Consider the following 144,179-nt stretch of genomic DNA (forward strand, 5'->3'; position numbering starts at 1 on the left):
CTGATTGTAGAAGCTCAATCACGGGTTGAGCTCAAGCCCAATGATTGGATCGAGTTGAGTTCAGTTTGAGGGTTCTACAACTTGAGTTAAGTCTTGGTTTATGGTTGCAACCCTATTTTCAATCATAGTTGTAAAATTGAGAAAACTTGACTTAACTTACTCATCTTGTGAGTTGACTTGGATGAATCAAATACAAAATATATTACATTTATAAATATCTAAGAAATAGTTTTTCTTATTTAACTTAGATTTAAAAAAATTGGTTCAAAAAAATATTATATATAGGCAAATAACTCACTCGAGTTTTACTTGGCTGAGTTGATGAAGATTTCATTGAATTTGGGGTTGAGTCACCTCGAAGAGTTTATATACATACGGGTAAGTGAAGAGCCCATTAGACTCTTTAACTTAATAACTAAAATTTATCAAGTCACCAATAACTTGTATGATGGAAGGACTTTATAATTTACATTTATTACTTAGAAGAGAAGCTGTTGCACCATAAACACTTGTAAAATACATTTTTAATTTACTATACTATAAGGAAGAATACCTAAAGTCAAATCCTTTTATTTGACCTCCTATGCCAACACGTGGAGGGGTCAAGATGCATGAATCTCTGTTCCAATCTTTAAAAAAAAAAAAAAAACTATTAAATCTAAAAATTCAACATGAACCCGACATTATCTTAGATTATGGCCGTTATAACGGCAATAGAGGTATTCACATCATGGATTTAAATCTAGTCCGAGATCGAGATGACTTGTCCTAGTTATCTCGGTATTGTCCACCAACAAGACGAGTTGACAAATCGTCTCAAAGACATGATTTATTTTAATTCTAAGATTATTATTTTTTTTTTTAAAGTCTTGTCTGAGACGATTCAAATAAATCGGATATCTCATCCTAGATGACTTGGCCTCGTCTTGTCTCGTCTTGTCCCTATGATTGCATGAGCCCGGACCCCACCAATAATGTATATACCTTGTTGCAGAATTTTCTATCTCAATTTTATTTTGATGATTGAAAATGTTTTAGCATACTAATTGGGGCCTAAAGTTTAATGAGTTTCCTTTTTAAAATGAAGTTCAAATTGGATTAAAACGACTCTTTTGGTGGGCAAATTCACATTTATTGTGGTGGTGATAGTGTTGTATTAAGATGCAACTTTGATACTCGAGGAAATATTTCAAAAAAGGAAAAGTACAGAAACTAAGACCGAGTCAGAGAACTAATAAGGATTGTGTCAGACTCGGACTCGATAAAGATAATGTCCATTACTCTTAGAGCCTAGAGTGTTGAAAATAGAGAAGAAATGCCTCATCAAAACCAAATCATGCATCTTGAGGAGTATTGTAGGTTTCAGGTCTAGAGTCAAATCATTTGTATTATTAAGATTGAGTCCTTATCGAATCTCAATACCTTACTCCAAACCCAAATTACAATTAGGGTTGTCAATGGGTCGATTTCAATTCCAATCAAGGTGGATATATAATCGATCTTGTTTGTTATTGAGATCAAGTTCTTATCTTATAAGATCAAATTGACACAATAGAGTTTGACTAGCCTTACTAAGATAATGAGGAAAAAAAAATGCCTTACCAAGCTTCTTCCATTGTCAAAAAGACCTTAAGATTCACAATAAATCTCGATGTCTTATTTACACATCTCGAGGTCTTTTTGACAATGGGTGGTCAAGTTCACTGCTCTGTTAAGAGTATGAAAAGATCAAAATGCCTTCTTCAACCAAAGAAGTAGAAGATGATAGAATTTTAGATAGAAAAATCAACATTTTTTTTTTTGGATAAGTCGAACTTGAACCCATGACGTCAAAGTCGTTTTGTGATTTGTCAAACCAACAGAACTATGGGTCGAAAAGCATAGAGGGGTTAATCTTAGTTTTGGATCCCCTTTTATTATAGCCAATTAGAGTCGCATCTATTTGGAACCAAATGGATTGAGAACCAAAATCGATAAAAACCAAAAGGAACAAAGAGCAAAAACCGTTTAATTAGAAGAAAAAAAAAATCTACGATTATGGTTCAAAATTGGAATCGATAAAATTTGATAGGTTGTAAAATCGTACAAAAATCCGTTGGTGTATCTTTATTGGATCTAAATATATCTAATTTTCATGTTATCTATGTCCATCAACTCTATTTAGATATTTACACATTCAAGCATCTTGATTCATATTTTTGGGATGTATATCTTTTTCTATAGATATCCGATCATATATCTTAAGTCCAAGTACATGATGTATATAAAAATATCTTAAATATCATGTTTTGTCTCAAAGAAAAATTAAAAATGATTATAAAAAGAAAGATTAGACAAGTTGTAGAATCTTTAGATGTTACATTTGATATCTTTATTGCATTTAGATATAATCAATTTTTGTGATTAACATTGATCCCATAAATCTCAAAACGTGAAAAAATAATCATAAAAGTCAACTAACTAAAGCGTCAAATTTTTCATTGTGAATTTTTTCTTTTGACGAGTCAATACTGTCAAATTAATGGAGGTTGGTAGAAATTCAAAGGCTCTAAGCTATCGAATTTGGGGAAGATAAAAAAATTTAATTATCTTGAGCCGTCGAAATTCAATTTCTAAAATTCATAGGACCTTGACACGTAAAATTTTTCAGTTTTCGCATGGTGTCCCTGAATTCCATGTTAGATTATCTTGATTCATGTCTTAAGATACATCCAATTATAATTTTTATTGCATGATATGTAGAAAAAATCCAAAATTGAAACCAAATATGGAAACTCATTAATTATGCAAGATTGGTTGTATACAATTGGATGGTATTAGATAGGTAAGTGGTTGATTTGTTGGATACCTTATTGGTAAATCCCTAAGCAAGTCGAGGACTCCAAAGTACACACTAAGAACATCTAATTTAATGTAAAAATACCTTTAAATTCTCTTAACTTCCCGATTTTCTCTATATATGGTTTTGAAAATTTCAATGGGTGTCCATATTTGTGTCATTTTTTTTTTTATAGTGTGGATTATATTCTACTTGCTTTCATTTTGGCATCAAAATCTCAATGAATTCTCGAATATTAATGTGTGAAATGTGCAGATTAGTTTCATGCTTGTCATCTGTTTTGGGAAATTTTGCTTTCGTGTCGTAGTTTCCAGTGTCGTAGTTTCCAATGCGTAAAGAACACATGAATGCGTGATGAAACGTGTTGTAGGCATAGACATCCAACAAGTATAAAATAAGATAAAATCATTGTCCCCTCTCTTTGTTTTAGTCTTCACCCTAATAAAGAATAGTTGAGATTAATCTTATCACGAATATCGAAGATAATTTTTATTTTTATTATTTTTTCTGTTCTCTCATTTTCGAAGAATATCCCTTTAATTTTATTGTCTTTCTCTCTTCGACTCACTATTTACAAGATTACCCTTAAACTTTATATATTGTCTTTCATTTTTTTACTTTTTTCTAATAACACCCTCTAACTTTATTGTCTTTATTCTTCTTTTTCTTTCTTTTGTAATGATATATCTTTTCAATTTTATTATTTTTTCTTTTCTACTCCTTAATCTCAAAGAGGATGTTTGTGCTTATCGACACAACGACACAAACAAATCCTAGTACATATACTAATAGATGTCGTGCCTTTGACATTGGTCATCCACATATGCTTGTGTTCCTTACGTGTTGAAATTTAATTATTACAATGTACTCAAAACATATTAACATATTTATACAAGCACACACATACCATCTGTGAAGGATAATAACAGTACGTTATCCAAATCATACAGTTGTCCAAGTCGATTAACTGGTATTTTGTGTAAGTCAATGCATCTGACCCTGCCCAGTAACATAACAGATCAAGATAAAGGCATCTAACTTGACTGGTAGGGTAGGGCAACGTTAGTAGAGAGACCTAACCTGCCTGACATGGCAGGCATGGTCTGAGTATCTGCGTAATCTTTGTTTACACATATTAAGTCATGAATTCTCAGAGGAGATCTCTCTAAAATCAGGGTCTTAATCTTAGAGATCCCAATTCCATTTATGATTTTTACAGTTTAGGGATTCATCGTGATCACATCCCAATTAAATTAGAAATTCTGATTTAAGGAAAGATTGGTAAGTAGAGAGGTCAACAGAGGCAAAATGATCTTTTAGCCAATTGGGGAGAGATAAAACTTATCTTATTATTCTTCTTCAACAACTTTAATTTGAGCGTGGATCATTGACAAATACCACACTAGTACTAACATGAAAGATGAGAGTGCAATTTTGGTTCAATAGGACAGAGTCTATCGAGATATAATCAGATTTCTCCTCTACGCCATCCATATCCAAATTACTTTGATACATGAAATAAATTTTGTTTTTTGGGTGACAATGAAGTCGAGGTAAGATGGCAGCTTCTCTTGAGAACAAACTTTATTTAAGAGCACCCTATGAGGTGCATGGTTTTTAAACTCGGTATTGCGTCTCGTCTTGTTCAGCTCCGATGCTGAGTCGTCTCAAACAAGTTTTTCGATACGTTTGAGACTTCTCGTGAGATAACTTGAAAAATTGTACGTGAGATGTAAAACTCGGTCAAAAAAATGACTTTGTGAGTTGGTCTCATTCAGCTAAAATACCGAGTTAACTCGGGCGATACGTCTCAGTCTCGGACGAATCTAGAAACCATGGTGTGATATGTGTGGTAATTCTTGGGTTGCTTGTAAGTAAAATTTTGTGTGGTTGTAAGAAAGCTGACCTTCTGGCAGGTTAAGTCTCATCAACGGTTGAGATGAAAGAGCTCTAGAGATTGTCGGCTGAGATTCTAAGACCGAACCAAGACTGGTAGTTAAGCACTGGAGTGGTTTATCTTAAAGTCGTCTCTCACTCTCTCTCTCTCTTTTCGTCTGCAATCGGAGTAGCTTCTAACGATCTGTGAGTAATTCTTGATCGAAATGTTTCTCAAATTATTCATTTAGATTTCAGAGTTTTAGTTCTTCGATTCAATCAATATCTCTTGTTACGATCTTCGATTTTTCATTTTAATTGCACTTTTTTTTTTTTTTTTGTTTAGTAGTAGATTTCCTTTTGGTTTCTAGATTTTTGCAAAATTCGATTATTTACTGGTTCTGTTAGTTAGGGCTTTAGTGTTTGGTCCTAATCTGATTCTCCGGAAGGAATCAGATTTTTCATTTTATTTGCAATTTTTTTGGTTAATTTAATTCGATTGTGTGTCTGTTATTGTGCAAGAAGATGTTTTTTAATCATTTTTTTTTCATATTTTTGAGTGATCAAGTTGAATATCTACACAAAAAGAGGTGATTTTTCTGTCTTAATTATCAACTAGGGTTTCTTTTATGTGTGAGCAAAGTCTCCTCAGTAGTACCCATCGCTCACGTGTCACCTCACACATGACCAGCCTTATCTGTACATGATCCTAGAAGAATCTCTGCCAGAAATTGAATGATTTTGCAGTTTTGATTTTAACATCTCATGGCTATGAAGTGTACAAAGATACGTTTTTAAGAAGTTTTTTTTTTCAAGACTTATTTTTTATATCTTGGTTTTAGTTATTTTTTAGTAATGTTTCAATTGGATAAGATTTCTGAATTATTTCAAATGTTTTCATGCTCTTTAAATGAGAGTTTTTTATTGTGGACTCGCAGGTCAACATGGGAACCAAATGCAAAGCCATTGTGGTAGTCCTTTTCGTTTCATTTTTCATGTTTTCGACTGTTTTATCCTTGGCTAATGATGGGTTCGTTAGAATTGGACTGAAGAAAAGGACATTAGATCGAAACAACCGACTTGCTGCTCATCTTGAGTCCAAGGAAGGCGAGTCTTCAAGAACCTCGATTCGAAAGTATCATTTCCGTGGTAATCTTGGAGACTCTGAGGACACTGATATTATAGCTTTGAAAAACTACTTGGATGCACAGTATTATGGTGAGATTGGTATCGGGACTCCCCCTCAGAAGTTCACTGTTGTATTCGATACTGGTAGCTCCAATTTATGGGTGCCATCTTCAAAATGCTATTTTTCAGTGAGTTTCTGAGTTTGTTTTTTATGGTTTATATACTCACATGGAATATTGAATGGATTTTGCTATTCCTCGAAAGTTTTGTTGGAAAAAAGAGAGTAATAATACCATTATCTTGCATTTTGGATTCAGATTGCTTGCTATCTCCATCCCAAGTACAAGTCAAGCCGATCGAGTACCTACAAGAAGAATGGTTTGATCCGTGTCCTGGTTCTGTTATGCATTTATAAATTCCAATCATCTTGGTTAGGAGTTAGGACAACCCTTCATCCCCTTTATGCTGATTTTTATGTGAGTTAGACGTATGGAAAATTTTTGGGTGGTATTTTTAGATTGGTTTTTGTAAGTATTATAACCTTATATTTGTATGGGATGGTAGTTTTACAATATATAGGTGATGTTTTCCTAAATGGAAAATTCCATTAAACAATATTGTTTTGAAAGGTATTTCAACCGTCTTTAATAGGCCAAAAATATGGCAACTAAGGATGGTCCCATTGGCTCTCAGATTCTTCTTTTAAATCTCATTGGCCCTTCTTTTATTGAAATTATTTGGGAGAATAAAATATGTTTGTGTAAAATAAAAAAAATGTTTCAATAATTTTTAAATCATATTTTCTAATCATGGACCCTCTTTTGCCCTTTGGGTATTCCTCACAAGAAGTGGACCTAGGTTCAATTATTAGGTAAAGGTTACCTTAGTTGTTATATTTTAAGCCTACCAGCCTTAGTATTATTTTGGACAAGTGTGGCTTGATAATGGTGTGTTTCCATTATTTTTCTAGGGAAATCTGCCTCAATTAAATATGGAACTGGAGCTATTTCTGGTTTCTTTAGCGAAGATAATGTCAAACTTGGTGAACTTGTTGTCAAGGAACAGGTGAATTTCAAATAATTTTTATTTTTTCATATTTGGTCAATCCCATATTTTTCTGAGTTTTCCTGGACTCATAGAGGTTGTCCTTCTCAGGAGTTCATTGAGGCAAGTAGAGAGCCCAGTCTCACATTTGTGGTGGCTAAATTTGATGGCATACTCGGACTTGGATTTCAGGAGATCTCTGTTGGGAATGCTGTCCCTGTGTGGTATGTTATGAAGATGTTTCCTTATATGATAGAATGGTGCTTAATATACTACTTTACATGAAATGAGAATGCAGTTCTGCATAGAGTGGACTATTTTCTTTCAAGCATTAGCTTTCAGTTAGACTAGTAGCTTTTGGTGAAGAATTTAAGCATTCATGGATGGTGATGTGAGCTGACAAACTTCTAACTGTGACAGGTACAACATGTTTAACCAAGGCCTTGTTAAAGAACCTGTTTTCTCATTTTGGTTTAATCGAAATGCGGAGGAAGAAGAAGGGGGTGAACTTGTGTTTGGAGGTGTTGATCCCAAACACTTCAAGGGTGAGCACACGTATGTGCCTGTGACCCAGAAAGGCTATTGGCAGGTCAGTGCTTCAATATTTTATATCGGTGTTGTGCTACATGTGAGACTATGATACCCATTAATTCTTTCCATGTTCTAAAATGGTACTTATTTCTGATGGCAGTTTGATATGGGCGATGTCCTCATTGATGGCAAAACATCTGGTAATTGAGGCAATACTCCATTTGTATATGGAAAGCTGTCCTGTAGTTAAATCTCCAATATCTTTTTGTAGTCTAAGATGAGCAAATTGACTTTTCAGGATTTTGCTCTGGTGGCTGTATGGCAATTGCGGATTCAGGAACGTCTTTGTTGGCGGGTCCAACGGTATGTATCAGTATTTTGGATCCTAGTTAACCATGGTCCACCATTTTTAGTATTTCTTTTCCTGGACTCTCACCTGATATTTTGGATGCTTGCAACTGAATACCCATAATTTGGCTTAGAGATGAATATTAATATCTCATTTTTATTGTGTTTAGCATTCTTCCTGTCAAAATTTTAAATAAATATTAGATTTTCTGTTGAATGAGTCCAGACCATAATTTTATGTGCTGGAAAGAATCTGGTTACCTTAATTTTTGTACTGATAGAAAGTTAGTTGCATTAGATTTATGACAAGACTAAGATTGTGCAATTCGGTCCAGATTTTGTCAGTTTTAAGTGGTCCAATGGTTGGCCTCTCTACAGGTTTTTCAAGTCAATAAAAAAAAAGTGTCTGCTATTTAGTTTGAGATTTTATGCTTCTCAGTTCTCAAAAGAGGATTATGCAGCAAACAAATGGTCATCGACCTTGGTAGTTATGTAACACCATACACAGCGTCTGCAATCTACCCTACACGATTGCATTGGATATTTGGATTGATTGTTATTCTAATCTGCTTTATTAGTCTTGCACTTACCCTCCTAGACATTGGTTTGCGGTTTGATTTTTGATTGTGCTCCAATTTTCTTCTTGCAGACGATTATTACTGAAGTCAATCATGCCATTGGAGCTACTGGTGTTATCAGCCAGGAGTGCAAAGAAATAGTTTCAGAATATGGGCAAACCATATTGGACTTGCTGTTATCAGAGGTATACTCTAATGTTTCTTTTCACGATATATTACACGACGTGATATAGATCTTCAAGTTTGATTCCAGATTTTTCGGCTGTAATTTACAGGCACAACCACTGAAGATCTGCTCCCAAATTGGTCTGTGTACTTTTAATGGGGCTCGAGGTGTTAGGTTAGAATAACTTGTGCTTTATTAATTTTATGTCTGTTACATCTATATAATAAAAAACAGCGGTTCTAGCTACAATTGTGGGGTATAAACGTCCCACTCCAGCTAAAATGGAGTGGGGTCCACACTATCCTACTTTATTGCCTTTCCTCACCCCCTTCAACTTTATTGTCTTTCGTCTCCTTCCCCTACCTTTTTAATAATATTCCTTTAATTTTATTCTCTCTTGTGCAGTTCCAGCATCGAGAGTGTAGTGGATAAGAATGTTGGGAAGTCAGCTGGTGGCCTGAGTGATGCCATGTGCTCTGCTTGTGAGATGGCAGTTGTATGGATGCAAAATCAGCTTAGCCAGAATGAGACACAGGAGCGTATATTGAGCTACGTCAATGAGGTGGAGTAGCGGTTACACTATATTATACCTTGTATTTCATATAAGGTTTTATATTATAATGGCTTATGTCTTGAACTGTGATTGCAGCTTTGTGACCGAATTCCTAGTCCAATGGGAGAATCTGCGGTTGACTGTAATAGTCTTTCTTCCATGCCCAATATTTCATTTACTATCGGTGGTAGGGTATTTGACCTAAGTCCGGATCAGGTATGACGTGTTCCTTGACTTTTTCTTAGAACATTTTCTTGTTTTTGCTGTTAATCTGCAATCTTCATCTATGCCTTATTTGTTACTTTAGAGAGCTGCTATTGGCACCCCTACTTCTACTTATTACACCCCAATTCTTAAACTATTTATCACACCCCAATTAAAGATCAAAACACACCATTCAACTTTGATGAATGCTCCTCTTCTCATGGTACTCTATTCCTTCTTTTCTGTTGTGATCAGTACATTCTCAAGGTTGGGGAAGGAGATATAGCTCAGTGCATTAGTGGCTTTGCAGCTTTGGATGTACCTCCTCCTCGTGGACCTCTCTGGTATTGTTGATCCCTCCTATTGTTAGTTTTGATCTCTTAGTATAGTTTATTTTCATCATGTAGTAGTTGGTGACAATGCTATTGGTCAAGGGTGGATATGGTGTTCTACCTCCTCTGAACTCTGTTCGACAACTAGTATTTTAACAGGTAATGGTGTTTGCACATTGCAGGATCTTGGGAGATGTTTTCATGGGGACGTACCACACTGTTTTCGACTATGGCAATTTGAGGGTTGGATTTGCAGAGGCAGCATAAATGAACCCCTGCCCGCCTTTCCTCGGCACCTTTTACAAACTTTTGGGGTTTAAGTAATGGTTTCCAAGGTTCGATCTTGGCAATATCTGGCATGTAAATTTCTTCTGATCTGATGCTCAAACTTATTTCTGAAAACCAACCGTACGTGACGTGTGCTTATGTTTCATGCTATCTTTACAATACTGTAGATGTTGATAATTTTCAGCTTTGTTAATTTAGTATGCTTTAGTAAGATGGGATGATTTGAGCCTCCAAAAGGATGCATACCATGGCTAACACTCATTGGTAGCAAACTCCAAGATGACTCGCTAAAATTGCTAATTTTTGGTGTCGAAGCCTCCGTTGGGTCCAAAATGTGTGCTACATGGTATTTTTAAGATGGTGCTGTGGGATATCAAAAGGGTTCTTTTAAAAAAAAAACAATAATATATATATATATATATGGGGGCGGTTCGCGGGACGTCTTCGAAACCAGCTGAAAAACTGATGAAAGTCAACCGTTCGATTTTTAGCTTTCAACGGTTAGATCTCGTTTTGAAAGCAGAACATGCGGCCAGCTGGAAACACAGTTTGTTTTAAATTTTTTTAATTATTTTCAAAGACCTTCCTCTATCATTTAGTTTATTAAAATTAAAATCATCTCTCCTCTTTCTCAAAACTAACATACGGACTTTATCTTCTCTCTCAAGTCTCTTCTCTACAAAAATCACAGATTCAAACCCCACATACATGAAATCCCTCCTACGACTACGACCACGAAACCAAAACAAACGCTCCCTTGATTTGAACTCTTCCATGGCCCTCCCTCTCAGAACCTCCCCTATCTTCCTTACCCCAACCACACATCTCGCCAGGTCCAAATCGTTGTTGAAGTAGTTGAATCGGACCACTGGGTGAACTCGGACGTCTGTGGACCTCAGTTGAAGCGAATCATAAGATAACGGCCTCATTATTTTCTCCACGAGTGTTGCTACTGTTAGATATAACAGAGTACGATTGTTGAGGAAGATTGAGCGAGGTGGAGAGGAGAAAGGAACGATATTTGATGCGCGGCTTCGATGTACGTGCCCGAGTCTGTGATACCAACTACCTGTATTAAGGAATGATCCAGTGGAAACTAGAGATTCCGTTACGAGGGTTGTCGTATAAGTATTGACCAACCTAAGGTTGATGGTGGGCCACTGGGATGCCCCAAGATGAGAGGTATGGGCGTGGGCCAATGCCACTTAGTAGAAGAAGTTGGGGACTACCAAGAGCCCTGGCACACAGGATAACTTCTCTATTGTTCGAACCATGGCGTGGTGATGCCGCCCTGTACGTTCACGATAGACGACCCCGATTGCTACTTTTTTACTAGAACTAGAAGAAGATGATGACCTTGACCCAAAAGACCGATCAAAAAATAGAAAACAAAGAAAAATTAATTTCCAACAATTTTTTTTTCCACCTTGAGCAACTATGGGTTCATACACAGGAGGTTGAGCAGTCCAATTTCCAATAGAGTCCTTCATGTGTCTTCTATCGGAGGCAAAAAAGCGAAGGAAAATTGGAGCATGAACAACACTGAAAAGCCTAAACTTTTGGAGCAAGATCAATTATTAAACTTTTGAGAGACCCTGGTGAGAGAGAAGGGTTTGAATCTGTGATTTTTGTAGAGAAGAGACTTGAGAGAGAAGATAGAGTACGTATGTTAGTTTTGAGAAAGAGGAGAGATGATTTTAATTTTAATTAACTAAATGATAGAGGGAGGTCTTTGAAAATAATTTAAAAAGTTTAAAACAAACTGTGTTTCCAACTGGCCGCATGTTCTGCTTTCAAAACGAGATCTAACCGTTGAAAGCTAAAAATCCAACGGTTGACTTTCATCAGATTTTCAGCTGGTTTCGAAGACGTCCCGCGAACCGCCCCCTATATATATATATATATATATATATATATGGGTCCCTATCCGTGGCCAACAGTTTGGCAAACATTTTGGCAAACACATTTTTCAAAACATGGGTTAGAGGTCTTGGAATGGGCTGATTTTTGGTGAGGATGATCTCTACGGTGAGGAGATCATTCTCACCAAAAATCAGCTCATTCCAAAACTTCTAGCCCCATTTTACAAGTTGAAAAATCGTGAACCGTCCATTTTTTGTAAACCATTTTTGATGAGGTTAGAAGTTTTGGAATGGGCTGATTTTTGGTGATGATGATCTCCTCACCATAGAGATCATCCTCACCAAAAATCAGCCCATTCCAAGACCTCTAACCCATGTTTTGAAAAATGTGTTTGCCAAAATGTTTGCCAAACTGTTGGCCATTGAACGCTACTCTATATATATATATATGGTCCCGTTCAGCAATAAACATTTAGGCAAAACATTTTTCAAAACATGGGTTAGAGGTTTTAGAATGGACTGATTTTTGGTGAGGATGATCTCTACAGTGAGGAGATCATCGTCACCAAAAATCAGCCCATTCCAAAACTTCTAGCCCAGTTTACAAGTTGAAAAATTGTGGACCGTCCATTTTTTGTAAACCATTTTTGATGGGGTTAGAAGTTTTGGAATGGGCTGATTTTTGGTGATGATGATCTCCTCACCGTAGAGATCATCCTCACCAAAAATCAGCCCATTCCAAAACCTCTAACCCATGTTTTGAAAAATGTTTTGTCAAAATGTTTGCCAAAATGTTTGTTCTTGAACATTTCCTATACATATATATATATATATGGGGGCGGTTCAAGGGCCATCTGAGAAACCGTCTAAGAAAACTTTCGTTTTTCAAAATAAGGGTTAGAGGTTTTGGATTGAGCTGATTTTTTGCAAGGATGGTCACTATGATGAGAAGATCATCCTCACAAAAAATCAGCTCAATCAGAAACTTGTAATCCATCAAAAGTGATTTACAATTAGTGATAAAAAGTGGTAAAAAATCGACGGTCCACATTCTAAATCACTTTTAACGGGGTTAGAAGTTTCAGATTGAGCTGATTTTTATTTTGGATGATCTTCCCATCATAGAGATCATCCTCACAAAAAATCAGCTCAATCCAAAATTTCTAACCCATATTTTAAAATTTTATTTACCGTCGAAAGTTTTCTTAGACGGTTTCTCAGACGGCCCTTGAACCTGACCCTATATATATATATATATATATATGGGGGGGCCTTCAATGACCAACTTTTTGGTAAAACATTTTTCAAAACATGAGTTAGAGGTTTTGGAATGGGCTGATTTTTGGTGAGGATGATCTCTACGGTGAGGAGATCATCCTCACCAAAAATCATCTCATTCCAAAACTTCTAATCCCATCAAAAACAGTTTACAAAAAATGGACGGTCCACGATTTTTCAGCTTGTAAACATGGGTTAGAAGTTTTGGAATGAGCTGATTTTTGGTGAGGATGATCTCCTCACCGTAGAGATCATCCTCACAAAAAATCAGCCCATTCCAAAACCTCTAACCTATGTTTTGCTAAAAAGTTTGCCCTTGAACGCTACCCAACATTTCCTTATATATATATGGATGGCGTTATTACGACCTCCATTACGACCCCTTTGCGACACACCATTTTGTCTTATACGGGTAAAAATGTTTGGAATGGGCTGATTTTTTGTGAGGATGATCTCTGTGATGAGAGGATCATCCTGGCAAAAAATCATCCCATTCCAAAACTTCTAACCCCATCAAAATTGATTTACAAAAATTGGATGGTCTAAAATTTTTTAACTTTTAAACATGGGGCTAGAAGTTTCATAATGAGCTGATTTTTGGCAAGGATGAAAATGATTTCTTCGTTCTTAAATCCTTTCTTATGAAATGGAGTTTTCGAAACTTGATTGAGATGTCAAAGATTTAATGTTTTTCTGGATGAAAACAAAGAGTTCAATTGTGAGAAAAGTTTAGGACGTTCAATTGTGAGAAATGTGGGGGATGAGGTCTAAGACTCATAAGAAAAGAAAAGTTTACTAAATGACTATTAAGAGACCGTACAAAATTTATGGATTATTTAGAAAAAAGCCTATCCGTCAAGGTCTTTTTAAATAATTTTTTCAAAATTTTATAAAATAATCAAAAAATAAAAAATCGACGAGAGCTTTTTATTGTTTTAAATCGCATTTCGTTTCGATGCAATATATTGGTCTTCATTGAAAGTGATGTTATGAGAGAATCGAAACATTCAATGTTTTGTTATGTTCTGATGCAATCAAAATTGCAATATTCTTACCGAACGCTTTGAATAGAGTAATGATTTTCTAATGCCCCCCCTCTAACTCATGTCTCCATCATTGAACCTTAGATCATTTGCCTCGGGACACACATAATCATAAAATTTTTTGTGTATCCCGAGGCAAATGATCAATAAGTCTGTGATGGGGAGTGTGTCATTTTATTGAATATGTTCCAAATCAATTACTAGCTGAAAAATTATGTTCAATTGAAAAAAAAAAAATGAAAAAATAAAAAAGGTACCTTTCTTGAGAGATGACAGTTAAATTGCTAAAAAAAAAAAAAAAAATGGAAAAAAGACAATACTGTAATGTTTACAAGACGTTTCTTTCATGAATATGTGGTCAGAACTAGTGTGATTAATTTGTTCGACTAAAAAGGATACTTAAGCCACCCAAAGTGCTTCCCATGTTTCCCGGAATTATCGCAAGCATTCATCGAATGTGGACTTACAACAACTTAAGTCACACTTGATAACTATTTCCCCTACTAACTCTACTACAACCCAACTTACAACTAGTTAAGATAGATACCATTAGTGGGGGCTTGTATCCATCAAAGATATGTAGATGCTTTTGATAATCTGCGTGATTAGTGGGTCATTTGTTGTGTTTGATTTGGATTATAAAATTAATTCTTCCATAAACAGACTCAGAAACTTAAAAAAATGGGTTTCATGCTATTCTAAAATATATTTTTTCGCACTTTTTTAAGTGTAAAAATAAACTTAGTACCTGAGGGATTGGGGCGAGATATTGTGTTCTAAGAGGCCAGTTACTTTGCTTTCTGTTAGTCGGACCTACGGTCCAAACACCCACCCTTATCATCAAAAGAAATAGACAAAAATAAACTTTTTTTTTTTTTTAATAATATTATTCTAATGGCATGTCTGATTGTATAACAAACTCTAAAGAAAATAGTTTATAGTGGAAAACCTAAATTTAACGGTTTTTTTAATGCAAAGCATATATAAAAAGCAAAAAAAAAAAAATGATTTTCCACGTACATGAGATTTGCCATTTGAAAAAGCAAATCTTTTCTCACCTCTCCCCCCTAAGAAAATGATTTGCTACACGACACCAAATTTAAATCTCATAAGCACTCATTTTTACATTTATGCTTGATATATGTAAGTTGAGCTCAATGACACTAGTAAAAATCTATCCCATCGAATTTAAATGAAAGAGTACAAAAAGATTTTCTACGTAATTTTCAATCATGAGTTCAAATAATGAAGAAAGATTTACCAGTACATCATTTGCCTAACAAAGGCAAATATTCCCTGGCCTTAGGTACATAATATTTTATATCACAGTTACATAAATAAATTTTTTTATAAATTCGTTTTGACTTCTCGTCTCATTTATGAATCAGACCGTCATGAACCAGATCGGCTCGTCTAGGATGAGATATAAAAAAAAAATTACCTTAGAATTAAAACAAACCATGTCTTTAAGACGACTTGTCAACTTGTCTCATTGGTGAACGATACTAAGACAACTTGATCGAGATTTAAAACCATGATTCAACCACAATCACAGTTGGGTTGAGCTAGTGAATTGGGTTCATGAACCAAAAGGTAAGTATGACTTTGTCGTTATGACTCTATTGGAGCCATCACAAGACTTGAGAAGTAGAATAACGTCTTCTCAATTGAGACTTGTAATACGTAAGCCACACATGTGGAGACCAAATGTGAAGATCATATAATATGTCCAGGTCCAACCAATCCATCTATGTGGGTGGATCACATAGGCAACTTGACCCAAGGGTCAATGGTTGAAATTGACCACAATTGCGTCTCCTTTGTTCTTTCACACTAGCCCACATTTTCAGTCAAAGCATGTGGTGCATTTAATGTATTTTAATTCAACTTGTCAGTTTTAGGCGTATTTTAATATTGGAGAAACACCTAAGAAATTGCCTAAATTCAATCGTTTTCAACCACTATTAGAAACCTTTATTTTTCTCTCTATAAACTCTATACTCTTCAAACACTTGAATCTTTTAGTATAAATTTATTTTTAACCCATTCAAGATAATCTTCAATCTCTTGTAAAATATCTTCCACTTTTTATCCAAAAATCTAGTATCTTCTATTTTCGATGAAATTGTATCATGTTCTTGACGTTTGAACTTGTTAAAGGAGAGAGAATCTTGAGGTCAAAGATGAGAAACAAATTATGTTTTGACGAGAAAAATAAAGGATTTCTGACTAACATCTAAGGATTGGTGAGATGGCCAAGGTCACACCTTAAGAAGTGGAGGTCTTGAGTTCAAATACCCCCATAGAGCAACTCTAAATCTCTAATTTAGAGATAGAGACGTCCTAACTTAACTCTAATCGATCTTTAAAACTCTGATAGTCCCTCTAAATCACTATTCATGATTCTAAATTTAGAGATGCTGAAAAATTTTCGAGTATGTCTCTAACTTGCTACTCATTATTTTTTATACCCATTTTATTTTCACTTTTTTACATAAATATCGTTTTGACTTTCATCTTTTTATAAAATATATTTTAAATATAGTTTTTGTTCTCTACTTATTTTCAAATATTCTCATTTAATTTTAAATTTAGAGAATGAATAGTGATTTGGAGGAGTGATCGATTGTAGTTCAAATTGGTTTGGAGTGGAGCATCTTCTCTAAAATTCAAAGAAGATGCCAATGTGGAGCTAATTTTTAAACACGTGGGGTTGGAGTTGCTCTTATGGACCACTCTCAGGAATTTATCCCAGAAATTACCTGTTGCATGTGGGTGAGGGGGATTGAACATTCCCTCAAGATTAGTTGGGTGCTCTAACAGAAACCTGGATACTTTGATTTCCAAAAAAATAAGGTTAAGGAGTCTATCACCAATTTGAAAATACATAAGGGTATCTCAAATATTCAACAAATTCTAGAGGGGTACTAAACAAATAAAAGAATAAAAAGTTATTTTGATTAAAAAATACTAGATTTTATTCATAAGTAAAATTGAAATCCCTTATATAAGTAGATGAGTTCCTTGGGATAGGGTTAAAAAGAAGGTTACGAGAAGATAACAAATGTGTCTGGTTATTGAACTATCCCTGATAAATTAATAGTTGAAGTCATCCCACGAACTAAGGTAGGATCTTATATTTGTATATTTGTAACATGCACGTGAATGTGTCAAGAATAAGTTATTGTGGGAACCATTTTGAATTGCCACGATGATAGTTTCTTTAATCACCAAAGCTTCTGTAAAAGGAGTCGAATCACTTGAAAGCTTTTTTCCAAATCTACCGATCACCTTGTTGTTTGGAAAATGAGCCCTTATACCAATTCCCACATGATTGTTATTTGAAACTTTAAATTGACTTATTTTTGGAGAGAGAAAAAAAAGGGGGGGGGGAAGGGTTTCTAAATCATTTGTCATAAGTCCACAAGAGAAGACCAAGGTCAAGATACATCTTCAACATTCATCCAAACATGGAGGGGTCTATTAGTAACTTTGTCTTTTATCTTCATTTTGCTTTATTTCTTCATTCCATCTCTGATTAGCCTGACAACACTGTCCTCACACATGACCTCACCTCACATCCATGACGTCACATATCACGAGGGCAAAACTGTAATCTTCCCATTAACTTCTTCTTAACGGAACGCTAAGCTACCACGAGATTGAGCCAAGCTTTTTTTATACTAAAAAAAAAAAAAAAAAAGACGTTATAGAAGTTCACCAAACACACTCCCAACCACACACGTATTAAACGTGTCATCCTCCTTTTCCTTACAACGTGGTCGAGCACTAAATGTTAACACACACCCACTTAATACACGTGGCAGATGATGATTGGAAAAAATAATAATGGACCCACTCTTTTACCGAAAGAAGCAAAGGTGGTAACAGAGTATGAGAAGTATTCGTGTAGTGTGTTACGTGTAAGAGAAGCCAAATCGAACGAACGAGAGAACGAATCTAACTGTTTTCATGATTGACTTGCTTGCAAGCGACGCATCTGATACTCTCTCTCTCTCTCTCAATAGCGGTCCAACTAACTTAAACTAATTTGAGAGGACAAAAGAGTGGGGGGTGGGTTTAGAGAGAGAAATTAAGATATTTGTTGTTGGGGTTGGAGTTGGGTTTGCTTTAACACCAAATTCCACCTGTCGAGTTGTGGAGAATCCTAACTTTTGGAGGATTTGGTTAGTTGTAACGTCTCTCCTTTATTTTTCTTCTCCTCTCATTACTTGCCTTTCTTTGCTTTCATGTTTGATTCCAAACTCTAACTTCTTCCCTAAACTAACTCTACTTTTAATAATCACATTTCACACATAAACAATCCCTTTTTCTTTATCTTGATTTGAGAGCCTTATCTCATCATTCATTTTTCATTTTTTATTTTTTTATATATAATATTGGTGCCTTATAGCTCTAGACTTTTATTTATTTACTTGATAAATATAAAAGGGTTGGGGGCAGGGGGAGGTTGGTTGGTTGGTTGGAATTGTTAGATTTTGATATAAAATTGTGATTTTAGATTTTTAAATTTAAATTTTAGATATCAGAGTTTTAGAATTCAAAATCTCGTTTTGATTTATTATTTATGAAGACTAGTTCTAAAATTTAGATTCATAATTTCTTTGTTGTTGAAATTGTTTCTATATTTACTCAATAGCACAAACAAACGACAAAGATTTATGTGATTCACATTCACTAAACAGAACAAGAACAATTACTAAAGATCTTTATTTATAAAATGGAGAGTTACAAAATATGTAAAACTCTCTAAAATCGAAAATCTAAAAATAAAAAATCCTCAAGAAAATATTATACGATTATACTTTTTGTACCCCTTAAAAAATTTGGATCAAGAATTCTATTCTCTTCACCCCTACGACTCTGCGTAGCGCAATAGAATACAAGACATTTACACAATAATATATCCTGCTTGATTTATGGTTGATCTCTTGCTAATTGATTTTGAATAGTTTTATCAAGATCAGAAGCAAATTGTGCAAAAGCAAAAAATTTATTTCCAACTTTACAAGAGTAAGAGAATTTGGACCCTTCGATCAATGTCATATACCAAACATGTGTAATTTATTAAATTCTTTCACGATGCAGAGCCCATCTTAAGATTTTGGATTATGTAAATGTTGATGTTAATACTAAAGATTTTTTTTTTTTTAAATCAACTTGATCTAAATGATCTTGACCGTCGAAATTCCAAATTAAATTTAATAATCTAAGAAAAAAGAAATAATTAAATCAACCAAGTTTATACTTAAACAAGTTACCTCCCAAAGATTAATTACTTCTACTAATCTTTATCCAAAGACTATAAAGTTGTCAAGATAAGACATTAATACCCAAATTCAACCATATATGGTTGTACAACTCCTAACCCTCACACCGATAATATTTAAATAAATAAAAAAATCTACTAATGTGAGATAAAAATAGAATAAAGTCTAGAATATCCAAATCCATGGAATCTAAATCCTTACTCACCAAACTATCTAAAACCCTTTATAACAATTTTAAAATTACATCCATACTCACTCACCGTATTTTTCGCACGTGCTCACGTGCCTTCATGTGGGTAAGGGTAAAGTATTATTCCAAGCCAAGCAACCGCCGCCCAGGCGGCCAAGCTGTCAACCCTTCTTCCTTTTGACACGTGGAACATTCACATTAGATGTAAATTGGCCGACTCTTGAGCACAAGAAAAGAGGACTTTATATTTAACCCTTTAAACCTTATAAACATATATTTTCTCAACTATATATATATTCACAAAGTCCCAACTAAACAAACCAAATCAAACCCAATTCATCTCTCCAAAGTCTCAACCTCTCCACACCTATCTCAAGCTCCAATGGACTGGACAAGAGGCCACACCATAGGCCAAGGCTCGTCGGCTGCGGTCTCTGTCGCCAAGTCTCATCAATCGGGAGAGGTCTTCGCGGTGAAATCAATCGAGCTCGAAAAATCAGATTTCTTACGAAGAGAAAACGAAATTCTTTCCTTATTAAAGTGTCAACAAATAGTTGGGTACATTGGTTGCGATATTAGTTCGGAGAAAGGTAAGTTTATGTATAATCTTTTCATGGAATATGTCTCGGGGGGAACACTTAGCGACACAATTCAAATGCACGGTGGCCGACTTGATGAGTGTGTGATCCAATCTTATACTCGGGAAATCCTGCTTGGCCTCGATTACCTTCACTCGAAACAATTGGTGCATTGCGATATAAAGGGTCGGAACATTTTAATTGGATTGGATGGCGCGAAAATTTGTGACTTGGGTTGTGCTAAGTGGGTTGACGAAAAGGCTTCGTCGAATTTTTTGATTGCGGGAACACCGATGTTCATGGCTCCCGAAGTCGCTCGTGGGGAAGAACAAGGCTTCCCGGCTGATGTTTGGGCTCTTGGGTGTACAATGATCGAGATGGCCACTGGGTGTTCGGCATGGGTTGATGTTGTGGACCCTGTTTCGGCTTTGTACAGAATTGGGTTCTCGGGCGATGTTCCGGAATTTCCGAGCTTCTTGTCTGAGAAAGCTAAGGATTTCTTGAGCAAATGTTTGAGTAGAGATCCAAAAGAGAGATGGACAGCTAAACAACTTCTTCAACATTCATTTCTTGATGAACCCAATTCTAATTCAAAGCAAATTCAAGACTCAAAGACATCAATTTCTCCAACAAGTATACTTGATCAAGATTTTTGGGATTCAATGGAGGAGTCAGAAACACCCCGGAATCTGACCCACATCGATTCTTCGAGTTCTATTGAGGAAAGGGTACGATTGCTTTCATCTCCAAAGACATCGAATTGGACTTACGACGAAAGTTGGATCACAATTAGAAGCAATAACAATCAAGACCTCAAGAATTCTTCGGAGCAAGATCATGAAATGGTCGAAATCGATGAACCCACGACGAGTAGTGCGTCAGATACAGATTGGATTAGTCATGAAGAAGAGATGGAGTTTTGTGGAAACTTTGTGTTTGAAAAAGATTCTTTAAATTATTCTGTTAATAGTTTAATTAATGATAGAAGTAGAAGCCATTTATGTAGTAGGAGAGATTGTTTAAAGGTCTGTGGATGTATATCTAGTGATCAAAATTTTGAAACACAGAGACTCTCTGTTTTCTTCTAATTCTATTTGTCTTTAACCCTTAGACCCATTTTTTCTTTGCCTCTAATTTTTATTTTTTTATTTTTTGATTTACTTGGAGTGATTTTCACAACCGTTTGATCTTATTGAGATTGGTGTCGGTGGCACAAACTTGAAGAGAGGGAAATTTTCACTTTTCTCAAAGTAAACTTTTGAAGTAGGTTCAAAGTTAACTAGGCATCCATGGAAAGTTATGACCATTATTGGAGAAATGTTAGATATTCTTTCTTCACTTAGAAGTTAGTTGATTCATAAGTAACATAGGGAATCCAATGTGTGGGTAAAAAACTTAAGAGATATTTATGAAAAAGTGATAAATTTTTGAAGAATTTACTATTTTGACTCATTGTTCATTTTAATTATCAAAATGTGAACGATAACGAATTCGAAATTGTCACTTTAAACCTACAAAATAGTCACTTTGTTCTGATTTTTTTTTTTTTTTAACGAAAACGCTCACATTTTGATAATTAAAATGAATAGTGAGCCGGAATCGTAAATAACTCATTTTCAACTCACGAAATAGTCATTCATCCAGTATTTTTAATTATATGATTAATGTTAATTATTATGTTTTGGCTCAATGGAAATTTTGGATCCAAGAAGCGTTGAGAGTCCTTAGATTGTGAGTCTGATACCCAGTATGAGCAGTATTTCTTCGGGGCCACCCATGATGACGCACCCTCAGTTACTCAGTGTGTTTGATGTGCGGACTGGCACGTGCTTGGGGGAGAGACCCTATACGCTTTGGCTCTGGGCCTAGCTCTTCCGACCCCCCTAGTTGGACGTAAGTCCAGACACCCTCGTCAAAAAAAAAAAAAAAAAATTGCATATATAAAAATAATATAATATATAATATATATATTTTCTCATGTATTATTAGATTGGGTTAAAAGTAAAACTGGATTAGGACTTGGTTGACCCAAAAACAGATCTGACAAAACTTTCGGATCCAAAAAAGCTTTGATCAAGATCCTGATATATTTGATTAGATCAAATTAGAAATTCGGTTTGATCCTATTAGCTGACAACCTGGTGTGAATGGATATGACTTAAGGTCAACCCGATTTTCTATTTGGTTGGTAAATTAAAGTTAGATCCAATTAAGGTGTGCTTTTGGTCTATGTTGTGGGACCCATTAGAGTGGTCTCTAACTTGCACCACTTGTGGTGGTGTTTGGAAACATAAAAAAAGAAAAATTCAACTTTGGATTGGTGTGAATCTAGTGGAAAGTATGGCACGCGCATCAACTAGACCTCGATATTATCCTAAAAGAATCTGATAATCTCAACCATCTAATTAATGTTGTTGTGTTTGAGTGGTTCTAGTATCAAGTTCGTTGACTTTTTAATATGAGATATTTATTCAAGAATTATCCTTGATTGACCTTTGGGATTGCCCTTTCCCACTGGAGGACTTTTTGGGGGGGGTATATTCTATTGACTTTTTGAAAAAAAATTAAACAAGAGTTAGTTGACTTTTCCTATCAAGAGAAGGCGTAGAAAGTTTCCATATAAACAAAGACCTCTTCAACATTTGCCAAAGACCTTTAATTCTTTGTTGGAGACTCATTCTTCAACCTTTTGATTTGAAATGTGCCAACTTGCTAAGTTAAGTTGGTTAGAGACAAAAGACTTTGGGAGTGTTTATATCACAATTTGGATCATAATAGGGTTCCATCTTGCGTGGGTCCGAGGGTTAGCCCGGGCTCAATTCAATCTAAGTATCAAGCCTAAGTTCAATCTGAGTTTGAGTTTCTAATCTTGATTTAGGTTCAGATTGGCCCAAACCATATATATAGGTTTGGGTGGGTTGAGCTGTTAAACTAAGGTAAAAGTTGGATCTTCATCTTTAAGAAATCTATTCAATGTAGTGTAGGCAACAAATAGAAACGAAAGTTATGTTAAATAATACATGTAGCAAGAATTAATTATATTGTAAAAATACATAAAAATATTTATATATTGTTATATGGCCTCGGGTTAGGGGGCAGAGGCAGAATCAGGATTTTCTTGTAGTGGGGGGCAAACTACAGTTGCCTGATAAGGTTGAAGAGTATGAATATAGGTGATTTTAAGGTGAAAATTCATGAGTCTTTTAGAGGTTGTAGAAAAGGGTGTTTAGGCCACATCTTATTAACCTATGAGAGAATATCTAAGTCAAAGGGTAATGTCATAATGGGTGGGTACAACCGCTAAAAGTTTGGGTCTATTCACCCCAAATTTAGGTTGATTTAATCTAGGCTCAACTTGTCCCATGCTCACCCATCAATCAGGTTGAGTTCATGTAGAGCTCGAGCCAATTTGCTTGAATTGTAGTCCTAAATCAAAACCTGTCTTCATCACTAATCTCGTTTTCCTAGCGAAATAATTTTTTTATTTTCCAATTTGATGACTAAGATTGTTTCTTGTTCTACACAGTTTGATTAGTTATTCCATTTTCTCTATTGTTCCATCTTAGAAATTGATAAGAAGAAAATAAACAACATTTCTACCTTAAATTGTCCAAATAAATCAAGGTTAGAAGATATTTTATTTATTTGTGCTTGAGATGTGGATCAAGGGTTGAAGACATTTTATTTATTTATGTTGGGATGGGGAGGGGAAAAATCAAGTCACCTAAATAAAATTAAAGTTCGTACCATATACTTCGGAACTAATTATATGAAGTAGAAACTCATTCATCTGCATTGTTTCACTCTCCTCCCCCCAACATATTCTACTTGGTAGTGCAAACCATTATGGATCACAAACATATACACCAAAACTACTAGAAAAAGAAAAAAAAAAAAAAAAAAAAAACAGGCGAATTGTTTGGTGCCAACCAATGGGTCTCTTATGTGTTCTTCTTGCTATCAGAATGTGAAACCTTGTGATCCATCGACTGCAGTTGGTTTCGAAGGTTTTGGTTTTCCTCCAACAACCGATCATACTCGAGAAGAAACCCTTCTGATTGCTTCTTCAGAGCCAATGCATTGGCTTCTCCTGCCTTTACCTCCTTAACCTTTGTCTCGTGATCGGATTCCAGCTTCTTAACCTTTGCCTTCAATCCAATAATCTCTTCCTCTAATGTTTTGACCCCCCCACCATCTGAGCTTCCACTCTGTCCATCCTCAAGAACTCGGTTCTGTTTCTTTACGGCTTCCATGCTTTTCCTTAGCAAGCGGAGCTCCCTTATATAATGGTGCAATCGGTCTATCATCAGTGCAAGGAATAAAGAGAATCCTGCACCAGAATTAAACAAAATTTGAAATCAAACTCACAATCTTACAAATTAGTCAGAGGCAAATGGCTGTTAAATGCTGAAAATTCATAGTAAAGCCTACAATTGTGTGGAAGAGTAGAGTTAAAACAAACATTGAACATCAGAAAAACCCGACATAGGGGTTATGAGTCATGCACGGGTCAAGTTCCATCATCACTATATATCCATCCAGGTTTATGAACTAATCCTGTTCAGTCATTCCACTCTATCTTGAATGATATCGACATCCAAGAATAACATATGCTCTCAGTATGTAATAATATCAGCTGGATTAATCAACCATTACTTTTTAAAGATTAACAGGTGTTCTCTGAATGTAAAATGGTTATAATGGGTCTTATAATAGCCTAATAGGTTTTTCATGGATCATATCGTGTTATGAAAGATGAATGTAATATTTTAGTGATCACAAAGACAATTACCTAATATAATGTCAAGTGCAAGAAGGAAATAGTAAACAAAAGACATCGAGACTCTTGAATGCAGATCCACGGAGTGTCAAACTGACACAAGTCAACAAAATTTCTTTAAACAAATAAAAGAACCAATGCAATCCGAATTCTAAACCATTTACAGATTTGGCAAAAAAGACAAACTCCAGAAAGTAAGAAATCACAAAAGTACATCATCCGAAAGAATGTACCAAACAGTTCGGAAGGGTATGGTGTAAATTTTAACAAATGGAAAGAGTACTTTTTTAAAGAATTGTCAGTAAGTAGAGAGATCTTAAGTCAAAAGATCTCCCGATTTTGCTATTGAGTCTCTATTCATCAGTAATGTTTCTTTGTGTTCAACTAACTTTTCTGAACTTTCATCTAAGAAACAAGAAAAGTGATTTCACTTACATGGGACCTAGCAATAACAATCAAATTATGCTGCCTAGCAAGTAGGGGAACCAGATACCATATAGTCAGTCCCCTACTTTTTGGTAACTTTAAGGAGAGGCTTTGATTTCAAATATCTCTTACCAGTTACCACCATTGTCATCCCATCTTTCCTTGAAAGCTTCAACTTCCATTCTCTGCTTTGCAACTCTTTAGAGATTTCCTCCACACCTCACTTTTCTATTTTTCCTGGTGATTGTGACCAGGTCCAGAGCTGAACCTCCATTTTTTTACCCTCTCTAACTCACTTTTTTGCAGGGGTATTTCTTGTACAAGCCTTCATTGAAGGCTTTTCCTCTAGGTCGCACAAATATACGTCATGTGGCATATTTTCTGTGCACACTAAATTATTGATGAAATGCCTATTGTTTGATGGATCAGCATACCAAACATAGTTTGATTGTCAATTTCTAACTATTGGATAAAAAAGTTTTCCATCAGTCTTAGAAAGAATGGATAGGAGTGTTTTTAATCATATTCAAATTCAATAACTAGAAATCACTACCTTAGGTACATACATTCATCAAAGGGTGAGATCAAATTGTCCTTTTGCCTCCAAATTGTGGTCCCACTTTTTATGCTTGTTCAATCGGGAGTGGGTTTTTCCTCATTCTTTGATTTTTGTCTTTTGGAGCTTCGGTCTTAACGTATTCACTGGTAGGAAAATGATTCTTTGGGCTTTGATTCCTTTTACCATTTGCTGGAGCATTTGGAAGGAGAGAAATAGGAGAAGTTTCCTAGATCCGGAGAGTAACTTCAACAAAATGATTTTGACGGTGCTGGGTTTTCTTTACTATTGGTGCAAGTTGGATGTAGCTTTTAAAGGGGGTTCTCTGTGAGGAGTTTGTCTTCAAGTGGGACTGTTTGTGTTATTTGTAGTTTTTTCTGGACTGTTTGTGTTATTTGTAGTTTTTTCTTTCTTTTGTTTTTCTCTTTCGTGTTTCTTTGTATCTATGGTTGGTCATCTCAACCTCCTTTTTAGTAGTATAATCTTTTGCCTATCCAAAAAAAAAAAAAGGGTGGGACCAAAACCTTACTTACCAGAAGCACCAAAGCACCTCTACATTAGGACCTAGGGAAGTTAAGATGTCCTTTGAGGATTGCTTGTCCTCCTTGCAATGAAACTTTCGTTTATCAAAAACAAAAAAAAAAGTTAAGATTCCTATATTGGGTTGCTCTTCAAATCATCTAGTTCTTCCTACTTTTTTCTCTCTTTTTTCCCATTGGTATCTAATTTTCAAAAGAGAGGGAACATACAATACCACACGCATTCTTATTCATAAGTGTAATTTACACTTAAATGCATTATTTGGTGCATAATTATGCAAGTAATTTTGTATATTAATGTGTATTAAGAAATATATTGTATCAATTAAGCAGAATCATGAAACGTATTACATTAACTACTGATAAGATTTCTTCGGGATAGATTAAATCAGCCCCATGTTAGGTCCCCTGATCCAATCCAATAAACTCCTATAGCTTATCATACTGAGATATGAACAGCATGCATTGAAACCCTATTGGATCCAACTTAGATCTACTGTGATCCTATCTGCACCAGATCCATTGACAGCTCTAATAGGAAACAAAGTGAATTTTACTGGATGATGAATCAGAGCTAGTTTCGACCATATATTTGATTAAATTAAACAATTATTTTAACAAATTTACACAAATTTTACATTTTCTCATCAAATTAACACAAAGAACATCATATTTCCGCTAAATTCCAAAACAAACAACTTTTAAAACGATCACATCTAACACATTTCAACCACAATACAAACAACTCCTCGATTCTCATAAGTCGGTTAAAAATCAAAATTCAAAAACTTCGAAACAAACACAAGAAGATGATAAAGATGAATTTTTTACCCATCAGAGACGCTTCCAGAAGATGCTTCGACATAAGTACCTGATCCGTCGGATTGACCGCACCAGCTTCAATCGAACGATCCTGGATCTTCATCATACTGTGTAAAGTGGAGATCAAGACCAGAAACACAGTTCCTGCAACAGTCTTCGCCATTAATGGACCTCGCCCGCGCTTCACTCGATCCAAACCCAAGATCACAATCTTTCTCAAAGGAGTTTTAAACAGAAGGAGCAGAATCAAAGACATCTCGGAGAAGATTACAGTGAACAAAAGCTGAATCATTGTGACGAAGTAACCCTAAAATCACGAAATTTTGGTATAAAAACGAAGAGGCGGAGATCTCAGAAGTTTCTGAGAAAATATTAGGGATTTAAGGGCGTGGATGAGAGAGAAAGTGTGGGCCCAAGATGGGAGTATTTTTAGCTATCATGGGAGGAGATGTAGAGAGGAACGTGGAACGACAGAAGTGAAGCAGAAGAAAGACTGTAAAGTAGAGATACAGGTGTGAAAGAGGATCGGTTTTCTCCACTCGTCTCTGCTTTAGCTTTGATCAGATACTCCGTATCTTATCATATTATAATGCTACGAGTCTATTATGATCGAGCACATTTTGCTGATCAATATATCTAAAGACCCCACCACATTTTAAATTACTATTTTATGTATGTAATATATATATATATATTTTCTTGATTATTAATATATTTTATATTTTATTTTTAAGTTTAATATTATGTATAAATATATATATTTTACATAATTCATAATCTTTAATGTTGTTATTAGGTCCATTTCGGAGGAACTTAGAACCATAACCACTATATTTATTTCTGTTCCAATGGTTGTTGGTTCTTGGTCAAAAATAAATGAGACTAGAATCGAAACTGTCAAAAAATACAGATTCCCATCAGTTCTAATTCTCAAAAATCAAATGAGAAAAAAAAAAAAAAATATATCTCAAATCATTATAAAACTTTTTTTCCTTTAAAAAAATTAACATACTATCTACACAATTATTAACTTAGTTATAATTTTTTTTTTAATACTAAATATACAAATTACTGATTTTCTTAAAAATAAAAATTAATTTCAATTAAAAGTAATAAATTTTTAGAAGAAATAGCTCATTTTAAACTCTAATTGATAATTTATATGAAAAATTAAAGAATTTTCTATAACATACATTAAATTGGATATAAAAGAATACCTTAAATCATCTATAGTATGAAAGAATGGTAAAATAATTCGATTCTAAGTACCCATGAGTACCTATTAGATAGAACCTAACAGTTCTGGTCATATTGATTTGGTTCCAGTTTAGACCTGATTCTAATCGATTCTAATAAAAAGGAAACCAAAACCAAAAATGGGGTTTTTTGTTTTTTATTATGATTTCGATTAAATGGGTACCCATTGACACCCCTGACCCATATTTTGTTTAAATACTTAAATTATGCATTTAAGTAAATTAAATTCATAAACCAAAGCAAATTTGATTGCAAATCTATTCTTAGTGAATCAATAATTAAATTCTCTTTCTACCCCCTATGAGCTAAAGAAAAAAAAAATTACTAGCAAAAAAATCAATTTGAGATTACACAAAATCTTAGATTGGCCAATCACATTAACCCAAATATACTAAGGGCATCTCCAAATTACAAAACTACCATTGTTGGGTTTCGTGCAATTGATCATCCAAGATTCTCCGAAATCTACCATTTTATTGAGAAAAAAAATATTAACATAGAACAAAATACTAGTAGCAATATTTTAAAAATAGAACCAATGATTAAGTCAAATATTTTCTAAATTGGATGGGCCATGGTCAGTTTCGATTTGACCCAATTAGACAAATTCATCGTCATCTTCTAAGTATATATGACTTACATCGATCCATAGAAGATGCCCGAGATGAGAAACAATGTGATGGATCAACATGTGAATCAAGAAAGATCCCACATTGAAAATCGTAATTTTGCGAAATTTGATGGACTCTTGAGATAACAAATTATTGTTATAAGTCATTGGTCCAAGACTTTCTAGATAATCATAAACGTACATTATGACGTGCACCATGAATCACAGTGGCCCACAAAATAAAAGTGGTTGATTTTAACTTTAGAAAAATCCAGTTTCTAAAGACGATGGAGCTCTAGTTAGTACCTTATGCAAGGAAACACGTCTTTTCCCTCCCATGTCGGCAGTAAGAAGTGTTGTGGATCAGGCCGAATCCCAAATAGATCCGATATGCAATGGATCGGATCAGGTTTTATTGAATTGAACTCAATATTAAGATCCATTTATGACCCAGTAACAAAGGGGTCCGAATCAGATCAAAAGTCGATTTTTTAAACAAACTTCATCCTTGCTATTATATCTTACAATAATGATTTTTTAATGCCTCCTTAACCATTTTTTTTTTCAAGATACACAACTGCACATATTTATGGGGATGTACAATTGTGTATCCCAAAGAAAAAAAAAATCTATGATTCTAACCCATGCCACATCAAGGGGTGTGTGTTAGAGGGGGCGTTAGAAAATCATGATTTTGTGTCTTATTATCTTTGCCATTAGAATAATGTTGAAGTGATCTCACATCGCACTTCTTGACGTGAAAGTGGATGGGAGCCATAGATGATTTTTCACTATTAATGAGAGTAGGTGGAATAGAAGTGGTTGGACACAAAAAAAAAAAAAAAAATTATGGTCATAAATGCCCCCATATATTTAATATAATCAAGGTTATTTTAGTAAAAAAAACTCAATAGAATTGTAAGACAAACCTTGCTTAGTTTTAAAAATTATAAAAATATATTTTTTATTATGTAATCTTCTAGACCTTTTAATCAATGGTTTAATTTATAAATGAACCAGAATCCATGACAGTGTCTACGTGGCAAGTTTTGATGGGTGTTTAAAATGCGTCGGGCTCTTAAACAAGTCATGCATGTAGCCCAATGTATTTTATATCCAATCAAAATGTGCCACGTAAACACGTATGTAGGTATAAAAATGAGACATGGATCGCGACTCTTTTCAAATAAGCTATTTTGAAACATGTGCGTTCGCACTTGCCACCTTCTAGTTATTATATCATACATGATATATAGTGAGAGAAGGTGAGAGTAGAAGTGGTTTGACACCAAATTCTGGATCTCACAAGTGCCCCCCATCTTTAAATTTAGGCTTAATATAGCTAGGATCATTTTCGAATCACATTGTTAATGTTTAAAATTACAAAAAAAAATTATTTTATATTATGTAATATTTAAAAACCTTTTAATAAATAGTTTAAATTGCATATGAGTCCTTTTGATACATGTGAGCCTAGTAAGTTATTTAGGCTTCATAAATCATCGAAAAGCTCTTACTAAGTTAGTCAAGCTTTATAAATCATCAAAAAGCTCTTAAAAATCAAAATTGAACCTATACACCCAAATTGGGTCCATTGACTAGGAACAAGCCTCTTTCGAGTTGGATTTGAAATTTTCACAAATAAAACCCATAAAGCCACTTTTGGGACCGTAATTATGCATGGTTTATTGACACTTAATTGCTATTTGTCCAAATAAACATAAATTGTATTAATTTGTCAAATTATCGAAATTAATGGATTTTCTTACTATCTATAGGTAAAAGGGGCAAAATTCGAGGTAAATATTTTTGTAACAAATTTTGTTACAATGTAAAAATCAAGAGAGATTATCCAGCCAAAAGTTAAAATTTCACCGCGTGACGGTAGGGCCCTAGTGTTCTGCGGTAATCTCGAGAATTATGCCTCGAGATTTGAACAAAACATTCTAGATGCTTTGGCCATTGTAACAGAAGGATCTTCTCGAAATGAATGAAGCAAAATTCCAACCCAACAACCGATTAAGAAAGCTATACATTGAGGGGTTGTACGTAAAATAAGGGGTCCCCTCTTGGACTCTTTCTCTCTGAATTTCTTCCTCTTTTTGTAATTATCTTATTTTAAAGAGAGAAGTCTTGAGTGTAGTGAAAGTATCAAGAGTGATTCTATCAATTTTCTTCTTTAGTTCTAATTGTAATTCTTTTGAGAGATCGTCAAAGAGGAATCAAAGTGCAACATAGTTCTTCATCTTCTTCTCTTCCACATTTTACTTATTTTACAATTGCTACAACTTACTCCTTAAGATGATCGGCTAGACTCTCCTTAGAGAAATCAAGGATGCCAAAGCAAGTTCATCATAATAGTGTTATTTTAATTTTATATATTTGCTTTAAATTGTAATACTGTGAAGCCTCTTATGTTGAGAACATCCAATTTATACCTCTGATTCAAGCCTTGATAACTATTGCTTAGATAAGTTCAAGAATAGTTACACTCTGTGATGAATCGAGATATAAGTTGGGTAATCTCATTTAAGTTCAGGATTTACATTGATATTCTTTGGTTACAATTAATGTTTAATCGATTTATCTTCCAATCTATGAGCAGTGACTTGTTACATAGATCAAGTCAAAATTAGAATTATTCAGTATTACGGATGATTTGCAATGGTTGAATTGAGTTAAATAATTTTTCATTATTTACAATCTCTATTTTTTGTTTCAATTTTATATACAAATTAGATGTCATTTTCTATTATGTTTACATATCTATTTGTTTTTAAAAGAATCTGTTTTCAAACTCTGTTTTTATTTTTAATTCGAAGTTTAAGTAAGTCACGATTGTCCCTGTGGAACGAATCCTACTTACCCAAGTTTTATTCTAATATCATAAGTTGCGACGATCAATTAGAATACCTCCTTATTTACAATGTCCTTACTGAATCCAATTTCATGGAATGGGTAGGGCTTGAAATGGGTCGGACCTAGATAGGCTAGATCTAAGTATATATCCATATTTATATCCGATTTTTTTTTTTATAGATTCAAATCCATATTCGAATACAACTCGGATCCTACTAGATAAAATTTGGCCCATTTTATGCCATTAGGTAGCGAAAGGAAATCCACCTATAAATGGAGGAGAAAGATGACAAGGAAGGCACCATATTCACCAAGTGAGATATTAACCTGAGTGTCAGATGATTTTTGATAGATACAACATCGGTGCACAAACTTTGCAGAAGAAGGAGGATCCACCATTAAAGCTACAACTTGAGGTGCAATAAGGTTGCTCAGAAAGAAGGACCCCTACATCGATCATGCTGGGTTGAATATGATAGATTGAAACTGAAGTTGAATAGATTGAAACTGAAGTTGAATAAATTGAAATAATATACATTAGATGTTGAAGAACTTGAAGAAGACATATTTTGTGAGAAGAAAATGTAGGATTTTTGGTTGTAGGTTGAAGATGAGGATGTTTAGGCCATTTTTATTATAATTGATACTAGAATCACTAGGTGTCATGTCATCAATTTGAATAATGGTGGTGTTTCAAATATTTATCAAAGAGATGCTAAATTGCCCCTGCATGCGAAGATGTGGGGGTTTGCACAGAACCATATATGTTTTTCCTCGAGATATAAGTGTTGTACATTCAAGGAAAATCAATGGTTCTATGTGCAAACAGTGCTATAGAAAGTGCTGTAGGATGTCACTGTAGTACCATTCTTTATCAACATGGAAGGGTATGTCTAAATCATCCTAGGAAAAAAGATATATAAATAGGAAGAATGGAATTGGTGTTATTGAAAGGCAGTGATGCTTCTCCCTTGTGTAGGATTGATGGTAAGTCTATTATTTAATGAGCTTTACTTTGACCATTGGATTTGAGCTTTTTTCAACAGGGTTTTATGAACATGCCCATACATTCCAATTTCCAATCCCAATATCAGTTTAGGCAAATACATGAAAGAAGACCATATTCAACAGCCTAAGATTGTCGTTTTTCATACAATTCGACAGACCAAGGCGTTGAATTTTTCATTATCAGTTTTTTTTTTTTTTTTTTTTTCCTGACGTGCTGAAACCATCAAATTAAGGAGGATGGGAGAAATTCGATGGTTCTAAACTGTCGAATTTAGGGAACATAAAAATTTTCAACGGCCTTGGGATGTCAAAATCTGATTTCTAAAATTTGTGTGACTTAGCCCGTTGAATTTCCTTTTGGAATTTTAAAGTTTTCACTTAGTGAGGCCCTCCATCAACATGACTGCTGAGATGTAAGGATTCTCAAAAATGTCTCTATAGGAAAAAATGTATTATTAAAACTAATAACTAGGAAATGTGCATTTTTCCTCCTATCTTTGTAAAATAACTAATAAAACATAACAAGATAATGCACCTTGTAAATGTCCCATACTTGGTTAATTGACTAGCATAACTTCTTCAAGATAATTAAACAGCCGTGGCCACTTGGTTCAATTTCCTCCAATATCTCTTGTTTGTCTGTTACTTAAAATAATGTAAAAGTGAATACAAACACATTTTCAAAATGAAAGAAAACTTGGGATCATAACACAGTGGAATGGAGGAACAAAATTCAATTAGCCAACCCCAAAATAAAACCTCGGGATGAGGCTTTTGTTGTGTAAATGTCTTGAACTCCGTTGCGCTACGCAGAGTTGTGGGGTGCATGGGGTAGCGCCCCCGCAAGGAGTTTTACATATTTTGGTAACTCTCAGGATTATAAGTAGAGATATCTAGGACTGTAAAACTTATGAGAAAAAGAGTGATTGTCCTTGGTCTGTTTTGTGGACGTAGGCACATTGCTGAACCACATAAATCCTTGTGTTTTGTGTGTTTTTTCATAGCTTTAATGATGTTATCTTTTTTGGCTTTCATCATTCTTATCTTTGTGAGCTTTACTTAACATTAATGCCATGTGATAAATGCGACCTTAGAGGGTGTGTCCATAGCATATATTGATGCAACCACTGAAACAACACAAAGTGCAAAACATGGCCTAAAGAGTTGGATTTTGGAGTTAAATCCATAGTTGTAGGTCCCGATCCCAATTTGATTCGGACCAATCGAACCACCAAAGTCAATCATCCTAAACCAGTTGTAGATCACATCACATTAATCTATATGTAAGTTCTGTTTCCATTTTCTGTTGTTGGGAACTTGGGATGATTCATAGCAAACATGTGGCCTCCTAGTAGCCGATCGATAGTCATTATTGATAAATTTGGGGGTGCAACTCAAAACCAATTGGCACTGAGTGGAGAGGCCAAGGAGCTTATAAGGAGAGAGAGAGGGAGAGAGAGAGAGAGAGAGTGGTCCATTTGAAGTAGGTGACGAATTTCAACCCCTAAAGCATTATACAACAAATGAAACAAAAAAAAGAAAAAAAAGCCTAGTTTTTCACTCAAACAAAACAATTAGATAACACTTTACATTGACACTATGCAAATCTTGTCGGGGAAGAACGATACATGTTTCTTTAGTTTTGAATCGAAACTACAAATAAGTTTGAACTATTTATGAACAAGAATATATGCAGTTCCATTCAATGGATGGCATCTTAGAAAAAAATGGCATTGTGTATATTTTTTGTTATACTCAATCAAGTCGGGACTGTTATAAAAATAGAATTTGAAAATTGCTCTGAGGCACGTAGTAATCTATGTTGTCTTATAGACAACAGACACCCCCACTTCGACTGAACACGAAGATGCAAATGGGTTACTGACGAACTTGTCTTCAGGATACAACAGAGCCCAGTTCTATCACAACTCTATATTTCCTCAAAATTTGTACTATTTTGAGAAAATCTATTTCATAGAATTTCGGATACACGGATGCCTTTTTTTGTAGAAAATTTTGAATTATTTATTTTAACAAAATTGATCTCCATAAATAGATAATAATTAAAAAAAGTCACATCCATTCATAAATGATTTTTTGAATCTCAATAGGTGTAAAACCCATTAGAACTACTAGGCACCTATTCAGATCAAGGATCAAGAACTTTTACAAACTTCAATCCATGTGAAAAGATATCAACCAATAGAAATGTTCTTTTTAAAAATACTTACTTTTCTTTAACAAAAAAGTACACCAACCATAAAGTAACTTTCAAATATCATTTTAAAATAAACTAAATTAATTTTATTTGAATCAATTTTAAATAAATATTAATCAACATTTATTTTAACAGGGACATCTAATATATATAAGGTTTCCATTGATGTACCATTACAAAACCTTTACATTGGGTATGTTTTATAACTCCAAAAGTTGGATCTTAAAACACTCTACAAAATGCATTTGTTGAACTGAATTACGCTGTTGGTCAAGGCTCTAGGAAGCATTAGTATATGTTTTGAAACATTCAGTTCCTTCTTTAGATTTTTTGAATGACTACAACAAGTGACAGTCATCATCTTCAAAACCTTGGCATTCTTCAAGAAGTATTTTAAAGCATAGAACTCGGTTTCCTTCCCACCAAAATGCATAAATTGAACTGTCTTGAGGTGTAACAACAAACATTGAGGCACCTTTTCGTATTCCCAACTTTCTTTCTGAACCTCAAAATGCTGAATGAAAATCAAAATATAAAACTTTAGCTATAATTGCAACGAAAGATCGATCAATGACGCAAAATGGAAATGTTAAGCGGCATGATGACTTACAGTAAGAAGCACAAGAGATTCTAGATTAGGTGAGATATGGAGTAATTCCATCAGAGCTCTTCCATTTGGAAAACGAAGGCCCATATTCACATTTAAATGAGTCAAATTATTAAATGCAGGAAGATGGGTGAAGAGATCTTTCGCATTGTAGAAAATCTTGTCACGAGGCACAATAAAACATTAACATTGAGTCAGATAAAACTTGAGAGAAACAAAACATCAGTATCTGCATATTGAAGTCAAGTTTTCGATAGATGCCTTCAATATTACTAGTAGTGATTAACTAAATAAGATCAATAATTTAATAAGGAAGCAAGCATACCTCGAAGCTTTCGCCCCATATATCTAAAGATTTAATATTAGAGAGGCTTCCAAGAAACTTTCTTGCACAATATCCTGATTCTTCAAAATTCCTTCCCCAACTATCAGTTGCAAAACAAATACAAGCATTAGTTAATGCTGGAAAGTTGCATGGAATAAAATCGTCTGGTAAATTACACAAATAAGTCAGATCTACAAGGTTCGGTGCATCGATCTTGAGTACACAATCTCTTAAACCAAGATCGTCCCCTTCTACGTATTCTTGAATTTTTAATCTCTTTAGTGCACGCCCTGAAATGTTCATATCCTCCCATTTACATTTATCTAGTATCAACTCTTCGAGAACTGGGAAGTTGGAAAAAAGTTGTTCAGATGAGTAGTAACACGCCCATAAAAGATGAAGGACTTTGAGGTGCGGAAAACAAGTGGAGGTTGGAAGCTTGAGAACACAATTTCCCATTTCTAGTTTCAACTTCACTAGTGATTCACACTTTAAAAGATCCAGGGGAAATACAGAGGGTTGTTTTACATTTAAATTGAGTGTAAGCTCCTGAACCTTATGTCTTATAAGTTTCGAGACCCATCCAATAATAATGGATTCATCAACTTCGTCTTCAAAATCGAGGCTGAATTTCTGTATGTTCATGTCATGGTGTTGCAAAACTTTATCCACAAAATTTATGAACTTTGTCGGAGATGTTGGGTTGGGATAATATTTGTAATGGAGATCGGGGTTGTGGTCCCGAATCACCAAGTTACTCCTATATAAAAAATCGAGAACAGGCATTGAAGTCCACAAGTATCTCCATCTTGTTGATAAAATACTTGTAGTAACAGCTTGCTCTATTGGAAGGAGAGAGAGGATGTCATGAAGAAGGGAATCAGGTAACTCACTAATCCTATCTACTCCTCTCCTCCACTTGCTTGCACTTGTTGGAAGCATTTTCCCTTTCACATCCATTGGTTTCCTAGAAAAAGAAAAATTATTCATCAAAAAATAACTTATATTTAAAAAAAAAAAAAAAAAAAAAACACACACACACACACACAACTTTAGAATACAGAATTAAAATATTTGGCAGCCTCTATATTCAATGTTTTGTTATGCCCTTTCTAATACATGTGGTATATGAAATTTTTCACTCACAAAAGAATCTCAAATCAACCGATCACACGAATCCATGTGCAGGGGTGGATTTACATTGGGGGCAAGTCTAGAATTGTCAATATCAAAGAATTTATGAGTTATTGGGACAATAATAGCGGTGGATTGCCTCCACAATTGTTTTTCTACCCTTAGTTGCCCCCACAAAGAAAAAACTTCTCTTGGTCGAACCCACAAATATTTTTTCACGCTTAGTTGTCCCCATATGGGCAAAATCCTGGCTCCGCCCCTGCTCACATGTATTGAGGGCATTGTCAATTTACAAAATTACTTGGTTGTAAGCAAAAAAATCTCTCCTTGTAGACCTTCAAATGAGGCTAGTTTGAAAGATTTCAAACATGTGGATTGTCATATTAGTAATTTACGCCTTGAAGCATGACCTCTAGAAGGAATTCTTATTCAGCCAACATGACAGAATGGCCCCTTAAGTTAGCCACGCTATCTCACTTATAAAATATAACTTCAAAGATATGAATAAAAAGATTACTCTTAAGAAAATCACAGAAAGAAAAAAAAAAAAAAATTAAGAAATAAGAAAAAAACTTACAAATTACGAATTCCTTCTGGGATTTTTCGTCCTTGCTCTTTAATGTAAAATACGAATTCTTTCAGGGAATTATGATTTTATATTGTATAATTGTATCTTATACAGTTAATAAGTGAAAAAGGATTCCCAGTTTGATTCGACTTGAAACATCGATATTTGTATCGATACAGTTAATAAGTAAAAAGGATTCCCAGTTTGATTCGACTTCGAACATCAATATTTGATGTTTGCCTTCACTTTATTTCAGGCGCAGGGCCCCCTCAACTTTTTTAGTAATTTAATATCCCTCTATATTTTAATAGTTTTTTAAAAAAATTACGTTAAGGACCTGATGGAGGAACTTTTTTCTAAATAGCCCCTAAGTTTTGGGCGGTCTCTTAATTGTCTATTTAGTAAATTTTTTTCTTTTTTTAACCATCCTTGGACCTCACTCCCACATTACTCTCGATTGAATGTCTTAACTGTTCGAATACGTTGTTTTCATACAAAAAATTAGGATTTTTGACATCTCAATCGAGTTTCGAAAATCCCATTCTGTCGGAAAGAATTTATGAAGGAAGAAGAAGCTGTTTTTAAGGGTTTCTTTCTTAGTTTTTAGATGAAATTCGATCAAGAATGGTTCTTTTGGTTGAAATCATCTAAACAAATCATTATCTCAAGTTTTAGTCGATCTTTCTAAGTATTTTAATTTTAAAAACTCAAAAATCGAAAATGAGTGGATTTTACCGGTGTGAGTTCACCTCTTTTTAATCAATTCCAATAAAAAGAAAACCAGTACAACAGTTCTGGTCATATCTATTTGGTTCCAGTTTAGACCCGGTTCTAATCAATTCCAATAAATAAATAAAAACCCAGAACAAAAAATGTGGTTTTCATTTCTGATTCTGGTTTCGATTAAATGGGAACCTATTGACACCCCTAACCTGTATTTTATTTAAATACTTGAATTATGCATTTAAGTAAATTAAATTCATGAACCAAAGCAAATTTGATTGCAAATCTATACTTGGTGAATCAAGAATTAAATTCTCTTTCTACCCCTATAAATTGAAGAAAAAAAATTACTAGCAAAAAAATCAATCTGAGATTACACAAAATCTTAGATTGGCCAATCACATTAGCCCAATTATACTGAGGGCATCTCCTAATTACAAAACTACCACTGTTGGATTTCATGCGATTGATCATCCAAGATTCTACAAAATCGACCATTTTATTGAGAAAAAAAAAAAAAGAAAATGTTAATTGAAAACAAAATAATAATAGCAATATTTTAAAAATAAAAAAAATGATTAAGTCAAATATTTTCTAAATTGGATGGGCCATGGTCAATTTTGATTCGATCTAGTTAGACTAATTCATCTTCATCTTCTAAGTATGTATGACTTACATCGATCGATAGAAGATGCCCGAGATGAGAAACAATGTGATCGATCAAGATGAGAGTCAAGAAAGATCCCACATTGAAGATCGTAATTTTGCAAAATTCGATGGACTCTTGAGATAACAAATTAGTGTTATAAGTTATTGGTCCAAGACTTTCTAGCTAATCATAAACGTACATCAATTCAGTTATTTAATTTCCAACTAAACGACGTGCTTCATGAATCACAGTGGCCCACAAAATAAAAGTGGTTGATTTTAACTTTAGAAAAATCCAGTTTCTAAAGACGATGGAGCTCTAGTTAGTACCTTATGCAAGGAAACACGTCTTTTCCCTCCCATGTCGGCAGTAAGAAGTGTTGTGGATCAGGCCGGATCCCAAACAGATCCGATATGCAATGGATCGGATCAGGTTTTATTGAATTGAACTCAATATTAAGATCCATTTATGACCCAGTAACAAAGGGGTCCGAATCAGATCAAAAGTCGATTTTTTAAACAAAATTTAAACAGACTTCATCTTTACTATTATATCTTACAATAATGGTTTTTTAATGCCTCCTTGACCATTCTTTTTTTCTCAAGATACACAATTGCACATATTTATGGGGATGTACAATTGTGTATCCCAAAGAAAAAAAAATCTATGGTTCTAACCCCTTCCACATCAAGGGGTGTGTGTTAAAGGGGGCGTTAGAAAATCAGGACTTTGTGTCTTATTATGTTTGCCATTAGAATAATGTGGAAGTGACCTCAAGATTAGACCTCACATCGCACTTCTTGACGAGAAAGTGGATGGGAGCCATAGATGATTTTTCACTATTAATGAGAGAAGGTGGAATAGAAGTGGTTGGACAAAAAAAAAAAAAAATGAATGGTCATAAATGCCCCCCATATATTTAATATAATCAAGGTTATTTTAATAAAAAAAAACTCAATAGAATTGTAAGACAAACCTTGCTTAGTTTTAAAAATTATAAAAATATATTTTTTATTATGTAATCTTCTAGACCTTTTAATCAATGGTTTAATTTATAAATGAATCAGAATCCATAAGTGTCTACATGGCAAGTTTTGATGGGTGTTTAAAATGCGTCGGGCTGTTAAACAAGTCATGCATGTAGCCCAATGTATTCTATATCCAATCAAAATGTGCCATGTAAACACGTATGTAGGTATAAAAATGAGACATGGATCGCGACTCTTTTCAAATAAGCTATTTTGAAACATGTGCTTTTGCACTTGCCACCTTCTAGTTATTATATCATATATAATATATAGTGAGAGAAGGTGGGGGGTAGAAGTGGTTTGACACCAAATTCTGGATCCCACAAGTGCCCCCATCTTTAAATTTAGGCTTAATATAGTCAGGATCATTTTCGTCAAAATTAAGAAAATGGCAGTCGAATCACATTGTTAATGTTTAAAATTACAAAAAAAAATTATTTTATATTATGTAATATTTAAAAACCTTTTAATAAATAGTTTAAATTGCATATGAATCCTTTTGATACATGTGAGCCTACTAAGTTATTTAGGCTTCATAAATCATCGAAAAGCTCTTACTAAGTTAGTCAAGCTTTATAAATCATCAAAAAGCTATAAATCATCAAAAAGCTCTTAAAAATCAAAATTGAACCTATACACCCAAATTGGGTCCATTGACTAGGAACAAGCCTCTTTCGAGTTGGATTTGAAATTTTTGCAAATAAAACCCATGATCCAAACAAATCTAAGTGATTCATATTAAATATTAGGCTTTACACCTAAATAAATGAGTTTGACCTACCAACATTCCATAGAATCATCAAAATTAGAATGGTATAAATTTATTTTTTAAATCAACTAGCTAACGCCTATTAACTAAGGAGCATAGTTGAAAAATTAACTTACCTCACGTCTATAAATATTGAAGTCTCTTTCATTTGAAGGAATCCCGAATCGCTTTCACTCAAAAGATAGAAGTTCCCCCTCTAGAGAAGAGATAGCTCTGAAGTCCTCCTCCAGATAAGAAACATGGTTTTTCAACTGAGGTTTGGACTCTGATTTCAAAGAACATCAAACGTAAAAATCTCTATCTAGAAGTCAAGAAATCATTTTTGTCGATCAAGTGAGATACAAATATATATATAAAAAATTGAAAATATTGTCTTTTTGAAGTTCAATTCTTAATATTTGCCTCAGATTCTAGGGCACTCATTGCGGCGAATTCGACCTGCTGTGTCTGCGCCAAGAAGTCGTACAATTGCTGGAAAAGAGCTAATAATGTCTGAATTCTATAATGTGCTCTACTGGTTGTGAGAATTTCATATCAGATTATATAATTAGTTATTCACATTGTGTTTCTTATTTTAGAGATTTTAGGGGAAGTTTTTCATATAAAGAAAATGGGACTTGTTAATGCTCTTAAATAATTGCTTTTTACCAAAATACCCTCTGATTCCAATTTTCAAAGTGAATTTATTGCACTTTAACGTGTGCCCTAAGGGCACACATTAACAAAATCCATATAGAAGAGATAATTTTGGTTTTGAGATTTTAGGAGAATTGCTCATAATTCAACATCTTAGTGTTGAGCTTCTTTTGCGGATTATCACGTTTATTTTTATAGAATAATGATTTTCTGATGCCCCCTGACGTGGCATGTGCTAGAACCATAGATCTTTTTCCTCGGGATACAAAACTGCAAATATTTATGGGGATGTGCAGTTGTGTATCCTGAGGGAAAAGATCTATGGTTCTAGCACATGCCACATCAAGGGGTGTATGTCAGAGGGGGCGTCCGAAAATCATGACTCATTTTTATATCATTATCTTTGTAGACTTATTTCCTATTGCTTTGATAGTTTTCTTCTTTTCTAAAATAAGTTGCAGTGCTATGTTTACCTTGGATGGAAAAAATCCATTTAGAGGGAAATTTTTTCACCCTATATGAATACAATATTGAGGTTTCTTATCCAAGTCACTATTATAGGGCCTTTAAAAGAAAAAATGATCACTGGCAACTTAACCTGTTATTAAGCCTAGACACCAAATTCGCTGACTTACTGAAAAAGTTGCGATTAAACCGTGACTTTTTTCCTTCACCGATTTAATTTTGACTTTTCAATAAGGCACGACTTCACGAATTTTGCGATTAAATCACGAACTTCCCGATTAAATCATAATTCTTAACGATTAAAACGAAGAAAAAACAAAAGATGAGCTTGATGCACTAGTAAGAGGATATGACCTTGATGAAGATAATGGTGACCATTTTACTGATAAAGCGTATAGTAATGACGGTGGAAATGAGGATAACATTGATTGTGATATTTTGACTGGTACAATATAGAACTTGAATATGTTGTAGACATATGGTTATTGTTGTGGATGCATGGATGATACCAACATGGAGTTCAGTGTTTATTGTTGGAGTTTAGTATGGGATTTGATGATATAATATGATACAACAAACTGTCATTAATAATTACACAGCCTTAATCCTAGCTCGATTTTTCCCGATTTTATCGAATTTTCCTACGTTTCTCTTTGCCTACTTATTCCCGAAGCCCAACTTGGTGAGTATGTTATTAAGGCCGTGGTGACATGGGCTAAAGTATTATCTTCATACTAAACACTTATTCTGTTGGAGTTTGGTGTTACACATGTTTAACTTGCAAGTTATTTTCTCGAGTTCTCTAGCACTTCCTTGCCATGATGTTGTAGAAGATCTTCATTGTGAAATTGCAGCCTACTTTGCTGTCATTCTTTGGAGAAGCTTCTTACTCCTTTTATTTTCCAAATATCTTTTCAGACTTCACTTGGAAGAGGATCTAAACATGTTCGGAACTTCAGTTGTCATATTTTTCCTGGTAATATTATCGTTCATTAGCTGTTTAGTAGAAACTGATTATGATAAATATGGTTGTTTTTAGCTTCACAGAAGCTGATTGCAATGAATTATATGTTACTACAGGTGGTCCTGTTTGTTCGAGGCCTACGAGGTTAGCAGCATCTCTTATACTGATTAATTTAATTATAGTTTAATCCAGAAATATATTCTTTATAAGTGTCACAATCCCTTTATTTACTTCCTCTAAACTTCCCACTTTGTTGAATCTGCCAAAGCTCATTCTGAAGGTAAAAAAAAAGAAAAACTAGAAACCATTAATACAGAGGAAATGATTATTATTATTCCATGGGATGTTATGCACAGGGGGTTTGTTGCATTACTCCAAAAAGATTCTCCTATGCTAGTATGGGGCAGATTATATTCTTCAGATAATGGTGTGATATTAACATGCTTTCTTTGGTAGCTATTCCTGCTTATATATTCTTGTAATCTGTTCCGTAAAGCATTGTAAATCTGAAACACATTTTCTTTTTTAAATAAATGAAGGTGAGCTGGTTGATGTTCTTGTCCCTTGTATGGCTGAATCTATTACCGATGGCACATTGGCAAAATTCTTGAAGAGTATGTTGTCCTTATAACAATCTTACAATCATTTTACTCGTTAAAAGAGTTGTTTGGTGTCCTTTTATGTGTTTGGGCTTCTGGACATATATAATAATACATAAAATTCTTGTATGGGAACTCATGCCTGTGATACATTGAGTGCAGAACCTGGTGAAAGTGTAGGGATTGATGAGCCAATTGCTCAATTTGAAACGGATAAGGTACTTCTCATGGCATACTAAACTTTTCAGAGGCATGTGACTGGGACTAAATATTTGTATGATCAGGTGACAATTGACGTCACTAGTCCTGCAGCTGGAGTTATTCAGAAGGTAAACTATCTTATGCAGAAATGTTTGCCGTTGCTAGTACTGTGTGTGTGTGCGCGCCCGCACGGGCATGCGTTGGGGTGGGGGTGTGTTTTTGTTTTTTCTTGATTCCTTTTTGGGAAGAGACAAGCTTCTGAATGGGGCTATTCTGGTGCTTGTATCTATTTGTTGGTAGTTTGTAGCCAAGGAAGGTGACACTGTGGCGCCGGGAGCAAAGATCGCTGAAATTTCTAAATCTGGTGAGGGTGTAACGCATGCCGCTCCATCAGAGAAGGAAAAATCAGATAAGAATGCTCCTCAGCCATCCCCTCCTGTAAAAAAGGACACTGTAGATGAGCAGAAGCCTAAAGCAGAGACAATTGTCAAGGAGAAGACTAAAGCACCTTCTCTTCCTGCTCCTAAAGCCTCGGCTACAGAAGCCGTGCTTCCTCCCAAGGAAAGGGAAAGACGAGTAAGTCTCATGTACTGCATAGAAATTTGTTGAAGTGAAGGTTGTTATTGTTGCTCTAATATTTCAATATTATTGTGATTGCAGGTTCCTATGACAAGGCTTAGAAAACGGGTTGCTACACGTCTGAAAGATTCACAGAACACATTCGCAATGCTAACCACATTTAATGAAGTTGATATGTGAGTTTCTAATTCATCGTCTTCTCATTTAAGTAGGAGTCCAGACTAATCATATATGGCTTTCTGCTGTTTTGTTTCTTTTAGCGTATATTATTACTTAGTGTGCATGATTTGATATTATTTTGATGTCTTGTGTAATGCAGGACTAACTTGATGAAGCTCCGTTCCGATTATAAAGATGCATTTGTGGAAAAACATGGGGTGAAGTTGGGACTTATGTCAGGATTTGTGAAGGTATGCATTGTGTTATGTGATGGATTGGCCTAACATGTACACATGTATGTGTTGGTGATTAACATCATTTTCACATGATCCAGGCTGCCATTAGTGGTCTACAGAATCAGCCTGTTATCAATGCAGTCATAGCTGGGGATGATATCATATATAGAGATTATATAGATATCAGTATTGCTGTTGGTACTCCAAAGGTTTGTCCGTGTCCTTTTAATTTGTTGCGGTGTTGTTTTTAAATTGCATAATATCATTCAAGGATTTTTTGTTTTTTTTTCAATCTTTGGATATTAGAATCTCTTGTTTTGAAGTATCTGATTTTACTTATGGCCATATTATCACACTGTATATGTTTGTTTGGATAATTGGATCATGTAATTGAGTAACCTTCATTTCTTTTTCTCGAGGGCCTTGTTGTTCCAGTTATCCGCAATGCAGAGAAAATGAATTTTGCCGAGGTAGAGAAAACAATTAACACCCTCGCAAAGAAGGCAACTGATGGCACCATATCGATTGACGAGATGGCTGGAGGCTCATTTACAATATCCAACGGCGGTGTCTATGGAAGCCTCTTGAGTACCCCAATCATAAACCCCCCACAGGTACTTTTTTACCCTCTATGGCCACACCTTTCTACTCTCGAAAAATTTAGGGTTCCTTTGAATATATGGGACTTCGTCATCCTCTAATTGTAGTTACTCACTAATTGATCATGAAAAACCAAAATCTGACCCAACTCTTTTTCTCAATCTGCTATCCTTGGCATGCACTCAATAGTGTCCCGTCCAATGGTTGTTGGAGGTAACATTATTCCAAGGCCAATGATGCACATTGCATTGACATACGACCATAGGTTGATCGATGGGAGAGAATCAGTTTTCTTCTTGCGTCGCATCAAGGATGTTGTGGAGGACCCTCAGAGACTTCTCCTTGATATATGATGAAATAGCGTGCCAAACTATTTGATTTTGCTGGAATTGCTTAAATCATGGTGTATTTTGAAACTAACCCAGAATAAATTTGCCTTTTGAGACTGGAATTTTGTACGAGTCTTGTTTGGTTTATACTTTCAGCAAATTCTACAGTTGCGGCACACTGAATTTGCAATGAAAGACCTAATATTTCAGTCATGGGTGCTATATCGTAACTGATGTTGATGTGTTGCATTTCTATCATATTTTTTTGTTTTGAATTTTAGCTGTAAGAGCATGTAAAAGATTGCTCATTCAATAGATATTTCTTTTATTAAAAATTTAATATTTTTGTTTCTTTATCCTTCATGTAGCTTTGTGTGTTTGCTCATTTTTTATTTTTTACTGTTGATTACTCTGTGAAGAGGAATGGTAATTTTGGTGGAAATTAGATATTCAGTGTGTTATCAAACTGATAATAGATTGGTTTTCCACGAGCATAGTGACAAAGTTGGGGTCATGGTTTTAAATCTGATCCAAGGCCGAGATGACTCGTCCAATACGTCTTGGTATCGTCCACCAACAAGACGGATAGACAAGTCAAACGTATTGGATGAGATTTAAAATCTTGATTCATTTTTCTCATTGTTGAATGAAATGACTCAAATGTATCAGACAACTCGTCCAAAACGATTGAGTCTCGTTCATGGACGAGATGAGACGTCAAAATGAGTTTGGGAATAAGCAATCGGCCAGGGAAAAAATTGGGTAAAAGAAACAAAATGACGTAGTTCTCCATTTTTTTTTGAAAAATCACGATTATTACATAGTTCTTTCAATGATTAAAAATACATATTAATATTATGTTTAATATGAAATTTTGTTAAAAAAATATATTTTATAATATAAAAATTCATGATTTTGTTGTGGGAGACGATGCAAAATTGTCTTATCACAAGAGACACATGAAGTACACAGTAAAGAAGGTGAGGATAATATGTTAACAAGGAGATGGAGATCAATTGAGTATCAATCACAATTATCGTTCTAAGAGACCATGCAATATTGTTTTGTCACAAGAGACACATGAACTACACAATAACGAGGGTGAGGATAATATATTAACCGGGATAGATGGAGATAACTTCAATCTCAAGTACCAATGCTGTGGTAGACGGTATCGTATTGTCTTGTCCTGAGAGAGATTGTTTGGATGGTGAGAGAAAGTGAGAGAGACAAATAAGAGTTTTTTTGTTTTAATTTAGCATCAAGGGATTTTAGCAAGAGTTGACGAAGAGAGTACTCCAATCTGTAAATAAATAATTCTTGGTACCTTGTGGACATAGTGACATAGTTCTCCATTTTTTTTTTTTGAAAACTCACGATTATTACATAATTCTTTCAATGACTAAAAATACATTTTAATATTATGTTTAATATGAAATTTTATTAAAAAAAATATATTTTATAATATAAAAATTCATGATTTTTTTGTGGGCGACGATGCAAAATTATCTTATCACAAGAAACACATGAAGTACACAATTTTGCATCCTCTCCCACAACAAAATCATGAATTTTTATATTATAAAATATATTTTTTTAACAAAATTTCATATTAAACATAATATTAAAATGTATTTTTAGTTATTGAAAGAATTATGTACTAATCGTGATTTTTCCAAAAAAAAATGGAGAACTATGTCACTATGTCCACAAGGAACCAACAATTATTTATTTACAGATTAAAGTACTCTCTTCGTCAACTCTTGCTAAAATCCCTTAATGCTAAATTAAAATAAAAAAAAACTCTTATCTGTCTCTTTCACTTTCTCTCACCATCCAAACAATCTCTCTTAGGACAAGACAATACGACACTATCTACCACAGCATTAGTACTTGAGATTGATGTTGTCTCCATCTCTCCCTGTTAACATATTATCCTCACCCTCGTTATTGTGTATTTCATGTGTCTCTTGTGACAAGACAATATTGCATCGTCTCCTACAACGACAATTGTGATTGATACTCAATTGATCTCCATCTCCCTGTTAACGTATTATCCTCACCCTCTTTATTAGGTATTTCATATGTCTCTTGTGACAAGACAATTTTGCATCGTCTCCCACAACGACAATTGTGATTGATACTTAAGTGTGATTGTTATTGTGTATTTCATGTGTCTCTTGTGACAAAACAATATTGCATTGTCTCCTACAACGACAATTGTGATTGATACTTAATTGATCTCCATCTCCCTGTTAACATATTATCCTTACCCTCGTTATTGTGTACTTCATGTGTCTCTTGTGACAAGATAATATTGCATCGTCTCCCACAACGATAATTGTGATTAATGCTCAATTGATCTCCATCCTGAACCTAATTCCTGTTATCTGTTGCTTGTTCACGCTCGTTACTCGTCTTTTGTTCTTCATTACATTTTTTTTCACCGTCGAACTCTCCCTCATTCTTCTCCACCTCCTCTGCATCATGGGCATTTTGTAATTTCGCGTAAAAAAAATTACAACAACAGCTTGGACCTGCCCCACTATAAAATTGGCGAAATTACCGACCAAAAGTCAACGTCACCCAAAATCTTTCGAATTAACTTAATTCAAAATTTAAATTTCACTGTTAATTAAATTTAAACGTCCATGACGTTGACTTTGGTCAACGAATTTTTATCTTGCATTCGGAGGAGAATAACCCAAAAAAGTAAACATAAATCTTTAAGGGTACAAATACCTTAGTTTTTGAATCCCCACTCACCTGCTTAGGACTTTTTTTAGTTCGGGTTCCAGTCCGAGTTTCAGTTACCGAGTCTGGACTCGGCAAATTTCGAATTGGAGCCGAGGAGGACTGACGAAGAGTCGGTGATATTTACGGACTACCGAAAACGGCATTGATCCATCCAAGAATCGCTGGCTGTGATGGTGGTGGTGTCTGTATCGATCCGAAATCAATCGACAATATGGGGTTGGGGTTGGGATTGGGATTGGGATCTTTCATTGAAGATGGTTCGGCCAAGAATCGTTTTTTTTTTTTATTGTTCAAAATTGATTCTTGACGAAGATATGCTTTTCTTTTCAGGTTCCCGCACTCAGAACATAGATCTGCGAAGATCAGTTGATCTTGAGAATCGCGTCTAGTGGTGGTGGTGCTTCGGATACTGAGCATGCGGAATTGATTGAGCAGATCTTCCTCTTCTCCTCGAGGAATCCGTTTCGACATCTCTTCCTCCTCTTCTTGAGGAATCCCTTTCGACATTCTTTTTGAAATCTATGATTTTCTCTTCTCTCCTCATATGAAAATGAGGTTTTTAATTTGTTTCAATTATGGTCAATGTTGATGTTTAACAAGATTCTTGTAAAATCTGAATTGGGTTAATATACCTAGGTTTCTCCCATTTTAATCTTATATTAGATTATGAAATGAATTTTGATTCCATCATTTTGTTGTTTCCTAAAATTTGGTTTTGGATTTCTTTTGATTTTCAAACTTTTTATTAGTTTTTCTGAAATGGCTTTAGGATTTTTTTAAAATTTTGTCGTTTCCTCAATAAGTTTCAGGATTTTTCTAAAATGGATGGTGAAATTTTACTACTATATGATTCTGTTCTGTTTTTTATGATGCTGTAAGTGGAAAACTAGACTCTATTACTAATGTTGTAGCATTGCCTGTTATATATGCTTGAAGTTTTTAAAATAAAACTTAAAAGCTTGCTACATTAGAGGTTCAAACATCAAACCACACTACAAACCTATGTAACTAATTTCAAATACTCCTCTCAGCCTCTATAAACTTCCTTAAAATGGTCCCATATACCTTCTTATATTAAAATAACACCACCACCTTTCCATGCTTAACGTTCAATGGGAACAACAACATACTTCCCATAAGAATAAGAAGCCCTATTCACTTATAGATTAATTTTATTTTAATGGGTTCTCTGACTCTGGTTTCTACAAATCCTATAACGTCAATATCATGGGTAAGAATCATATTTTCCATTTCTCACCAAATTTGTGATCTATTAAGACCTCTGACATTCCATAGAGCTAACTGAGTCAATTTGGAGATGTGATAATTCATAGGAGATTTAGATCCAGAATTTTATTTTTTTTCCCAGATTTTGGCCTAGTTGAGAGCTTGAGGCACTCTTAAGTTGAGAAATTTACTCAAAAGTATTAAAAGTTATTGTTTGGGTATGTCTAGTAGTCCATATATAAACATCTAAATTAGATAGAATTTATCTTTTTCATCTTTTTTTTTAACTAGGCACGCAAGGGGTTTAATTTACCAAGTTAGCTAAGTACATGGTGATTGGATGTGAAGCTTTCGATAACTTATTTCCGTGAGATGGAAATTGGTGATTGGGTGCGACACAAAGGTCTAAACTGACAAGTTTAATCTGAAAAATGTTTTAGAGATTTAGGTGAAAATGGACATCGCATTAGAAACAAATTCTCTAGATGAGGAGAACTAGTTCTCAAATCCTGAATTGACAAACCAGGCAACACAACAAGGATTAAAACTGCTTTTCGAAGAGAAGCAAATCACTTATAATCCAAAGGTCTAAATGCAAAAGTTTAATCTTAATAGTTATAACTACTAAAGATTTAGGTGAAAATGGACAAGGAGGCAACCTATAAGGCGTTTCAAAGCCAACTTCTTGATTTGAAATTGCACCGAAGAAGTCCAAATCATTAACTCTAACACTACTCATTAACATAGAACAAATCCATTTATCCAAGATGTAAACTTGTAAATTGAACAATGCTAACGTCCCATGAGGAAATGTATTATCCAATGAAAATTTATAAAATCAAATTATCATCATCAAAACCCATATTTTTACATTTATGAATCACCAAATTCAATTACGTATCAAATCCCACGAAAATATTTAATTTTTTTTCCAACGAAAAAGTCATGTAAAAACGGTATTTTTTTTTGTCACAAATGAAACAGTTGCATATTTTACTTACCAAAAAAAAAAAATTTGCATTTTTTAATCATCAGAGATGTGCAAGACGCATTTTAAATGCGTTTTTTTCTTCAAAAATTGTTGTTTTTTGTAACTATGGGTGTAATGAGGTCTGCCAATCTACAATAGAAAGGCCCCCTGATATAGTATTCATGAACCAAAGCATTGGGCAATCTGAAGTCTTGCAATTCGTTGGAACACGATATGGACAAAAGCTAAATAAAATAACTCGAACTCCCTGACTTTTATAGACAAAGTATATAGATCTTGTGCTGCCAAACCCCGCATCTCCCGTTTAGTCAAAAAAAGCTGATTTCCCATGCCATGATATTAGAGAGGTGACATCAAGAAGGCCAACTTAATCTTGGTAATATACCAAACTTAGGTAGCAAACAAGAATCTCAAGTCCGCTTCTGTCAATTTCACAAGAGCCTCTGCAGAGCCACCAACAGTCCTATAAAAAAGACGGAAGTGTGCATTAAGATCAGGTTGCATGGGTAGTCGAAAAGTGATTCAAACCACAAACGAAGAAATCAGACTTACCCTTCAAACACTAACTCTTTCTTCTCTTGCAGCTTCAGAATCCTCTCTTCGATAGTATTCTCAATTACAAATCTTATAATTCTAAGAAAATGAGAAATAAATAAAATTACAGTGCCAAAAAAATAACAAAGAATTAGTTACTTTCTAGTTCGGTGGGAACAGAATGGTAAGGGGAGAAAAGATTTACCTGATTGGTTTATACTGTCCTATTCGGTGGATTCTATCCTGGGCTTGCCGCTCCACGGCTGGGTTCCACCAGGGGTCCATCATGAAAACCTAAGCTCGTCCCAAGATAAGAAACCAAATAATCAGAAGTAGCACAAGACCATTTGCTAAGCAAGCTAGTACATTTAAAGACACGACTATGTATAAGACCCTTTTATCTTTCAATCACGGCATGGGTGAAAGACAAATGATACCCATGAAAAAGCCCTAAATGGGTGACACAAGTGTAGTGGGATTAAGCCCAACCAGTCAACAACCTCCACTTAAGTCCCCTAAGCCAAAATCAACCTCATCAGGTGATTGTAACTATCCAATCACCATAATTTTCTTGTCATCGATTTAATCCAAAGATGAATGAAATTCAAGGATCAGTTTTGACCCATTACAGGCATGTATGTTACAAGTATGAAAGAGCCAGTGAGACATCAAGTATTGGAAACAAGCAAATACCCCTACAGGACAAGATAACCCAGTGTCTCAGGGATTTCAAGGGTGTTGGGAAAACACCAAAGGAAGCTGGTTACATTAATTGGAAAATTGAGAGTCAAATCCTTTAATTTTTCACAAATTGGAGCATTTCTTGTAACCCAAAAATTAAAATAAAAGAATAAAATAAAACTGATTGCTCACATGTGATGCGACTGTAAGATTCAGGGCAACACCTCCAGCTTTCAAGCTCATAAGAAAGATTCTGCAATTTGAATCATCGGTGAATCTCTTTATTGCAGCATCTCTAGCCGACATTGTCATACTCCCCACTAATTGGGCACAATCTATGCCAGACTGCAAAAAGTTAAACAGGTTACCATGATAGTTTTTTTGGGTGTGTCTATTACATTAAATCCTGCATTTTTTATTTATTTAAACTTTACCTGTTGTAGAGAGTAATGTATCAAATCCAAGAATGACGTGAACTGGCTAAAAACAATCCCTTTTGCAGAACCATCTCTTTCAATCATGAATCTGATTTCTTCCCTCTGTACAACCATTACATTAAGTACAAGTGCTCAACGAATGAAAGAAAAAAATTGATAAAAAAAAAGAAAGCTATCTTGGGAGCATAGTATTAAATTTCGACATATTTCCACAAAATATACTGAAATATTTCCATTTCCACAAGTTCCGACACGAAATTTAACCAACAATTAATTTTTGTATATTTTTTGGTGGAAATCACCATTCATTTTGTGAAATATTTCGATGAAATAGTGAATTTCGTCCGAAATTATCATTTTTTAGGTATAAAAATGCAATATTTCAGTGGAAATATTTCGATGAATAGTAAATTTTGACCGAAATAAATTCTTTTTTGAAAAAAACTTATAATTGCTTTTAGGAAGAACTTGTAAATTACACGTAGTATTTACTAATAAAAATTGCATAGAACATTCATCCATTAGTATAAATGAATCATGATTAGTTAGTTATATATATTATCTTGTTTTAATGTATTCTAAGCATATTAGTACATTTATATAGCACATATACAATCAACCACGTTTCAATTAGTTGGATACATTAGCAATTTATTCATACTTATTCAAAAAATAAAAGAAATATAATTACACATGAATGCAAGACTCAATAGTTTCTTCATTTTAATGTCTTATATATTAAGTTGGATGTAGTTAATGCAACATTATAATTGTTATTTCCACTGTCACCCTTGCAATACATGTGTGTGTGTGTAGCAAAATGTTGTTGATATTCAATTTCTCACTCTACATGGTAGTTTATTGCATTTTGATGACTTAATGAGTGTGTTTTAATGCGTATTTTATCGTTTCCTCCAGGGTTAATGAACATTTCATCAATATTTCTGCCATTTCCAAAAATTGTATTCATTTCCAGATTCATCAAAATATTTCTATTTCCAGACTAACTGAAATAGACACCGAAATCGAAATTTAATACCTTGCTTACATATTAAGTTGTATTAGTTAATGCAACATTATTATTGTTATTTGAACCGTCAGCCTCTCAATACATATGCATACGTGTAGCAAAATGTTGTTGATATTCAATTTCTCACTCCATATGGTAATTTATTGTATTTTGATGACTTAATGAGTGTGTTTTAATGCTTATTTTATCGTTTCCTACAGGGTTAATGAAAATTTCATCAATATTTCTGCCATTTCCAAAAATTGTATTCATTTCCACATTCATCGAAATATTTTCATTTCCAGACTAACTGAAATAGACACCGAAATCGAAATTAAATACCTTGCTTACATATTAAGTTGTATATAGTTAACGCAACATTATTATTGTTATTTCCACTGTCAGCCGCTCATACATGTGCGTATGTGTAGCAAAATGTTGTTGATATTCAATTTTTCACTCTATATGGTAGTTTATTGTATTTTGATGACTTAATGAGTGTGTTTTAATGCTTATTTTATTGTTTCCTACAGGGTTAATGAAAATGTCATCAATATTTCTGTCATTTCCAAAAATTGTATTCATTTTCACATTCAACGAAATATTTTCATTTCCAGACCAACCGAAACGGACACCGAAATCAAAATTTAATACCTTGCTTACATATTAAGTTGTATGTAGTTAATGCAACAATACTATTGTTATTTCCATTGTCAGCCTCTCAATACATGTGCGTATGTGTAGCAAAATGTTGCTGATATTCAATTTCTCATTCCATATGGTAGTTTATTGTATTTTGACGACTTAATGAGTGTGTTTTAATGCGTATTTTATCGTTTCCTACAGGATTAATGAAACATCAACATATCTGTCATTTCCAAATATTGTATTCATTTCCACATTCATCGAAATATTTCCATTTCCAGACTAACCGAAATCGAAATTTAATACCTTACTCGGGAGATTGGAAAATAAAAATCTAAAGCCAATTATTCAAGTACGAACTCAATGTTTGACAGCCAGGATAAAATAAGCTGAATAGAGAAAAAAGTAAATAGATTGGATGATTATGGTCATCTAAATGGGTTAATTTCTGGGTTCGGTGATCTCCTCGACGGACCCAATCATGAACACTAAACCCAAATTTGCATCTTGCGTACCGCCATGTTGTTCGTAAACTGTCTGGACTGTGTATTGGGTAACTATCTTACAAGATGCAATGCTTTTTGGAAAATCCTTCAATCTTTGTATTGTTGGGTTTCATAAAGTAAGAGGGTAACAGGCTCTTTTGAGAGGAAATTCCATTTTATTAATGTGATATATACCGCTGTGAAGAAAATGATGGTCATAGGTGGCCCATTATGAAGGTTGATTTTTAAAATAGGAGAAAGAAAAGAAATTGGAAAGCCGTGTTGGGTAGTGTTAGAATGAAGACAAGCTTCTCCTTCTTAGCATAAACCATAGAATGGTTTTATTAAGAGCCTGACTAGCCTTACTAAGTTAGTAAGGATTTCACCCTTACTAAGGGTCCGTCCTTGAGCTCACCTAGTGACATAAAAAAAACATGACCCGATGCTTCAGCGTTGTAGAGAACAAAATTCTATGAATTTTGAAAATAAATAAATAAAATAAATCAGCAAAAAGTTATTTCACCATTGAATTTTAATTTTGAAGTTAGGTGGAAGTTCGGTAGCCATTCATTTTCAAAACCTTGTGTCAAGCCCAAAAAAATTGCTTTTTGATTTTTCTTTTAGATCTAAGTTTTTCAATGAAATTTAGAGGGCTGTGGTGTTGGATTGCTAATGTGGTAATCCATTTGAGCAAAACAATCCTTAGTAAGGTTTAAAATCTTTACTAACTTAGTAAGGTAAATGTTTCTTTTATATTAAACTAATTTTTTGTAAGAGCTACTTAAGGTGGCCTGATGGTAGTTGCGATGTGCTTCATGAACATAGATATTCCCAAGGTCTACTCCAGACTGATATAGTCCAAGGATTCCAATGGAGTGGAGATTGAACTTAATTACAAGGTTTTCTTCTCTCTACAAAGTTTTCATGCTGTGCATCAAGTATGGTGATTGACCAAATTTTTCCCAGACTATATTCATGATTTGAGTAGGGACACTTCCATGGTCTTTCCCGCAATGTATTGTCTGTGTCTCATTGCTGAATTGGGATAGTCATACACAGTTCTGTACAGATCTATAAGAAACAGATGGAGATGAGTCTAGGCTAAGTTTTGGCCCTATGGTCACCTGAAAAGATATATTGTACTAAGCAAAAAATCAGCTCTGAAACTTCTAACACTATCAAAAGTTAATTACAAGTTCAAGAATTCTGGGTTGTCCATTTACCATGAACTCTACTTCAATTTTGCATAGTTTAAGAAATTTCAAATTGAACCTATTTTTTTTCCTTAAAAGATGATCTTCGTTGTGAGAAGATCCCCACGAAAAATCATCTTGATGTGGGCCCTAAACACCCCTATGTAAAAAGTTCTATGAAATCCTGATCCAAGAAAAATATAATGTAAAAGAATTCTCTTTCCAATATAAATGTACCTTCCTTTGTTTGTATATTAGTGTTTTGTCAATTAAAAGAAAAGAAGAACAAGAAAAAGAAGAATTCTAAAGGTAACTAAAAGGGAAAATAAATAAAAGGAAATGATTTGAGAGCAGACATACCAATGCATCGATTTTCGTGCTTGTTTGAAAATCTTCAAGAACAATTTTGTTTAATATGCTTGAGCATCTAAAACCCTTAACGTTTGTTTTACTGACTTGGTCCCCTGGATTCATCTTTGTTATAAAATCGGCAGTCAGTGGTTTTGTACATGAGGGACATGAAACATTTCCCAAGGCTGCAGAGTAGTCTACCAAGCAATCCTTACAGAAGACGTGCTCACAAATGGTAACCTGCAATGAGGGAAACTTCCAGTAAAAAGCCAAAGAGACCAAGGATTAACTGTATATATAAGATCTAACAATGATACCCCACCACTGGATCTTCTGCCGGGTCATGACAAATTTCACACTCATGTTCATTATTGGTAATGCTTCCACTCTTTAGTGGAGTTTTAGAATAGATCACAAGGTACGGATGATCTACTGCCTGTGCAATTACAGAAAACAGATCAATCAGATTCATAGAAGCGAATTGCTAAAGGACAACAAAATAATTAAAATCGGGCTTCAATCATGTTATAAGGTAGAAAACAACAGAAAATAGGTTTCGGGTAAAAAAAGAACCAAACAAAAAACATTTGGTGGGGATCAGATCAACTCAACTGCATAAATACCTCCATTTTTTTTAATACAAATCTTAAAAACCAAGGGAAATCGATTTATTACACCGAAAACCATTGAAGTTTTACAGATAATTGAGTCCAAGTGATTCAATGGCCTATTCCTTTTCACATTTTTTTAGAGAAAATTTTCCATTGTGTCACTATGACCAATTCCTTTCTAAATTGTCAAAATCCAGTATTATTCAGACTGGCTCACCTACATGTAACAAGATGATTTATTTTCGAAGAAGCATTGAGCTTGCTTTTGCTTACTTTACAATTTTTTAAACAGGTTAAAGTGAATTATTTTAGTTGGGGGGGGGGGGGGGGGGGGGGATGACTACCAAGACTCAACTAAACCATGGTCCTCATCAAATGCCAGTCAAATCTCTACCTCTAAACCTTCCCAATGTACAAAAGCCAATGAGAAATAAATGGTTTAAGAGATGGCACATTTAAACAGAATATCATGATGTCATAATCTATGTTTAAGAAAGACTAGTCATCCACCTGCCGTAATCGAGTGAGGAGATCAAATATGTGAGCGTAATTACTCATCAAGGTTCCAGCTTCAACATATCTGCAAACAACAAAGCATATCACATACAGCCATGTCCTAGAAATGCTTGGACATAATACTTGAATCAATCCCACAAAATGAAATAATTTGTAAAGCAATATGAACCCTAATAAATTAGGAATAGTCCTTGCGAATTTTTAGCAATGAAAACACTAAAGAGATTCCAAATTTTTTTTTACTACATGATAAAACACGTTAAGGGGAGAAAATTCAAATATTTATTCATTAAAATATAAAAAATAAAATACTAATGAAAAAGATATCTGTGTGATCTTTGAGAAAAATTTAAAAAGATGGTATAATCTGCTGACATAATTGAAAATCTTAAAATACTATGAGAGATGGGAGAATGTTGAAATTAACATTGTCAGAGAAACTATTGAAATTTTAGTAGCAGAAGTGGGAGAGGAGGAGAAGCTAGGTGCTCAAGATATCAGGGTAGTGATAACAGCTAGGCAGCATCAACATAATCATATAAAATATTTAAAATGTGTTGGTTTAGTAGAATATAAACTTTGTTATTTGCTAATTGTATGAATAAAAAAATTAAATTTACAAAATACAGAGTTTAAAAGCTAAATAATAAATTTATTGCTTTAAAGTGGACTAATAAAATTTATGATTGCAACAGCTTTGTGTGGAATGTTTTCATGATCTAGGGAGAGTGAGGAGCAGAAGCAAGAGCAGCATCTTCGGTAGAAAGAGCCCCCTTGCACGAACTGACTTTTGGAGCTAGACGAACTTTCAACTGTATGAACCAACTTTTGGGGCCAAAGATGAATTAAAATAATACATGCTTAAGCTTAATGAATTTAGAAAATCAACTGGCATACCAAATGTGTAGACAAAAATTAACACTTATGACAAACTATGCAATATGAAAACAATTTAACATCCACATTAAAAGTCTGGTGGTACTAAAAACAATTCTTATGGAAGCACATAAGCAATTGGAAAGTCATAGCTGAAAGAAGATCAGTACATAAAGAATCATAGAAGTTGTAAACTACAAAAAATAAGATTGGTACATAAAGAATCATAGAAGACAAAGATGTTTTCTATATGGAAATTAAAAATAATAGGAGGAGAGGAGCATGAGTGATGCACGTATTAAATTGCAACTGGCTTTCATTATATAATGATTCATAATAATCTTCTTCTTTGTCATCCAGAGTATCCCGCCTCAAGGTAACCTAGTAAAAAACACCAAAATAAAAAAAGAAGTCAAAGAATAACTGGCTAACAAATATGTTCATCCATCTCAGAAAGAAAAAAAAAAGAGAGAAATTAGAAACAGAACTTACAATTCTAGGTGGAAGGGCAAGGTCCGCAGCCCTTCCTTTCTTAGTGCGCCTTAGCACAATGCTTTTCAGGAGTTTGTTTTTTAGTAAAATCATGGCTCGTCTTCCCTGATTGGTGTTCCCAGAAGATTGTATTGGAGTAGCCACATACTAAAATGGAGAGAATTGTTTAAGGCATAAAAATATAACTTCAGTATGCATCCTCCCCATAAAAAAATTGATCTCAAGGAAAAAAATAAACATGATTCGAACACAAAGCTCAATTTGTGGTGTTTTTCAAGGGCTGATTCCACCTGACCCGCCCGAAAGAAAAAGAAAAATGAAAAAAAATAATAGTACTGTATTGTAGAACTCACTTTGTTCCACCAGCAAAAATGCCTCACAGATTTATGAGGACAGCTTGGACACTCCATTGTGGAACTGCAGTAATGGAGATTGAAAAGTATAATAACAAAAGGAGAAAAGTAATAAAGACGCCAACAAGGTTATTAGTGTAATTCAGAGAACAAGAAAGCACATACAAAAATGTAAGTTAAAACATGAATTGATTAAAGCGACTAAAGCTAATAGCTACAATTCCTCCAAGATCCTTAGCTATTATGTACAAAACATAGTAGAGGTCTACCAAGTGATGGTAATGACGAGGAAACTCTAAACAGAAAGGAGGAGGATGAGAAGCCATCCTAGGAGAGGAAACATGTGACAAGAAGACGCTATTCAGATTGCTAACAACTCGATCTTTAATGACCTCAAACTTGTGCAAGTGGACAGGCACTTCACTAGCAAAAAGTCTGTCCTCAAAGGGCGTTGCAAGAGGCTCACATCGCTACAGGTTGTTCTGTTCCAGGGTCCACAACTAGGGCAGTTAAGAATTTCCTTGCTGGGCCCCAAAAACTGTTGATAGCTTCAAAGAAGAAAAGAGACATTGGGGCCTAAAGTCAAATAGCCAGTTATTGAGTATGTTTAAATTTTTCTTGTGATGGTTTTGCAAGTCTAACACTGTGGCCACCCATAAGGATGCATGACAACAATTGAGCTGATTTGGAGGTGTGAAATGATTTTATTCATTTACATTTGAAGTCCACTACACTCAAGTCGACTGAAAAACTAATGGCAGAAGCTTGAGAATAAGCATACAACAATCATAAAGAACCATAGAATACTTACCTGTAATCAAGTGATTTGCAATCACAGTCCCTACAGAAGTAATATGAGTAAGGGGTTATCCGCAGGAAACGAACCTGTGCAAATAAATGCAGCAACTACATCAGCATTAAAAGTACAATTTATAGAAGAATTGTTAGCCAAATAAATTTTACAATAAACTAACCAATGAATAAAGTTCTCCAACACGATTCTGAAGGGGAGTACCACTTAAAGCCCATTTATATGAAGATTCTAAAGCAAGAACGGCTCTCGCAGTATTACTGCGTCTATCTTTTATAAAATGGGCCTACATCAACCAAAAACAGTGAGCATTAGTTATTTTAAATAGAAATTGATAACAAGAGCATGATACAGTGAAATATTATAAAAATTCACCGACACCGTATTATTGTTTGAGAACGAGTGTCAATAAGCCAGTGGGCAGAAAGAAATATCCAATATATTTCACAAGCAAGGTATTAAATTTCGATTTCGATGTCTATTTCAGTTAGTCTGGAAATGGAAATATTTTGATGAATGTGGAAATGAATACATTTTTTGGAAATGACAGAAATATTGATGAAATTTTCATTAACCCTATAGGAAACAATAAAATAGATATTAAAACACACTCATTAAGTCATCAAAATACAATAAACTATCATATGGAGTGAGAAATTGAATATCAACAACATTTTGCTACACATACGCACATGTATTGAGAGGCTGACAGTGGAAATAACAATAATAATGTTGCATTAACTACATACAACTTACTATGTAAGACAATAAAATGAAGAAACTACTAAGTTTGCATTCATGTGTAATTATATTTTTTTTATTTTTTGAATAAGTACGAATAAATTGCTAATGTATGCAGCAAATTGAACCATGGTTGATCGTATGCATGCTTATATAAACGTACTAATATGCTTAGAATGGATTAAAATAAGATGATATATATAACTAATCAACCATAATTCATTTATACTAATGGATGAATGTTTTATGAAATTTTTATTAGTAAATACTATATGTAATTTACAAGTTCTTCCTAAAAGCAATTATAAGTTTTTTCAAAAAAGGAAACGCTTGAATCAAAATTTACTATTCATCAAAACATTTCCGCTGAAATATTGCATTTTTATACCTAAAAAATGATAATTTCAGCCGAAATTCACTATTCATCGAAATATTTCACAACATGAATAGTGATTACCACCAAAATATATACAAAAAGAAATTGTCGGTCAAATTTCGTGTCAGAACTTTTGGAAATTGAAATATTTCGGTATATTTCGTGGAAATATGTCAATATTTAATATTAGATTCACAAGTTACTCTATAAACCATTTTACTAGAAATTGATAGGATGATAGGAGAAACATAGATTTATTCCTTTTATAAAGCATAAGATTATAATGGAGAAACATTTCTCAGATAAAGATTCTCCTTGGCCTGAAAGAAATCTCTGATCCTGACCAATTTTTATCTTTTTTAAATATATATGTTAATCAAATTTTTATCCATAAAAAATGTTATTGAGAAGGTAATAAATAGATCCAAATATTGGTTCTTATGTATGATAAAACAAAGCATCTGGTTCTCTGTATTTGATCTTTTCACATAATGCAAAATTTAACATCATGTATTTTTGAGTGTGGTACATCCGAACCCAATCTCATGGAAGGTTAGGACTCTATCCATACATGTATATATATATATAATGCAAAGCATCCCAAATCCCTTTTGGGATGGGGCTAGTCCCTGCGGTGGCACAACCAGATGCCATGGAAGTTTCCAACGTGCAACAGTAACTCTGGAGGCCACCCAACTTCAAACAAGGGGGCAAATTCCCATCGCTAGTTTTAACACTGAGCCAACCCCCTGGGGGTTCTCACTACAGTCTAGTCTAAGACAAGCAAAGAGTGGCATTTCATCGTTTATAACTATTAATAGTTTTCCTAGTTATCACTGCCGAAGCTTTTTAATAAAAAGAAACCACAAGAAGGCGGGACAAGGTACAACTGCAGACGCACACACGTGCACAAAACTCCAATATGGGACAATAAAATAATAAGTTGGTTCGTGCAAACAAACCTCATCCAAAATAATGCGTTCCCACTTCACAGAGTGCAAAACTGAATTTCTTGTGAGTGAGCCTTGGTCTTTACTTCCCGGACTCTCCTTGGAAGAACCAATCCCAGGTTCCTTTTCTTCATTCTTAGACTTCTTGTCAGATCCCTTCTCTTTACTACCCTTTAATTCATTGGTCTCCACTTCTAGGGTAGGAGATTTTGTTTTGGAGTTAGAAGACTTAAATCCATGTTTCCCCTTTTTTCTCACTTGCTTAGATTGCTTATCCGTTCTAACAGCATCAGGACCACAGAAATATCGTAGATGGAAAGTCATCTTGTTAGGATGATACAATTTTCCACACCAAACACACTTCTCCTTCGGAGGCATCACGTTCTTCCTGTATTCCGCCTCAATAGTCGAATAAGTAGTCAAGATAAAATCATAACTCGAAAACTCAGTAAGATTCTTCCTTCTATTGGTCCCATGATAGACAAGCACTCTCGTACTCCCTTTAGGGGTGAACCGAGCAATCTCATTCACCCACTGAAGAACAGCAACTACCGGGCAAATAACTAGTGTACACTTAACTTCGGGCAAACCATTGGAGGAATTAAGATATGGTGAATACCCATCATAACCACTAGACCCACAACCTGTTTGACGAATGGCCCGTTTGGCGAGAACAAGCGCAATTGCTTGTATAGTCTTCCCCATCCCCATCTCATCTGCAAGAATTCCACCTTTACTCACCGATTCCTCTTGCTTTAAAGCCCAAGCTAACCATTCCTTCTGGTACCTCAGTAGAGGCAAGAGCAAGTCCAAAGGTGCCTCAGCGGTTTCCACGACTTCTTCATCCAGATGATTAAAATCAATATCTTCCATTTCGTTCGCATCAACCCATTTCTCATTCTCATCTTCCAGAATCTCCCACATTAACAACGGCCTATTCTCCCCTTTTCTTCCTCTCTTCTTCATCTTACTCTTCCTCAATCCGCTACTCACACCGATAATACCAACACCAGATTTTTCGAGATCGTCAAGAGGTATGCCGGAGTCTTCTTTCTCCCTCTCTTCACCCTTTCTTTTCTTTTTACCTTTTGTTCCCCCTTTCTTTCCTCTTTTCCTATTTGATACCGTTTTCTTCAGTTCCACTTTGGGACGAAGAAATTTGGAATAATCAAAATTGTTGGTATCAGAATCAAAACCACTGGAAACAGAAACTGAGTCACTGAACTCAAAATCAGAACTGAATTCATACTCCGAGTCACTAACTTCAATCACAGCCTTCCCTTTACCATCACAGTCCGATTGCCCACCCTCTTTCTTCTTTTCCTCTCTTCGATTCGGTTCATCATTTATACGCAAAGAAGAAAAACCTGCATTTACTGTCGCTCACATCGATCACAAGTTTTCAGCTTTTTTGCAAATCTACAACAAACAATAAACAAAATTAACAAAAAAAAATGAGTTACCTTCATCGTCATTACTTGAATCGAAATCAGACAGCATGGCATCAACTTCATCATCGGATTCATCTTTGGTCTGGTACTTCTTTTCTACTCGAAGATCAATGAAAAATTCAGTAAAAATTGGGGGAAAAACGATAGAATCAGATAAGAAAGAAAATTTTGCTATTAGATTATAAAAAAAACAAAGAAAGCTTCGAAATTTACCTCTAGTGGAGCGTTTTGGAGGTTTACGTTGATAACGAGGCTTCATAGCTGATCGAACAGATGGAATTAGGGTTAGGGTTTTGGTGTGTTTAGAGGTTTTTAAAGGCGTTTTAATGGCAGAGAGAAAGGGTTTCAGGCCTGAAGGGGACGATCCAAGTGTTGATATTTGCTAGAGAGCAGTTTTTGAGTCGTACAAAGAATACGTACAGCGGGAAAGTCACTTTATAATAAGATTAAGAGATGTTAGAGTCCTCATCCCTATGTTAGATTTGTAAATCTCGAGGATATTTCTAATATTATTATTGGACCTTCTAGAAATTTGATTTACAAGTTTTGGATTGGGTTTTCAATTGGGCCAAGTAGCCCATCATTTCTCACCAGTCCAAAAAGCTAGCTAACTCGGCCAGTCCATCACATAAAATTTTTTTTTTTTTAAATTGGGCCTTAGGGCTATTTTTAAGCCTATTAAATCTTGGTCATGTTAGGGCTTACCAAATTGTTGCCTGATTGATAAAATCAAACCATTGACCTAATGTCTTGGTGGTTACGATCATGTGCTTTTATTTTTCATGAATCGTCCGATTGTCGTGACGTAATGAGAAAAAAAAATGAGTATTATTGATTGAAATTCACATTAAATAATTTTATTTTTTTCAATTATACGAGTATTTTTTAATACTACCATTAGTGTATTTAAATAATCTATCTATAATAAGATAATAGCCATGAGAGCAACTCCAACTGAGCTGCAAAACTCTGATTTTTAGAGATGAAGTCCCCGAAGCAAGCTCCGACCGGGCTTCATTTTGAAGCCATTGTTTACAGCTATATATTTAGAGCCCCACAATTTTTTGAAACCCCGAGCTCCATCACCGTTCATCCTTTATTTAAATACCAATTTCATCATTTCTTTTTTTAATAAATTTCATTTTTACCCTTATTTTTTCATGTAATATATTTTGAATACCACTTGTGTCCTTTACTAATTTTAAATTATTTTCCTTTCATTATTTTAAAAATCAAACCAAACCAATTAATCGATCAAGCTTGATGGAAATTTGTACTAAATTATATTATATAGTTTGTGAACCGTCAATTTTTTTATATTTCAAATTGAAATAAATGAAGGTAATTTAGCAAAACAATGTACTTTTTATTTTAATTGGATTGTAAAATGAGTAAAAGTTGGGGTGCTAATAACAACTCTTTATTCTTTTTTATGTATAAGCGAATAGTATTTTAAAGCCTTGAATAGTGATTTGGAGCCCGAGATGATTGGATTGTTGTGGTTTGTGAAGCTAGATATTACTGGTTCGCAAGGGGGTACTGTGAATCAAGCCACACCTTTACGATGGTCGAGTTTTTCTTCGAGTAGTGAAATTGGTGTAATTCGTGGACGTATCTCAATCTAAAGGGAACCACGTAAAATCTCTATGATTTCTTTGTGTTATTGCATCTTTTTTAGTTTTTTCAATCTGTTTTCTTGTTTCAATTGTGCTAATTTTCTTAACATGAAGTTCAAAAGTGGTCTGGAAGCTTAAAAACGAAGAAGATGCCATTTTGAAACCCAAGGTTGGAGTTGCTTGAGAAAATAGATTTCCTTTGAAAACATTTTCTATTGTTCGATTGCACCTTGGAAAATTCAAAAAGATAAGTGAATTATGAGAAAATAAAATTAGGAATTTTGGGCTGAAGTGGAGTTGAAGAATATTTTATGGACAAAACCTTTTCCAAAATGCACAATTATAAATCTTAATTTTTTTTTTAATTTTTTTTATAAGAAAAATATCCTTTACCATTCTCAATAACTTGTATTTTTTTTTTATATTATTGGTAAACTTATTTTTGTTGAGATCAGTATCTCTTGATGGCAGGAATTGAATCCAAGTCTTTGCTAACTAAAGCTAGTTGGCACCTTAGTAGTAATAAGTATTCTCAAATCTTTTCTTGGCAATTTGTGAGTAAATGTCCATATGCCCATAAGTCATTAAAGCATGAGTGTGTGTTACCATAGATCTGGTATTCTGCTCATATATCAGATATGAGTTGAATGTCATTATGGGTCTTCAAAATGGGTAAATTTGGTTGCAACCTAAATGGATATTATATGGATCAAGATTGGCACATTGGATTAGGTCTATCAAGTATAGAGACAGAGATGTTTCTTTATTATAGTTGGGTTCAATTATCATGAAAGAGAAATGTGGGTTTGTTTCATTAGAGCTTTGAAGTCCATCAATTAAAGGTGTCTGAATTTTGAACATTAGAAGTTTGAAGGATTGGGGAATTATTGTCAAAAAGGGAATCCACAACTACATATAATTCACAAACACAAATGCTGGTTACAAAGCTACAAAGAAAGAGATTGTTGTTACTTCAATTTGAAAACATATTAAAATGAGACAAACTTTAGTGTCTACCACCACCACCACCACCTCCCACGCCAGTGCCAATGCCGGTGCCGGTGCCAGTACCGGTGCCAGCTCCTGCGCCTACACCGACACCAACGCCAATACCTATGCCAATGCCTATGCCTCCACCAACTCCACGTCCACCACCTAAACCTCCACCACTACCCGCACCACCACCACCACCTAAGCCTGCGCCGCCACCACCACCGCCTAAGCCTCCACCGCCTGCTACACCACCATTACCACCTGCACCCACACCTGCACCAAAACCACTACCTTGACCTGACCCACCACCAGCACCACCCCCACCACCTCCTCCTCCTCCTCCACCACCACCACCACCTCCAGCACCTAAACCGCCACCCACACCGAATCCACCACCTTGGCCAGACCCTCCACCATTACCACCCCCACCTCCACCCCCACCACCACCTCCAACACCACCACCAGCACCACCGGTTCCTACACCTGCACCAAACCCACTACCATGACCTGACCCTCCACCAACACCTCCTCCACCACCACCACCAAAACCACCCCCACCTCCAACACCTCCTCCTCCTGCACCACCACCAACACCAGCTCCAAATCCTCCACCTTGGCCTGACCCACCACCAGTACCACCTCCACCTCCAGCACCACCACCTCCTCCTGCACCACCACCAGCACTACCACCAACACCACCACCAGCTCCAAATCCTCCACCTTGGCCTGACCCACCACCAGTACCACCTCCACCTCCAGCACCACCACCTCCTCCTGCACCACCACCAGCACTACCACCAACACCACCACCAGCTCCAAATCCTCCACCTTGACCTGACCCACCTCCAGTACCACCTCCACCTCCACCTCCAGCACCACCACCTCCTCCTGCACCACCACCAGCACTACCACCAACACCACCACCAGCTCCAAATCCTCCACCTTGACCTGACCCACCACCAGTACCACCTCCACCTCCAGCACCACCACCTCCTCCTGCACCACCACCAGCACCACCACCTACACCACCACCAGCTCCAAATCCTCCACCTTGACCTGACCCACCACCAGTACCACCTCCACCTCCAGCACCACCACCTCCTCCTGCACCACCACCAGCACCACCACCTACACCACCACCAGCACCAAACCCTCCACCACTCCCAGCTCCACCACCATTACCTCCACCACCTCCCCCACCAAACCCTCCACCACCTCCTACTCCACCGCCTCGGTCTCGACCATAACGACCACGTCTACAGCCCCGCCAAGATCTAAACCGACAATCATCACGACCAAATCCCCCACCATAACGGTTCTCATCAACCTTATCATCCCCTCTACTAATTGCACTCAAATTACAAACAATGCTCAATAGAAGAAACAACACAGTCAACAATTTCACAGAGACACCCATTTCTTAATTTTCTAAAAGCTAAAGTGGATTCTTACTTCACTTGCCTACTGTGCTTCCACTCTCCAACCTCTCCTCCTTATATAACCAATCACTCATCACCCATGTAAGCATTTAAGGGTGTCAGTTCAAGAACCGCGTTTGAACAGTTGAGAGAATGGCGGGAACACTTAAAGAAGATATCTAAGTCAACGAGCTGACTTTTATCTGGTCAACCTCTAGTAATCCATCCAACTCAAAGTGATCATGGAAGATTACACTGATATCAAAGCTAATATTGCCAGGCCTATTAAACGCACTATAAGAAAATAATAAAGTTTCAAATGTCAAAATTGCACCTGCACATATAAAAAATGTGCCTGAGTAAATCAAACTTCTAAAATATAAGCCTTATATGGATATGGTGGAGTGGATCTGGACGACTGAGTGCTGTATATGGAGTAATGGTCCTATCTACCCATCCAGATAATATAGTTTCATTGGGAAATAGATTTATATAGGGCTGCAACTTGGGAGGAGGGCTGGCCGAGCTAACCTGATTGGTGGGCAATTGTTGGCCGATTTGAGCTCGAGTTAAGGGTTCAGGTGACTCAACTCAACCCAACCCCGAGACTACCTATATGTAAATATTTATATTAATTATATATTTATATTTATTTTTTTAAGTATGCTTTAATTATTTAAGCAAAGCAAAATAATAGGTTTGTTCAACGAGCCCAACCTGTCCAAAATTATTTAACACGAGCTCAACTTGATCTTAGAAGCTCAAGTTTGGGCTAATGAACTTAGACTCAATGCTCAATCGATTTGATGGCTCTATATGCAACTTGAGTTGAGACTAGGTTTAACATCCAACCTTCCCAACCCGCACAAGTTGCAACCTTAGTTTTATTTGTAAAAGAATGTTTAATAGATCAAATTGTCATTTTTTTTTTTCTTGAGTCGTAATTTTTCTGATGCCCCCTCTGACATATGTTCCTTGATGTGGCATGGTCTAGAACCATAGATTTTCTCGGGATACACAATCACATATCCCCATAAACATGTGCAATTGTGTATCCCAAGAAAAAAATCTATGATTTTGGCACATGCCACGTATGTCGGTGGGGGGCGTCAGAACATCATTATTCTTTGTTCTTTGCATTATTATAAGCGAATATAGAGAAGAAATATCTATTACCACGATTTAAAGTTTCAATTTCCAACTATTTTTACCTATACTCAAAACAAAATATTAAATCCAAAATATTGAATGCTTCATAAATGTTTCAGTTTGTCTCAATATGACGGAGAATATTTTGATCAAGAGAGTCTCAAATTTTCTCTCAACCGTAACATTGCCACTAGATGGGATTTAAACCTTGTGTATTAGAATTTACATGAGAAAATAAAGAATATCTCCTTAACACCTAGAAGGATGGAAAAAATGAAGGGGATCAAAATAATAGTCGATCTTCTCTGTAATAACCTTGAATTCACGGAACTTTTCTAAAGAAGTTAAAATTTTATCTATAATTTGAATAAAATATCCATTACAATTTATGGCAAATAAATTTTAGACTCCTAACTAATTCCAATAATCGATCGTAAAATTACTCTCATTGGAAATTAGGTGTGCGTATACACTGTTGTTTGTTCTTTCCACCCGATTTTTTTTCTAATCCAACATCCCAAGAATTCAACAGTAGCCCTTTTTACATCACTTCTTAAGAAGTAAAAAAGTACAAGGTTTTAATTCATGAATGTTATAATTTGTAAGGTCAACGTTTACATGAACACTTGTGTGTGGGCCTCAATATGAAGATCTTCTGAAGCAAAATATCAAAACAATTAAAGATTGCTTAAATAATGGGATTTTAAAATTGTATACATGATGGGCTTGAGTCCATTGATTGCCATTGTTCATTGCAAGGACGATGTAGTTGATTCGATCTTAGCCACAATTCGATCGAACCATTTAAGTTGTAAATCAACTCTTGGATTTGGTATTATCAAGTCAATTAATGTTTGGTCCAGCTAAGCTGATCAAGAATTTGTCGAGCCACACTCAACTTGCTTACCATGGCACAAGTGGTATATAGTATCGATGGCATTGAACAGCTGGACCAATTTCATTTAGCTAATAAGCTGGACCATACTGTTTGACTCAAGCCAAAATTTCTATAATATGGATTTCAACATTCTAATACACTAGTAGATTACATGGTATACCACTAAATGTGAAATAAGGGCCTAAATCCAATTAGAATTGCTTCCTTTGCTATCTAAAGAGATGGATCACAATGTGAAAAAGTTTATATTCGGCGATCCAAGGCTGTCGAATTTTTATTTTTGATGGGTCAAAACTGTCAAATTAGTGGAGGATGGGAGAAATTCGATATCTCTAAACTGTCGAATCTTGGGAACACATAAAATTCATTGGTCCTGGATCGTCAAAATTCAATTTCTAAAATTCACGGGCCTTAGTCCGTTGATTATTCTTGTCGAAGTTTTGAGTTTTCACGGAGATTGACATGGGGGAGCATTTGTAGATCACTACATTGTATAACACTTCTACTTACTTACCTAATTACTCCGTACATGTTTAGAACTAAAATTGTCGATCAAATTTATTTTGAATTGGAACCCATTTGAATTTGAATAGTTTAATTATAATGAATTTAGTTTTTACGTCATTCAGATTAGCTGATATGAGGTGAAAGGAAGGTTTTAGGTAGGTCCCTCTTACTATGAAATCCTATAATAATAAGAAAAATACAAATTTTCTCATTTCTTCTAAACCATCAAAATAATAATTAATTTCTTCATCCTTCAATTCATGTATATATTGATTTGCATCTCTGGATATTTGAATTGAACAAAAACTAAATCGGTATGATCTGGAACAGATGACATCATGCGATAGAGATTACAAATTGTTATAAATGATTAAGCTTTCCAAGAAATTGATTATCACATTTCTGAACAAGAAACCAAAACTCGTTTTGAAGTAATAAATATTTCAATAATTGAAATAGACTTAACTTAATTAAACAGTCTCAACTCATTAAATGCTTCGAGATCAAACTCGAAACATTCTGTCTTAAACACTTTGAAACAAAACAAAACTTTGAATCAAAATTTCAAATCTACCACTTTTAGTATTGAAATAAGAATTGTTGTATATAATTGATATTCAATTATAACAAAACAAAGCAAAACTTTGTCAAAACCATAGTCACAAAATTCTCCGAATTTTTCAAAAAATTCATAAATTTATGGTGTAGCCGATTAAATTGACGAATAAATCGAGGACTCATCACTTAGCTGTAGAATATATGCATTTTATCCTTCACTTTCAAAATTTTATTTTTTCAGCATTTAAACTTCAAGAACTTCTTAGGGTTTTCAGAGAGACTAAAAACAATGGGTTTTGGTAAGAATCCAAGAACATATTTTGTATAACTCTGAAATTTTGTCAGATGTTTTAATGAAAATTTCTCAAATTTATCTGACTAAACCGATTTGAACCCCCTCCAAATAAATAACGAATTCAAACTTTGTTACTATGGTCAAACTAGGTCACTTTTTCATTTTTCTTTCTTGGGAAAATTACTAAAAGAGGGTTAAATATTTTAATATTTACAAAAAAGAATCTATTTTTTCAAAAATTACCAAAAAACGAATTAAGTCGTTGGACATACTAGTATTTTAGTAACTCGTTGGACTATCAAGCATTTTAATGTTTTAAAATATATTACTTTATCAAAAATGCCTTCTAAATGATTAAAATTCTGGATTGTCCTACGTTTTAATGGCTTGCTTTAACACCCTAGCAATTTAGTCTTCATTTAAAACGCTAGACTGTCCAAAGACTTAATTCGTTTTTGATAATTTTTGAAAAAATAGATTTTTTTTTAAATATTAAAATATTTAACTCTCTTTTAATAATTTTCGCTTCTTTCTTTGGGTTGACCGATGACTGACCAGACCAAGTCAACAAAGATGGCTAGCCAAAAAATAAAATAAAAAAGGGTTAGGTGGTCTATGCATTTATACCATCTTAAATCATGATGGGCTGTTCCCAATAGGTCTTTTAATTTAGATCATGAAACCCTTCCCCTCTCCCATGCTGGTTTGCATGTGGCCTTAGTTTGTTGTAGACAGAGTCACCTTCTCTAGCTAATCCAAGGAGGGATGATATATGATAAGAGTCCAATGGAGGGCCTTCGTTTTTCACTGTGTTTCACACTGCAGTGATGAGGAAGTGTGCACATAACCATAGATGTTTTTCAATCATCATATCTCGAGGAAACACATTTAATAACCACCCATCAATGCAGTGTTAAACACAGTGAAAGAGTTGGGGGTGGAACCCACCATTACAAAATTGTGAACATGTAGTGGCTATGATCATCGTCATCAGTCATTCAATTCCATGGGTCCCACTTCAAAATCTAATTTACTAAAATTAATGTCCACCACAACAGATCATTTTAACCATTCTATCTTATGGTTCTATAAGAATGTGAACGATTGTATATTTGATTGGGTCCCATATGTGAGACCCACTGATCCAACTTCCCACATGTCTGCCACGTGTATTTCATAGCCAATTGTTGCAGAAAAGTTCCAACCAATGTTTTAAAAATCGAACCGATAGTTAAACTGAAAATTTGCTCAAATCATCAGACATGGGTTTCGATCGGGTTCATTCAGTTAGATCGATTTGCATTTATGAAATAATTTTTAAATATATAAAATAAGAAATCAAATTGTATCGAAAATGCCATCTGTAAGAGTGAAATTCAATTTGTACCCTTTTGGATACTTTTTCGGCCAACCTTCAATTTGAGCATTTTGCAAACAATTGATTGGAGTGATCTTTCCCTCTTTTGAAAGCCTTGATCTCACTTTCGAAGGAGAGTCTCGACGTGGCGGTGTACACGTAGCTCCATAGCGGAGCTCGTCACTTGCTACAGTACAGGGCGACCGACCTACCGGACCGGAGGCGGCCGATAATGTTCTGTCAAAAGAAAAGCAAAAGGACCAACGACGATCCTATCCTAAAGGAGAAGGAGGAGGAGGAGCTGTAATATACAAAATCAACAAATTAAGCCCATGACCTTTAACTGAATTGATCGAATGATGTGGTAGCTAAGAGAATTATATACCAATTTTATTTTTTTTCCAATATCTTAAAAACAGAAAACTTGACTTTAGACAAAATCAAATGAAAAACAAGATTCATTTAATCAACCTTAAATTTTTTGGGATATGGATTTGTTTGAAAGAGAGGACAAGACCGTGGCCTATGGAGGGGGCAAAACCCAAATACGGGCCTGGTCCACTATCTACAAGGATGCTCGATTATAAAAAATATATATATATATTTTACCTAATTTTGAAATTATTTTTCTTATTATGAAAACTATTATCCAATTTATATTTGTTGTTTGAAAATTTGATGAATTTACCTTTATGCTCTTGAGTTGAAGGTAGGTTCAAAAAAAAGATGGATATATAAGTAAATTGCAAATGTGACTGTACTATATCATATAGCCATTTTGGTAATTAAAAGTTAATTATGAAATCAGGTATACTACTGTTTTCACACAAATTAAAATACATGATTGGTTCAATAATTTTTTTTTTTTCAAAATGTTTCAGCCATTTGGGGTTGGCCTACCCGACAAATCAAGGACTAGGGCCTTCATATTGAGTCCACAAAGTTGGGCCGAACTTAATAATTTTAAGCTCGTTAAATTCGAGTTAGGCTAGGACCTTATAGTGCCAACCCAGCCCGGCCCGCTACTTAATCCTATAAAAATATTTATAATATATTTAATGATAAAAATGTTTTTCTAATAAAGTGAAATATATTGTCTAAAAACAATTTAGCTCTCATCTATAACCTTTATAGATTAGTAAGATATTAATTTCAACTTGGATCGCATAGTCTTCAAACATGCATAAAAAAAATTATTACAAAAATACTTTTTTTTCTTAAATTAAAAATAATAAATTTTAATCATTTTATTTTGCTCAAGTCAAGTCTAAGCTCATTAGGACTGGATTACATTACGTGAAAATTGAAAAATTCTACAAGAAAATTCGACTAGACAAGGCCCACAAATTTTAGAAACCCAATTTCAACGGTCAAGAACTATAAAAAAAATTTGTATTCCCCAAATTTGATGGCTTAGAGTCGTCGAATTTCTCTTATCCTCCATTAATTTGATGATTTCAAACTATTGAAAAAAAAATTGACAATAAAAAATTTGATGCATTTATGAAATTCATCTGTCTTGGATCGTCAAATATGGGTTTTTTTTTTGCACGTTATGTTAAGGCTTAGTCGACTAAAGCTCGATACTAGTATTGGGCTAGTATATGTAGAACTTGCCTCTTCAAGGTCGAATTAGGGCTCAGCCAAGTCTGGTACAAAACCCACCTATTGACACCCCTAATTCGGGGAGCACGAGATGGTGGGATGTTAGAATTTTCTTTCATACTAAAGGATTGGAAAAAGATTTATGATGAATGCAAATGGTAAATCATACACTGTTGGCGTGGCATGGCTAGGGCAGACACAAAAGAAAAAAGGATCTACGATTATGTGCCCTTGCAACATCAATTACGTATAAACTGTTTATGATTTATCTTGTGCATTCATCGTTGTTCTTGAAAAAATATTGTCAAATGAATAATGATTTTTTAATGCCCCCTCTGACACACGCCCCTGACATTGCATGTGTTAAAACCATAGATTCTTTTTCTCGAGATGCACAATTACACATATTTATAAAGATATACAGTTGTGTATCCCGAGGAAAAATCTATGGTTCCAACCCCATGAGCGTCAGAATAATCAATACCCATTGTCAAAATTCTCCTCAAATCCTCTTTTTCAACAATTCAATCTTTGTGTCCCAATTGGCGTGTCGGCAGCATGCGATGCACGTGAGAGAGACATTAGTACACTGTTACAGCTTCAAAAGACAATGTAGTCGTGTCACACACGTCATTCATAGGTGTAAATACCGTGTCCAGCGTCGTACGTACCTGTGAACAGATCCCGTCTAGCAAGTATATTTAGGGAAAGAACTTTGAAGCAGGCAGGCCGCTTCAAAATTTTGAAGAAAACCTCTCCGTTGAATTACACGTGGAATTACCAAGGAAATATTCCAAATTTTTATTGAATCACTAAATCCATGAATTAGTCAATAATTTATTGATTTAATTAATCATCAAATATGGTAACAATGTTATCCTTAACCCTCAATTTTTATTTTTCTCGACATCCAAATCGAAAAGATAGGGTTTTAAGGGGGTTGAAGATTATAATTTTACTTAGAATATCTATCTATCTATATATATATGGGGGCGGTTCAAGGGCCATATGTAAAAACATAAGAAAAAATAATGGTTTTTCAAAATATGGGTTAGAGGTTTTGGATTGAGCTGATTTTTTGCAAAGATGGTTACTATGATGAGAAGATCATCCTCACAAAAAATCAGTTCAATCAGAAACTTTTAAATCTATCAAAAGTGATTTGCAAATTATTGACAAAAATTGGAAAACATATATATATAGGGTCAGGTTCAAGGGACATATGAGAAAACATATATAAAAATAATTGATCATTAATAATTTTTTAAAATATGGGTTAGAAATTTCGGATTGAGCTGGTTTTTTGTGAGGATGATCTCTATGATGGGAAAATCATTCGAAAAAAAAATCAGTCCAATCTGAAACTTCTAATCCCATTAAAAGTGATTTAGAATGTGGACTGTCGATTTTTTTTCAATTTTTATCAATAATTTGTAAATCACTTTTGATGGATTTAGAAGTTTCTGATTGAGTTGATTTTTAATGAGGATGATCTTCTCATCATAGTGACCATCCTTGCAAAAAAATCAGCTCAATCCAAAACCTTTAACCCATATTTTGAAAAACCATTGTTTTTTCATATGTTTTTACATATGGCCCTTGAACCGCCCCCTATATGTATATATATATATATATATATATATATATATATATATATATATATGAAACTTTCTTGAATTTATCGTAATTAATCAAATCGAAGATTGGTTGAATAATTATTGAACCTGAACGCAATAGCTATGATGCATATTAACTTTGGGAATCCAGACTCAGGTTGTGTCGGATAGGGGTGTCTATTTAGGCCTGCTAATGCAATTTGACCCACTCGAAAAAATAAGGGTCAGGACCTTGATCTTGAATCAACAAAGGTTGAGTTGGACTCGAATTTCTAACCATTAAATCTAGGTTGGGTTAGGGCTAAATGAGGCTTAGCATACTAGTATAATTTATAAATGTATGATTTTATAACAAAAATAAATAAATAAATCTAAAGTATATTATAAACTATCAAATTTACTTTCATCTCTTACTATTTTTTAGATAGGATAGAGAATAGAGACCTACTTTGATGAAAAGCAATCAAATGATTTCGAATGATTTGAGAAGTCCACGAGTTGTTTTGTTTTTTTTGTTTTTTTATTTTTTTAAATAAAACCCAAAAATGAACCCTAGCCCCACTTAGGCCTGATGGGGATATAAGATTGGTCTAAGGTACAACGTGACCCCTTAAAATCGGGTTAGGACTCAACAAACTTCACCTAATTACCCAAATATGGATAGTCCTAGTGGTGGGGGAATTGTTTGAAAGGGAAGGTTTAGAACTTTTACAAAGGGAATGTGGTCCTATATATAGTGACTGAAACCGACTTGAAATTATTGCGTACATTATTGGATCAAGAGGAGTAAATTTCCCATGGCCTGTTAATAGGTGGATGAATTATTCCCTCGATCTTCTGAAATTCTTGGTTGATTAAGCATGTATTTTTTTTAAGGAAATTCATCAGCGACAGATGCATTAGCAAGGCAAGCATAATTGAAGCAATTGAAAATGATTTTTAATTCAATTCTGTAGATCTTCCAAGGGGAGTTGGGCAATTTTGTTTGGGCGATTTTATGTCGGTGGCATGCCCCCATATCTCATGTGAACTCATTTGGTTCGTGATTTGTAGCCATCAGATTCACCATTTCTACATATATATATATATATCATCATATATATAAAGAACCATGATACTATGATGATCCCCTCTAACAAACGCCCCCATCATAAGATCGTAGATCATTTGCCTTGAGATATACAAGAAAAAATTAGTGATTCTGTGTATCTTGAGGCAAATGATCTACGACCCTATTATGGGCAGGGGCGGATTTACAGTGGGGGCAATTGCCCCCACAAGAATTTCTAAAATCCATAGGGAAGTATTAATAAATTTAAATTTTTTTTAACATTCTACTGCTTTTGCCCCCACAAAAGTTTTGAAAATTTTTTTATTTGTAATTTGCCCCCACAAAATTTTAACATTCTACTACTTTGCCCGCATAGAAAATCAGAAAATTTTTCTATTTGTAATTTGCCCCCACGAATACAAAATCCTGGCTCCGCCCCTGATTATGGGGGTGTTTGTTATAAGGGGGTGTCATATTATCACGACTCTTATACAAATTAAATCAGTAATAAAATTGATTTTTAGTATCTAGGTCGACCACTAAAGAGTGCTAGATTGTTCAAAATGGAGATCATTCTTCATAGTTGGGAGAAGCTTTAAAAAGAGACATTTCAACAAACAAGACTCTCCTGGCTTATCGTTAATTACCATGCATGCATGCGTGCAAGGGTACCATTTTTCTTTGAACACTTAATTATTGTTGAAGAAAAATTACATATGAACGTGTGAAAGACAAAGCAAATCAAAGGTGAAGAGAGAGAGAGAGATTACAAATATTTTCATTGAGAAATTTAAGAGCAAATCTTTATAAATTATTTGTAGCTAGTAATGTTTGGGAAACCCAACATTGTGTGCTCATCAAGGCCTCCAACCACCAATCCCACCACCTGATCCTCCACCATAGCCACCACCATAGCCACTACCATACCCACCACCTGATCCTCCACCACCACCGCCACCGCCACCTCCACCACCACCTCCACCTCCTCCTCCAGACCCACTGCCAAATCCCCCTCCACTACCAAAACCCGAACCGCCTCCAATGCCACCACCACTACCACCACCACCACCACCACCAAATCCTCCACCACCACCACCTCCAAGTCCACCAGCACCCCCACCGAAACCAGCTCCACTACCAAAACCAGAACCTCCTCCTCCAGCCAATCCACCACCACCTCCACCACCAAAGCCTCCTCCACCACCACCACCACCACTTTTATGATGATGATGGGTGAAGGACTTGTTTTCCTCAAAGGAACCCTTCTTATCCACAAGGATTCTAGCACTAGTGTTGCAAACAAGAGCAGCTAAGAGAAGTAGGAGAAAAAGCCTAGTATTCATATTTGTTTGATGTTGGTTGTAGTAATGGTTATTTTGATGAGAAGTAGAGATGAAGAGTGGTTATATATAGATTATAGAGGGTGTAAGAGATTTTAGAGGTATAACGAGACGGTTGAGAAGGTTTTAATTACATACAACTTTACATCTATAAGTCGCGTTGTGATAGTTAATAGAGCCAACTACCTACTTTGGAAAGAGACCACCACTCCATGTCGATGTGAGAAAGAACTTTTGAACTGGTCTTACAACTTGTTTCATACTTTCCAGAGCATGCAACACCTTCAACCTTGTATTTGCTTTCTTTACCCAAATAAGTCTTTATAACTATATAGTAATGTTGTGGGATGACTAGTGTTCTTAACTGGGCTTGAAAAGGTTAAATCAACAAATTAAAAGGGATCTTTCATGTAGTTTAGGGGCCACGCCTGAATGGCATAGGTCAAGTGGTCGAAACCCCACGAAGCAATGAATTCCTTGGGACCACCCTTTAGGCCCGGTTGACCCTCGACTCAATCAATTACATGTAGGACTTTTTGAGGGGATGGTGTGTGTGACTGTGGGATTAGACTCACCTGAGGGATGGGGATACCTACCGACATGATAAGCCAAATATATATATATATGTACGTATATCGGGTTAGGGCTACATTAGTTAATTTATTATTATTTTTTTAATTGCTCTATGAGGTTTCGGTTGAGAAAGTTGTAGAGATTTGAGGGCTTGTAATCTTTATCGTTGATAGTGGATTAGTATTGATCTCCCTCCCTTCTATGGATGTAGGCAATTTGTCAAATCATGTAAATCCTTGTACAATGGGTAAAAGAGAATTAAACATAATAAGAAAATTGATTTAGACACTATTTTGAAATGATTATAAAAGTTTCATTAAAAATAAATTTAATTAGCATCCAATGACTCATGAAAATATACGAAATCTTGACTGTTGAAGCATGAAATCCAATAATTGGGATACAAGACCTTGTTTTCAACTTTTTTTTTTTTATCATCTTTAAGGGAAAATTTCTCAAATTAACCTCCATTCGAACATTCACGTGTCACTCAGAGGAGTGACCCCAAACTATTAATTCTTAGGGAATCCTCCTAATTCCATAGTTGAGTAATGGTGAAGTACAATTGGGAGGGCTCACAAAAAGTAAAACAAAAAAAGGACCTCCGGAACAATGCTCATTATATAGGAAAAAACTTTGGAGCAGGCACACCACTTCAATATTTTGAAGGAACCCTTTCTATCGGATTACATGTATCATTTCTAAGGAGGTATTCCAAATTTTGGTGGAAATGTAGGCGTTTGAAATAAATTCAAAATGCCACATGTCTTGTAAAGAGGAGGATTCCTTCAAAATTTTGAAGCGGCCTACCCGCTTCAAAGTCGGACTCCATTATATATGCCTTGCTTTACAGGCTGGTTGATGGTCCAAAGTCCAAACATGAGAAGAGAAATAGAATTAACAGAGGTATCTCTCATAGTTATTCCCACCTCTTCACAACCACCTCTTTAGAAAGAAAGGACATCTCTTTAACTCTTTTGTCTACCCAACTTCCTTCCAGACTGGCCATCCAAGTAGTTCTACTAATTAATTTGCAATCATCGGTCATTGAACATGGCTTTAAAAATTTGCCTAGAGTCATCTTGATATCATTTGTGAATGAACGAGATGGGTCTGCCTAACCCCCACTTATCTTTTCAAAAAAAAAAAAAACTCAATTCAAATATCCAACGAATTGGACAAGTAAAATAAAAAAAATATTAAATTTATGAATATTTAAAAAATAATTTAAATATATAAAAATTAGTAATAATAACCGACTAATTCGGTCAAGTTTAAGACCCCATGCCTTAGTTGAAGAGTGACTCTGAAGCCCAGGCTCTGAAGAAGGTTACCTAATATTGAAGGCATTAGATGAAGGGTTTATAAATACTAGTCCTTTGCAGTTATGGTGATGGAACTTAACTTTAATGTTGTCCTAAATAGGTAGGGATACCCTCCATATGATGATGAATACTTTTTACTTCATTAGATGCACCTTGTGATTACATTTACTTTCATGTTTTTACTTTAAATTTCAAATAAATGATACCATGAAAAGGTATAAAAATAAATAATTTACCATACAATAATTTGAAAGTTGTAAACATTAATAAAATCACTTAAAAGTGTCTTGGTACTCATCGTGAAAGTTCAAGAAAAAAACAAGTTTTTTTTTATATTTGTCGCCTTAGACCTCAACTTGTATTGAGCTAACCTTGATTAGGATGTCTGAATCATTCTTGCGAATGCAAAATTACTTGTACCTTGGGAATAACCTAACCCAATGAAGTTGTTTAGAATCATTTGATGTTACTTTGCATCAAAATAAAGAACTAATCTCCATTTCAGTTTTAAAATAATTTTAGACGAGAATAAACATGTTATTTTATGATATACATTAGTAACGTCGGTCGGGAACGTAATTGGGTTCTAACCCTATCCGACCTTGATCCAATGTACCAGAAATTTTGGAGGCTAACCCTTCCTTTGCAGGCTCAAGATCAATGACCTAAACCTTATTTTTCAAGAAAGGTATGGCCACTGCAACCCACATTTTTAATAAATTGGAAAAGCAATTGCAATATTAAGGATGGAAGATCATGAAGTCCTCTTATAAATTGGATTGTACTACATTACAAGAAATATCACCAAATAATGTTCTACCAAATGAGAATCAAGAAAATTGAGAAACCAAGCCAAAAAAAAAAATGATTATGATCCGTGCCCAAGTTTATGAGCCCTAGCAATTTTTTCTTACAAAGCGCCATATCTCTTATATAATCCAAGCCCAAGGCCAAGAACCTGTCACCCTCTCGTGACAGAAACTTTTGGTCTCATTAGATATAGATCAGAGAGGCCGAGTTCGACGACCTGATGCACGACCACAGAGAAGAGCATTCTTTGGGATCGGATATTCATCTCTCCATGAATTTACAGGGGAGTAGACGCGAAGATAGAACTGCTGACCCAAATACTGGCGAGCCCAATTCTCAGACCTTATGTTCCACATTCCCACATTGTCTAAAGCCATGTAAATTGCAGTCCATGACTTGGGATACACCTGCACCAACCATCAAACACCAACCACAACAAAATATAAGAACTGTGCTCAACCTGCTTGAATCTTCTTAATTGCCCTTCTTTTTTTCTTTTTTCATTCATTTTGTTTTAGCTTCCTTGCGTGCATGCGTGCCATGGACGCGAATGTGTGCCATTTTTTGATGTACTGTGGACAATTCCTAAAGAATAACACTTTCCCCGTGTTAAGGGAGGAAAGTTCTACGACCACACCTCAATATGGCATCCAAAAAAATTGATCGTATGCCACATAGATTTAGATCGCAAAATTTTAAGAAGATTCAAAATAAAAATAAATAAAAATACAATTTTCAAATGTTGGATTTGAACTTTTTGTGTTCGGCAGGCATTAATTTTTAATTTTATTTTATATTTTAAATCTGATCTAGACCATGAAATCTAGAGGGAAGTGATGTTATTTGGCCAACATGACAATCCATGTGGGTCCACAGGTGGGTGCGTGACTAGATTAGTCAAGGTATAGCCCAACTCTTCTATAAATTGGTGTAATGAAAAAATGTTGGTGTGATGATATAAGCTCTCCATAAAATTCTCACCTGAGTAGTGCAACGAGCAACCGTGTCTCTCAAATTGTAACCCAATCTGCTTGACGGTGACCACTGCCCTCCATCCATCCTGCTCATCCCACAAATTTCCCGTAGTTTCAGATATCAAGAACAATAAAAAGAAGCACAATTATCGAGAAACAACTACGGGTCCAGGTAATCTTACCCGACAACGAAGAAGGAATACCCATCAATGTGCCATGACTGCACAGTATCTTCCCAATTCTCAAACACAATCTCAACATAAGCCCGGAAATCGGCAGCCATAACAGAGGTCTGGAGGTAACCACCTCCACCGGTAGGGTTGTCGGGAATGGTTCCAAGGTTGAAGACATTAGAGATCTTGTAGTAATCAGCCACTTTCAATGGTGTGTCTGGAGGGATGAATGAGACACTGTTGACAGCAAACCTCTGTTTGCCATTGATGACAGGAGCATTGTTTGCAAGTCTGATTGTGCGGGTAGTGTTGATCAATCCATAATGGTAAGATCCTTGAGGATTGGGTCTGGGACCACTTGCAGTAAGATTCCACCTAAACAATATGTAACAAAAAAAACTTCAAATATTTTATCCATCCATCCTAAGAAGGATTTTCTTATTAATGAAAGTAAGGTATACCTGACAGATCTGGCTTGGTTAAGGGACCAATCAATCTGAATGGTGGGCCCACCAGGGGGAGGATTGATGAAACTTCCATCCGAATTACTGTATTTGAGAATGGCTGTTGTAGTGAGCACGGGGCTGGTAAAGCGTGAGGAAACAACAATGTAGTAATTATGTGGGGGCTGATCAGCTGTGACCAAGACAGAGAGGGACTGTCCCAGATGGACGTCGAGGGAAGAATACATGTTTTGAAGCGTGTGAGATCCTTCTACTTCTACCAATTTCATCAGGTGTCCCTGAATTCTGAAGTTGATGGATGTCGTAAGCCCCACGTTTGATATCCGGAACCTAAAGGTTTTACCTGCCCAAACAAGTTTCATTACAGAGTATCTAAGATAGATTATCATATCGGACTAAATAAAACAAGAATCCAAATGCTATAAGTACTAGAGTTTGCCCATGCCTACAACATGATCATCCTCCTTGGGGTTTAGGGGGTAATGGAGGTAAGACAATAAAGCTAAAGAGGTACTATTGAAAAATGGGTAAAAGGGTAAAGACAAGAAAATTGGAGGGCCATTATTGGAAAAGGGGTAGAAGAGGAAAGATAATAAAGTTGGAGGAGTATTCTTGGAAAAAGAATAAAATTGAAATTACTCCTCGAGATTCGTGATGGAGATTAAATCCCAACAGCTACTTATGTGGTGGATACACATTGGGAAGAGAACTATTATGTTTTCCACGTAGATTGTGACTAAGAAATAGATAATAAACAGTTACCTTGATCGACCGTGAATGTGTTTCCATTCCATCCACGACCATTGATCAAAAGGCCATCAGGAAAGGGAAGATTGTTTCCACCATCTAAGATCGCTTTCAAATCCTGAAAAACCCAATAGAAGCCAAAACCATTACGTGAGAAAAATAAAAGCGGTCTCATGGATCTTAGATTTTTCCAAAATTTAATTACAAGTAACCATTTTGAACTATGGATCTTCTTACAGTATGATTCTTCTTGAACCAATCACCCGCTAGTACTGTGTAATCCCCGGCCGGAGGAGGGAAAGGAACAGGAATTCTAGGGCGACTCAAGATCGTTATTCCACCGAACCCTCCAGCAGCCTTGTGGAATGCAAGAGAAGGGAAGTAGAAGAAGCTACCAATCTGATCCTTCACTTGGAGCGCATAAGTGAAGTTCTTCCCTGGTGGGATGGGACAGTTGGTGCCGTAGACTCCGTCCTGCCATGAGTTCCTCCTATGCTGTAAACCGTTCCTGTTCACGAACCATAGAGTACGAATAATTAATAACGATCATCAAACTCTCTTAAACATACACATCTTTTATACAGGTGGCGGGAACCACATGTCATGACCTCCGTGACAATTGTCTAGTTGCGACCTAGCCCCTCGTTACCTCATGCCCATGCGGCACTCAAGCTAAGCCTCATGAACTAGCTCAAGTCAGCCTTAACCGTGTGTCTTAAGAGTCATCTAAACACAATTAGGCACACACATTCTGAAGAGAATTCTCACACACTCTTGTGTCTAACTTGGAAGCTCGAGACTATCAATGGGCCTGACTAAGTCAACTAACAAAAAGATAGGTCCAAGCCCAACTCGCATGCATTCGGCCTTATTTAAAGGAAAGGTTGACCCCCAAATACTTTGTATATAAATATGTATACTATATAAGTTATCGGGGAAGGCCTAATGGACCTAGATCCCAACCTTGAACCTAAACATGAACTGGGGCTAGCCCGACCCATTGACAGTCCTAGCTGTTTTGAGGATTGATGCCAAAATTAAGCAGGCTCGACTCCTATTATTGTAATTAAAGGTGTGTACATTGACTACATTCATCCTCGTCCTCCATTAAAATGGTACTACTACACGTTTTAACGTTTTTTTCTTCATGAGATAACAAATCTGCTAAATGGAGCCTCATCATTAAATGGAAACACCTTACACAAATCTACCATATTAAAAAAAAAGTTGTGATTTTCGGATTCAGTTTTCTTCACTCGGTTGTACTCGGCTGTCGTGCCAAGGGCACAAAACCATAGATCGTTTTCTTCGGGATACACAAGGAAAAAGATCCATGGTTCTATGCCCTTGCCACGTCAGCCAAGTACAAATTGAGTAAAAAAACCGAGTCCAAAACCCATATCCAGATCCAGACCCAGACCCGGGTATTTGGTTGCAACCCAACCCTCGCCCACTAACCCATAATGTTTGGTCCATTCCTTGGTAGACACTAGTTAGTGTTTTGGAGCAATTTTTGCCCAAAGGTGACTTTCAAGTCCATGATGAAAAATAATTGAATCAATGGCTATAAATCACCAATCAAAATCATTTGTAGAATAACTAAGAGGTGTTGTGAGAGACACATAATGCACAAAAGTACACCAATTCAATATCTACAGATACACCAAACCAAACCCACTTGTCATCCTGACCAACTCTAACATCAGCCATGTGCACCAAATACCAACCAATCCATCCAAACAAAAATGGATAATAAGATAGATTCTAGCTTCTTCTTTGAATTAAACATACCAAAACACCCCCTCTCATTTCCTTAAATTTACAGTCATGTCCCCTAAAGGTGTTACCAAACAAAACAAGTCTTCTTTATTCAGTCTATCTTCTAGTGCAACAGATTATCATTGATCATCTCATCAAAGAAATGAAACAAATACCTGTCGCAGGAGCTTGTAATATTGCCACCTGTCACTCTTTGTTTCAGCCTATGAACTTTGGGCCCACCCCTTGATAACAATGTCCCTTTGCACCAAAAATCAGCCTGATCCATCATTTCTAACCATTGGATCAAATTTATTTTTGGTGTGAAGATCCATCATCAAGGATTGGGTCACAAGTTCATGGATCAATGGACTGAAAGACTGCCATGTGGCATCTTTAAAAAAAAAAAAACAATTGGACGTGAACACCTCACGTTTCCACAACTACAATGTGAAGCAGCGAATCGGATCCCATTTGTTTGTTAGGACATAATAGTCATTTTGATAATAAGAGGGGTATTCTTATTACAGTAATAAAGGAAAAAAAAAATCTATTATTTAAAAAAACAATGTGGATCCGGTCCAATCTAGCCGAGACGAACCGAGACGAATGTGTCGTAATCTTCGGTAACACAGAAATAAAAAGTAGTAAATTTCCTAAAACTTCATTAGAAACTGAAACTTCAAAAACGAAAAAAAAAATATCTTTTTTTTTCTACTCACCAAGAGAGGAGGAAGGGTTCGTCCAAGCTGTTGTAAACGCTAATAATCAAGTTATCGTTCGTAACAGAGTCGATCTGAGGGCCTGGAAATTGTCCATTAATCAAGATCCCCTGCAACATTTCACACATTATCACTAAAAAAACATCTTTTTTTTACGGAAAATAAAAGAAACAAACAAAAGAAATATATAATTTTTACCTGTTGTTTTACACCGAGAGGATAAATATCACCGTACGTAACATTCCAAGTGAAGAACCTGTAAGGATCTTCGCCATTAACGCAAGAAAGAATAGTGAAGAAGAAGAAGAGTAGAGAACAGAGGACCGTGTTTTCTCTCATTTTGATCCCTTCTTCTTCTTCTTTTTCTGAAAACTGAGTTTCGATTCTTGTTTCTGTTTCTTATCTTCTGGTTTGAAGATCTTTAAAGAATGGATGATATGGAGTTGAAATAGAGGAAGAGATCTACAGAACAAAGCTTCTACGGCACCATTGAAGGAGTTGCAGAGAAGCTATCCCTCACTCTCTCTTTTTCTATCTTTTTTTCCCTCTTTTTTTTCCTTTTTTATTGTCTTTTTTTTCCTTTTTTCCGTATCGGGTCGGTGGACAGCTGCTTTGGCTCGAGATCTAGTGGGGGGATTTTATAAGAAGAACAGAGAGAGTGTGTGAGCTGGCAGTGTAGTAAAGCGGACCATCGACACGGTTTAAGTTTAAGAGAATAGGAAATTGCCAAAAACAGATTGAGATTTAATATTATTACGGAATTACCCTTTCGCATGTGCAACAGTGCACGTTCACGTGCTATACTTGGGTATTAATTTCCTCACGTTTACTATTTACTGATAGAAGAGTGTTTCATTGTGTGGCGGCACATCTTCAACGTTCGGTAGATTTCACTTTAAAGTTATTGAAATCGAACTTTTGAAAAACTATCAATTAAATGGTCCAAAAGGAAAAAGAACCATTGAAGGATGATTGTGATTCATTATGTGATCATTAATCAACTCTTTTGCAATCCATTTTGATTTTATTCAAATAGAAAATCTTGAATGAGTCCTCAAAATGAGTCGACTCTATTTTTTTTATTTCTCTCAACTCTTTATTTGTCGGTGTCCATGAATGCACTTTAATGATCAAGTTGGTAATAATTTTGAAAAAATGTACGAGTTTTCTGGTTGGAATTATGTATCTTTGCCTTTGTTTGATGTTATGTATAGAGGGTAAAATCGATATTAGGCACGTGACGTAAATAAGATGAATATCGTTGATCGTATCACATGATAATTAATGTATATCTCAAGATATTAATTGATATATCTTGAATTAGATTTTATTTGGTTAAGATTGTAATTTTATCAAGAAATAAAAAATCTCTTAATTAACTAGAGAATATCTATTTCTAGATAAAGATAAATTTTGTAGAGAATCCTGAATGATTTTACTTTCTTTTAAAGTTTGACTTTCTATCTATATAAGAAAAGTAATTAGGTAGAATAGGAAATACTTTTGAGAGGAAGAAAAAAAAAAGGAGGTTAAATTTTGTAAATCTTTTATTTGCTTCAAGAATAATAGAATGTCTCTTCGGAACCCGAGGAAGTAGTCTTATTTTGGGATGAACCCTATAAACAAATCTTTCTTCTTGTCCTCTATCCCTTTTTTTTCATTTTATTATTATTATTATTTGTGATTTTGATCGTTCGCATACATTAAGAACAATGAAGATTTATTGTTAGGTATAAATCTCAAGGAATTGACGGCATATGAGATTTTACCTTTACATTACCTATTTCAACCTTTAATTCTTAAGGCAAGGTAAGATTATCTCTATCTACCACTACAAGTCATATTCATTTTAAAGTGAGGAACGACAAATCACGATTCCAAATTTGAATCAAGCGAATCAGCAAAAACTAGATAACATAGTGTAGAGGTAAAATCTCAGATGCCGTCGATTCCTTGAGATTTACCCCTAACGATCAATCTTCATTGTTCTTGATGCACATGAACAATGAAAATCACATAAAAATATTAAGGAAAATAAAAAAAGGGAGAGAAGATAAGAAGCAAGATTTGTTAATGGGGTTCAATCCAAAAATTGGACTATGTTCCCAGGTCCCGTAAAGCAATTCCACTATTCTTGAAGTAAATATAAGATTTACAATACCTAGCCTTATTTTTTCTTTTCCTCCTCCCAATAACCTCGTATCTTCTATTTAGTAACTTTCTTTATATAGATAAAAAGTCAAACCCTAAAAAAAAAGTAAAATCATTCATGTTTCTCTATAAAATCTATCATTATCTAAAAATAGATTTTCTCTAATTAATTAAGAGACTTTCTATTTTTGGATAAGATTGCAATCTTAATTAAATAAAATCTAATTCAAGATATATCAATTAATACCCCGACATATGCAATAATTATTGTGTGATCAATTATCAATATTAATCTTATTTACGCCACATATCTAATACCGATTTTACCCTTTAAAGGCAATATATCAAGTTGAAGATGAATGGTTTTGGAGATGAAAAATTAAAGGTTAAACATGACTGATTTTGAGGAAAAAATAAATAAGGAATTTTCGTTAAGATGTGGAGGGTATACATCAATTTGAAGAAAACAAGTTCAATGCATTTCACGAACCTAGTATGAATCGAACCGAATATCCTTTGCTTCCCAAAGTGTCATGGATAACTAGAAGGGAAGATTATTAACAACGGATTCCACCATTGACAACTATTTCAAAAATTAGCACACAATGATATTGTGTACAATGATCACAGAAAGTTTGCAAGTTGTTAAGGATAAATGATGCATTGAGTCGAGGTCCAAGAAGTTTATTTCGATATCAATCCCTAAACAATTTGTCCCATCGAGCTGGAAGGAACCTAGTAATACAAAATAGTTATAAAATTTATTTCTTTGGTTAGAGCACATAGTATACATGTACGTTGTTCATATCTGTTAAAGAGTGTTAGGTAATGAAGCATTATAGTAAGGAATATGCGACAATACACAAAATCATGATTTCATAAAGATGATGATTAGATTTTGCTAAAGATTGAAATTAGATTTACTAGATATAGCATATCTAGTTAAGAATTGTTTTCTTTATAAATACTAGAGGATTAAATGTAATCTAGTCTAATCCTATTTTTATGAAATCATAAGACAATGTATCACAATACACCTTATTTGAATGCTTCATAACCTAAGGCTTGGGGTGCTCTAATCGATGTATTAGAGCATTTCTACTATAACGGCTGAGAACCCTTCGGTTATCAGCTTGATGGTAGTAGAACTCGAGGATAACTATTCCATACATCTCTGCCGGAATAGTCGCCTCTAGACACAACCATCACACCCTTCGAAGTAATTAACCTCTAGGGCGCTCAGGCTGTGCGGCGGCTTTCGGGCCGCCCACCCCGGGGTTTTATCCCCATGGTGCCAAAAACACTAAAAAATAATGTCGACGAAACGTTAAATTCTATCTATTCATGTTGTGTACATGTTGAATAATTTTATTTCGTCATAAATATTTTTTCAGAGTATCCGTACTACACACTTACATGGGAATTTCATCTTCTTAAATTACTCGATCGTAATCGTATTTCTCCTAACAATTTACCATGTAAACGCATTTGACACAACTCAAGATGATATTTTTCATGTTCAAACAATTTTCATATTAGATAAAACATAAACTTATAAAATAAATTTTATTAATCACTCAATATGGCCAATTTAGCAGGTCAACAAGAACATATTCATAAGCTGTAAATTTAGAGACCACAACACGAAATGTCATTAAAAGATGATTTATTTATAAAGAACTATTAAAACGGTGGTCAACCTAACACAATCTAAGTCATGTGCCACAATATATGAAACAAACATCACAAGGAAGACCATGGTCTGAAATCTTAAAAAAAAAGAAAAAAAAAAAAAATCTCTACTGGGCCATAAATATTTTTAATTCACGTGTCAGACCTTAGTCCTTTTTCAAAATTTTCCTCTCAACGGGGCCTTGCTGTCTCGACTTGTTATCTTAATTCATTATTATACCTACCATACAGACATAAATTACATTTAAGATCGTGACCTGTTCCCTGTCGTCTCAACTCTCAACCTTACTAATATGTAATTTAATTTTTCGCAGGACTGGCGGTGGTTTTTTTTATCTAGAAGAACCCTTTTCTTACAAAGATAGTGAGGAAAAAAGATTTACAAAGTCTCATCCACCATCAAAAAGATCTTGGTATGTGTGAAACAAGACATCAAGATTTGTTACAAATCTCAAGACCTTTTGGATGGTGGATATAAGGTCTTTTTTTTTCCTCACTATCTTAGTAAGGTTAGTCAGACTTTTTCTGCTATTAGATATAGACAACATGGAGGACCCATGCTTTCTGCCCCTCCAAACCCAACACCCCCTACTATGTGCTAAGATGTGATGAATGGATTGCAATTAATAAGGAAATAATAGAAATGAGTTGTCTATTATCATTTCTTCTTTTTTTTTTTGATAACAAGAGTGTCCAGAATTACATCTGACTAGGGGGGATTGGATGAGGTAGGGTCGGTAGCAAGGTATATGGGACGCTCTCCTAAGCACGCGCAATGTCCGCACATCACACACACCAAGTATGTGAGGGAATGCCCACGCGGGTGGCCTTGGGAAAATATTGCTCATACTGGGTATTAAACACACAGCCAACAGACTCTCATGGCTTATTGGATTTGAAATTGCCATTGAGTGGTCCCCTCAAGGTTTTTAGTTATGTTCTTGATTTGAGAATTCTTTTCTGGATTGAGTAGAAAAATTTAGAAGTTGAGAATAACAATTTTGTATATCCAAGTTGTCTATTTTGATGACAAAAAATAAAAAATTAAAAAAAAATTCATCCTTGAGAATCCAATGGGTAGGAATTGGCATTATCAAGTAATGTATCTTGTATAAAAATGACAATTCTAATGGAGTCATATTTTGAGAATGATGTCCAATCATTTTCACTTGATGGATGAAAATAATTTTGACATCATCGAAGCCTATAAAATCAATGATTTGCAACCACGAATGATAAATGTAAAGGTATGTAATATATAACCACAAACATTGTTACTTTGTCGAAGTTTATTGTTATTTGATAAACATGGTTGTAAGATTCAAAGGATGGCAAAGTGAAAATTGTTAATTAAGAAAAACATGAACAAAATTACTATTGAAGAAAATTAATCTTTTACACAGTGCAGAGATAGATTTATATTTGGGGCACTTCCCCCCACAAGAATTTTCAAAGTTAAAGAAAGCTATATGAGCTATTGTGACATATATCAGCCATACAAAAAAAAAAAAGAATTCATTTTTGCTGCTCCTACAAAAATAATTCCTTTCTTAATTGACCCCACATGGACAAATTTTGGCTCCACCCTTGGTACAATGCATCATGATTAAGAGACATTAGTTGGATTAAGGGTTATGTATTAAAAGAGTTATTGATTTGTGGAGGGCATAGTTTAGAGGCGGAGTCATGATTTTATCTTCGTGAAGACAACAAAGACTTTTAAAAATTTTGTGAGGGTGGTAATAGCAGTGAATTTATTTTTTTTACTGCGATTATTTGTCGCAGTATCATATAAATTATAATATTTTTAAAAATTTATTTTGAGGACAAATGTACATATTGTCTCTAGTGTAAATCTGCCCACGCAGTAAGAATCTCGAATGAATAATTTGAATCAATGTTTCAAAATCGAACCAATAATTGGATAAAAAAAATATTCAAATTGGTCAGACCTTGATCCAATTTGGTTGTACCAACTCTTTTTGAATAAAATCATCTAAAATCTATATTTTTCTAAATCATCAAAACTTATTTTTATAAAACATAATACTCAAAAAGAACTTTATGTCCATTAATTGAACCAGTTTATTACAAATCCGGTTAAACCCGGTCGGATAGCCGGTTCGGTCTGATTTTTAAAACAATGTTGTGAATAGTTCTGTAGTGTAGGTCCAGTTTTTCAACGCGGGGTCTAGAATTTAAAAAGAGAGCTGCTATTGCCACACCAACTTTTACTAATCACACCGTGTACAAGTGGTATGACATTAGTAAAAGTTGGTGTGACAATAGCATCTTTCTTTTTTAAATTAAGATTTATTAACGTGATTTAAGCCTCTTTTTATGAAAATCAGTGAAGAAGATTACGAAACATATAAGCTTTTTTAGAGAGAGAGTCAGATAGATAGAGAGAGAGAGAGAGGAATCTGAAAAGGTCGCAGTGGGTTCTCTCGAATCTCGATTTTCAAACCAAATGTCTTTTTCAGTATTGGAATCCATGCCCATCGCCGCAGTTCCAAAACTCGGACCCTCAACGCGTTACAACTGGCAATAACGCGTTTATCTCCAACTCTGACTACCAAATTACGAATCATTTACAATTTCATCCACATCTTCAATCAGAACCGTTCATCAGTTGACCGTGTAACTTTGTAACTCATAGATTGAAGATTGATTGAACGATTTACAACAGATGTGGACCATTGACCATTATTATATCTGGCATTGCTGCTTAAGATAAGATACAGTAATTTCTTTTGCCGACACTGATTTGTCGGACTCACCCTTTATTGCTCTCGTCTTTCCTAATTACTTCATGTGTTTTTAGGTCTAATCTAACCTAAAATTACAAAAAAGGCCTTCGAATGTTGATGATGTTTATTTTATTTTAAAAAAATTACAATTTTTAAAAAAATATTTAAATATTAAATTAAAAAAAAAAATGAATTAAGTCGTTGGATAATCCAGAATTTTAGCAATTCGCTCGATATTATTTTATCAAAAATGCCCTTTGAGTGCTTAAAATTTTGAATTGTCCAATGTTTTAATAGTATGCTTTAACACCCCAACAATTTAACCTCCATTTAAAATTTGCATAGTTCATAAAATTATTAAAATATTGGATTATCGAGTAATTAATTTGTTTTTGATCATTTTTAAAATAAATAAGTTTTTTTCTTATAAATATTAAAATATTTAACCCTCTGTTAGTAATTTTCCCTTTCTTAAGGCCAAAAGAGAACTTGAATAGCATTGTTAGGCTTGTCGATGGGTGGCTATAGTTCGGGCTTGGATGGGGATTGGGTTAGATTATTATTCTTAAATCCTATTAGGCCTCTCAACTAAATCCAAATCTAACTGTAATAGGCTCATATTAGATTTAAATCTAGAGAGTTGCCATTAACACACCAACTTTTACTTATAATACACCAATCTAGATAAATAACTTAATTTCAAGGTTGAATCTTCATTTTGTGTGTTAAATATGACGAAATTTTAAGTTTGGTGCACTGTTCATTTTAATTTCCAAAACATGTATACGTCATTTTTATAATTAGTCACTTTTAATATATTCGAATTCGTAGATATACCAGTTAATTCATTGATTATTAAAGTGACTAATTCACTTGAAATGCATGTTTTGGGAATTAAAATGAACAGTATACCAAAATCGAAATTTGGACATAAGTTGCCGACGTTTTGGGAAAAATCCTTAATTTCAAAAGGATTAGTGTGTTGTAAGTAAAGTTGGTGTTCCAATAGAATCTCTCTAAATTTTAATTCTAAATTGATAAAATATTAAATTCATATACATCTTTGGAAGTAGTTTGGAATTTTTAATACTATTTTTCATTAAAATAGAGGTTCCATCTCCATCTTATTAAAAATAGTGAGAGATAATAAGATTTATTATATATATATATGAGAAATGTTCAGCAACAAACATTTTGGCAAAACATTTTTCAAAACATGGGTTAAAGGTTTTGGAATGGGCTGATTTTTGGTGAGGATGATCTCTACGGTGAGGAGATCATTCTCACCAAAAATCAGCCCATTCCAAAACTTCTAGCCCCATGTTTACACTTCAATGATCAAGTTAGTAATAATTTTGATAAAATCTACGAGTTTTCTGGTTGGAATTATGTATCTTTGTCTTTGTTTGATGCTATATGTATAAGGTAAAATCGAAATTAGGCACATAACCTAAATAAGGCAAATATCGATAATTGATTACACAATAATTAATGCATATCTTGAGGTATTAATTGATATATCTTGAATTAGATTTTATTTTGGTTAAAATTGTAATCTTATCCAAAAATAGAAAATCTCTTAATTAACTAAATAATATCAATTTCTAGATAATGATAGATTTTGTAGAAAAACTTAAAAGATTTTACTTTTTTTTTTTTTTTTTTTAAGGTTTGACTTTTTATCTATGTAAAAAAAGTTATTAAGTAGAAGATGAGAGGTTCTTGAAAGGATATTAAAATTTTTAAATCTTATATTTATTTCAAGAATAGTGGAATGGTTTTTTGGAACTCGAGGACCGTCCATTTTTTGTAAATTATTTTTGATGGGGTGAGGAGATCATCATCACCAAAAATCAGCCCATTCCAAAACCTCTAACTCATGTTTTGAAAAATGTTTGTCCAAATGTTTGTTGCTGAACATTTCCCTATATATATATATATTATATATATATATATATGGGTCCCGTTCAGCAACAAACATTTGGACAAACATTTTTCAAAACATGAGTTAGAGGTTTTGGAATGGGCTGATTTTTGGTGAGGATGATCTCTATGGTGAGGAGATCATCCTCACTAAAAATCAGCCCATTTCAAAACTTCTAGCCCTAGTTTACAAGTTGAAAAATCGTGGACCGTCCATTTTTTGTAAACCATTTTTGATGGGGTTAGAAGTTTTGGAATGGGCTGATTTTTGGTGATGATGATCTCCTCACCATAAAGATCATCCTCACCAAAAATCAGCCCATTCCAAAACCTCTAACTCATGTTTTGAAAAATGTTTGTCCAAATGTTTGTTGCTGAACATTTCCCTATATATATATATATATATATATGGGTCCCGTTCAGCAACAAACATTTGGACAAACATTTTTCAAAACATGAGTTAGAGGTTTTGGAATGGGCTGATTTTTGGTGAGGATGATCTCTATGGTGAGGAGATCATCCTCACTAAAAATCAGCCCATTTCAAAACTTCTAGCCCTAGTTTACAAGTTGAAAAATCGTGGACCGTCCATTTTTTGTAAACCATTTTTGATGGGGTTAGAAGTTTTGGAATGGGCTGATTTTTGGTGATGATGATCTCCTCACCATAAAGATCATCCTCACCAAAAATCAGCCCATTCCAAAACCTCTAACCCATGTTTTGCCAAAATGTTTGTTGCTGAACATTTCCTTATATATATATATATATATATATATATATATATATATATAGGGTCCCGTTCAGCACCCTAAGCTTTACCACACACTTTAACAAACGTGTTTTGTCTTACATGGGTTAGAAGTTTTGGAATGGGCTGATTTTTGGTGAGGATGATCTCTATGGTGAGGAGATCATCCTCACCAAAAATCAGCTCATTCCAAAACTTCTAACCCCATCAAAAATGGTTTACAAAAAATGGACGGTCCACGATTTTTCAACGTGTAAACATGGGGCTAAACATTTTGGAATGGGCTGATTTTTGGGGAGGATGATCTTCTAATCATAGAGATCATCCTCACCAAAAATCAGCCCATTCCAAAACCTCTAACCCATGTAAGACAAAAAACGTTTGTTAAAGTGTGTGGTAAAACTTAGGGTGCTGAACATTTCCCATATATATATATATGGGTCCCGTTCAGCAGCAAACATTTTGACAAACATTTTGGCAAAACATTTTTCAAAACATGGGTTAGAGGTTTTGGAATGGGCTGATTTTTGGTGAGGATGATCTCTACGGTGAGGAGATCATCCTCACCAAAAATCAGGCCATTCCAAAACTTCTAACTCCAGTTTACAAGTTGAAAAATCGTGGATTGTCCATTTTTTGTAAATCATTTTTGATGGGGTTAGAAGTTTTGGAATGAGCTGATTTTTGGTGATGATGATCTCCTCACCGTAGAGATCATCCTCACTAAAAATCAGCCCATTCCAAAACCTCTAACCCATGTTTTGAAAAATGTTTTGCCAAAATGTTTGTTGCTGAACATTTCCCTATATATATATAGCATACGCACAATATATTGTTTTTTTTTTTTTTCTATAGCATCTTGTAGTACTTTAGGGCTCATAGCTTAGATATATTCTAATTTTTTTTTACTTGATCAAAAGTTTTAGAAATAAACGGTGATTGAATCCACAAATTTAAACGATTTGATTTTGTTGTCTTCTCCATATGACACTCTCTAAACTATAGAAAAATACTTCATGATGTCACAACAGGAAAAAAATACATCCTCTCTAAATTGGTTTTAGATTAACCATATTTCGATCTTATAAAAAGTGAGAAAGTTTGTAATTATGTCATGTATCTTTCTTTAAACATGAATTTTCTTTAGATTTTGTATATAAAATCGGGTTTGATCCAATCCAGACATGCCCTAATAGTTTTTGAATGACATTTGGATTCTAATATTGAGATTTGATAAAAATTGATCTAAGCATCATATCAATTATGGCTCCAATCCACTTATCATATTTGTTCTAGAATGATATTGATTTGATACGAGCCCAATTTGTTGACAAACCCTAACTGTAACATGTGATAATGTTCATAGGAGAACCTGATCAATGTTGACTGAAGAAGATCACTGACCTTTGACCATTGATATCACAACAAGCTTAGGTGGGGATTTGACTGGGATCACCGATGACAATTCTCTATGATTCAATCAAACCAAGTCCAAAGATATATTATCATTATTATGGTTTTAGAAAATCAATGAATAGAGGTCAATGGTTGATGTTCAATGAAAAAGCTATGGTGAACTTATTTTCGTAACCCAACAACCCACTTTGGATTGCCATATATAAGACATTCAAGAATATTATTGACCAATCAAAGGTACACATTATTAGAGAATAAGATACATTGTATTAAAGTGTCCAAGATTCATTGTATCATTGTCAATGACTCAGTATATCTCATCACAAATAAAAGGTTTTGATGGAGACCAACCCAGGAGTGACACAAGGAGGGAAACACGGGGACACATCTGACATGATGGTGCGCACATAGCCGTAGATGCTTTTTACTCATATCTCGCAAAAAAGCATCTACTGATATGTATGCACCACCACGTCAGATGTGTCCCTCATGTGTCAACCTAGCATGACTCTTATAATATATAACTTACGATATTCTAGAATATTTATATTAGGTTAGTTTTCATATATTTTGGTTGATGTAATATTTATAAATACCCTATTGAGATTTATGTAATAGTCATCAAAGAATTATGAATAAATTAGTTTTTCTAACACATCTCATGCTTATATTTGACAAATATCAAACATTCAACGTGTTTGGCATTTGCTAGACCTACAAACAAGTTTAATTCGGAGACCATGCATTTCCATTAGTTGACATGTATTGAAGGGCATCATAAATTTACAAAAGTCATATTACACTACCTGCGTTGGACATTGAGCCCAACATTGAGTTTACCTGGTAGTGCACAGATAATCATAGATTTATTTTCTTAAGATACAAGTTAGAAAATCATTGATTCTCTATGCACTGTCAGGTTAACTCAGTAATGGACCCAATGTCCAATGTAGGTAGTAAAGCATTTTCCTTTACAAAAATATCTACATTTGGAAATCCTTCAATACACGTGAACCAATAGAAATGTGGGATCTCTTGAAATATTCAAAGCATGGATTTCCGAAATCACTCCCTACCAATCAATCAAAAGTGGATTCCAACATTCTCTATTCATCATTGTTAAACCCGAACTTTTAGAAAATAAAATTTATAAACAATGTGGAGAGATTGAATTTAAGTTTAGGAGCTCACTATTCCCAATAAATCTCAAACAACAAGCATATATCATCTAGCATGTCTAAGCCACAAGAAAAAAAAAAAAATACAAGTATGAAAAATGAAGCATAGATTGCTTCATTAAGCTTAAATGGAAACTAATTGTCTAACGTTAATAGGGTTTACATATTGTTTCGAACCATCGAAAATGGTATCTACAAAGATGCGAGAAGCAGCCTCGGTCGGATGGAAGAGATCCCAAAACACATGATCAGTCCTATTCGGACAATATTTAGCAATGGGAATGCATGGAACCTTAGCATTAAGGTTTCCTAGTCCACAACACGCAGCTTTCACCTCCGTAAACCCTGTAAGCGTAACAATCCCCCCAAAAAAAATATATATATTAATCCAATTGCATAGCGGATTCGTGATGAAGAATGAAGATTGTTTTTTCTTCTTATATCCTAAAAGACAACCTTGAATCCATAAAGAAAAATTAATTTTCTAAGAAATTGAAATTTTATTTAATAATCTGAATGAATAAAACCATCACTCACATTGCTTTAAATAAATTTTCAAACATCTAATTCGAGCCTAATTTTTATTACCATATTTACTTACTAAAAATGATAAACTTCCAAAAAAATAATTAAAAATCCAATCTAAAAACTTTCTGACTAATCTTAAAATTATTAGTCAAGATCTTTTAAAATAAATTTGGATCCATAGACTATTAATTAAAGCATTTTCTCGACGACCTACGGCTATTTTTCTTGTTGTGGTGCTCCTTTTAATCATTCTGATTTACGATCGTTAAGTTATAACCATTAAGCTAAGGCACCCGTGCCCAATCCACGTTCTTTTGGTCATCCTAGTCCATATAATCTATTGCAACTCGTTCTACGTCACTAATCAAGCTTACTTAACTAACCCACCTCTCTTTAAAAAAAATGAAAAAAGAGAAAAGAAAAAGAGAGAAAGAGTATGTTATACCATAAATGGTTGGTTTTTGAATGAAGTTGAGCAAGACACCATATGTGTCAAAGAAGGAATAGTTTATGTCTTTAAGCTCTGATTTCATTCCTTGTAAAAGCAAGTTAACTCCTTCATTGTACTTTTTGGACCAGTAATTTGTTTCCTCATTGCACTCTCCTGTTTTCATTTGGTTCCTTTGTGATGGACAACATCCGATCACCCCGATACCAACAACGATGAGTTTACGTGCACCGAGGTCGTAAATCCGCTGTAAAAGAAAAAAATATATATAAATGTTGATCAATCAAACTAAAACATAATTTGAACATATTTTGGGTTATATCAAATGGGTTTGTTGGGACCTTTAATTGGCCTTTAAGTGTTAGTGTCAATGTATTGATGAACTCTTGTGGAGTTTTATTGTCGGGAGGGGTGGACCCTGATTTGAAGCGTCCAAGGATATCGTTGCTTCCAATCACCACAACGAAGAGTGATTTAGATAAATATTTTTGTAATCCAACGGTTCCGAGCTGTTGAAGTAGTTCTCCATGTACTGTTGAGTAGTACTCAATCTGCTTGTTGAGGGTGATGGATTGACGCTGCATTAAAATCATAAAAATGAGAATAAGTATCAATCCAAGTTCTAGCAAAAATTTCAACTTTGTGTTGATTCAACAATAAAGCCAAATTAAAAAAAAAAAAAAAACCAATCTTGACTGTCTCTTGTGGGGGCCATATAAATCGAAGTTTTAGCTTCTTGATCCAATGGTCATAATTTAGGATCAGAAGATTACTATAAATACCCTAATTAAATAGGATTATCAGCCTACCAACACAAAAATGTGGATTGATTAAAACTAACTCCTCGTTGACTAGTACCATTAGGCTTCACAAGCTATTAACCAACTACTCCAAAAGACCAATATGTTGGAGAAGAGGATAACTAAGAATATAAGAGGGTCACCGGGACTAACTTGGGTATGACACACAAGAGAGTAGAGGAAAATATACACTCAACACTCCCCTTCACCCATAAAGGTGGAAAAATTCGAACCCTTGAACTATACGAATCTAACTCTTTGATACCATGTTAAATAACCAACTATTGCAAAATACCGATTTGCTGGAGAGGGGAGAACTATGATTGTAAGAGAGTCTCAAGGCTTCACTAGGGTATGACACACCCAAGATTGGAGGAAAATATACATTCAATACAAACCATAATAGCATGGGGTGGATTTGCAATGGGGGCACTTGCCCCCTAAGAATTTTCAAAGTCTATAGATTAGTGAGCTATTGCGACAAATTTTAGTGGTGGATAAAAAAATCTGCCAATATTGCCCCTCATGAAAAAAATTTCCACTCTTAGTTGCCCCCACAAATATATATATATATATATATATATATATTTCCACTCTTAGTTGACCCCACAATTTTTTTTTTCTACTTTTGGTTGCCCTCACATGGGCAAAATCTTGGCTCCCCCCTTGATAATACTATTAATTATCTCCGTATAATAATAATAATAAAATAAAATAAAATAAAACAAAGAGGTTAAATCATGATTTTCAATCTCATAAATTGCTATCATCTCATTCATGAATGATATTGAGATAAATTAATGAGTGATTCATCTTGATCTGGGACGATTTTTGAAAGAATAATGTTGAAGTGACCTTAGGCTGGAACCTCATATCACACTTCTTAACATGAAAGTGTATGGGAATCATAGTTAATTGGGATATGAGTGAAAAAACATCTATGGTTCCTATCCACTTTCACGTCAAGAAGTGCGATATGAGATTCCAACTTGAGGTCACTCTAGCATGACTCTTTTTGAAACCACGAGTCATATTAGTACACCGTGCTTTTTTAGAGTCGTGATAATATGATTCTCTTGGTGGCATACGCAAATGACTCCATGACGTGACAAGTTCGGGTACAATAAATCTGTATGCCTCGGGATACACGATTGCACTTCCCCATAATAAAGTGTATCCCGAGGAAATCATGTATCTTGAGGTATACGATTCCCCAACTTGTCCACATCATGGAGTCATTTGAGTATGCCACCTGGTGAGTCATATTATTAAGACCCTTTTTTCTAATAAAAAATACTTGTAAAGTTACATATGATATGTGAAAATAGGGGCATCAACAATCTCGTAAATGTTCTCTTGATTCGAAAATCCCTATTCGCTTTCACTTTCTTCTCTTATATTTTTCTCATTTTTATTTTATTTGATATTTTTCATTAATTCTATAATTTTTCTAGTTCATAAAAGGAAAAAAATAAAAAAGAAGTGGTTTGCCAATAAAATATATGATTACTCTCATTTATTGGAATTCTATAAAATAAACCTTGGTGTGGCAATAAAGCTTCAATCTATGTATTTAGTATTTATTATTATTATTATTTTATTTATTTATTTTATGGATTCTTACATAAAGCTGGTCTGAGCCATCCAAGATTCCGGCTCCTCCTGAAGCGAAGCTTACGCCACCAAGGAAAGCGTTGCCGTTGCTCTTGTTGGAGGCGGATTTAACCGATAGATATGGTGGCGAGGTTGGTGAGCCGAGCTTGTCAGCTGCACAATAAAATAATACAAAACTTCATATATTTTTGGAAAAAAAAAAGAGAAGAAAACGAAGAGAACTGCTATTAGCACAACAACTTTTACTTATAACAAATCAATCCATAAGTAAAATGATTGGTGTGTTGTAAGTAAAAGTTGGTGTACTAATAGAATTTCAAAAAAACAAAAAGCAAAAGAATTCCTTGTAATTTGCTTGAACCACCAACAACAAGCAAACAAACAAAAATCTAAGTAGATAAGAATGTTGATTACAGTTAAATTTAAGTAAAAATAAAAACAAAGTGTCTATATATGATGAATGGGTTAGAGTACCCAAATGATCTGCAGCATTCTTTCCATTACTGAATCTTCCAGTAGCTTTTTTTCCAGGAAAATCGATTCCATTATGAGGAAAATTGGCTTTAGCCAAGGAGATACTGAGGTGATTGTTGTTGCCAACATCCACCAAAGAGTCTCCAAACACAAAAACCGCTGGAACCATCTGACCCATTGAATGATTGAAGAAGAAGAAGAACAAGAAGAAGGAATAGAGAAGGGAGAGAGCCATTTAATTATTAATTAGTTTACAAGATCTCTGTCTTTCTTCTCTATTTTCTTGGTAGAATTTAAAGCATAAATAATGGGTTTTAAAGAGGAAGAAAAGCCGAGTAAAGGTTGAAAGATAGTAGTGTGAAGAGAGGTCTATGAAAGAGTGCCGTGTGGGCTCAAGTGGGCAGACCAGAGGACTACTTATAAGTCCTCGTTCACATTTATTTAAATTATATATATAAATGTGAAACCTATGTAACATTATTGGTGTCTCGTTCATTTGCAAGGAAAATGCTACCCCCACCACTGAGTGACATGAAACAATAAAACAAGAAAGCTAAACTTAGAGAGCTGATATTGACACCTCAACTTTTACTTATTACACCCCAATTATAAATTGAATAGTGATTTTCTGACTCTCCAGACCCCCCTCTGACATACCCAACACACTCTCTTGATGTGACATGTGCTAGAATCATAGATTTTTTTTCCAACTACACAACTCCACATATTTATGGGGATGTATAATTATGTATCCCGATTAAAAAAATCTATGGTTCTAGCACATCTCACATTAGGAGACACCATTCAACAATTACAAAGGTTTGATTTAAATTATTATCTGAATTTTAGAAAAACATTATAACACTTGTTCAAATAATTTCAGTAGTCGTTTACAATTATGATTAAGCTCATATAAAATCTTTAAAAAAAAAAATCTAATATATAAAAAAAATGAAATGTAAATTCTATTGGCATCACAATTTTTTTATACTTATTCTCAACCATGTATTTATTTTCTTTATTTTTAATCGGAGTGTAATAAGCAAAAGTTGGGGTGCCAATAGCAACTCTCTAAATTTGTGATCTCTAGATGTTAGATTTAATCAAGATCTCTAATGGGTCAAGTCTATGGTAAAAGTCCATTGGATATAATATCTTTAATCAAACTTACTTTTGATGTGTAGACCAACTAGAGGAACATTAATTCTATAGGGTGCCTAATTCTTTTCTACGTAAGAAATGGTGCACGTCTAGGTTTTGGGATGGATCGATCAAAGACTTTATAGGTGTAATGCAGTTATATTCTGATCTACGTCATAAGAGTAATTATATTTCTCATTGACTTATATGTTATTTAGAAAACATTGTTAATTTATGTATGTGTTCATGTATCATATGTTATATTTAACAACACATTTTACTTTTAAACTTTTGATACTGTCAAAGAACCCAGATTTGGAAATCATTGCGAGAAGTGGGGTTTCAACACTAGCCTTTCCAATAAAGTTTTAAAGTATTTTATCGATTAAATGTTTCAATTATTGAAAAAGTTGATATGTTATTGGTCGATGCATTTGATACAAACCAATATATTATAATACATACCTAATACAGTTCCTAAACATTTAATGTTTCATGTTGGTCTTGGTTGATATTGATATTTATCATCAATACATTCTGATATTTTAAAGGGTACGTAAATTATTATTTTGTGAGTTAAATATGATAAAACTCCAATTTCACCTAACTGTTCATGTTAATTTTCAAATCATAAAATACGAAATCTTAGGTTTTTAAAGTGGTGACTGCATAGGTTTAAAGGGACAATCTTGTTGGTTATAAAAGTGATGATCTCACAAGTTCACCGTTTTTAGTAAAATTGTCACTATATAAATCAATGAGATTGTCATTTTAAAACCGCAAGATCGTCATTTGAAAAATTTGCGATTTCACAATTCATGTTTTTGAGAATTAAAATGAACAGTGACCCAAAATCACAAATTCATCAAAAGTTGATACCGTTTTCTAGTATCCTTAACTTTGAACTTACCTACCCAAAAGATTTATTCACACTCATTGCCCTATTGAAAAAAAAAAAAAAAAAATACGGAACGGATTCATTTGGTGATCTCTTACTGAATTCATTCATGAAAAATCGATAACAAGTTGATGAGTGGATTCATTTTTGTCGCAATGTATAATTAATATGTAATAGGAATATAAGATCACTACCATGTCATGTAGTGAGCATATGAGAATGAAGAGATATATATAGGATTTCGTGTGCTCCCCACTCTCTTCTTGATTGATAAGATAGATAGATATTTCAATTTTGTTTTGAACTTAGATAGATAGATATTTCTTCTTTAAATAGATATTAGATATTTTTTTCTCTAGATTTGATGGCAGCTGCCCGACGTGGGCAGACAGGCACCGTCCATTCCACACTGTATCCAACAGTACCACAATTGTTTTTCCACCTCACCTGTTCTTTTATATATATGTATCTAACAAATGAATCCAATTTTGGATTTGATGCCCATCGCTTTCCATAATAAAGAGATTATATTGTCACACTGACTTTTGCTAATGCCACTCTAATTCATATGTAACTAGTCACACATCTTGGGGTGGCGTTAGTAAAATTTGGTGTGGTAATAGAAGCTCTCTGTATGTCTTTTGACTATTATTTCAGTGGGGAGGAAAAAAAAACAAAAAAACAAAAAACCTTTTGAAATATTTTCAGAATAATATAATTCTGACTTCTGAAATAGTAAACAATTTTAAGCCATTCTTAAAATGCATAGTAACGTGGCTTACTAAAGTAATGGTTTCTCATTTTCCCTATTTGGTTCGGCATTTGTCCTCCCAAGGACAAAATGATAATATTCTTTGAAAGATTTTTTTTTTTTTTTTTTTTTTTTGTTGACTTCTCTGGTCCCTTAAGTTGAAGCTCTTCATCAACATGCCTGTTAGGATTTGAGAAAAAATACAAATTTCCTCACAATTAGTTCGAGTTTACTAGGGATGAATACAACTTTTCCTAGTGATACATTTTTTCTTGGGAAGCCTTACCACCCCAACTGTCTTGTTGATGGAGAGCCTCAATCTATTGTGAGACTAGCATTTTTCTTTTTCAATGCTTGAGGAAAATGCTAGTGTAAACCCATGGGTTGAGACTCCATCAACATGACCATTTGGATGTTAGGATTCCCAAGATAACATATCCCCAGGAAAATGTGCATCCTTAAGAATTGATCTTTAGAAAATTTGCCTTTTTTCCTCAAATTCCAATGGTCATGTTGATGGAGAGGGTTGAGATTAGAAAATTCCTTTTTGTTAGAGTTGTGATTTTTCGACTCAAAATTTTTCACTCGGTGTGCACTCGACTGATGTGGTAAGGGCACAAAACCATGGACTTTTTCTTTGAAATACACAAGGAAAAAGATTGACGATTCTGTGCCCTCATCACGTCAACTGATTATAGATAGAATAAAAATTTTCGAGTTAGAAAATCATTAGCGTTTTTGTTAAGGGGAAATTTTACATAAGATTCTTCTTCCTATTAATGTTGAAGTGTTTAAAAAATAAAGCATTGAAATCTCCCTTTAATGCAAAGATGAATCCTCGTGTAAAAAGGACTCATTTAAGAGTCGTGCTAGAGTGACCTCAGTAGGGGACACATTGATGTGGTGGCGCACACATGTTCGTAGATGCATTTTACTCATATCTCGGAGAAATGCATCTATGGGCATGCACATGCCACCACGTCAAGATGCCTCCCGTGTGTCTCCCATTGAAGTCACTCTGACATTAATTCTCTTTTATTATGTGTATTTAATACTCATTTAGGAGGCCCTTGTCATCCATGTGGCTTTGTTTCAATATATCTCTGACTTTAAGCAGCCATGCCACTTCAAAATTTGGTGTAACCCTACTTGTCATATGACACGTGGATTTTTATATTTATTTCATGCTCACTTTTTCTTAATATTTGGGATACCTTCTTGGAAACACCATGCGTAAAGTAAAGGAGAGGTTTCTACCCAAATTTTGAAGTAGGATGGGCCTTCAAAGTTTTTTCCCTTGTTTTATCCTTCAAGAGTCGTCGCTCGGCCTTGAAACACCTAAGATTCTCTTTATTTATTTATGGGTCTTGTTAAAGTGCAATATATATTACTTAACCTTATAAGCGAGCTAGAATTGACGAAGCAAGATTTTGATTTCTATAACTAAAATTATTATCGAAATAAATACTTTCCTAAAATGACAAATATATTTAAAAATAGACCAAAATAAAGGAATTTGGCTTAAAAATGAAAAATCTATGACTTGGATCTTGAAGATCTTGATGTTTTCATTCAGGAATGAGTTTTGTCGCATGATTCTAACTCTAAGGCCCATTTTGATTTTTATTTATAAGCTGAGGAGGGACCTCTCCTTGAAAACATTGCTACTTAGTGTAATTACATGTACGATCTTCCTCTACATTTCTCTTAAGCTCTTGAGCATTCAAGCCTTCCGTTAGAACTTTTGACTATCCAAGTGCTCTGTAAATTCTTCTGCAACTTGTCTTACATTAGAATCTTGGATATAATGGTTTGCCATTGAAGCTACCTACAACTACATTGCCACTAATTGATAGTCAAATCATATCAGCCAGACATGGTTGATAGGGTGTAATTATCAAAGAATGTCTCTATATACACACCCATAAATACATACATATGATAATTTTTAAGATCTCAATGGGATGCTGGCTACTTCTTCAATCATATTTGTGAAAATACCTATATAAAACATTTTTTTTTTGTGGGTAACCCATGGGGTATCCCCACCTTTGGTGAAACTAATCTACCTAGGATAGCATGCACCATCCAACACCATGTCACGTGTTACAACATTTAAGTAGTCACATTTTTGTGGAGGAGAATATAGAGATTCAAAGTCACAACCTGGGGAGTAAACCCAATCACTTCTTACCATCTCAACTAACCCCCAATGTGTTGTATTTTATTTTTTATAGTGCAAAAAAGCAATGATTTTGTTAACACAACATCAAAAAATTATTTACAACACCTTTTTCGTCATTGATTAATGAGAGGTACACTTTTTGTCTTTTGCATTAGAAAATAAAATAGGAAACAGTTTAAGGTGTTTTTATATGAAAAATACTTAGTTTTTGAGATTGCTAAAGTCCAATGAAATCTTGCACTCTTCTTGCATCAAATGATGTCCAAGCATGAAACATATGGCTGATATGGGAGGACAAAAACATAGGTTTTCTAGGGATAAATGCAGTTCTTTCATTTTCTAGGGAATCCCTACAACATCTTCCCTTCTCTACCCCACGTTGGAGGTTAGTATTTTCCTGTCAATGGGCTAGGCTGGGAGTTGGCCCATCATAATCCATTGTGGATTAGGTTTGGGTAGTGTAACTAGGCCCGTTTAGTTTTAGGGTTAGACTGGAATAGATCTGATTCATATATAGGGTTGGATAACCCCAAGTGGTTGGCCTAGTGGCAAGCCGAGCCTTGATAAACTCCTCAGGAAGAGGAGGTCAAGTGTTTGAAACCCCACAAAGCTATGAATTCCTTGGGGCCACTCTCCAGGACCGGTTGACCCTCAACTCAACTAGTTGCACGCAGGACTTTCAAAGGGGATGATGCGTGTGACCGTGGGATTAATCTTACCTGAAGGGTGGGGATACCCTCGATAAGCAAAAAATATACAGGGTAGGGTTGGACTTGGGGCCTAGGTGGGCCAGTCTGGTTCGAAAATTTACATTATAAATTTTATTTTAATATATTATAGCTATATTTATAATATATAAGAAAATTTACATGTTGACAAACCCGTAAATAGGCCCGAATTCCCAAAAACCAGGCTTGGACAAAAGTGATTTTGAGACGGGCTGGGTGAAGCCCATTGAAAGCCCTATGTGGGAAGAATTATTCGATTCAACAGCTACATAGAACCTTAAGGAACTTTGTTTTTAATTTTATACTAAAAAAAACAGCTAATGTTCTTCAAGCAACTTTGTTCTTGTCTCATATATCTTTAATCTTTCCAAGACATGAAGTTAAATATATAATTAGGTGATATTAACAAGAAGTTTTTAAGCTTTTAAAGATGATATTTAGCACTTCATACTCTTTCCCATTGTAAGCAACGAAACACACCAACAACCCATAAAACAAGTCTTGTTCTTCAATCCAAACTATTAACACATCTTCAATATTCCATCCTTTCTATTATGGCTAAGAAGAAAGTGAGCTTGATAACACAAGCCTCATATGTAGGTCCTCTCTCTCTCTCTCTCTCTCTCTCAAGTAAAAGAGATGCTTGGTTTGATGTTTTGGTGTGTTTTGTAGATTATATTGGATAATGGGTTGGTAAAGCTTACAATATCAAAACCAGATGGGTTGTTGACAGGCATCAAGTATGGAGGAATGGACAACCTTTTGGATCTCAACTCAAGTGAATCTTATAGAGGGTAAGAAATTATAGGCCATAACAATGGCCTATTTTATATAATTGATTGCATGGGACCCACCATTATTCAGTGGTTCCCACATCCCACTCACAAGTTCACAATACCAAATATCAACTTTGATAAAAACATATTTCTACCCTGGTTCAAGTTTGTTTGACCCATTGATAAGAAAGCTAATTAACATTAAATATGCATTATTAAAGGTTTAGTAAAAAGTGTTTGATTATTAAAATATTATGGGAAAATTACTAAAGAGGGTTAAATATTTTAATTTTTACAAAAAAAAAAAAAAAATCTGTAAATATAAAAATAGATTTATTATATTTTGTAATTTTTGAAAAAAATAGATTTTTTTTTTTTAAATATAAAAATATTTAACCATTTTTTTATAGCAATTTTCCCAAATATTTCAAAAGTGTTCTTACTTTTAAAAATGGTTGAACAACTAGTTTAATTGTAAAAATCGATGTTTCTGATTCTATTTTAGTTGAACTAAATTTATTGCAAAATCAAGTTGGAAAATTAGTTTGGTCTAATTTCAATAACACTGGTTGGTTCATAATATTATTTTGTCCAGTCAAAATCTGATCAGGTTGATTTTTGCCATAGATCTTCTAAGTGGCCCACATCAGATTTTGGGTCTTAGTCACACGTGACACGTTGTTTAGTCACCTGCATGGATGCCACGTGCGACACGTTGTTTAGGTCTAACCCATGAAAAATATGTGCAGGTATTGGGACATCAACTGGAACTTACCTGGAGGCCAAGATAGATATCAATTGTATGTTCTTGTTCTTAAGTTTGATTTATTTTCCAATCTAAATATTAATTATTAGTGTTTCCAAACACGACTTATTGATCAAATTCCAGATCATATTATAATGACAAACTAGGGCTCGGAAAATTAATTTGGCATGAAAAAATGGGGAAAAAAAGTGCCTATTTCATAAATAACATAATATTGAAAAAATTGTGAATTAATCACGATATTAAATTTTTTTTTTTTTTTGACGATTTTGGTTACTATGGACTAATCCACGAACACACTTAACACTTCAAGATTTACGTGGTTTGGCAATGTCTATGTATAAATATGAGATGGGATGAATAATTGATTTTGATAGAGAACTAACATCACAGGATTTCTGCATGAACTTCTTTAAAATCTCACAAACCTTAAAACCCTAGTTTTCCTATTCGATTTCATGCTTTTGTTACAAAATGAATTGTGTTGCAATATAAACCGAAGGGGTTGGCCTAGTGGCAATCCAAGCCTTGATAAGCTCCTTACGAAGGGTAGGTCAAGTGTTCCAAAACCCAACGAAGCAATGAATTCCTTGGGGCCACACTCCAAGTCCTATTGACTCTCAACTCAACTAGTTGTACGTAGGACTTTTGGAGGGGGCGGTGCGTTTGACCATGGGATTAGTCTCACCCGAATAGTGAGGATACCCATGATAAGCAAATAAAAATTAAAAAAATTACATTGCAATATATACCCAAAATCTGAATATGGCTTACATTGCGAATATGTACCCGAGACCTATAATACCAAAATTGCTCCTCCAATTTGGGTGTAATTGTATAGTATTTATTTTGTGTGCAGTACATCCAAGTACATTCAAGACATCTATCACAACACCCTTAATCAACCATTTGTTTTGCCGTAGTTGATATCTTGTCTAGAGATAGTATCTTATGTGATATTTATTGTTTTAACATTGTAACATTGTTCTTTCTCATCAAGAGTTGGATTGAGGCTTCATTTCATTGTTTTTAACAGACTCCCAGCGACAGATTATAGTGTCGTTAATTCAAGTAACGATTGTATAGAGATTTCATTCCGGAGCACTTGGAATCCTTCTGCTAGAAGCACCACATTGCCATTAAATATAGACAAGAGGTCTTGATTAATTGTGCTTAGTGTGCGTTATTGTTTTTTTTTTTTTTGTCAATATGTTTCTCGTATTATATTAATTATCTGTTCAAGGTAATCTTCTAGATTCATATTGAGGCGTGGTGTTTCGGGCTTCTACTGCTACGCTATATACGAGCGACCAACTGGTTCGCCTGCTTTCGATTTGGTGCAGACAAGGATGGCATTTAAGTTGAGAAGAGACAAGTAGGCCTCACACCTTGAAACATTTTAGATGACCGTATATAATGTCAATTATTCTTTTTAAGTACATTGATATAAGCATCAAATGTAAATGCGATCACATGATAATTAGTAAGATTTATGTCAAATGTTAGTCTTTGTAGTACACATAAGTTCATAATGTGTGGAAAATCATTGAAAAGAGTTTATGTGATTGGTGTAGGTTCCACTACATGGCTATTACAGACGAAAAGCAGAGGATAATGCCGATGCCTGAGGATATACTTCCAGGCAGATGTCAACCGTTGATCGTTCCTGAATCTGTGTTGCTTACCCACCCAATTAATCCTGATCTCAAAGGCGAGGTGAGTGGTAGTAAGTTTGTGTTAGAACACTTAAATGAACTAAAGACTATAGGAAATTTTGTTTGTTGGTGTATACAGGTGGACGACAAGTACCAATATTCGATGGACAACAAGGATGGTGGTGTCCATGGGTGGATAAGCTCCGGGCCCCCCATCATCGGATTCTGGCTCATCTTCCCTAGTAACGAGTCCCGGAATGGTGGGCCCACTAAGCAAAATCTAACGGCTCACACCGGCCCAGCATGCCTCGCTGTAAGTTTCTCTGCCCCTCTCCATACCCATTCATCTTATTGTTTTTCACCAGGAAGACGTAACATCATGGATTGAAGGACAAAATATCTTCGATGCAGTTGCATTTATCATTCATTATAATCTAACAAGTCAAATATGTAATATAAATGCATCTCCATTATAAATAAATACATTCTGAAAATATAGGAATAGCCCCAATAGGTGATAGATCAACGGAAAGCTGTTTGAAATGGTTTGGTCACGTGGAGTGAAGGACAATTGTAGTCATGGACTCATGGTTAGAAAGAATGTGCAATCTACACTAAGATTCGCTATTTTTTTTGTTTTTTTGTTAAAGCTACTACGACAAAAACCAATTGATATATCTCATCCTTTTAGATAGACCGCAATTCCATGTCAGTTTTTAAGTAGAGTGTATATTTTCCTCCACTTTCGGGTGTGTAATACCCCAGTTGAGCCCCGTGACCTTATATGCGTAGTTCTCTCTTTCTCCAACAGATTGGTCTTTTGGAGTAGTTGGATGGTTAACATGGTATTAGTCATGGGTTCAATTCTTTTCATTCTTATGGGTTAGGGGGAGTGTTGAGTGTATATTTTCCTCCACTCGGGTGCGTCATACCCAACTTAAGCTCTGTGACCCTCTTATATTCATAGTTCTCCCTCTCTCCAACAGATTGGTCCTTTGGAGTCGTTGGTTAGTTAACATAAGTGTTTTGGGTATCGCAGATGTTTCACAGCACTCACTACATTGGTGATGATATAATTGCTCATTTTAGTGAGGGAGAGGCATGGAGGAAGGTATTTGGTCCATTTTTCATCTACCTTAACTCGACTTCAAATGTATCCGACGCAAACAATTTATGGATAGATGCGAAAAAACAGGTACTTTCAACTTTTTTCTCGGTTGAGCTATCCTAGAACTCCAATGTCACATAGAAATGGTTTACGAGTGTCAACGCCTTTGGTGTTGTAATATTTCACTACTATGTGATTGAACCATAACTTGCAGACTTCTTGTATGCTTGCTTTCATGGTCTATCTCATCCTAGAGGCTGTTTGAAGAGACAACATGGCCGTATGATTTTGTCTCAACACCCTATTTTCTTACTGCACAAGAACGTGGTTCCGCTTCAGGAAGATTACTTGTTAAAGATAGGTAATTTGTACACTTAAGACTAAAAATTACTCTAGTCCAAAAATGTTGAATGTTCTTCCAAATTTTTTTAACAAAACTTACCCATGTTTTTAATCCCATTATGAGTTTTGATCCACAGATTCGTTTCCGGAGCTCGTATCCCTGCTAAATATTCTTATGTTGGCTTATCGGCTTCTAGGAGTGAGGGAGGTTGGGAAGTCGAAAGCAAGGTAAGTAATTCATAAGGGCACACATGTAAAGAAATAGTAGACAACATTAGATGTGTGCAACTGTTTTCAACACAAATCAATCCATTATGTATTAGGATGACATATTTGTTCATGATTTGATTTGTACTTAGGGTTATCAATTCTGGGCACAAACAGATTCAAATGGATCATTCACCATCAAAAATGTTGTCCCAGGAGTCTACGGTCTCCATGGTTGGGTTCCTGGTTTTATCGGGAATTACCTTGACAATGAGCTTGTTAGCATCTCAGCTGGTACTTTATTTCATTTCATTTCCGTTCATATGTTGATGCAATCAAGTATAATAATTTGGGGAAAAAAAAAACAGAGTTACTTTCGGATTTGGTGTCATAGCTTCGGCAATTATTAACTTGAGAATCCATGACATTGACATCGTTTACCAACTTTTTCGATGACATGTGATTCTCGTGCAAGGCTTCAAGATCGTCCTTATTAACTAACATTCATGCACAAAGTTCTAATGGGATGTTGGTTAAAAATTTCAGGATCACAAGCCAACCTCGGGAATTTGATTTATGTTCCACCGAGAGATGGTCCAACTGTATGGGAGATCGGCTATCCAGATCGTACTGCCAATGGTTTCTATGTTCCTGATGTGAACCCATTATATGTCAACAAGTTATATGTCAATAGCCCTGAGAAGTAAGCAATTTTCTCCTTTAATTACATTGACCCTAAAGTGTACATCTTACATGTTAGCTCTACCTATTTTCTTTATACTGAGAACAGCTAGCAATGCAGATTCAGACAATATGGCTTATGGGACAGATACACTGACATACACCCTGAAACTGATCAAGTTTTCACAATAGGTGTTAATGATTCTAAAAGGGATTGGTTTTTTGCACATGTAGACAGGTGATCTCATTCTCTATTTCTTGTGATTGTTGTATGTTTCGACTGACCCGGAATGGTTAGGAAAGAAACAACATGGCCACAACAGGCTATTAAGTCCCATTTCAAGTTGACACTCAAATGGTTCAAATTTTTAACAGGAGGGGAGCCGAGAAATATCTACCATCTATATGGACTGTTAATTTTAATATCAATCCCCTAATCACTGGAAGTTACACGTTGAGAGTGGCCATTGCATCAGCAACCCGATCCGACCTTCTGGTAAGACTTAGCTTCAATATGCAAGCTCCATTCATGACTTTGCTTTAATACTTTGGTCCAATTGCAGGTTTATGTGAATTATCGAGATACGGGTCACCTTGTGTTTCAAGTGTTGAATTTAGGGATGGACAACACTGTTTGTCGCCACGGGATCCATGGGTTGTACAGGCTTTATAACATCAATGTTTCCTCATCATTGTTGGTTAAGGGAGACAACACCATATTCTTAACTCAAGCCAGGGGAGGAGACGCTTTATGTGGGATACTCTATGATTACTTACGGCTTGAAGCACCCACAACTTTAAGGCTTAAAGCGCCTGACACTTCCGAGAGGGCCGAGTGGTCAAAAGAACAAAGATGAGCTGATCATGATTGGAGTCTACTTGAGATTTGATTTGGAAATTATTGAAACAGAATAGAGGTTTTTCATGGCAAATGATCTACTGGAAAGATCTAAATATTTTTTATTCGTCACCAGGAAGCATTGTATCCACTTCCACGGCATTCCTTTAGTTCATAGCTAGACCATGAAACAGATTCTCAATCAGATTATCACACCATAATCAATTACACTAAAGACATTCAAGGCCATTTATGGAAATTTCTTCACTTGTACTAATAGGGATGAGAACAATTAAAATGCAACTGAACTTGTATTAATGTGTTTGTTACCTTACATCCAAAATATTTCCAGATGATACGAAGCTATAAAATGTTTCTCAAAATATCAAAGATACGATATGGGAAATGTCGGATCTTTTGGCCCTTACCAATACTTGACGGAACTCATCAACTATACAAAAAAGCTGCACATAACAAAATGATACCAAACATGGCAGACTCTGAGCACCGTAAGAAGAGGGTCGTCAAAATTCTTTCCTTACTTTTTGCAGATTGTTAAGAGCAAGCCGTAGTGATCGCTAGGCAATACAGGGAGTACCAACTTCTGCATCTCATTCCTTACTTTCTTCTCCTTAATATATGAAAGACCTGGTATCGCTTCCGTACCGATCATATCGATCTCTCTTATGTTGAAATCTTGCAAGTTGCATAAGAAACGATCTAATCGCTTTTGGAGTGTTCGATTACCTGATAACATCTGATTAGACTTGGTATCATATGTATGTCCATTTTCCCCAGGCCTTAGATCAGCCCAAGCGTCAACCCAACCATCGGGGAAGGGAAATTGGCCATCCAATTTATCGTCCCAGTTCATGTCACCACCAAATATGACATTTGGTGAATCCTTGAGATGAACAATGGCCTCCTTTGCCTGAGCTACACGTTCTTTGCTATACATTTGATTCCATTTGGGAGGGGCCGGGCAAGGGCTCTCAAGATGGCTTGTGGCAACGATTAATGGTATGCCTGCTCCAACTTCAATCTCAGTTGTACAAAGTTCTCTCCCCATTATGGAGTTGGTGAAGGGCTTAACACTGAAGGATTTTACTGGTACTTTACTCAACTGCAAATGATTTAGCCGATAGTACGTTAAATTGTAAACAAGAATCTCATTAGCAGTAAATCAAACTGGATGAAGACATACCTAGTAGGGAAAGAAGTCAGGTGTTGGAACATGAAAATAGTTTATGTGAGGAAGAGTATCACGGAAGGGAAAAAAATTAATTTTTTTGAAATAACATCAGACATTAGAAGACAGCCAATATAAAATCACTTAAACCAAGCAGCATGAGATGATTATTTAAAAAAAAAAACACGCAAATTCAACTCCAACACATGATCTATCCCTCTCCATCCCCTCTCCATTGCTATTTTGGGTCATGAAATCCAAAGACCCATCCCACTATCCATTTTGGGTAGTGGGATTTTCACGACCCATTTGGATTGTAAGACACAGCTTATCCATTTTGGGAGGGGAAAATTTTCAGACCGTTTGAAATTTTAATAGAATTAAAAAGTACAAAATATTTATGGATAGCCATTTTGGGTAACATGGTTGGAGGGAGTTGCTCTTACAAGTAAAAACAGCACATGAGTTTTCCCCAAAAATTTGCCATAATGCTCAGATGGTTAGGGTCATCGGATGGGTCTAATTTTGCCGAAGAGATCTCCCAAGTCCCAAGGATTAAAATATCGTTTCAAGGCAATGTTTTGATCAAGAAAAAAACTGAAAAATTCTGAGATAATTTGGAACATTCACCCAACATCCAATATTCCATGTTCAATGTTTCGTTCCGATACGAAATGTCTTGTTCGCAACTTTCCGAAATTGAACAAAACTTTGAACCATGGGGCCATATCCATCAATCAAATGTATTGGATTATCATATATTGAACTGGACTTTTTTTACCATCATAATCTCACCTGCATGCAGAAATATGCTCTTGCATTTGCCATCTCAGTTGAAACTGAACAATTATACAGTTTCCACCACACGGACTTCTGAAAATTTCATAGATATCTGGTGTGACCTCCTGCAATTTCAGCAGAAATATTAATCATAAATATCATAACAAAATAGATCCAACTATCACGAATGGAAGAATCAGACCTGAAAGCAAATGAGATCAGGTGAATGTTGTTGAATAAGATCACCAAGTGCTTTCATCCTCTTATACATTTCCAGGTCTTCTCGGAACCAAACATTATAACTTAAAATCTTCAATGTACTCAAACCAGTAACTGGAGTGATCTCCTCTGCCATACGCTCATTTTGTTATTTTATTTATAGAATTTGCAACTATCAAAAGCATCTAATCTTAAAAGTAAACGTAGCAGTAATGCTACTCAAGAATATTATTTATAAAAAATAAAAATAAAAAGTGGCATTGAAAGGTGAAGCACTACAAGAGAAGTCTAAACATTGTCTAGATAAAATTCTAAGACATCGTATGTTACTCCTTCAATTTGTGGTTGGTCTTCAATTTATTGAATTCAGCATAGTCACCTAATTCACTAAAAGACACATAAACTAAGAACTGATTTAACAAATTAGGTGATAAAATAAGATCTATTCTTCTCTCTTTAACTTCATAAAAGGTTGGAGGAGATAGCAAACTATGAACATTAGACCAAACAGCAAAACCACGTAATCTTTTTGTGTTAATGCATTGATATTGATAATCGAATGAAGTTCACAAAATTTATTCACGGAGTTCCTCTCAGGTTGAGAAACCACAACGAAGAAAAAGAAAGAAAGTTAGAGGTTTCAACCTGAAACATTGAATATTTCAACTTGAACACAAAATCATTTTTTTTAATATTTTTATATTTCAATCTCCTCAAGTTATCTTCTTGAATTTCAACACTATTTATACAATTGTGATTGGGTGGATCCAAACTTCATTTTCCACAACTTCTCTCATGTAACCAACACAAAGTCACAAACTGAATCTCCAACCTCTCTTTTTGTTCTTTCTTATTTGACCCTAAGGTCTATTTCTAGAATCACAGAAAAACTCAGAAAATAAAACAAACACCAAAACCATGAGACCCATTAACATAATCAAATTGCAGAAAAATAAAAACAATAACAAAGTTCAAAAGGATAACTAGTTACTAGCCCAGACAACTAACTGATCCACCAAACCCCAAAAATAAACCAAATTTACTGAAAATGGGTAGGAAACACACACACACACACTCACACATTTAAGGGCTGGAATTGAAAACAAGAACAAACGAAATAAACACCCAAACCCATCAAACTCCCGAAACAAACTAACTTACGCAGATAACAAAATAAAAGAGGAAACCCAAATGCGGGTTCGAATCAAAACTAACCCAAAAAAGATTCCGCCTTTTTCGACGATTTGGCCGAACGAGACTTGCCCAATTCACGAAAACCATCAGAGGTCTCGTCAATCGACTCTTGATTCTTCCTCTTACAAGGTTGCAAGGGAAAGAAGACAGACCCAATCGAAGAATCCAATTCTTGGTTCGGCCCAATGGAATCTAAATCTTCGAAAGTCGATAGCAACGACGCCATGGCTCTAGTACCGCATATTTCACAGCTCGTCATGCCAGATTTGTTGGAAAAAGTGCAGGCTTTGCAAGACCATGTCAACGTTGCTGGTGAAGACGAAGAAGGAGATGAAGATGATGAGGTGGAAGAAGAGGAAGAGAGGCAGATCTGGCACGTTGATTTCTGTGATGGAGGGTTGAGATAAGTGCATTTGGAGCAGGACCACGACATTATGTTAGATACGGAAGTAGGGAATTTTCTAGGGTTTTTGAAAAGAGGGGAAGCGAAGGGGAGAGAAGAGTGAAGTATGGAATAAATCGAGAACATTTGAACGATTTGCCGCTTATTTTGCTGGATATTTGGTTGTATAAAATACGCCTTGATGCTAAAATACGCCTGCAAGTATTATATGAAATTTCATGTTTATTATATATTTTTTTTTCAATAAAAAATATGTTGAACCGAACCAAATCAAATCAAACCAAACCGACGTTAATTCGATTTGACTTCAAATTGGTTCTATTGGTATTTTGGTTCGGTTATGGTTCTTATTTAGTCGAATTAACTTGTGTTGGTTCGGATTTGATTTGGCCTCAAACCAAGCCAATTTACAACCCCTAACGTTATCACAAAACTTCTTGACTAGTTGCGCACCACTAAGTCATAGTCCTTATCTCAACTACTAGTTACAAATCATGGGTATGCATATGTTTCTATTGGATCTTCATGGGTATGCATATGTTTCCTTGATCTCTTGCATTCGTTTCAACTCAACGAGAGCGAACAGGACAGGTGGGAATGGACGAGGGCTAAGGATGTGAGATTCTCTGTCAGATCATTTCATAGGTCACTCATCCCTTTAGATGAGCGAGCATCCTCGAGGTCCCTCATTTGGTCCAAATCAATTCCTTCTAAAATCTGCTTTTTTGTTTGGTTAGCATCCCTCGGGAGGATTCTTACTTTGGATAACTTGATTGCTCGAGGTTGGATCACTCCAAACTGTTGTCCACTTTGTCTAGGGGATGGGGAATCTGTTGATCATATATTAATTCATTGCTCTTATTCTTATACTATTTGGTCTTTTTTCCTTGATCTTTTTCGAATCAATTGGGTCTTTCCTTGTAAGTTCTCCTCGCTGTTAGAAGAGTGGGATAGTAATGTCTTTTCATCCAAAAAAAGATTCCTTTGGGTGATGCTTCCATCGGCTATTGCTTGGGGGGTTTGGACCGAAAGAAATAACAGGGTGTTCAATAGTAAGAGTAGAAGCTCTCACGGTGGTTTTTTGGAGATCTTGGGCCTATTGTACCATTGGTCAAAACAAAACATAGACTTTGCTGGGATTACTTTTGAAGACTTTGTTTTTAGATGGAACACTTTTTTGTGATTTTTGATTTTTTTCCTTGTTTGGTTTCTTTTTGAGGCCATCTCGGCCTCCTTGATTGTTGTTTCTCTCCTTTTTATTAATATATTACAATTATCAAAAAAAAAATAATCTCTATCTTAATCTATTAATTGCACTTCATGTGTTTGCACGTGTTTCTATGGGACTTATCGTGTGTTTTTATGAGATCTCAACTATCCGATTTGTATGTTAGTGGCTTCAATCCCCATCTTTATGATTGTGCAAGAACGTGCGTGCATATTAATAGTTCAATCATGGATCCAAGAATGTTTAGGTTCATGCTCTTTTTTCATTAAAAGGGATTATTTTCAAAGGATATCCAAATTATAAAAGACCTAGGATCTAATGTAGTGTCATGTTCCTATAATAATGGTAAGGTGTCTACATGGCACGTTTTGTTGGAGTTTGAAATACTCAGGGCTCTTAACAAAGCCATGCATTCAACCTGATGTGTATGAACCCTAACAAAAATGTGTCTTGTAGACACCTAACGTTGTTATAGGAATTAATGACACATTGTTCTGGATAGGGCTGCAACTTGGGCGAGTTGACCTGAACTCAACTCGACTGATGTGCAAGCTTGGGTTGAATTATGTAAATATGAATTGAGCTTAAGTTATAATATCTCAACCCGACGTCAATTTGGATTAAGGGTACGAACAACCCAACACAACCTAAACGCAATGCTATTTTTATTTATGAGGGGCGTTTAAGGAACATAAGTAAAAAACATATGTAAAAGACAATGATTTTCAAAATATGAGTTAGAAGTTTCAGATTGAGTTGATTTTTTATGAGGATGATCTCTATGATGAGAAGACCATCCTCACAAAAAACCAGCTTAATTTAAAACTTCTAAATCCATCAAAAGTGATTTAAAAATTATTAGTAAAAAATTGTCGATTCACATTCTAAATCACTTTTGACGAGGCTAGAATGTTCATATTGAGATGGTTTTTTGTGAGGATGATCTCTATGATGAGCAAATCATCCTCACAAAAAATCAGCCCAATCTAAAACTTCTAACCCATATTTTGAATAATAATTGTTTTTACTTAGAATCGTAATAATCTGACTTACCTATGTGACATACTCAATCCACACTCCTGAATTGACATGTTTGGAAATCATAAATTTGCAAGTCTCGGGATGCACAACTTCACATTCCCATAAAAAGTGTATCCCAAGGCATAGAGATCTATGGTGCGGTCAATTGAGTATGCCATGTGGGTAAGTCAGATTATCATGACTTTTACTTAGAACGCTCCCCTTCATTTATTTAATTATCTCTTCTTAAATATATATTTATAAAATTCAGGAAAAAACTTCTTTTTTATTAATTTTTCTTTTTTTCTTTGAATCTATTAATTTATTTGTTGATCAAACTGAAAATGACATTAAGCTTGTTCAAATGAGTCCAACCCACCAAAAATAGCCTAAATCGAGCTAATCCGAGCTGAACTCAACTTTAAGAGTTTAATCTTGGCTTGAGCTCAGGTTAATGATCTCAAGCCCGATGGTCGGGTTGAGTTGAGTTTGGAATGAGGGTTTTACAACTTGGGTTTACCCTCGAACCTACCGTGGTTGGAGCCCTAGATTTGACTGCGACTCATTCTAAAATCGAATACTCTTTGATACCTCAATCATAAATATGGTTTTTAACGTCTCTTCAAACCACTTGACCTGCGATATGCTTGAAGTAGAATATTAGAGCATATTTTTTGAACATGGAAGAAAAGGAGAGGAATAATGCAAACTTCAATTTATTTTTTTATTTTGGAGTGCAATTAGTAATGGATGATTCAAACACTTGAGTACAACTGAAGCTTCAATATTTCATGTTTTTTTTTTCAATGAAAGGGGAGCAGGGTTAAGACAGCCCCAGACCAGCATAAGAAGGGGTTCAAGAGGATTGAACCTAAGACCTTGGGAACAACCTCCTCAAGGTCTTACCACCTAGTCTCTAAAGCATGATTTCTACATCTTTCCAAGACTCTCGATAACAAAACATAAAACAATTGAAGTTGTCACAAGGGGAACTCTTTCTTCTTTACCAAAACTCAAAATGACAAAACTAATGAGAACTCAAATCAATGCCGAACAAAACTAGTACACACTATGGAAGAACAGCAAAACTCCAGAGGAATTCTCTCGCCCATCCATCCAAACCACCATTTTTCTTCCAAACATCTGTGTACTATATAGCCTTTCTTAAACGGCCTTCAATACCTCCTATCTGAGAGCATTGACAAAGGCCATCAACGAATCCATGTCTCGCTTCTCTGATGGGTACATGATGGGCTGGGAAGAGTGTTTGGGGAAAAAGAGTATAGTGGGGAAGCTACCCAGCTGTAGCTCCTGCTGGGCGAATGCTTTCTGCTCCCCGTCTGCCCTGAATTTTCCCACCTTCACCCCTGAATCCGTAAGCTTTTCCGCCAATTCCACGTATGAATCTTCCATCGCCTGCCCAAACCAAAGCAAAGCAAAACTTAAAATCAGAAATCTCTCACACCAACATTACTATAAACTACTAGCATATTGAAACTTGAATAGATTCTAATAGGACCACAAGGGGGGAAAAAACATCTCCGAATTTTCTAAGCAAGTTTATGGGTTAGAAGTTTTGGAATGGGCTGATTTTTTGTGAGGATGATCTCTATGATGAGATCATCTTCACCAAAAATCTCATCTCATTCCGAAACTTCTAAACCCATCAAAACTGGTTTAGAAAAATCGGACAGTCCACGATTCTTCAACTTGTAAACTAGGGCTAGAAGTTTCGGAATGAAGTGATTTTTGGTGAGGAAGATCGCTTCACCATAGAGATCACCGTCACAAAAAATCAACCCATTCCGAAACTTCTAACCCCTATTTTGAAAGATGTTTCGCACACTGTTTGGCTCTCTTTAGGGCCTCCGAACGCTTCCCCAAGTTTATTGTTACTTTGAATTGAACCTCTTATTAAAAAATATTCACCTGGCAGAAGCGGCACCAAGGGGCGTAAAGCACCACAATCCACGGATCCTTCCTGTCCTCCAACTTCGCCAAGTTCTCAATCCCTGCCCTGTTAAGATTGACTATACTTTTAGTGTTGAAGATATCGGCAACAGTGGCGTTCCCATTCGAATTGGCAGACCCATTTTCAGTACCATTAAGATGGGGAACATCCTCTTGTTTGATGTTTCCCTTGTGAAGCCCACACTCCTTAGCTTTGGCATCCTCCCACCACCACCTTCCCTCCCTCTCATGTTGCCCTGGCAACACCGGTCTTGTACACGGTTCGCACCCAATTGACACATAACCCTTTGAATGCAACGAGTTAATAGGCACATCCATTGTCCGAAGGAAGTTCCACACATCGCCACCCTCAACGTTCGCAACTGGATTCCACTTAATCAAACTCCCAACCCCACCATCCAACCCTTCAAACGATGGATCGACCTGAACAACAGGAATTTCAGCCCTAGTCCCCGGAGATTGATCTTTCCTTTGCCCCGTAATCCAAGCACGAAGACCCTTAAGAGCTCTTCTCAATGGCCTCACTTTCCGCACTCGGCAACACTCTTGGTGCCCATCCTCATAAAAGGAGAAAAGTCCCTTACTTCTAACTAGTCCTTGCACCTCGACCGCATCGGGAAACATGTACTCGATACGGATACCGTAGTGCTTCTCAACTGCATCAAAGAACTGATACGTCTCTGGGTTTAACCTTCCTGTGTCCAAGCTGAAAACCCTGAATGGTCGACCCGTTAATCGTGCATATTCGATCAAAATCACATCTTCAGCTCCACTGCAAAAAACCCAACAACATCACATTAGATATCAAGAAAGATTCAAATTTTCAAATTTGAGAATCAAAGATACTTTATAGCGCAAATTCAACAATTAGGATTGATACCTGAAAGCAATAGCAATGTCATTTCCGAATTTTTCAAGAGCTTTATCCATAATTTCAAGAGGTGAAGCGTTTTCAAGCTCTTTACTCAGTTTCTCATAATCTTCTGTTTCTACTCTTTCTGCCACCTCTGCAAATACGAAAAATGAAGGGTAAAAGAGTCATTACACACGTCAAATGTAAATTGTCATCCACATGAGATTAAACCCAATTGAGGAACAAAAGAAGGGGAAATTCCCAAAAATGTAGACAAAAATTGAAAATTTTCGAAAACAGTACATTGTTCATTTTAATTTCGAAATCAGTAAAATTATGGTTTTCGGAATTAAAATATTTTTGTTAAAGTGGATTTTTTTTTCCTATTCTATAAAATAGTAAATATTTTCCCGAAAAATTATGTTTTTTTCCCCAATTTAACGAAAATATTTTAATTCAGAAAATAAATAGTTCGAAAATAACGTAAATTACCGATTTCGAAAATAAAATAGCAGGTCTTGCATTTTGGTAAATTTTCAATTTTCAGGGCATTTATAGGTTAATCACATATAGATTAAACCCAATTGAAGAACAGAAGAATCAGACCTGGAGCAACCATTGTTGTAGCAGCGAGAGGAGCGATTGAATCGGTCCGTTTGGGCTCTGCAAATATTGGTTTTACTAAGCATCGTCTCCTGGAAGAATTTACAGCTGTTGATGGAACAAGGGTTCGATCCAATGGTCGAAAAGAACCAATCTTTGGAGCTGTGGAACAAAAAGGAGAGCAAAAACACATGAGTCCTACTAAAAAATCCACAAAAAACAAGAAGAAAAATAAAAGCGAAAATAGGCTTAATTTCTTAATTAAAAAAAACCCAAAAAAAATTAGAATCAAATAAGGAGCAGAATCACATTAATCAGACTCGATTTCGAATCAAAGAAACAAGAAAATTTCTAATTTAAAAAAAAAAAAAAAAAAAAAAAAACCATGAAAGGAGCGAACCTTTGAGCTCTTGAGAACGAGAAGAAAAAGAAGCATAAATTGCAGAAGATGAAGAAGAAGCAGCCAACGCCATTATAGATTTCTCGGAAGCTTTCTCGCCTTCTCTGTTTTGGTTTTCTTTCTTAGTTGGAAACAAATGAAAGGAGAGCGTTTAAATAATTGCGAGAGAAACTACGATCTTTCAGGTTCATTGAACCTGGACGCAATGTTATCGAGTTACGTTAGTAATTGAATTCACACGTGGCAATCAATTATTGGAGGTACTATAACTCGTGTCATTACTTGGTGACTCAAACGGTCAAAGCCAGACGTGGTGGAGAAAAAACGATCGCTGTGAAAGAGTCACTGTTGGCGTCAGCCAGGGTGAACGTCATCTCTGATCAAAGATCAAATAGTGGAACTAGAGATGACAGTCTGTTCGGGCCGACACAATTATTTTATGTAATTTTGATATTCCCTCCAGAATTTAGTAAATATTTTATGCACCCTGAGTTATCTAACTAATGGGTTACAGGGGTAAATCAAATATTTTCGAAACTTGTGAGGGTATCTCTTAATTTCACTTTCTGAAAAAGTAGCAGCCTGTGTGGGGCCCATCAGCTTTGGATCCTCGAAGATTCGTAGTTTGTGATTCTTTTCGCTTTTTTAATCTTAAATATTAAGACTAAGATCGATCTTTAGGTCAATTGTGACGACGGAATGAGTGATTTATTTTGTGGGCCATCAAATTTAAGGTTTTTTTATTAAATTTGATAGTGGGCCAGACAATTTGCACCCATCTTTTGTGCTCATTGCACCCATCCAAGAGCACATTTTGAGGTGGGGTGGGGTGGGGTGGGGTGGGATGGGATGGGACATACAGAAGAAAGTGGGTGGACTCACGACTGACCATACATGTGGGTGCAAATAGGACAGCCCATTATAGATGAGGAAAATTACTTAATAGACCTTATGGTAAGGAAGTCTTTCTAAATTCTAAATGCACCTTGAGTTTTGAGTCAATAAACTCAAATCGTGGAGAATGATGATTTAAATTGTTAATCTCAATTATTTATATTAATGTGTAGAGATCAACTATTTCTAATCATTGATCTTGACACTTATAAAAGGATGATCTTGAAGATTGGATCAAAGATTGATCTCAAATATTCACAATTTGAATCATTGATCCCACTAATTGAGAGGAGTAAAAGGGCATTGAAAAATAAAAGTTCATTAAATGAATCATTAAGTTGTCACGAAAATGTTAGGAGGGATTTAGAAAGAAGTCCCTCTAGAAGGGTGGTAGGCATTTTTATTATATCTGATGAGGTATCTCCTAGTGACATGATTTTAAAACTTGTTTTAACGTCTAGTCTCATCTACGAATGAGATCATGTTGTCTCGAACGAGTTTTTTGATATGTTTGAGTCGCTCGTTCAACCATAAGAAAAATGAACCATGATTTTAAATCTCATCTGATACGTTTGACTTGTCTATCAATCTCGTTGATGGACGATGTCGAGACGTATTGGACGAGTCGTCTGGGTCTTGGACGAGATTTAAAATTATGACTTGTGAGATAAAATGCATCATACACTTGATCAACATAGACGAAATCATCTCCACCATTCAAATTAAATTAGAAGAGATAGAATTCTGCAATGGGTGATGCACAATGCTCGTTGATGTTCAATTTCCACTTCAAAAATTATATCCTAAATATCTTAAAAATGCAATTTGTCAATTATCTCTTTTGAGCCATAGATGCCATACCTCAGGTTTTATTTTATTTTTTTCTATTTTTTGGGAAGAACATAGAACAAAACGAATATTCGAAAATGATGAAAGGTATGTATGTGTTAATTAGAAGTAGAAGAAATTTTGTATATAAAAGAAAAAGGCCATAGAAAAAGGATTGCGACTTGAGAGGATTTAGGCCATTAAAAGATGTGAAGCCTTGCTAAAACCCCAAATGTGGTCCAAACTCCAAAGTAATAGTTGCCATTCAAAAAAATTTAAATTTCTTTTCATTTCTTTCATTTTCTATGCATGTTGGGTTCTAAAGTATGTGTGGTATATCCTTCTTCGACACCTACCAATCTGGATTCTAAAGAATTAACCTCGGTTCGACTCAAAATTGGGTCGAGTCAACTTGACTTGATTGGATTTTGGGTGATAGTCGATGGGTTAACTTGATTGATTTAGCTTGAAAATGGATTGGATCAGGTTAAAAACACCATTGTTTTATTTTGTTATATGCAACATTATTTTAGAGAATAAAAATTAAATACTTATATTAATTTTAAAGTATAATATTTTTTTTAGATATTTATACATTTAGTGTGTTTTATTTCATTTGCCCGAGTCAACTCATGAGTTTTAAAACTTCATCTGTAAATAGGGCCAACTAATAGGGTTATCGATGGACTGGGTTGGACCTAGAAATATAACCATTCTTATGGATCTTGTTTCATACGGTCTTCACCAGCAGACATAATGAACACCCATTAAATAAGGTTACTACGGAGCAAAGGCGATCTCTTGGGGAGGAGGGCGGGGGGCATTACATAATCCACCCAATCGAACGTAGGCTTTTTAATCTGACTCAATGTATAGCTGTTGAGTTTTTTCTATTTTTTTGAAAGATCATCTAGGTTAAGGCAGACCCAAACCAGCTACAGTCTTACATAACACATCCCCCTCCTATCCTAAACGAGTATAGTTGTTGAGTTTAATCTCACATCGGAGACTTATTGTCTTGTCTATCTCCTTAAAAGCTCTTGGGTTTCTTCATTCATTGTCAATTGGTTTTGAGTTGGACACCTAAATTTATCATGGTATCAGAGTAGGCATTTCTCTCTTCCATATCACTAAGTTCATATCTCCACGTGTTTTGCCCCAATTTGTCCCCACATGTGCATATGCATATTGAGTTTAGGCCTACATCGGACTCTCATTGCCTTATCTCTCTTCATATAAGCTCATGGGCCTCTCTACTCACAGCCAAATTAATTTTTGAATAGGATCCACAGATTCATCAATAGTCACTTGTTTCTTCCGGTGCCCTGAATCTTGAGGATATCACTCCCATTTGGATTTTGTTCATATGGCACCAATCATCATACATCTCTATACAAGTATGAGCATATACATATCAAAAGGATCATATTGTTGACTATCTCGATATGTAAAGATTCTTACCCTAGGGAGAATTGTTTTACTTGGATAACGATTAATTGTGCAAGTACATGCACAATTAAGGAAGGATTAGAATTTTTTAGGCTATTTATTTATCTAAAGGGATGCATGTGTATAGAATAAATCTGGTAATTAAACTAGACATTACATGTGTCTGCATCTAAAAGAAGCTTGTTGATCCAACTTCGTCCCAAACTTGTGGTACATGTAAAGATCAATAGCTCTACTCAATACGGTTTGACCTTAAATAGGACGGATTGTTTCTATTATGTTTGAGTTTCATTGGGAAAGTATCCCAAGATTCTAGGAGTGATTGATCGTATATAGTTTCCTATTTTCTAGGATCTTTCATTTATCAATCCAAAGGATTTAAAGGAAATAAATCTCAATCCCCACGAATAAGAAAAGGGGGTGACATGTTAAGGTGGGTGATTAGGGAAAGATGATAACTTATAAATAGGAGGGAAGTTCTCAAAGGGAAAAAAACATTTTTAGAGAGAGAATTTTGGAAGGCCAATTCTTAGGCAAATTTCTGAGATAGTGAAAGCTTTTCTATTATTCTTCGCAATTGAAGTGCAAACCTGAATGTTAGACGGTGTTTGGCAAGTATCATACTAGTGTCCCAATGTCTTCATGAAGTGGGAGGACCCGTCATCAAGGACATTTGAGTTCTTCAAGGTAAATTAGCCAAAAAGCCTCCACATCATGCATAATAGAGGAGATATGAAAAAGGAAACTCTAAAGGATATCTCGCAATAAGGAAAATAATTGACTCTTGGAAAGCCTAGGGACAATATAGCAATTTAAACTAGAGAAGTTAGTTTGATCAGACAATATAGCAATTTAAAAAAAATGACCAAATGAATATCTAAGCATCATTCACACAAAATTATCAAATCTAATAACTATAATTCACCAATAAAATTGTCTGTTTGTGTATAAGTCAACAAAAGAGTTGTGTCACAAAGCATTTTAAGGAGCAAAGCAAATTCTTTGTTTGAAAAGAAAGAAAAAAACCTAATAACATCAACTTCCTGTGTCTAAAGATGTGTTAGTCTCTGCACGGAACATATATGTTTGTAGAGTCGTGCTGGAGTGACCTCAAGATTGTACCTCATATCCACAATGTGAAAAAAACCTATATTTGACGGCCCAAGGCCATCAAATTTCTTAAAATTCAATAGACCAAGACGTCAAAATTTTCATTGTCAAATTTTCTTTTTCGATAACTGAAATCGTTAAATTAATAGAGGAAGGGAGAAATTTGATGGCTTTAAACCATCAAATTGAGGAACATAAAAAATTTCGACAATCATTGACCATCGAAATTCGATTTCTAAAATTTGTGAGCTCTAAGCCCATCAAATTTTCTTGTCAAAATTTTCAGTTTTCACATGGTGATTGCACATCCTGACAAGAAAGCCTAGATGAAAAGCATCTATGATTCCTACCATTTTGATGGATGTGAGATATCAGGTACAATCTTGAGGTCACTCAGCATTATTGTACGAATGTTTCCTTTTTATCCTTATAGAAACAAAATGTGTAATTTAGGTTTTTACATAATAGCCCAATGGCTAAATATGACACCCACTTAACAATTTTGACCATCTTCTTCATAGGCTTGGATTTGGATGGTCATTAATAGCTGTGAAGATGCTCCACCCAAACAACACCATTGATCAAATCTGTTCTACAATGTGTTAAGAGCCATTGATTCTACTGAAATCAACCAAATGGCCATACTGAACCTTTCCAAAATAAAATGTTAAATCTCTGGGAACAAAAAATAAAAAAATAAAAAAAATTATTGATCCATACTGACCTCATTGAAAACTCGTTCAGGCCCGATATACCATCATCGGTCTGGTCAAGCTTTTAAAGCACTGGTTAGCAAAGAAAACTATTAAAAAAATATGAAGTTTGCATGGAATAAAATTTCGCCATCCATGGTACAACCCACCTTTTCAATAATCCATTTGTTTATTTATTTACTGCTACATCTATCAATGATTGAACAATGCAACTATTAGGATTTACACCTCTATTCAATGTTAAATACATCACAATCTTTCTAAGAAGAGTTTAAATAGCGGATTAGATAAGTACGAAAAGAGAATATATATAGGGTCCCGTCAGCAACAAACATTTTGGCAAAACATTTTTCAAAACATGGGTTAGAGGTTTTGGAATGGGCTGATTTTTGGTGAGGATGATCTCTACGGTGAGAAGATCATCCTCACCAAAAATCAGCCCATTCCAAAACTTCTAGCCCCAGTTTACAAGTTGAAAAATTGTGGACCGTCCATTTTTTGTAAACCATTTTTGATGGGGTTAGAAGTTTTGGAATGAGCTGATTTTTGGTGATGATAATCTCCTCACCAAAAATCAGCCCATTCCAAAACCTCTAACCCATGTTTTGAAAAATGTTTTGCCAAAATGTTTGTTGTTGAACATTTCCCACATATATATATATATATATATATATATATATATATATATATATGTCCCGTTTGGCACCCAACATTTTGCCCAACATGTTTTGTCTTACATGGGTTAGAAATTTTGGAATAGGCTGATTTTAGGTAAGGATGATCTTGGTGAGGATGACGTCTAAGGTGAGGAGATCATCCTCATAAAAAATCAGCCCATTCCAAAACTTCTAACCCCATCACAAATGGTTTACAAAAAATGGACGATCCATGATTTTTCAACTTGTAAACATGGGGTTAGAAGTTTTGGAGATCATCTTCACCAAAAATCAGCCCATTCCAAAACTTCTAACCCATGTAGGACAAAACATGTTGGCCAAAATGTTGGGTGCCGAACATTTCCCTATATATATATATCGAAAAATGTTCGGCACCCTACTATTTGCTCTACGTGTTTTGTCTTACATGAGTTAGAAGTTTTGGAATGGACTGATTTTTTGTGAGGATGATCTCCTCGATGTAGAGATCATCCTCACCAAAAATCAGCCCATCCCGAAACTTCTAACCCCATATTTACAAGTTGAAGAATCGTGGACTGTCCATTTTTTGTAAACCATTTTTATTGCCACCTTCTTTATTAATATATCTTTTAAGCTTTGCATATAAGAAAAAATATTGTGAGCATGGAAGCAAAGACATGTGCTCTTAAGCTTTTATTAATTTTTTGTATTTCTATTTCTACATTTATTTTTTTATTTTTTTATTTTTTATTTCTTCTAGTTTTTTAATTAAAAAGATAATGTGATAACTCAAACAGGTTGATTTTCATTTCAGTGGATCTAACGGATGCTGTTAATTCATTTTCTATTTTTAATATTTCAGTTATGATCTTCATTGCACGAAAAAAGCATCTCATTGTTTCTCATGTTGGGAAATCAAAATTTTTGAGAGGTAGAATATTAATATTCTATACGGTATCAAGCACAAGGTGGTACATCGCTTGTGGTTGTTTTTATTTTTATTTTTATTCTCTAGTATTTTACTCCCTTCAATAAAAGCCTGCCTTACTCTATACTTCTACAGATCCCCATAATCTTTATAGTCATGTCTCATGATCTCCTCTTTTCTATCGAATACCATCGTACTCCGTATTCTATGGGTTTCCACTAAAATCCCAACAAAGCTTATTCCTTGAAGCCTAATCCTCAGTCAAAATCAAAGGTCCAATATAATTGCCTAAAGTCCATATAATTGAGCCCATTTAATTGCTTATAGGCTATTGAAAGTCCAAACCCGGCCAATGATGGAGTCGTATTGGGACCATTTAAGACTCAAAAGAAACAATTGTCAATCATCGACGATCGATGGTTTTCAATAAACTCATTATCATGGTTGATCATCATAAGTTTGAGGAAGGGTATTTGAGTATAGGATAAAATATATGGTAATCAAACGTACATTAACAGACAAGACTATGGATACATTGTAAGAAGGTGTACGTTCTACTCTAGACATTTTTTGCATACGACAAGGGTTCGTAATAGATTAAGATGAGCTTATGATGATAAGATCAGTTAGCATTATTAGGGTTTCTCTTAATTGTTTTCTATATTTACCCTAGCTATCATGGTTTATGTAATTTTATTAAAGAATCACTAGAATCATAATTTTTTACAATCCCATATATACCTTATTACAATAGATTCTACCTTTACAAGCTATTAATCTGTTTAAGGCATGATATTGGATCCATGCCCACGTCAATAATTCAGAAAGTTGTCTTACCTCCATGAAAGATGAGGATACATACATGTAAAATCAAGCAATAAACACCAAAGATGGCCTTGAGATCGGGCTAGCCTTATAAAGATACTCTAGACCATGTTTTGTGCAGTTATATTTTATTCTGAGATTTTGTTCTTTCAAAAAATAGGTTTAATTAATGAGTTGTGATAACCTGACTCAAAAAAAGACACTCAAAATTCAATCAAATGACGTGGCATGTGCACGACACTATAGATATTTTTTCTCGTGATACACAAGGAAAATATCTATGTAAATCGCTAAGGTTGAGTGAATTTTGAGTGTCTTTTTTTCAGTCAGTTTATCATTATTCTTAATTAAATGATGGTACATAGCTCATCATTTTCATTGGAGAAAATTGTGCTTTGGACTTTATGATTGTTTGGATGAAACTAAGGTGAAATTTCCATCCAATTAAAAGGGGAAATGAAACCTAATTAAGATTAAAATATTATATGTTGTATTAGAGAAAGGTGTATTGTGATACACTGAATCATATTGAAGATTTGGATAATGTAAAATGATTAAATTAGATTAGGTCTCCTTGTATTAGAGTTTGTTTCTATATGGAATTACTTTCTATTTTTATATAAATCCTATTAGAACTTATTGTAATTCAATCAAGGGAATCAATCCAATTTGGTTCTTTTACATGGCATCAAAGTCCAACCGAGACCTTGGTACATTGTTTCCGAAGATTGCACCTCCGCTATCGTCAAACCTTTTATTTATTTTTTCATTCACTAATGTTTTGCTTTCAATAATCATACCCTAGTCTATACCTCTAAAAAAAAGCCCTATAGTCCACATATACATTTATGGTTCACCATCTTCTTTATCCAAACACTACAACAAATAAGACTTTTTGCCACAAACAATTTCGTCGTTAAAAGCTGAATTTTTGTTGTAAAAAATATTTTGCAACAAAAATCCATTATCAACTTAACGCAAGAAGAGTGTGACTAGTTGTTTTTAGCCACGAAGTTCATAGTTGTTGTAAAAAGGGACATTTAGCCCTAATTACAACAAAAGTTTTTCGCTCTAGTATTACTAGCTTACTTCCTATATATCATCTTGGAGATATCATGACAGACCTGATCCAATAGTTATCGGTTCCGATGGACTACAAAACGAGTGGGATGCAATGATAATCATTGAACAAAAGGCTATCACCCACCATCTTGATTAGGAAACCCTAATTAAATTAGATTTCCTTGTATTACAGTTGTTTATGCAATCAAGATAATCAATCTAATTCATTCTTCTACACCTAACTATAGATTCATGTCAGGGACACCTTATGGGACCATATAAAAACTGACTAACTGGTATTTATTTCTTCATTTATTTGGTTACCACTTAGCCTGCACTGGTCTATATTTTAAACCCATTTATTATCTAAGTCTTTGGAGCTTAATTGCAACACAAAAACATCAGTCTATAGCTATAAAATATTGTGTCTTTCTTATATGAATAATAACCACTAAAAATGAATCAAAGTAACAAACATCAAAGCAAAATATACAAGAGAAAAGATAGATGGAAAAAAAGAAAAAAAAAAGAACACTCATCAATATGACATATAAAGGAGGAACAAACAAGAGAAGGGATTGTGTATATACCTTGGATTGATGGTTATATAGCTAGGGATGATATAAGAGATCGAGAAAGGGTTGAAGGTGATAGGAGATATTGACGCGGCTCAATCCGATTACATGGCTATAACTCATCTAACCATTTCTTCAAATTGAGGCGCGCCAATACCACCCTTTGTATCCTGATCTCTTCCTCATCCTGTAACGCTCTCCCGATCGAACACTGTGCTTCATGTGCAATTCTCCAACATAATATATTGCAAAACACACACACACACACAGAACATAGCGAGAGAGAGAGAGAGAGAAGACCCTTTTTTTATAGTTCAAGGATTGCTTGGAGAGGCAACTCTTGTGATGTGTTTTGCCTTTCACCAAGGGATCAATTGAATCTACCTCATATGGGCTCTTTTCCCTGAATTTTTTATGGATAAGCTGGGGTTTAAGGACTCCTCCCTTTCAAAAATTATCGAGAATAATTACAATAAAAATCTTTCACAAGAATTCTCCATAACTCCTGAGGTAAACAACAAACTTCCCCAGTATAAAAAAAAAAAAAATTACCTGATACTTGCTGCATAAAGGGAGGTAGATGAGAGAGAGAAAGAGATTTAACCATGTATACGTATTTGAAGGACCCCAAATGATGTATTTTCTTGAGAGATAAATGCTCCATTATCATTAATAAAACAAGGTTTAGAAGATAATTCCACTTATAAATTCGTGTGTGTCCCCATTAAAAGTTTGAGGTTGGTTTTGACTTTTTCTTGGGTTGTCAATTTGTTATTCATATTTTTTACCCATAAAAGATAAGGGTCACTCATAAATAATTGTGAGATTATGAATAAGGTTAAACAAGCTTATGAAAATTAAGCTTCTGGGACTGGGACGATTAGCAATCACTATGTTGATAATCAACATTTGAATGAAATTTATTGTCTTTTTCATGACTTGGCTCCAACAATTCAGAAAGAGTCATGATTTTCTATCTAAAATTTTTTCACTCCGTCTGTACATGAATGATGTGGCAAGGGCACAAAATCATAGATCTAATCCTTTGGGATACACAAAAAAAAATGATCAATAATTCTCTACCCTTGTCATGTCGGTCAAGTATTAAATTGAGTGAAAATTTTTGAATAAAAAAATCGTTGGTAATTCAAATAAGTTCCAAAAATGAGTAGGAAGAAGTTGGAAATTTTTACTTGTGCTGGGTTAGGTGAGTAGGTCTGTAGGTGCAATCTCTCTCTCTCTCTCTCTCATATTGTGCCAAGTTTTTAATTTATTTGTACCACTTTTCAACCTGATTAAGAATATAATTGAATCAAAGACAGTAAATGAGGACATTGAGTCTTTTATTATGACAGAAAAGAAAACAAAGTACCATTGATGGTGGGAACTTTGGCTTGGTGTGTGGGCCACAATCACATGGGTGGTGGTAGTGACGTCATTAATGTTGTTTGGTCTGTGGCTGAGAACACTTTTTTGGTGGTTTTCTTTCTATGACATTGATAGCGAGTCCGAGTTTGATGTTTGCTATTGGCATCAAACATATGCAAATCATCCGTCATTGGTGACTAATGGCCTAAATTTGCAAGTAGCAGGTGCCATTTATGTCAGTTGGGGTGCATTTAATGGCATCTCAACAGGTACTCCCACCACGTTGTTAACCCTCTCTGGCTGTGAAACCAAACTCTCCCTCCCAGTGACAATGTCAGAAGCATTATATGTCAACAAGGAAATTAAAGAGAGTTGCTATTGTCATCCCAACCTTTATTTGTTACATCCTGATTAAAAAAATAAATAAATAAGTGAACGATCGAGAATAATTAAAAGTTTGGGTGACACCCTCTAAGGGCTGGCCTAGTGGTCAACTGAGCCCTGATAAGCCCCTTAAGAAGGGGAAGTCAAGTGTTCGAAATCCCACAAAACAATGAATTCTTTAGGGCTGCCCTCTAGGATTTAGTTGGCATTTGACTCACAATGTAAAAAAAGCCCAAATTTGATGGTCCAAGACTATTGAATTTCATAAAATTCGACAGACCCCATTGACGTTAAATTTATCATTGTCAATTTATTTTCAACGAGCCAAAATCATCGAATTAATTAAGGGTGGAAGAAATTCGATGGCTCTAAGCTATTGAATTTAGGGAACATCAAAAATTTCAACGACTTTAAATCGTCACAATTCAATTTCTAAAATGTGTGGGCTTTGAATTGTCGAATTTTTCTGTTTACACATAGTGTTAACTAGCTGCACCTAGGACTTTTTGAGTAGGCAGTGCGTGTGACCGTAGGATGAGTCTCACCCGAAAGGTGGGGATACTCGTGATAATAATAAAAAGAGTAAATGTTTGGGTCCCGATAGATGCTCTCTCTCTCTCTCTTTGTTATTTTCTTTTTTCTTTGTTGCAAGATTTATATTTTTTGGATTTAAGATTTTATATGAACCTAATCATAATGGTGAATAACTACTGAAAGTATTTGAATGGGTGTTATAATATTTTGTAATGTTCAAAGTATAATTTGAGCTAAACCTTTGTTAATAGCATCTCTCAAATCAATTGCTAATCTCAAAACTGAAGTTTGAAAGTATATCAAACAAATGGTTCGAAAGAGAGAGAAAAGGTGGGCTCATCAAGTTCTCATTGAAATAAGATCCACAAAATATTTATAAGAAAAATTGTCGCTCCTTGATTCTTAGGGGTATGTACAAATTATTTGGATTGAAATATGATTATCAAATTAAGTTATGAATGAGTGGATACAATGTTTTGAAAACCAGACTACAGAAATGATTCGATCGACCGGTAATTGATACTTCTAAATTTTTCTAAATATAAATTATGTTAGTTTAGGAAAAACAATCTTACAAATTTTTCTACTTTTTAGGAACAATAAATCAATCCAACCAAATTGAATCATGGTCAAAATGTGGCCCAAACCCATTTGTGAAATTTCTAATACAATCATTTTAAAACATCAGGTGAATGTTTTCAGAGGGAGTGGCGATGCCACACATTAAAAAGGAAAAAAAATTCATAAAATAAAAGAGACAAATAGTAATCCATGATTATAATCATATGATTTCATGCATCTTCGAAGGAAAAATGTGTTTTTCATTCTCATCTCGGCCATTGTTTCATACTAATTAATCTTGTATAAAGGATTGTTTGATTCATTTTCCTTTGTCTCCATTAGTTGGCTTTATTATTACATCTGATGGACCTTACTAAACCTGATATTCAAATAAAAGAAATGTGTTTGCTAATATCAGGTTTTATATGCCAAAATTCAAATTAAATGTATTAACGTCATGTTTACAAGGACATACATCACTGCCTCTCCTCTTGATGGGTCCCATTTATTGGTTTTATTAGCCCTCGGCCAAAACCATCGCTACGAGGCTACATTTCGATTTTGCGAAACGTCTCTTTCTTCTTTTCTTCTTTTGTTTTTTTTTATAATATGTTGGACTGACTTGGTTGGACACTGCGCTCAACACTGTGCTGACATGGCAATGTATAAAAAACAGTTGACTTTATAGTTGTTATCTCGGGGAATGAAATCTATGTTTATCTGTGTACTGCCACATCAGCACAACGTTGAACGCAGTGTCCAACAAAGTCGATGTAGACCACCTATTCTTTTCCCCCCACTCTTTTAAAATGGAGTCTTTGACTTTTTATAACTATGTTACCCCTTTAGTTGGTTCGCTTGGTTCGAATTTATCCCTAATATTGATTAAACCATAGAGGTATCTCTAAAATTCATCAAAATATCAAAACGTGCAATAAAAAAAGAGAGGTAAATTTGATGTCAAGATCCGTCAAATTTAGCTAAATTCAAATAAATTCAACGAATCTTGCAATATGTGATAAAATGGATAAATTCAATGCCAAAGTACGACGAATTGTCTTGGCTTATTAGGTTCATTTTTTTAGGTACATGTCCATAAGGTCATCTAGCCAAAGGCCCATCATTTTGTTAGATTCAACATGTTAAAAAAACATCTTGGTCGTTAATTCTTGATTGTTGATTTTTTATATTAAAACTTGATGAAAAATATAGATGTTCTCTAATTAGTAAGACACGCACTCACGTGAGGTTTAAATATGAGGTTTGCACCTCTTCACCCTCACCCCCACGCACAAATCCCTTTAGAATCTATGAGCCCTCGTGTACACGTGGACCTTGTCCATATCTCTCTCACATTCACTATATCATGTGAGAGCTTTTTTATAAGAGTTACACTCTTTACTTATTTTTATCCAATGTTGGATTAAAGCATTTACATTCTACTTCAAAACAAACCACTTTCACTTTCAATTCCATCCAAACATTGGGGTAAATCCCAAATTTTTCCAACAGGATTAATCCTTGAGATATGTCGATTATTTTGTCTTTATATCTCGTAGTTTGGGACCATGAGATCAAATTGAAGATAACTCCTTCTACCCAAATCACAAAAACTAAAACTAAGTCGTCGTAATTTTATTTCTTTTGATGAAAATAAACTTGAGAATAATAAGTTTAAAATCAAATGTGGAGGCATTTTAGGTCTAAAAGATTTTTGAATTTTGTACTAGATTTTTTTTTTTTTCATGTTTTGTCTTAGAGGATTGAGACTATTTCCTATCAGGTACATTATCTCTCATCCATTCGGCATCGGAATCTCGTCAATCTTTTGAGTCACTGCCAAGAAAATGGACAACAAATACTAATCAATGAGTACATTCCCAATGAAAGTATTTCCAGTCACTTATATGGTAACAATTTGTTCACTTATTCTCTTTTACTAGAATACTTAATGTATCTAAGAAATTAGAACATGGACGATCGTTTGCATGATTCTAAAATGCTTAGATTAATCCATGTGATATAGTTTCAACTGTGGCTATTCACAGTTGGATATTCTTAGAATTAGAGGCATGTTTGTTTGTTATTGATTATTGTTTCGCACTTATAAGGATTTTTTTTCTATAAAGATTTTCTATTTATTATTAATATTATTATTGCCCGGCATTTTTTTTTAAATATTAATAATACTATTACCGGTGGTTTAGAGGAAATGTCGTTAATATTATATATTATCGACAGTTTTAAAGCGCCTCTAATACAATATTTAACGGCGATTTATAAAAATGCCGTTAATATATTATATTACAGGCAGTTCTTAAAGCACCTCTAATACATTATTTTAATGGCGGTTTCCAATAAGCGCCGTTTATATTATATATTGCCGGTCGTTTATAACCGCTAGTAATAGAAAAATACACGTGGACGAAAAGTTGTATCGGTACTTCATAACCACCAGTAAAAAATTATAATACCGCTGGAAAAAATATATTATTGTTGGCGGTTCTATAACCGTCGTTGAAAACGCCGCTATAACTTTCCTCAACGCCATGATTGCCAGCTAAAGACCAACCGCCGTTGATATATAATATCAACGATTCTTTAGCATATTCAGGCGATTTGAAAACATCGGTGAAAAACCATTTATTTTATAGTGTGTGATCAAGCTGAGGAGCACAACACCTACTACTCAACCACAAAAATTAAAACTAACTCACGCGACTCTAGGAACTATGACATTTTAATTTTCTTTGTTTTAACGAAAATAACCTTGATAATAATAAGTTTAAATCAAATGTGGAAGCACTTTAGGTCTTCTTATTCGTGGCAAACCTCTTCACAGAGACTTCTCTCATTATCAAAGTAAAGAAAGATATTTCTACAATGTTAGACTTTTTTTTTTTAAACATTTTTTCCTTTTGTGGGTAACTAATGTCCTTTTCTATAATTAAAAAGATAAAAAACATAATAAATTCAATCCAATAAATAAAATATGAATCGTGATAATCTGACTACCCCACATGACGAACTCAATCAACTATCCTGACGTGACAAGTTCAGGAACTGAAGATCTATGCTCCTTGGCATACACGGATGCACTTCCCCATATAAAAAAATGTATCTCGAGGGAGTCATATATCCCAAGAAGTACAGGTCTACGATTCTCGAACTTGTCATGTCAGGCAATCGATTGAGTTTGCCACATGGGATAGTCACATTATCACGACTCATAAAATATGGATAATAATTATATCTTACCTTATGTATATACTTTTTTGTATAATTCTCGTAAAATATGTTATAAATTCGGATTACATTTATACAACCACTTATTGGGAGTCACTTTCGGTGCATCTAAATGGAAAATCAATTTCGATTTCTTGACTAAATCAGCCGACTGTTGTATCATGGGTAACTGAATCTAACATAATGTGCCACGTGGCAAAGTACTGTAGGCGGATCTCACATTGTGAAACCCCTTAACTTCAAAGTTTTGCTATTCCACTCACTGAAAACGTGACGTGGCAGTATGTCACGATATTTCGGGCGGCTGCCACAGCAAATGTTTGACCAACTACCTTTAGAGAATTTTCACACCGAAAACGGGTCGGTTTCACATATACCGCGAACCTAAATAAAATCTATGTTACTTGATTCGTGGGTTTGAAACTTAAGAATGAATTCGGATCTCTTGTAAGAGTAGACAAAGATGAGGATATTTAAATGTTGATCAATGAGTATAGTGAAAAAGAGATTGAAGATGACAAATTTTAAGAAGAAAATATCAAGTTTTTCTCATTTATAAGTTGAAAATGAGGGCATTTGATCAATTTTTCATTGATTTATTAACAGAGACTAAGGTCAAAGGAGTATGTTATTAATGTAAAATTTTGGAGAATATCTCAAATATAATCAATTTATGAGAAGGGGATGTAAAATAATTAAAGTAAAAGAGAATTTGTGTTGCTCCATGCAATTCACGAACTCAAAAGCGAACTGTATTACGAACTAATTTGGTACTCTGCTAACGACTTGGATAATCCTTAAAAAAATACACACTGTTTGGATCCCACAAATGCCACCGCTTTTAAGTTTAAACTTAGAATAATCAAGGTCATTTTGGTCAGAAATAAATAAAATTGCAACCAATGACATTGGATTCAATGTGATTAATTTTCAAAAATTACCAAAAAAAACTTTTTTTTTTTAATATATTGAGTTGGAGTAACCTCAAGAACCTCATATCATACTTCTTGAAGTGAAAGTGGATAGGAACTATAGATGCTTTTTCACTTGTATCTCGATGAAAGCATCTATGGTTTTCATACACTTTCATGTCAAGAAGTGCGATATGAGGTTTCAGCCTAAGGTCACTTCAACATTATTCTTTTTTATTATGTAATCTTAAAAAAAATCGTAATCAATATTTTAAATTAAAGATAAGCCCATTGTGTCCCACCTTCTAGTAAATATAATAATTTTACTTGTAGATCTTTAATTGAGAATTAAGATCAACAAAGAATTCTTTAACTACATTGAAATTTTTTAGAATAAAATATTAGAAAACGTCCATTCATTTTTCATGTTCTTATAAAATTTTAACAATAATAAATGCTCCATGACATAATGTTCTAAGATTTTATTCTTATTTCTTCTTTTAATATACTTAAAGAATTCATTGTTGAACCCAGGACGTAAGAACAACACTCCACGTGTCTTATCACTTAGCTAAGTTGGCACTTTATTATATTTCAATTTGGTTAAAATATATTTTCAAGATACCTCTATGTTGGTATTTAATTAGAATATTAATTTTATAAAAACTATAAATAAAACAAATTTACTAGTCGAGTACCCATCAAACACTTATCGGGTGCCCGAAGGAGACCCGATCCTATCGGGTCCTTAAGATGGCTACCCATAATCGGAACCTAAAATGATCGTGTCCATGACAGTAGAACCCAAAAAATAAAACCTGAATCCATGGACGAGATAAATAACAGTCAAGCTGATTTTGATGTGTATATTTCTCAAAGGGTGGGCTAGACCTAAATGGGTTACCATTCTGAGCCCAATGGGCCTAGGGCAAGGTCATATTTTCCATTATCAAATTGGGTTGGGCTGAGATATCAAACCTCAAGTGAAAGTTGGGATGGGTTTGGTTTGGGGCCCTAATGGAAACCTGAATACTAGCCTAACCAAATTGGGCTTTGGTCTAGTGATGATCAGCTTGGATTTATGATTTTGTAGTTTGGGTTGGGCTTAGGTTGATTCCCAAAGTTGCAACTATAGGGCCATACAAACAAGAAAAATATATCTTTCTTATTATAAAGCTCCACTCCTGGATTGAATGATCATTTATCCATAGTGGATTTATTCATTTTGATTTTCTTATTTAGTTTAATTTTTAGATTGAGTTAAAAAAAAAAAAAAAAAATTAGAGAACTTCTATTACCGCATCAACTTTTGCTTACAACACATCAATTGATGAAATTGCATATCATAAGTCAAGTAAAATTAAACAAACACCAAATATTTCTTTCTCCTTAGTCTTCTTCTAGGGTGGTCTTAAAAACAAGAAGGCGAGAGAATGGAGAGTGAAAGAGGGTGAGCGAGCAAGAGAGACTGAGGAAACATTCTATTTTCAAGCTTGTAGGAAAAACAATCGGGAAGAAGAACAAGAATGAAGGCTCGGTTTCCGTCTTTTGAGAGGACAACAAATAATGTGATTGCAATTTAAAAAGATATAGAATTGCCATGTACACACTAAGACACTATTTTATGAAAGATTGACATGTTATAAGTAAAATTTTCTATAATAATAGAAGTTCTCTAAAAATTTTTTTGTTGTGTTGCAAATTAAATTTAAAGTTGATATTTTCATAATAAGGATAGCGATGAGAATCTTCTTGATAAGTTTGGGGGTCCAACTCAAAACCTATTGGCAATGAGTGGAGAGGCCCATGAGCTTACAAGGAGAGATACAAGGGAATGAGTATTCATGTGGGACTAAACTCAGCACGATCCTGTATGTGTGGGTCGTACTGGGCCAAAGCACGTGGAGATATTAACTAGATGACGTGAAGGAGAAAAAGACCCGCTTTGATACTATGATAAGTTTGGGGGTCCAACTCAAAACTAATTGGCGATAAGTGGAGAGGCCTATGAATTTATAAGGAGAAAGACAAGGCAATAAGTGTCCGATGTGGGACCCAGACCCTGGAGGGTGGCCCTAATAGATTCATTGTTTCGTGGGATTTCGAATACTTTACATACCCTTCATGAGGAGTTTATCAAGGCTCGGTTTGCCACCAAGCCAACCCCTTAGGGTTATCTACAAGATTTCTAGAACAACACAAAGTTTCATCATTCCTTACCCTCTTATCGACTAAGAAGGTGCATTGACATGGGTGTGGAAACCATCCATCAATTTGGCATCTGGTGGACATTGCTTAAGATCATTGGATTGAACTAAATTTTGTCAACTAAGCCATGGGTTTAAGACCAAAATTTCAGATTAAGTTAGTATTTGTTGGAAAACTATCTAATTATGATCCATCAATTTGATGCATCGTTAATCCATTTAAGGCATCACCGATTTCATTGGAATTGGTGACCAATGGATGGATAGTGGCGACTAATTCCAAATTTCTATGGTAGTGACCAGGATTAGTTGGATTTCCAAGTTCTGGTTCACACTATGCCATGGTTTTCGATCTCAATTTTCTATCTCATCTCATTCATGAACGATATCAAAATGATTTGGGACAAATCATCTCATCTTTTCGGATGAGATGAGGTGATCGACTGAGGCGAGGAGGTTTGAGTTCGACTAAAAGAAGTAGGCCAAGCCACTTAGATAGGAAAAAATAGAAAAGATACAATACACATTTTGATCTAAAAATGTTTCATTTTCTTTCTTATTAATATCTTTTCTCAGTAACAGTCCCGTACTACTTCGAACAATTAAAGAGTGAATTTTCTGGAAAAAAAAAAATTTAAATTAAAGCACACAAGATCAACGATATTTAGATGACCCAGGACCATTTTAAAAGCCACGATTCACATGTTTCACATATGGCATAAAACGGATCGGGTTTAAGCCGAGTATATCTATATCCAATTTTTTTTTTTGAATTCATATCTGAATCCGACTAGCTAAAATCATTTTCGAACCATTTTATGTTTATCAAACTCATATCCGAATTTGAGTCGATCGAATTATTGATTTGGGTCGGATAATTTTGAACCGTTCAAGGTAATTTCAATAAATGACTTGAAGTCAAGATCTCTTCCTTTATTGAGGGGGGTCTTAAACACTGTGAACAACAATTATTAATAGTAAAAAATATATTAAAAAATATAAAATATAACTTACAAAGTAATATAACATTTGGATCTAGACGAAACTAAGGATGGATCTGTATCCAACCCGGATATGACTCGAGTCAAAAGACATCAACCTATATCTGATCATTTTTTAATTCGGATATACTTGAAGGAAGTAAACCCTCTAAATTCGTATTCAAATCACTCAGATTTTAGATAAAATCTAACACATTTTAAGTCGTAATTACACATCCAAACTATACAATAATATAATATAATCCACAAACAAGTAAAAGGTAAATATACACATGGAAGAAAGAAATATGAGAGGGACGTCAGGCTCCATCCCTCTCCTCCACAAACCAAAATATGAATTCTATCCAAAATCCAAAGCTATTTCACAAATCTCACGGACCCTTGTTTCATTGATCTGCCCTCTCCATTACCCTTCTCTCCTAAACCCTCCCCAAAATAAGAAACCATGATAATAAACCTCTCAACCTCTCCCCTAACTTCATCAACCTCAACCTCTTCTCTCATCAGATTACTAGGTTCAAAATCACCCAAAACCCATTTCTCCAAATCTCTCTTATCTCCTCCTTTTTCTTCCACATCTCTCAAACCCCATTACACAAACCAATTTTTCTTTAACAAGAGAAGATGCCCACTTAAGAAAAGAGACTCTTTTCAAACCTGGGCCTTCCCTGGATTCGAACCTGGAGCCTTAGAGAGCGCCCAATCTGTTATAGAAGCAATATCTGTACTAGCAGCCATTATTATTGTCCATGAAAGTGGTCACTTCCTCGCTGCCTACTTCCAAGGAATCCATGTAAGTAAATTTGCAGTTGGTTTTGGTCCTATTTTAGCTAAATTTAATTCAAAAAATGTAGAATACTCCATTAGAGCATTTCCACTTGGTGGGTTTGTTGGATTTCCTGATAATGATCCTGAAAGCGAGATTCCGGTAGATGATAAAAATTTGCTCAAGAACAGACCCATCTTTGATAGAGTGATTGTAATCTCTGCTGGAGTAATCGCCAATGTAATATTTGCTTATGTGATTATATTTGTTCAAGTGTTATCTGTTGGGTTACCTGTTCAAGAGGCCTTTCCAGGGGTACTAGTTCCTGAGGTTCGAGAATATTCGGCTGCAGCCCGAGATGGGTTGCTTCCTGGTGATGTAATTCTTTCTGTTAATGGGTTTGAATTACCAAAAACTGGGTCTACATCTGTTTCTAAGCTTGTTGAAGTAATTAAGAGAAATCCTGGAAAGAATGTGTCTCTCAAGGTTGGGAGAAGTGAGAAGAATTTGGAAATTGGGATTACCCCAGATAAGAGTGTTGATGGAACTGGAAGAATTGGAGTTCAGTTATCCCCAAATGTCAAGTTTTCGAAGGTTAGGCCGAAGAATCTTGTTGAGGTGGTGAATTATTCTGGAAGGGAATTTTGGGGTCTTTCATCTAATGTTTTGGATGGTTTGAGACAAACTTTTCTTAACTTCTCACAAACAGCCGGCAAAGTTGCAGGTCCTGTGGCCATTATTGCTGTTGGTGCGGAGGTTGCGAAATCAAGTACTGACGGGCTTTATCAATTTGCAGCTGTGCTCAATCTTAACCTTGCGGTGATAAACCTTCTTCCTTTGCCCGCTCTTGATGGTGGCTCATTGGCTTTGCTTCTTGTAGAGGCCGCTAGAGGTGGAAGAAAACTTCCTCAAGAAGTAGAACAGCGGATTATGTCATCTGGGATTATGCTTGTTCTTCTTCTTGGGATCTTTCTTATTATCCGAGACACACTTAATCTTGATTTCATTAAGGAGTTGTTGTGATGACTTGTGAGCTCTTCGAAGTTTGAATGTTATCAGAGTCAAAAAGAACTTTGAAGGTGTTAATTGGGATAGCTTGGTGATAATGTTTTATAAACCAGACTAATGGAATTCTGATTTGGACGCTTTGGCATGATGTACGAGTACGACTTCTCCAAGATGCTCGGTGACGGGTAGGCCATGGTTTCCCCGCTTTTTCATTCATTTCATCTCTGTCGTGTATCTTACTTGTTCACCTGTAAATCATATTTTTTATGATATTTTCATGGGTTGGGATTCTGAAGTCTAGTTT

General features: G+C 34.9%; 11 protein-coding genes, 2 long non-coding RNA genes and 1 pseudogene across 14 annotated transcripts; 6 read left to right on the forward strand and 8 right to left on the reverse strand.

Moving 5' to 3' along the window:
* The first annotated feature begins 4,760 nt into the window (after window positions 1-4,760).
* LOC147387203 (aspartic proteinase-like) lies at window positions 4,761-10,097 on the forward strand. Its single transcript, XM_086420677.1, has 14 exons — window positions 4,761-4,921; window positions 5,653-6,030; window positions 6,160-6,220; window positions 6,813-6,907; window positions 6,998-7,110; window positions 7,307-7,475; window positions 7,578-7,617; window positions 7,716-7,780; window positions 8,415-8,528; window positions 8,619-8,683; window positions 8,915-9,071; window positions 9,159-9,278; window positions 9,522-9,610; window positions 9,781-10,097. Exons 2-14 carry the CDS (start codon window positions 5,659-5,661, stop codon window positions 9,863-9,865), a joined length of 1,545 nt encoding a protein of 514 aa, XP_086276803.1. The 5' UTR covers window positions 4,761-4,921; window positions 5,653-5,658; the 3' UTR covers window positions 9,866-10,097.
* A 9,741-nt stretch (window positions 10,098-19,838) lies between these two features.
* LOC147387204 (mitogen-activated protein kinase kinase kinase 18 pseudogene) lies at window positions 19,839-21,238 on the forward strand (annotated as a pseudogene).
* A 2,558-nt stretch (window positions 21,239-23,796) lies between these two features.
* On the reverse strand, window positions 23,797-27,742 carry LOC147387205 (uncharacterized). The gene is made up of 2 exons (XM_086421079.1): window positions 27,261-27,742; window positions 23,797-24,458 (listed from the first exon to the last, which is right to left on the reverse strand). The coding sequence occupies exons 1-2, from the start codon at window positions 27,541-27,543 to the stop codon at window positions 24,070-24,072; spliced, it is 672 nt and encodes a 223-aa protein (XP_086277205.1). The 5' UTR covers window positions 27,544-27,742; the 3' UTR covers window positions 23,797-24,069.
* A 7,622-nt stretch (window positions 27,743-35,364) lies between these two features.
* Window positions 35,365-37,091, reverse strand: LOC147387206 (F-box/LRR-repeat protein At4g14103-like). The gene is made up of 3 exons (XM_086421309.1): window positions 36,136-37,091; window positions 35,814-35,969; window positions 35,365-35,717 (listed from the first exon to the last, which is right to left on the reverse strand). The coding sequence occupies exons 1-3, from the start codon at window positions 37,075-37,077 to the stop codon at window positions 35,436-35,438; spliced, it is 1,380 nt and encodes a 459-aa protein (XP_086277435.1). The 5' UTR covers window positions 37,078-37,091; the 3' UTR covers window positions 35,365-35,435.
* Window positions 37,092-43,042: 5,951 nt separating this feature from the next.
* On the forward strand, window positions 43,043-43,501 carry LOC147387207 (uncharacterized). The gene is made up of 3 exons (XR_015171335.1): window positions 43,043-43,083; window positions 43,188-43,215; window positions 43,428-43,501. It is a non-coding gene; the product is annotated as an uncharacterized LOC147387207 (long non-coding RNA).
* Window positions 43,502-43,798: 297 nt separating this feature from the next.
* On the forward strand, window positions 43,799-46,049 carry LOC147387208 (dihydrolipoyllysine-residue succinyltransferase component of 2-oxoglutarate dehydrogenase complex 2, mitochondrial-like). Its single transcript, XM_086421511.1, has 8 exons — window positions 43,799-43,888; window positions 43,955-43,999; window positions 44,172-44,447; window positions 44,532-44,626; window positions 44,770-44,860; window positions 44,944-45,054; window positions 45,265-45,454; window positions 45,602-46,049. Exons 1-8 carry the CDS (start codon window positions 43,799-43,801, stop codon window positions 45,796-45,798), a joined length of 1,095 nt encoding a protein of 364 aa, XP_086277637.1. The 3' UTR covers window positions 45,799-46,049.
* A 2,342-nt stretch (window positions 46,050-48,391) lies between these two features.
* LOC147387209 (uncharacterized) lies at window positions 48,392-49,221 on the forward strand. Its single transcript, XR_015171479.1, has 2 exons — window positions 48,392-48,747; window positions 48,862-49,221. It is a non-coding gene; the product is annotated as an uncharacterized LOC147387209 (long non-coding RNA).
* Window positions 49,222-50,796: 1,575 nt separating this feature from the next.
* On the reverse strand, window positions 50,797-63,675 carry LOC147387210 (Helicase protein with RING/U-box domain-containing protein). 2 transcript variants are annotated; one of them, XM_086420329.1, is made up of 16 exons: window positions 63,475-63,675; window positions 63,274-63,357; window positions 61,823-63,177; window positions 59,907-60,029; window positions 59,744-59,817; window positions 58,933-58,996; window positions 58,580-58,726; window positions 58,383-58,468; window positions 57,206-57,275; window positions 56,407-56,520; window positions 56,094-56,324; window positions 52,399-52,503; window positions 52,157-52,309; window positions 51,489-51,577; window positions 51,302-51,382; window positions 50,797-51,212 (listed from the first exon to the last, which is right to left on the reverse strand). In XM_086420329.1, exons 1-16 carry the CDS (start codon window positions 63,518-63,520, stop codon window positions 51,140-51,142), a joined length of 2,895 nt encoding a protein of 964 aa, XP_086276455.1. In that variant the 5' UTR covers window positions 63,521-63,675; the 3' UTR covers window positions 50,797-51,139. The 2 variants fall into 2 exon arrangements, with proteins under 2 accessions (XP_086276455.1, XP_086276454.1); XM_086420328.1 differs by having other exon boundaries at window positions 61,823-63,186.
* A 2,013-nt stretch (window positions 63,676-65,688) lies between these two features.
* On the reverse strand, window positions 65,689-67,610 carry LOC147387211 (uncharacterized). The gene is made up of 2 exons (XM_086421402.1): window positions 66,189-67,610; window positions 65,689-66,008 (listed from the first exon to the last, which is right to left on the reverse strand). The coding sequence occupies exons 1-2, from the start codon at window positions 67,285-67,287 to the stop codon at window positions 65,884-65,886; spliced, it is 1,224 nt and encodes a 407-aa protein (XP_086277528.1). The 5' UTR covers window positions 67,288-67,610; the 3' UTR covers window positions 65,689-65,883.
* Window positions 67,611-80,309: 12,699 nt separating this feature from the next.
* On the reverse strand, window positions 80,310-85,827 carry LOC147387212 (L-ascorbate oxidase homolog). The gene is made up of 8 exons (XM_086420736.1): window positions 85,409-85,827; window positions 85,211-85,320; window positions 82,968-83,238; window positions 82,746-82,848; window positions 81,981-82,326; window positions 81,529-81,894; window positions 81,354-81,432; window positions 80,310-80,779 (listed from the first exon to the last, which is right to left on the reverse strand). Exons 1-8 carry the CDS (start codon window positions 85,547-85,549, stop codon window positions 80,567-80,569), a joined length of 1,629 nt encoding a protein of 542 aa, XP_086276862.1. The 5' UTR covers window positions 85,550-85,827; the 3' UTR covers window positions 80,310-80,566.
* An 11,194-nt stretch (window positions 85,828-97,021) lies between these two features.
* On the reverse strand, window positions 97,022-101,319 carry LOC147387213 (GDSL esterase/lipase At5g55050-like). The gene is made up of 5 exons (XM_086421773.1): window positions 100,933-101,319; window positions 100,469-100,611; window positions 98,386-98,622; window positions 98,042-98,291; window positions 97,022-97,413 (listed from the first exon to the last, which is right to left on the reverse strand). Exons 1-5 carry the CDS (start codon window positions 101,165-101,167, stop codon window positions 97,193-97,195), a joined length of 1,086 nt encoding a protein of 361 aa, XP_086277899.1. The 5' UTR covers window positions 101,168-101,319; the 3' UTR covers window positions 97,022-97,192.
* An 11,937-nt stretch (window positions 101,320-113,256) lies between these two features.
* On the reverse strand, window positions 113,257-116,967 carry LOC147387214 (uncharacterized). The gene is given in 5 exon segments (XM_086421590.1): window positions 113,257-114,130; window positions 114,992-115,077; window positions 115,080-115,101; window positions 115,179-115,324; window positions 116,411-116,967. Coding segments are annotated over 5 exon segments (1,347 nt in total). The 5' UTR covers window positions 116,919-116,967; the 3' UTR covers window positions 113,257-113,545.
* Window positions 116,968-119,803: 2,836 nt separating this feature from the next.
* Window positions 119,804-123,021, reverse strand: LOC147387215 (5'-adenylylsulfate reductase 3, chloroplastic-like). Its single transcript, XM_086421110.1, has 5 exons — window positions 122,868-123,021; window positions 122,471-122,629; window positions 121,892-122,018; window positions 120,970-121,783; window positions 119,804-120,456 (listed from the first exon to the last, which is right to left on the reverse strand). The coding sequence occupies exons 1-5, from the start codon at window positions 122,938-122,940 to the stop codon at window positions 120,226-120,228; spliced, it is 1,404 nt and encodes a 467-aa protein (XP_086277236.1). The 5' UTR covers window positions 122,941-123,021; the 3' UTR covers window positions 119,804-120,225.
* A 19,372-nt stretch (window positions 123,022-142,393) lies between these two features.
* On the forward strand, window positions 142,394-144,170 carry LOC147387216 (putative membrane metalloprotease ARASP2, chloroplastic). Its single transcript, XM_086421522.1, has one exon. It carries the CDS (start codon window positions 142,547-142,549, stop codon window positions 143,888-143,890), a length of 1,344 nt encoding a protein of 447 aa, XP_086277648.1. The 5' UTR covers window positions 142,394-142,546; the 3' UTR covers window positions 143,891-144,170.
* Window positions 144,171-144,179: the final 9 nt, after the last annotated feature.

Source organism: Akebia trifoliata, chromosome 13 (assembly GCF_017979445.1).
Source record: "Akebia trifoliata isolate Shusen 1 chromosome 13, ASM1797944v1, whole genome shotgun sequence".
Taxonomy (NCBI): domain Eukaryota; kingdom Viridiplantae; phylum Streptophyta; class Magnoliopsida; order Ranunculales; family Lardizabalaceae; genus Akebia; species Akebia trifoliata.

Coding starts and splice junctions, on each gene's coding strand:
- LOC147387216 (XM_086421522.1), top strand. CDS start 142,547: ATGATAATAAACCTCTCAACCTCTCCCCTAACTTCATCAACCTCAACC.
- LOC147387208 (XM_086421511.1), top strand. CDS start 43,799: ATGGGAACTCATGCCTGTGATACATTGAGTGCAGAACCTGGTGAAAGT. Junction 44,000..44,171: donor CAGCTGGAGTTATTCAGAAG/GTAAACTATCTT, acceptor ATTTGTTGGTAG/TTTGTAGCCAAGGAAGGTGA. Junction 45,055..45,264: donor TTGCTGTTGGTACTCCAAAG/GTTTGTCCGTGT, acceptor CTTTTTCTCGAG/GGCCTTGTTGTTCCAGTTAT.
- LOC147387211 (XM_086421402.1), bottom strand. CDS start 67,287: ATGGGTGTCTCTGTGAAATTGTTGACTGTGTTGTTTCTTCTATTGAGC. Junction 66,009..66,188: donor AGGAGGAGGAGGTGGTGGGG/GTGGTGCTGGTG, acceptor GAGTTGGTGGAG/GCATAGGCATTGGCATAGGT.
- LOC147387215 (XM_086421110.1), bottom strand. CDS start 122,940: ATGGCGTTGGCTGCTTCTTCTTCATCTTCTGCAATTTATGCTTCTTTT. Junction 122,630..122,867: donor TCGTTCTCAAGAGCTCAAAG/GTTCGCTCCTTT, acceptor TTTGTTCCACAG/CTCCAAAGATTGGTTCTTTT. Junction 120,457..120,969: donor CTTGGTGCCGCTTCTGCCAG/GTGAATATTTTT, acceptor TGGTTTGGGCAG/GCGATGGAAGATTCATACGT.
- LOC147387212 (XM_086420736.1), bottom strand. CDS start 85,549: ATGAGAGAAAACACGGTCCTCTGTTCTCTACTCTTCTTCTTCTTCACT. Junction 83,239..85,210: donor GAACCCTTCCTCCTCTCTTG/GTGAGTAGAAAA, acceptor GTTCGTGAACAG/GAACGGTTTACAGCATAGGA. Junction 82,327..82,745: donor CACATTCACGGTCGATCAAG/GTAACTGTTTAT, acceptor TTGTTTGGGCAG/GTAAAACCTTTAGGTTCCGG.
- LOC147387213 (XM_086421773.1), bottom strand. CDS start 101,167: ATGGCTCTCTCCCTTCTCTATTCCTTCTTCTTGTTCTTCTTCTTCTTC. Junction 98,292..98,385: donor CACTTAAAGGCCAATTAAAG/GTCCCAACAAAC, acceptor TTTCTTTTACAG/CGGATTTACGACCTCGGTGC. Junction 97,414..98,041: donor TCAAAAACCAACCATTTATG/GTATAACATACT, acceptor TTACGCTTACAG/GGTTTACGGAGGTGAAAGCT.
- LOC147387203 (XM_086420677.1), top strand. CDS start 5,659: ATGGGAACCAAATGCAAAGCCATTGTGGTAGTCCTTTTCGTTTCATTT. Junction 7,111..7,306: donor GGGAATGCTGTCCCTGTGTG/GTATGTTATGAA, acceptor TAACTGTGACAG/GTACAACATGTTTAACCAAG. Junction 9,072..9,158: donor TATTGAGCTACGTCAATGAG/GTGGAGTAGCGG, acceptor CTGTGATTGCAG/CTTTGTGACCGAATTCCTAG.
- LOC147387205 (XM_086421079.1), bottom strand. CDS start 27,543: ATGATTCAGCTTTTGTTCACTGTAATCTTCTCCGAGATGTCTTTGATT. Junction 24,459..27,260: donor TCTGGAAGCGTCTCTGATGG/GTAAAAAATTCA, acceptor ATTCTGGTGCAG/GATTCTCTTTATTCCTTGCA.
- LOC147387206 (XM_086421309.1), bottom strand. CDS start 37,077: ATGCTTCCAACAAGTGCAAGCAAGTGGAGGAGAGGAGTAGATAGGATT. Junction 35,970..36,135: donor TATGGGGCGAAAGCTTCGAG/GTATGCTTGCTT, acceptor CCTCGTGACAAG/ATTTTCTACAATGCGAAAGA. Junction 35,718..35,813: donor AATCTCTTGTGCTTCTTACT/GTAAGTCATCAT, acceptor ATTTTCATTCAG/CATTTTGAGGTTCAGAAAGA.
- LOC147387210 (XM_086420328.1), bottom strand. CDS start 63,520: ATGAAGCCTCGTTATCAACGTAAACCTCCAAAACGCTCCACTAGAG. Junction 63,187..63,273: donor TTCAAGTAATGACGATGAAG/GTAACTCATTTT, acceptor TGTGAGCGACAG/TAAATGCAGGTTTTTCTTCT. Junction 58,727..58,932: donor ATTTTTGCTGGTGGAACAAA/GTGAGTTCTACA, acceptor TCTCCATTTTAG/TATGTGGCTACTCCAATACA.